At 37.2% G+C, this 101,642-nt stretch overlaps 7 protein-coding genes and 1 long non-coding RNA gene across 16 annotated transcripts; 4 read left to right on the forward strand and 4 right to left on the reverse strand.

Annotated features, from left to right (window-relative positions):
* The first annotated feature begins 2,390 nt into the window (after window positions 1-2,390).
* On the forward strand, window positions 2,391-10,223 carry arg2 (arginase 2). The gene is made up of 8 exons (XM_048205354.1): window positions 2,391-2,736; window positions 2,826-2,898; window positions 6,451-6,625; window positions 7,121-7,280; window positions 7,472-7,566; window positions 8,363-8,467; window positions 9,010-9,146; window positions 9,225-10,223. Exons 1-8 carry the CDS (start codon window positions 2,626-2,628, stop codon window positions 9,410-9,412), a joined length of 1,044 nt encoding a protein of 347 aa, XP_048061311.1. The 5' UTR covers window positions 2,391-2,625; the 3' UTR covers window positions 9,413-10,223.
* A 10,087-nt stretch (window positions 10,224-20,310) lies between these two features.
* Window positions 20,311-35,402, reverse strand: vti1b (vesicle transport through interaction with t-SNAREs 1B). 3 transcript variants are annotated; one of them, XM_048205364.1, is made up of 6 exons: window positions 35,273-35,402; window positions 27,203-27,261; window positions 24,279-24,470; window positions 21,470-21,643; window positions 21,271-21,332; window positions 20,311-21,167 (listed from the first exon to the last, which is right to left on the reverse strand). In XM_048205364.1, the coding sequence occupies exons 1-6, from the start codon at window positions 35,310-35,312 to the stop codon at window positions 21,074-21,076; spliced, it is 621 nt and encodes a 206-aa protein (XP_048061321.1). In that variant the 5' UTR covers window positions 35,313-35,402; the 3' UTR covers window positions 20,311-21,073. The 3 variants fall into 3 exon arrangements, with proteins under 3 accessions (XP_048061321.1, XP_048061319.1, XP_048061320.1); XM_048205362.1 differs by lacking the exon at window positions 35,273-35,402 and adding an exon at window positions 27,621-27,910; XM_048205363.1 differs by lacking the exon at window positions 35,273-35,402 and adding an exon at window positions 27,540-27,603.
* rdh12 (retinol dehydrogenase 12) lies at window positions 28,576-38,369 on the forward strand. The gene is made up of 7 exons (XM_048205361.1): window positions 28,576-28,729; window positions 32,650-32,768; window positions 32,896-33,051; window positions 33,140-33,244; window positions 35,295-35,504; window positions 35,609-35,798; window positions 37,865-38,369. Exons 1-7 carry the CDS (start codon window positions 28,650-28,652, stop codon window positions 37,965-37,967), a joined length of 963 nt encoding a protein of 320 aa, XP_048061318.1. The 5' UTR covers window positions 28,576-28,649; the 3' UTR covers window positions 37,968-38,369.
* Window positions 38,370-38,665: 296 nt separating this feature from the next.
* Window positions 38,666-69,540, reverse strand: zfyve26 (zinc finger, FYVE domain containing 26). Of its 6 annotated transcripts, none has more exons than XM_048205357.1 (42): window positions 69,394-69,540; window positions 68,654-68,911; window positions 68,345-68,420; window positions 68,151-68,231; window positions 65,175-65,664; window positions 64,102-64,226; window positions 63,725-63,889; window positions 63,091-63,179; window positions 60,732-60,865; window positions 60,455-60,646; window positions 59,400-59,978; window positions 58,914-59,084; window positions 58,576-58,727; window positions 58,117-58,360; window positions 57,683-57,946; window positions 57,500-57,610; window positions 57,241-57,411; window positions 56,771-57,004; window positions 56,571-56,676; window positions 55,640-56,484; window positions 54,730-54,926; window positions 54,285-54,389; window positions 53,150-53,272; window positions 52,460-52,633; window positions 52,110-52,359; window positions 51,442-51,534; window positions 49,777-49,946; window positions 49,506-49,639; window positions 47,645-47,673; window positions 47,361-47,497; window positions 47,032-47,252; window positions 46,244-46,391; window positions 45,795-46,004; window positions 45,455-45,670; window positions 44,654-44,851; window positions 44,106-44,302; window positions 43,759-43,918; window positions 42,645-42,653; window positions 40,792-40,851; window positions 40,521-40,703; window positions 40,337-40,387; window positions 38,666-40,242 (listed from the first exon to the last, which is right to left on the reverse strand). In XM_048205357.1, the coding sequence occupies exons 2-42, from the start codon at window positions 68,842-68,844 to the stop codon at window positions 40,039-40,041; spliced, it is 7,689 nt and encodes a 2,562-aa protein (XP_048061314.1). In that variant the 5' UTR covers window positions 68,845-68,911; window positions 69,394-69,540; the 3' UTR covers window positions 38,666-40,038. The 6 variants fall into 6 exon arrangements, with proteins under 6 accessions (XP_048061314.1, XP_048061313.1, XP_048061312.1 ...); XM_048205356.1 differs by having other exon boundaries at window positions 47,361-47,494; window positions 56,771-57,007; XM_048205355.1 differs by having other exon boundaries at window positions 56,771-57,007.
* A 1,837-nt stretch (window positions 69,541-71,377) lies between these two features.
* Window positions 71,378-75,487, forward strand: si:ch211-10a23.2 (Galectin-related protein A-like). Of its 2 annotated transcripts, XM_048205367.1 has the most exons (5): window positions 71,378-71,560; window positions 71,805-71,839; window positions 71,933-72,021; window positions 74,017-74,206; window positions 74,317-75,487. In XM_048205367.1, the coding sequence occupies exons 3-5, from the start codon at window positions 71,978-71,980 to the stop codon at window positions 74,458-74,460; spliced, it is 378 nt and encodes a 125-aa protein (XP_048061324.1). In that variant the 5' UTR covers window positions 71,378-71,560; window positions 71,805-71,839; window positions 71,933-71,977; the 3' UTR covers window positions 74,461-75,487. The 2 variants fall into 2 exon arrangements, with proteins under 2 accessions (XP_048061324.1, XP_048061322.1); XM_048205365.1 differs by lacking the exon at window positions 71,805-71,839 and having other exon boundaries at window positions 71,379-71,560.
* Window positions 75,488-76,298: 811 nt separating this feature from the next.
* On the reverse strand, window positions 76,299-82,837 carry plek2 (pleckstrin 2). The gene is made up of 9 exons (XM_048205369.1): window positions 82,677-82,837; window positions 82,418-82,582; window positions 81,418-81,608; window positions 81,248-81,339; window positions 78,100-78,287; window positions 77,872-77,973; window positions 77,690-77,773; window positions 77,487-77,565; window positions 76,299-77,238 (listed from the first exon to the last, which is right to left on the reverse strand). The coding sequence occupies exons 1-9, from the start codon at window positions 82,731-82,733 to the stop codon at window positions 77,111-77,113; spliced, it is 1,086 nt and encodes a 361-aa protein (XP_048061326.1). The 5' UTR covers window positions 82,734-82,837; the 3' UTR covers window positions 76,299-77,110.
* On the forward strand, window positions 82,744-90,580 carry LOC125277114. Its single transcript, XR_007186815.1, has 4 exons — window positions 82,744-82,865; window positions 82,994-83,073; window positions 88,691-88,864; window positions 90,447-90,580. It is a non-coding gene; the product is annotated as an uncharacterized LOC125277114 (long non-coding RNA).
* On the reverse strand, window positions 87,584-101,401 carry LOC125277112 (tandem C2 domains nuclear protein). Its single transcript, XM_048205368.1, has 12 exons — window positions 101,181-101,401; window positions 100,077-100,152; window positions 99,753-99,947; window positions 99,499-99,669; window positions 98,971-99,044; window positions 97,268-97,343; window positions 96,526-96,632; window positions 95,890-96,006; window positions 93,394-93,585; window positions 91,320-91,434; window positions 90,435-90,634; window positions 87,584-88,797 (listed from the first exon to the last, which is right to left on the reverse strand). The coding sequence occupies exons 2-12, from the start codon at window positions 100,141-100,143 to the stop codon at window positions 88,687-88,689; spliced, it is 1,425 nt and encodes a 474-aa protein (XP_048061325.1). The 5' UTR covers window positions 100,144-100,152; window positions 101,181-101,401; the 3' UTR covers window positions 87,584-88,686.
* Between the last annotated feature and the right edge of the window lie 241 nt (window positions 101,402-101,642).

Raw genomic sequence — 101,642 nt, forward strand, 5'->3', positions numbered from 1 at the left:
TCCAAGATGTTCATGTCTTTCTTTCTTCAGTCGAAAAGAAATTAAAGGGTTAGTTCACCCAAAAATGAAACTTATGTCATTAATGACTCACCCTCATGTCGTTCCAAACCCGTAAGACCTCCGTTCATCTTCGGAACACAGTTTAAGATATTTTAGATTTAGTCCGAGAGCTTTCTGTCCCTCCATTGAAAATGTATGTATGGTATACTGTCCATGTCCAGAGAGGTAATAAAAACATCATCAAAGTAGTCCATGTGACATCAGTGGGTTAGTTAGAAGTTTTTGAAGCATCTAAAGTACATTTTGGTCCAAAAATAACAAAAACTACGACTTTATTCAGCATTGTCTTCTCTTCCGGGTCTGTTGTATATTCGCTTTCGTTCCACAGTGACGCTGCTTCTTCTTCTTCTTTCCTGTTTTACGGCGGTTGGCATCCAGCTTATTGGTGCATTACCGCCCCCTTCTGCTCCGGAGTGTGGTTCACGACTCTGCAGTGACGCTGCTGATGTAAGACGCTGCTGACGTGTTATCTAGTGCGCCCGAGCTTCGTTTACAGTCAGAGGGAGACGCCCGCTGTATTCAAGCTATTCTACATTGTTTGTATTTTGGTATTGCTATATTTTTTAAAATGGTGCGTAGGTGTGCATGTCGCGGATGTCCTAATCGCGTCACTGTCCGGAGCAGAAAGGGCGGTAATGCACCAATAAGCTGGATTCCAACCGCCATAAAACAGGAAAGAAGAAGAAGAAGCAGCATCACTGTGGAGTGAAAGCGGATATACAACAGACCCGGAAGAGAAGACAATGCTGAATAAAGTTGTAGTTTTTGTTATTTTTGGACCAAAATGTATTTTAGATGCTTCAAAAACTTCTAACTAACCCACTGATGTCACATGGACTACTTTGATGATGTTTTTATTACCTTTCTGGACATGGACAGTATACCGTACATACACTTTCAATGGAGGGACAGAAAGCTCTCGGACTAAATCTAAAATATCTTAAACTGTGTTCCGAAGATGAACGGAGGTCTTACGGGTTTGGAAAGACATGAGGGTGAGTCATTAATGACATAATTTTCATTTTTGGGTGAACTAACCCTTTAAGGTTTTTGATTAAATCATTCCAGGATTTTTCTCCATATAGTGGACTTCAATGGACCCCAAACGAGAAATAAATGTCTTATCTAGAGAAACCATCGCTCATTTTCTAAAAAAAAAAAAAAAAAAAAAAAAAAAAAAAAAATATATATATATATATATATACGTTTTAACCATAAACGCTTGTCTTGAACTAGCTCTCTTCTTAAGTTTGAACTAAATTGTCATATACAATATGCTTGTGCAAGTATATAACAATTAGTTGTAACTTTGACCTGTGGAGGGCAGTAATACACTTAGCAGCGTCTACACTGCTGGAATTCTAATAGAGAGAAGAGAGCTAATTCAAGATAAGCATTTATGATTAAAATGTATAAAATTAAATTTTTTTTTAGAAAATGAGCAATGGTTTCTCTAGATAAGACCCTTATTCCTCATCTGGGATCGTGTAGAATGCTTTGAAGCTGCACTGAAACTGTAATTTTGACCTTCAACCGTTTGGGCTCCATTGAAGACCACTATATGGAGAAAAATCCTGGAATGTTTTCATCAAAAACCTTAATTTCTGTTCAACTGAAGAAAGAAAGACATGGACGTCTTGGATGACATGGGGGTGAGTAAATTATCAGGAAATTTTAATTTGAAAGTGAACTAATCCTTTAAATAAAATGAAACTCTGCCATAAGATTATAATAGCAATGTAGAGACGTGTCTAAAACATATCTAAAAGAAAACCACCAGATGGAGCCAAAGTGCCAAATATGGACTAAATCCACTGAACTCTATATATATATATTTCTTATTACAGTATCAGTGACTACATTAATGAGCTAACCAGCTAAACTACCTATACAATAAATCAACCATCTAAATTAACAGTATATGGTTAAGTATTTGAGTCAACCTCGGTGCATTTGTTTTTGGTGGATACACTGAAAATAGGCCAAAGGACAATTTATGATGTCAACAACTTGGCATCATACTGGGATTCCAGACGTTTCTATAGAACATAAATCTTCAGTAAAGCAGTCATGCTATGGACACTGGATCTGTTTTCCAATAAGCAAGATGGGAATTTGTTGACGAGACAGTAGGCAAGCAAAAAAAAACATATGCAGTCGATAGTGCAGAGATGGAAATTTCCAACACCACAAAAAGGCACACCATCTCTCACGCCACTCATTTGTCAAAGCCACGCCCACTGAAACAAACCCACACTGGTGGGGCCTCTGATTGGCTGAGAGGAAGGTGTGTCATCGGGTGTGACGCAGGCTGGCCGCTCTATTAATAGAAAAACGTGGTTCGCGCCGCTGTGAGCGAATGTTTAACGAAGCTGCATGAGAAACAACTGGATGCTGGAGGACTGCTGGATTTTGGGGGGTCGGTCTATATAAATTAAGACTTAAAAAAAAAAAAAACGTCGTGCCAGTTCTTCGAGATTCAACAGCCAGAGGATTAAAAAGCCACACCGGTCGACATACTATTTGTTTTTCCGTTTCGTTTCATAACTGTACGGTTGAGTCAGCATGGCATTGAGAGGACCACTGTCTAGACTACTGAGATCCACGCTGAGCTCCTGCCAGCAGAACCGATCGCATTCTGTTGCCATTTTGGGAGCTCCGTTTTCAAAAGGACAGGTAATATATAATGTATTTATTCAAGGAGAACTCTCATAAACTCTCTGATGTATAACATCATGATGTGACTGCATTTTTACGATTCTCAGAAAAGGAGAGGGGTGGAGCATGGACCCAAAGCCATCAGGGATGCGGGTTTGGTGGAGAGACTTTCAAATCTTGGTAAGTACATTATTAGTATTTGTTTCATCTATCTATATATCCATCTATTCAGATTTTTGAGACTGAAATATATATATTTATTTAAAATTCTTCTGTCATCATGTATGTGCCCTCTGAACTTCCAAAAGATGTAAGCGACTGACAGCTTTAGTAAGCGTTCACTTTATTGCGTCATTTTTCCGTACAGTAAAAGTGAATGTCTAAGGCTTCTCCCTCATCAAATATTTAAAGGAATTCAGCTTCGTTTGAAATATCATGAATATATATTGAAGACGAATATTCGATTTTAGCTGGGAGTGAAAAATGTAGTTTTTTGGTGAACTGTCTCTTTAACTAAAGTAGTCGCGAGCTCAAAAGGGGGCACTGGATTAACTGTTACATCATCCAAACGTGAATGAATTTACAATGAGGCATCACAATCTGTTTGTAGCAATAATAATTCAATTGTATGTGTTTTTTAATACTTGAAAACTTTAAATGGGTCAATAAAGGAGTTTTTGATGTTGTCTGGCCACAGAGAGAGAGGAAGGGAGGGAGGGGATAGATTTACTGTAAGTACGTGCGTCACTGCAGTTTCACCATTCAGAGATGCCATGAGACGACCTGCCACATCACATAACAATAGGGCATTATGTCATGGACAAAAGCCTGGTGATGGCTCAGTGGGGATCTTACATTTACATTTATTCATTTAGCAGAAGCTTCTTTTCACACAAGAAGGCGTTTTTGCAATCACAGATGAGAAGTGACCCAACAAAAAGAGTACGTGCTGGTGGAGAGGTGTAAGGCAGCAGCAAGGGGTGGAGAGCGTTTTTATATAGTTTAATGGCATTTGTGCTATTAAAGGATTAGTTCACTTTCAAAAAAATTTTTCCTGATAATTTACTCACTCACCCCCATGTTATCCAAGATGTTCATGTCTTTCTTTCTTCAGTCGAAAAGAAATTAAGGTTTTTGATGAAAACATTCCAGGATTATTCTCCTTATAGTGGACTTCAATGGACTCCAAATGGTTGAAGGTAAAAATGACAGTTTCAGTGCAGCTTTAAAGAGCTTTAAACGATACCAGATGAGGAATAAGAGTCTTATCTAGTGAAACGATTGGTCATTTTCTAAAAAAATGTAAATGTATATGCTTTATATAAACAAATGATCGCCTTGCACTGGCTTACGCTTTCCGTATTCTTCAAAAAGCTTACGCTGTATGTCCTACGCCTTCCCTATTCTACTTACAGAACGAACGTAGTGCCAGTTAAGTTTTTTCCGTAAGTTAGAATAGGGAAGGCGTAGGACATACAGCGTAAGCTTTTTGAAGAATACGAAAGTGCGGTTTTGGCGGAAGCACTTGGAAGGCTTTCATTTATTTATATAAAGCATATACATTTACATTTTTTTCTAAAATGACAGATCGTTTCGCTAGATAAGACCCTTATTCCTTGTCTGGTATCGTTTAAAGCCCTTTGAAGCTGAACTGAAACTGTCATTTTGACCATCAACCGTTTGGGGTCCATTGAAGTCCACTATAAGGAGAATAATCCTGGAATGTTTTCATCAAAAACCTTAATTTCTTTTCGACTGAAGAAAGAAGGACATGAACATCTTGGATGACATGGGGTTAGTAAATTATCAGGAAATTTGTTTTTTTGAAAGTGAACTAATCCTTTAAGTTTGTCATAAGGATAATGTTTCAGAGGAGCTGACACAGGCTACAGAGTCACGCACAAGTGAAGTGGACCTGAATGTAGTTTTTCACCGGAGTGATACAGGCAGATGTTATTTTGGGTCTTTCCTCTGGCTAGTCATAAATGAACCTGGTGAGGCAGTGGATTAACCACTGCCAATAAAATGTGAAGGCGGTTCCCGCTGGAGCGCTGTACAAAAAGCTCTGAGACAGCTGGCTTCAGATTACAGGGGAACATTAGTGGTTTTTAATTACAAGTTTCCATAATTAATTATTCCTTATAAACTAAATAAACAATGAATGCTGCATTCATTATTTCTCTCTGTCTGGAAATAATGAGTTGGAAACGTTCACTGTTGTCACAATCCCAATATTTCTCGATTATTTTTTTTATTTTTTTATTTTTTTTTGATACCTAAGCAAAAGCAATAATAATATTTTTAAAGTAAATGTTAAAGGCAAACTTTTAAGAGCATAGAGAGAGTGGTATCGTTACATCTTTTTTAACTTTAGTATCGACTTGCTACCAAAGCTTACATTTGACATGCATAAGGGGTACTACCACTACTGCTAATAATAATTAAATAAAGGAAAAGAAGATGTAAATCCTCTTTACAGTCAGTTGCTTCTTCTGAGTCATGAGATTCCAGAGTTGCTCGTCAGAATGTGCAAGTCATTCATGAGTCTCGCCGACATACAGTCAGCTGTTAATCACATAAACATCGTGCCGAGCTCAGGGTCGCTTTACGTAACTACATGTTCTCCATGTAATCCGATAGTTCCTGCTATCTTAAGCCTGGAATTTTTTCCGTCGGCGGTTGTGAACAAGTGGCATACTTATGACACAGCTTCGAAGACCCCGTTTCACCTTAGCTGGGAATGTTTTTCCCTTGTTATTGCTGAAAATGTGTATATAAATTTAATATTGTATTTTTGTTCACTAGCTCTTTTAACAGAGAGATTTTTCTTGCATTTTGGGACGTTGGATTGCTTGAGAGAAAAAAAAAAAAAACAATACCTTAATGTCCTTAAAGTTATACTTTTTAATTTACGACCTGTCACTTATTATTATTATTTTTTTTTAAAAATGCATTTTTAAAATCGTAATTTTATTTAATCATGAATATTATTTATTTAATATAAAATATATTTATAACATACTGATGCAATTTTGATTTGTTGCATCACTTTTACAGACGCTTGGCAGTTTGGAGCTGTGGAAATAACCATACACCCTATATGGCAAGCATTCTTGACTAAACTATATCAGTGCTATATCCAATGCAACAAATATAGATGCTTGCTCCAGTTAGTAACTATTGGTTGTGTATGTCATATGAAACTGAAGTTTTCAAATGCAGTTACGATCTAAACTTTAACATCTGTCTTTGCTTATGACGACCAACCCCTTTGCTTCTATCATGGCCAAATCCCTAATTCCCTTGTAGTTTTCTTATTTTCAAGCAGAAAGCACATCTAGTATTTTAAAAAATGCTTAATCAGGTTCAACGTGTTCACGTCTATTCCTGTTAAGAGGCCACTGGATAGTACACATTACATTATAGGTTGCTTTAAAATCTGAAGAGTAATTCAACACTTTCACTGAGGCTGATCTGGTTGTGTCATGCTGGGCCCCATCAGCTGTTTAGACCTTCACTAGTGTCCTCCAATAGGAGTTTCATCCTACATGTGCCCACTACATGGCTTGGGCAGATTCATGCTGGGATTAAATGACAGAACTGTCACCTGCCAGCTTCGACCTGTCAGTCATATAATGTGGGAAAGAAGCGAGCGTTTTGGTCAGAGTTAGCAGAAAGTGTGGAAGCTTTAATGCCAGTGTTAGTTTATTTATATGTCCTGTCTTGTTGTAGACTACCCTGTGCATGATTTTGGAGACCTGACCTTCAAGCATCTGGAAAAAGATGAGCACTTTATGCACGTGCCGTTCCCACGCACAGTTGGACGTGCCAATAAGCTGCTGTCGGGGGCTGTGAGCGGCGCAGTGGGGGCGGGACATACCTGCATCATGCTGGGGGGAGACCACAGGTACAGAGTTTTACTGCGTATTTTTCCCAATTATCTTGAACAAACTAATCCAAAAAATCTGATTCATATATGATGGTCTTTATTGTTTGTTAAACCTTCAATGAACAAAAAAAAAAAACTAAGCCTTTTATCTTGGTATATAGTTATGGGTCACTGCCAATGGAAAATGTCTGAATTTATAATTAGTTACCTGTTCCACAAGTTTTTCCGGTTTTTTTTGTCTTTTTGGCACAAGCATGAAGTAATGTTTTGGCAGTCTGGCTAAGCTGAAGCCAGTTTTATCACTTAGCTTTTAAAAGGTCAAGGTTTTTCTTTTTGTTGTGGGAAGCTGTTTGTATTTCCAGCTAGCTGAATCCAAATGTTTCCAATCAAAATTAGTCTAATTAAAAAAAATTCAATGCAATCTCAGACTGTTGAGTTTGTTCTTTTAAAGGCCAAAATCATCAAAGCATGGCTGTGTTTGTGACAACATTTGTGATGTTTTCATTCCCACAGCCTAGCGATTGGTTCAGTGGAAGGCCACGCTCAGCAGTGCCCTGATCTTTGTCTGATTTGGGTGGACGCTCATGCGGATATCAACACTCCTCTGACTTCACCTTCTGGAAACCTCCATGGCCAGTCTGTAGCATTCTTACTTAAGGACCTGCAGAACAAGGTGATTAGCATTCTTGCACGAAATATATGTTGATGGTGTGCTATCTCTGACATGACTTTAATTACTATATCTCGAAGAAGACAATACTTGGAGATGACTTTTTTCCATTTGTCTCCAGAAAATATCAGATAAGCTTTGTCCTTTAAAACATCCTAACTTAAAGCCATTGTATTCTGCTTTGTAACTTTCAGATGCCAGAGGTTCCTGGATTTTCCTGGATGAAGCCTTTCCTGTCTGCCAGAGATCTGGTCTACATCGGCCTCAGAGATGTGGATCCAGGCGAGCAGTAAGCACACTATGTTCTGTCCCAAAATGACATTCAGGATTTGCCACCTGTAGCCTGTTCTTTAAAGCCTATGCAACTAAATCAATTGTCATTCCATAGGCTATTTATATAACTGACATTACCTGTAACCGCCAACAGGGCACAAACCAGAAAGGTCTACGATAAAGCCAACATTACTACAGTTCAAATACATTTACAATTTGGTATATACTGTATACACTACCTTACAAACATTTGGGGTCAGAAAGATTTGTTTTTGTTTTCAAAAATACAGTAAAAACAGTAAGATTGTGAAATATTATTACACTTTTTAAAATAACTGTTTTCTATTTTAATATTTTAAATGTCATTTATTCCAGTGATAGCAAAGCTGAATTTTCAGCATCATTACTCCAGTCTTCAGTGTCACATGATCCTTCAGAAATCATTTTAATATGTTGATTTGGTGCTCAAGAAGCATTTCTTATTATTATGAATGTTTGTGGAAACCGTGATACGTTTTTTTTATTTTATTTTTTTCTCTTGATTCTCTTTGATTTGATTCTTTGAATAGTTCAAAAGTTATTTAAAATAGGAATTTTTGTAAAAATGTAAGTAAATAATTAAATAAATAAAACGTCTTTACTGTTACTTTTGATTAAATGCATCCTTAATTAATAAAAAATATGTATAAAAAAAAAATACTGACCCTAAACTTTTTAATGAGAGAGAGAGAGAGAGAGACAAAGCAGATATACTACACAATTTAAAACGGCATTAATACTTTTGGTTGCTAATTTGATTTTATTCATCTCAGTATAATCCTGAAGACCCTGGGAATTCAGTACTTCTCCATGCGGGATATTGACAGAATGGGCATTCAGAGAGTAATGGAGGTCACTTTGGATCACCTCTTGGCAAGGTACAGTGATTATTGCGCAAAAACATACACAATTATTTAACTAGTAGTGGTGCTTCTGTAAACAACCTTCAACAGATTGCATGCTCCATGTGTAGGGGGAGACCGGGGACAATTGTAACAAATTTTGGTTTGTTACTCAAAAACCTTTTTAAATATTTGGATGCAAATTTTTATGTCAGTAACTTGTATCTGTGTTCTACTTGTTATGAGTCACCAAATGTTTTTACAAGCACTGTTAGTCACAATATTGATTGAAATAAGAAATTTAATCATTTAATCGTTAAAACTATTTAATATCCACTACATCCATATTATCCAGAACAATTAATTAACCCCCCTTGCTGTTTTCCTTGGTCTGAACCTAAACATGCTGTGAACAGAGAGTGTACAGGGCTTACTCAGTAAAATGGATCCCCAGATTGAGAGGCAAAAACACTTTTCTTAAATTATTGTAATCTATCAGTCTAGTTTGATGTCCTGCTGGACACTATTCTGAGTGTACCAACTCAAAATACTAAAACTGTTATTTGTTTTTACATCAGGAAACAAAGGCCGATCCACTTGAGCTTTGACATTGATGCATTTGACCCATCCTTGGCTCCCGCCACTGGAACTCCTGTTAATGGAGGACTGACATATAGAGAGGGCATCTATGTAACAGAAGAGATCCACAACACAGGTACAGATCTACAATTCACAAATGAAATTAAATAAATCCTAAATCTGATGCTAATACAACCTCTTCCGGACCACACAGGTTTACTCTCTGTGATGGACGTGGTTGAAGTGAACCCCACACTAGGAGCCACGCCTGAGGCTGTGGAGGCCACAACCAGCCTAGCCGTTGACGTCATCGCATCTGCTCTCGGTCAGACACGTGAAGGTGCACACGTTGCCTTCCCGAAGATTCCAGAACCAAAAGAGGACACTGAGCTGCGGTTGTAAAACACCAGCTAATCAAGGACTTTGACAAATGAACCACTTTGCATTCCAAAGTCTAAAAGAACAACACTGAAGGATTTGCAGAGACTGAGCACCAGACTAAAGATTTAATTTAAAGGTTACTGTAGTCTTGGTCAGAAAAAATTGATACCTCACTGGTAAAGTGCTGCTTGAAGCACATCGGTGAGGTTTATTATATACAGTACCTGCCACTAATTTTAGCTTGGCTAAAAAAAAGACAGCTGACATCTGAATTCTCTGTATTTGAGGACTATTATGCCTGAAAATTAAATGTTTTTAATGTTTGTCAGCTGTCATGGGATTAATGGGTAACCTCTGATCACACTCTGGGACTTGCTGCAGGAAAAACTGTCATAAAAGAAAATGTGCATAACACATTTTTGAAGGCTGAGGTGACTCTCTACTGTGGTGGACTGATTGATTTTACTTTCATTGAAACATGTTTGCACTTTTGGACCAGAACTAGTTTTTGTTGTATTTCTACGTTTGTTCGTTTCTTTGTTTTGTATAGTAGACTGCTTTTAATGGCTAATCTATTCCCACTGGTTTGGTTAGGTTGAGACTGAGTGATCCTTTTTTAAATAGTGGATTTGAAATAAGTTATTTTAGTAATTTTCATATGTATTTAATTAAACCTTTGAAAAATCATGTATGAATGCATTTCGTACAACTTTTCAGATCTGAATTCACCATCAGTACCAGTATCTTCTTCAGGAAGGAGGGTTGATTTGTTTCATTTCTCTGTTTCAGTAAAAATATTTTGTTGCAATAAACTAATGTACTGGAGACAGAATGTCACTTGTCCATGATTGAGTGGTTTGAAACTCCTGATACCTGTCATTAACTACATTAAATTAGAGAATCTTAAGTATAAAATAATATTTAATGCTCTGCCTATAAATAGAATCCAGAAATATTAGGGTTATGTACAGATTACTAAAACTTGAACTACGGAGTCTTGAACTAAAGTAAACAAGATAAATTTAAAACCAACTGTGCTAATCTGAATTAGCATGACAGAGGTTGCCTATAAAACATGGAATGAACCATGAAATAATATGCCTTATTAAATCTTAATATGGCATGGAACTGAGAAGCAAATCCCAGCAGAAAAAGACAGCAATTAAAAAAAAAAGAAACGGCATTCCTTTTCTTTTATTCTGCAGCTATCAAGGCCATGCAAAATAAAAATGGTAATTATCTGTGAATAAAGACTATTTAGTTGTTTCAGTTTGTTATGTCTAATAAATGACAATACAATTTTAATTAAAGCACTGTGTGTGTGTGTGTGTGTGTGTGTGTGTGTGTGTGTGTGTGTGTGTGTGTGTGTGTGTGTGTGTGTGTATACAAACCTGATTCCAAAAAAGTTGGGACACTGTACAAATTGTGAATAAAAACAGAATGCAATGATGTGGAAGTTTCACATTTCAATATTTTATTCAGAAGACAACATAGATGACATATCAAATGTTTAAACTTAGAAAATGTATCATTTTAAGGGAAAAATAAGTTGATTTTAAATTTCATGGCATCAACACATCTCAAAAAAGGACAAGGCCTTGTTTACCACTGTGTGGCATCCCCTCTTCTTTTTATAACAGTCTGCAAACGTCTGGGGACTGAGGAGACAAGATGCTCAAGTTTAGGAATGTTGTCCCATTCTTGTCTAATACAGGCTTCTAGTTGCTCAACTGTCTTAGGTCTTTGTCGCATCTTCCTCTTTATGATGCGCCAAATGTTTTCTATGGGTGAAAGATCTGGACTGCAGGCTGGCCATTTCAGTACCCGGATCCTTCTTCTACGCAGCCATGATGTTGTAATTGATGCAGTATGTGGTCTGGCATTGTCATGTTGGAAAATGCAAGGTCTTCCCTGAAAGAGACGATGTCTGGATGAGAGAATATGTTGTTCTAGAACTTGGATATACCTTTCAGCATTGATGGTGCCTTTCCAGATGTGTAAGCTGCCCACGCCACACGTACTCATGCAACCCCATACCATCAGAGATGCAGGCTTCTGAACTGAGCGCTGATAACAACTTGGGTTGTCCTTGTCCTCTTTAGTCTGGATGACATGGCGTCCCAGTTTTCCAAAAAGAACTTCAAATTTTGATTCGTCTGACCGCAGAACAGTTTTCCACTATGCCACAGTCCATTTTAAATGAGCCTTGTCCCAGAGAAAATGCCTGCACTTCTGGATCATGTTTAGATATGGCTTCTTTTTTGACCTGTAGAGTTTTAGCAGGCAACGGCGAATGGCACGGTGGATTGTGTTCACCGACAATGTTTTCTGGAAGTATTCCTGAGCCCATGTTGTGATTTCCATTACAGTAGCATTCCTGTATGTGATGCAGTGCCGTCTAAGGGCCCGAAGATCACGGGCATCCAGTATGGTTTTCCGGCCTTGACCCTTACACACAGAGATTGTTCCAGATTCTCTGAATCTTTGGATGATATTATGCACTGTAGATGATGATAACTTCAACCTCTTTGCAATTTTTCTCTGAGAAACTCCTTTCTGATATTGCTCCACTATTTTTCACCACAGCATTGGGGGAATTGGTGATCCTCTGCCCATTTTGACTTCTGAGAGACACTGCCACTCTGAGAGGCTCTTTTTATACCCAATCATGTTGCCAATTGACCTAATAAGTTGCAAATTGGTCCTCCAGCTGTTCCTTATATGTACATTAAACTTTTCCAGCCTCTTATTGCTACCTGTCCCAACTTTTTTGGAATGTGTCAAAATGAGCCAATATTTGGCATGACATTTCAAAATGTCTCACTTTCAACATTTGATATGTTATCTATATTCTATTGTGAATAAAATATAAGTTTATGAGATTTGTAAATTATTGCATTCCTTTTTTATTCACAATTTGTACAGTGTCCCAACTTTTTTGGAATCGGGTTTGTACATACATACATACATATCCCTGTAAAACCCAAATATAGAAAAAAATGAGCAAAATTTTTTTTGACCTCTCAGATATTGTTTTAGGAGGCCTCCGATGTAGAAATTAAAGATTTTTTTTTTTTTAAAATTTGCATTTTAGTAAGTTTTTAGGGAAATGTTGTAATATTGCAACGTTGGCCCTAGTTAGGAGCAGAATTTCTGTATTTGTACTCACTTTGTCTGAACAGATATACAGAGCATTTAAGCATTCATTTGGGTTGATTGCTTACTTTGCCCCTAACAGTATATATCATGAGTAATAATCACACAACAATCATATTTTTATGAATAAGAATTTATTAATAAAAATATTGAGAAAATTTGTATTTATAAAACTTTTTCTTCTATCACTTTCAATGTGGTTTGAATGAAGTGTTTTGCAGTGATAGTCTCTAAGACAGTTATTTTCATCTGAGAAGCACAAGCGAACATTGCACTTGCAACACAATGTATTTGTGTATCCATTATTGCAGTGTCTGCAGCGTCCTCTCTTCATCATTACTGGGAAATGTGCAATCATGTTGTTGCGTACATCCAGTGGATGGTGGTCCGATGACATCTTGGCATTCTGAAATGGAAAAAGTAAAAAAATATATAAGTGAATAATACATATGGGTCTTATATTGTAGATAAAATAAAAGAATAGACAGGGTGGTAGACCATGTGTCGAGGGTATAGATCTAAGTATTATCCATCAAAGTATTATAATTTCAATGCAAATGCTAATCAAAATTCCACTACTACATTCAAACAATACTGTCTGGCTGGCCTATTATGCTTTCTACTTATACTAAAAGAACACATGCATCCCCCCAGAGCACTTACAGGTTCATGTTCAAGACCATTCACACCTGTCCCTGAACAATGCAACAGGAATCCCCCCTCAAAAATCCAGAACATTCAGAGCCTGTTTTTTTTTTTTTTTTATCTCCTAATGCTATAAACTGCTACTTGGGCAACACTCATAAAAAATATCAGGATCATTTAGAAGTTAAAAAACTACAAAGATACAGGGAGTTTCAGATACTGCTCTAGATGATGGAGTTTCAAATTCCACATACAATGTATTCCTGTGTTTAATTATGGTATAAGCTAAACTAAGTACTAACTTAGTTACAATGAATCATCTAACAGTTTAAATTTCAATTTGTGACCATGTGAGAAGTGCAGTGTCCTTATGTAATGTGTAGGAGCACAGGCTATTTTGACTACCACTCTGGCCCAACGTTGTAGAATTACAACATGGACTTAACAAGCTCTAAATCAAATTTGATGAATGCTTTCCAAAATAACTAAATATGTATGTGTTCTAGACATTGTAATAAACACACAAAAAAATATGTAAAGAATTTTACTTACTTGAATCTTGACGACATCCAGTCATGCAAAAAAAGGAGATGAGCTCAACGCGAAGTTTGCAGGTAGAGTAAGTTCATGGCCAGATGACCGGACCTATAAACGCTTCTTCTATCCAATAGCATTGTGAGGACAAACAATAAAACCCATTAACTATGTAAATGTGGTCTTGAGGGAAAAAAAAACATTTGCAGGCATTTTTTTTTTTTTTGAAAGTGATGTTATAAATCTGCAACAGTGGGTTTTACATGTCGTCAAGATTCAAGTAAGTAAAATCCTTTACATATTTTTTTGTGTGTTTATTACAATGTCTAGAACACATACATATTTAGTTATTTTGGAAAGCATTCATCAAATTTGATTTAGAGCTTGTTAAGTCCATGTTGTAATTCTACAACGTTGGGCCAGAGTGGTAGTCAAAATAGCCTGTGCTCCTACACATTACATAAGGACACTGCACTTCTCACATGGTCACAAATTGAAATTTAAACTGTATATATACATACATATATATTTTTTTTTTCTCTAATACACGTTAGGTACCCCTAGAAATTAATATAAATCTCTGAAATATATTCCCATTCATATTTACAATTTTTGTGGCACACCAGGGTAAAATTGTCCAGCTATGGCTTCCTGTTTCACAGGACAATTAATATGAAGAAACAAAAAAGGCCAAATTCCCTTGAACATCCATCACAATGAGTAAAACCAAACAATATAGTTCTGATATGCAGCAAAAGATTGTTGAGCTTCACAAATTAAAATGTCAAGAAATAACACAAAATAGAAAATCAAAAAAATGGAAGAGGACATGTGTCTGTTGTCTATAAGTTGTACAGGGTTCCCACTCTTTTTCAGCGATCATTTTCCAGGACCTTTCCAGGACATTTTCAATTTTACAACAATGGGAATAAAAGACTGGGATTACGCCCTAAAGTAATATATTGCTCATATTGCTCTATAATTTAAAGTCTTTAAAATGTTTATTGCCATGACTTAACTTTAAAATCAGTTTTTAATATGAGCTCTTAATCATACATTATGACTATGGAAGATTGTTTCAGAAAAAAAAAGGTAATTGTGACTTACTTTTAATTTTTTTCTCGCAATTGCAAGTTTATATCTCACAATTCTAAGAAAAAAAGGGCAGAATAGCATGATATAAACTCACAATTCTGACTTTTTTCCCTGGCAATTGCGAGCTTATATCACAATTATGTAAACTCGCAATTGTAAGAAAAATATTTAGACTTGTGAGATAAAAAGTTGCAATTAGGCTAGCATTTTTTATTTATTATTCAATGGCGAAAACAAGATTCCATAGTTTATTGTTATTACTTAACTACTGATACACACTTCTATTTTTTGGCAGTAAGTTTTGGAAGATCATTATCTTTGCAAGATGGACTTTTCAGGGTAAAAGATGGACTAAAAATAAACTCCAACACCTTACAGCTAGATTTTGGAAGATAAATTCTTCAAACAGTGGTACAGGAGGATGTGGTGCTGGTCCTTCAAGAGTCACTCTCAATCTGTCTGTCTATAAAGCCTATAAAAAAAACTGTCTTCTTGTATTTTACTACAATTCAGTATGTGATTCTTAAATGGGGGGCATTTTTTAGGATTCTTTACCTAATCAAAGTCTCTGAGATCCTGACACCTCGCACTCCTGGAGAATGCAGGTAGGTTGAAGTTCTGGAAAATGGTGGCGCTGGAGACTAAAGGGTTTCTGATGGTTTCACACTTAATTCTTCACCTTAATTCTTAATTCTTTTGCAGTTAACGTGTCTTTTCTTATCCACCTGTTTTTGTCTGACCCTGCTGATCCAATGAGCATTTCACTATCCAATGGACATGCCTTAATAGCAATTTCTAGTATTGCATTAGTATTGCATCCTTCTTGTGGGAATTTAATAATTTTTGACTTTTCTGTCTGAGATAAATCTCTTTTTGGCTCATTTTATCTGTAAAAGAAAACAAGCCTTCATAAACTAACTTCATGACTAAATACAAAATTAATGGTAGTTATTAAGATGGATTGGTTTGGAATTGGTAAAATGTGCTTGGGAAAAATATGATCAGAACATCAACTTGCATAATTATGCAAACAATTATGCATTTAAGCAGTTAATAACATACTATAACAATATAATAACTGCTGCAAGTGGCAACACAAGACTAAACATCGTCATTGAAAAAAATACTACTCTCACGTGTCAAAACTCAGCATTCCTGAACATCACACTTTCTGCAACTAATGGTGATGGTTTTAGGTCAGTGATAAACTCTTTGGTCTTGACTAAAGAAAAACCCAAGAACTTTTTAAAAAATAATTTTCCAGGACAACTACAAGATTTTCCAGGACATTTTACATTTTCTCTAATTTTCCATGTGTTTTCCAGGACTGGAAAATTTGTCATCAATTTTCCAGGTTTTCAAGGTTTTCCAGGATGAGTGGGAACCCTGGTTGTAGTAATGCAAGGCGAGGAGGATCAAGTGGCCAAATACTCTCCAAGAAACACAGCCGGAGAATTAAGAATTGCAGAAAAAGTTTAAGATTGCAGACTCCCAATACATTCACAGACATGCTGCTGTGAGCAACATACATTAAATAACCCCCGTAGCAGATCTATAGAGGTGGAGCTGGGTAAGGTGGAGGGTTTGTGAAAGCTTCCTGCAGACTGCTAACAACAAACAATGGAAAGCATTTGAATGTTGAGCAGCAAGCTCATTGGCCACTGATGCAACAGCAACCAATCAGCTGTGCTATGTAGATAACGATGTGATCGCTACCAAATAGTTAAGGATCTATCAGCCTGCACCAGTTTTATGACAGAACTTAGTATATACAGTTGTGGTCAGAATTATTCCCCTTCATATTTACATTTTTTTAGCATACCAGGGTGATCATGAATATGAAATTGTCCAGCCATGATTTCCTGTTCCACAGGAGTACAAACATGAGGAAACACAAAGGCCAAATTCCCGTAATCATTTATCACAATGAGAAAAATCAAAGAATATAGTTCTGAAGTGCAGCAAAAGATTGTTGAGCTTCACAAAATAGAAAGTGGCTGTAAGAAAATAGCTAAAGCATTGAAAATCCCCATTTCCACCATCAGGGCAATAATTAAGAAGTTCCAATCAACTAAAGATGTTACAAATCTGCCTGGAAGAGGACGTGTGTCTAAATCGTCCTAAAGTGCTGTGAGGAGGAAAGTTTGAGTGGCCAAAGACAGCTGGAGAATTGCAGAGATTAGTTGAGTCTTGAGTCTCAGAGAGCCTAAAAAAAAGATCAAACAGCACCTCCATCCTCACAAGTTGTTAGGGAGGGTTTAAAAAAAATCCTCCTCACTCATCCAGGAAAAAATCTCCAGCATTTTCAGTTGTCAGACAAGACTGGAACTTCAAACGGGACTGGCTTCTATGGTAAGATGAAACTAAAAAAGAGCTTTTTGGCATCAAACCCACCAGATGGGTTTGTTGCACACAGGGATAAAAAGTGCCCCATGCCCACTGTTAAATATACTGCTATATCTTTGTTATCTATATCTATGTTGTGGGCCTATTTTTCTGCTGGAGGTCCTGGACACCTTGTTCAGATACATGGTATCATGGATTCTACCAAATATCAACAGATAAAAAATCGAAACCTGGCCGCTTCTGCTAGAAATCCAATAATGGGGCCATGGTTGGATCTTCCATCAGGACAATGATCCAAAACAAACACAAAAATGGGTTACTGAGCACAAAATGAAGCTTCTGCCATGGCCATCCCAGTCCCCTGACCTGAACCCTATAGAAAATGAGTGGAGTGAACTGAAGAGAAGAAGCACCAACATGGAGCTGGAATCTGAAGGATCTGGAGAGATTCTGTATGAAGGAATGGTCTCTGATCTTTTGTCAGGTGTTCTCCAAACTCATCAGGCATTATAGGTGAAGAGCTGTTATCTTGGCAAAAGGAGGTTGCAAAAAGTATTGAATAAAAGGGTGGTAATAATTATGGCCAACGTGTTTTGGAGAAAAGCATTTATTTCATAATGTTATTCACCCCACCCCACCCCCACTTTCAATTCTTTTCCTTCAATGAAAGTTTACATTTTTGCTAATTTCATGAATTAAAGATCAAAAGGATAAACAATTTATTTTTACAGTCATCTTTGATCATATTTACCAAGGGTGCCAGTAATTCTGACCACAACAGTGGGTACGGAAAGTATTCAGACCCCCTTAAATTCAGACCCCCACTCTTTGTTATATTGCAGCCATTTGCTAAAATCAAGTTCATTTTTTTTCCTCATTAATGTACACACAGCACCCCATATTGACAGAAAAACACAGAATTGTTGACATTTTTGCAGATTTATTAAAAAAGAAAAACTGAAATATCACATGGTCCTAAGTATTCAGACCCTTTGCTGTGACACTCATATATTTAACTCAGGTGCTGTCCATTTCTTCTGATCATCCTTGATATGGTTCTACACCTTCATTTGAGTCCAGCTGTGTTTGATTATACTGATTGGACTTGATTAGGAAAGCCACACACCTGTCTATATAAGATCTTACAGCTCACAGTGCATGTCAGAGCAAATGAGAATCATGAGGTCAAAGGAACTGCCTGAAGGGCTCAGAGACAGAATTGTGGCAAGGCACAGATCTGGCCAAGGTTACAAAAAAATTTCTGCTGCACTTAAGGTTCCTAAGAGCACAGTGGAGCACAGTCCCTGCAATTGAGGGAAAGATGAATGCGGCCAAGTACAGGGATATCATGGACGAAAACCTTCTCCAGAGTGCTCAGGACCTCAGACTGGGCCGAAGGTTTACCTTCCAACAAGACAATGACCCTAAACACACAGCTAAAATAACGAAGGAGTGGCTTCACAACAACTCTGTGACTGTTCTTGAATGGCCCAGCCAGAGCCCTGACTTAAACCTAATTGAGCATCTCTGGAGAGACCTAAAAATGGCTGTCCACCAACGTTTACCATCTAACCTGACAGAACTGGAGAGGATCTGCAAGGAGGAATGGCAGAGGACCCCCAAATCCAGGTGTGAAAACTTGTTGCATCTTTCCCAAAAAGACTCATGGCTGTATTAGATCAAAAGGGTGCTTCTACTAAATACTGAGCAAAGGGTCTGAATACTTAGGACCATGTGATATTTCAGTTTTTCTTTTTTAATAAATCTGCAAAAATGTCAACAATTCTGTGTTTTTCTGTCAATATGGGGTGCTGTGTGTACATTAATGAGGAAAAAAATTAACTTAAATGATTTTAGCAAATGGCTGCAATATAACAAAGAGTGAAAAATTTAAGGGGGTCTGAATACTTTCCATACCCACTGTGTGTGTATATATATATATATATATATATATATATATATGTGTGTGTGTGTGTGTGTGTGTCTTCTTTGAAACACAACAGTAATCTGATGTTAAACCTGCCTCCTTTAAGCCTCAATTTAGTCCTGGAGTAGCTTTAGTCTTCCTCCAGGAAATCAGTTTATTAAACTCTGGACTAAACTAAGTCTCGGACTATTTAAATCCATGACAGAGAAAACAGATTTCTGTTAATCTGGTTTAAAGTGCCATTTTGGTCTATGACTAGGCTTTCTCTGTCAGGGAAACCACCCCCCAACATTTAGAATAAACAGTTATGCTTTGTTTGTCTTAGATGGATCCTGAAAATGCCAAATAATAAAACTAAATCTGGCAAATATGATCAACAGTTTAGTCAGTTAGACTGAGCAACGAAAGATTAATCTAAATTTTATTTACATTAAAACACAAAGTATTTGGAATATACACACCTTATAATTAACTTTTCATATTTGCATTGTTTTAAATTAATTAATGCATTTTGATAAGGGATTAATCTTGATTTAATAGTCTCTTCATTGTAAGGCTATTCAAGTTAGGTTAGGTTTACTAATTTGATAAATGTAGCTGTTCAAATTCCTCACCCTGAGTACTGGTAACAATTACGTTTATTTTAGTAAGCGCCATTAATAAACTAATCCACCTAATGCAATTACAAAAAGACCTTTTGTTTGGGTTTGTGATTGATTTGAAGGTGTAATCAGCTGATTCACCTGTTATGCCCCTTTTATAATCCTATCAATACATCATTACATCTGTGTATGACTGCGGAATGTGATGGGATGATAGATGGAGATTATAAACAACGTGTAAAAGGTGTATCACCTGCTCACTCACAAACATGATTGCAAGTGACTGGCCTCCACTGATACTACTACTGTTTTGTCCTAAAATGACAAAAAATACCAACAGTCAGCTGGCAAAATGTCAGTATGTCAAGGTGACCTGATAGCCCTGGACATTGCTATTTCCACTATAACAGGTGTTCCTGTCACTTTATTCTCAGTTATGTTTACAGTAATGTCAACCCCCATATCTGACAGGCTAAACACACCCCTTTCTCCACCAACCAAGGCTTATGAAGCAAGTCATGTGCATGTTTATAGCTGTCATTCTCTTGGCCTGGAGTACCCTCAGCTTTGTTGTGACAGATTGGTGGAAAAACTAAAGGAAAACACACACCCAATTTTAGGAACGAACCCCCAAGAGCTGTTACATTTAATGCCATGTTATCACTTCTCTCAAAAAAAGTCTAATACACAATATAATTCTGATCACAGTTAAAAGTTCAGTAATAGAGGGAGAGTTCACTCAAAAATAAAAACTCTGGCATAAGTTTCTCACCCTCATGTCGTTCCAAACCTGTAAGACTTACTTTCTTCTATGAAATACAAAAGAAGGTATTCTGAAGAATGTTTCAACCATTTTTTATCCATACAATGAAAGTCAATGGGGTCCAATGTTGTTTTTTACATGCGGTTTGGAACAACATGAGGGTGATTAAATGATAACAGAATCATATGTACATTTTTAATTGGACTATCCCTTTAAAGTGATTGATGTGTATAAAAATGCAGATAGATTGCATATATATTCTTTTTCCACTCTTTTCACTGGTTGCTTCATTTACACCATTCATCTGTCCATACATCTACATCTACGCCTTGGCACCTTATTTAAGACAGCCAAGGAGGGAGTAAAGCCATCTCTCCTCTTTATACAGGTCCTGATCCTCCAGCAGTCTGAATGCACCATGGTCTTCTTTTCACCCTGAGAGCACTACTTATGCTAATACAGTTTAGCACTTAAAATAACCGCTCTTACATGTCCATGTGACACCCACAGTCACAAAAGCATCCAGTACATTGTCACCGGGCCAGACACCAGTGAACATGACGAAGAAGAAAAGGAAGAAGTGGAGTCTTTTACAGTCTTGTGTGTCTCATTGCCTACTTGCGAAAGAACTTCAAGTAAACCACCGCCCCTAAGATGGCCAGCTCCATGATGATAATGACTGATAGTAGGAGTTTATTCGTCACCAGTCTGAAATGACAGGAACGGAAGCTTGATTGAGTATATTCTCAGAAAGAGATTTGGAAATAATTCTAGTGATGTAAAATGTGTTTCGCAAGTGTGCAAGTCTCACCGTCTGGACATTGCGCGCAGGATTTTCCTGCTGCGGCTCAGGTTCTCTCCCGTGTGAACCAACTGATTAGAAATGGGGTAGTAAGAGAAGAGAAAGAGAGAAGAAGTGAATTCATTCTAGACATTTCACTTGTGCAGTTTATTATCTGCTCGTTCAACAGTAACAATAATGGGGAATGGTCTAGATATCTCTTGCTCACTCTGTCTCTTGTGCGGTCCAGTTGTTCTCTCTGTTCTCCAAGCTCTTCAATGATGTCTGTGCCAATCTGGTCGGTCTCTGCCGCAATCTGTTGACTTCGCTCAATACTTTTTGACGCATTATTTAGAGACTCTGTCCCCTGGATGAGCAAAGCACGCTGGGACTGAAGATGGGTCTGCAAAAACAAACATAACAATTCGAGAATTAGTAACTCTTTAACTAAGACCTGCTGCATACTCATAATACCAGTGTTCGCCTTTAGCCAAAATGACTGACTGGTTAACTGACATCAAATACAGATAATACTACAACAGAGCACAACTTTTAGTTTATTTTTAACACACTGTATAATCCTTAATAACATAAGTCTATTAAAAAAATAACTTGTTGGTCTAACTTAATTCAATTATGACACCTATTTCCACACAGTTGAACTGATTTATTTGAACTTAAGCCAAGTTAATTGTACTGATGAGTAAAATTCATCCTAATTGAATGAGATCACACCAGTTTCATTTGACATATTCTGTGAATGTTTCCTGAACATAATTCACTCTAGTTGATCCAACCAGTGGTATTGCAATTCAGACTGGTGCCCTTGTGCAGAGTTGCTCAAGTTTTCTGCGAAACATTTGTAGCATGCATGTAATGATCAGATAAAGAACTTCTCATCACTGGCTTTAGCACAATTAAAGCTTGTTGAGAACAACATACATTTATTTCATGTAGCCACCCATAGCCTAACCACAAGGTCTACACTTCAGCATAATGGTAACCTCATAAAAATCGACATAACATAAATTCTTTTAAATGTCAAATATAACTGAACATCAAACTTTAAAAGGTATTTCCCTTTCCTAAAAAACACATTAAACAGCACTTAATTTCAACATTTACTGTCCAGATCTATCCCTACGCAAAGCATGCTGGGAACTAGAAATCCACTGCCCAGTTTCAATCAATGCAACAAATGATTTGTGTAGTCCTAACACAAATGGTTTAGGTTAACCTAACATTTTGCTAATTTAATTTCATTTAACATAGTACAATTGAGTGCAAATGCCAGTTAAGTAAAAAACTAAAGATTTGTGTTGGTTCAGCTTATTTTATTTAAATAAACTGAGCAAGCAGCCAGAATCATTTTTTTGAGAGTATATTGTATATTACAATATAATACACTGTTTCATCTTTTTTTCATTTTTCATCTTCATTTCATTTTTTTGGTTTAATTACTTGATTCACAATACTTAATGAGATGAGTCTTTGTATTTTTGTCTGATTTTCAAACACTTTCTTTAGCTTAGACTTAAATGCTGTAATGCTGTAATCAATATCAGTGCTGGTTGGTTTGGTTTCAGGCTTAGAACGACTGAAACCAGAGAAAATTAAAGGGAAAAATATGTATGGAGCTGAAGACGGATGAAAAAATGAGCAGTGACTGTTCCTCACTATTGCTCTTTTGACTGTCACTGAATCAAACAAGTGCCTCATAAATCCCTCATAAAGTCCACTCAAAAGAAAGCATATGCTATTCTTTTTAGGTCTTTCTTATGACCTTCACTTCCTCAGTATCAGAGCATTCAGAAACAGGACTCTTGGGACATACTGGACGACCTTGCTCAAGGCAACCTCCTGTGTGCGCAACAGAAAAAAATCATTCCACTCCAGCGCAACAGGCATCTTTGTTTGTAAAGTGGTAGGGAGTTCACCAGCATCTCATACTGTTGATTTGTGTGTGTATGCAATGACAAACTGGGTGGACTTGTTTTTGTTTGTTTTTTATTATATAACTAGAATGACAATTATTGGGAAAGCATATTTAAGACTCCCTTCAATCAATCAAACAAATAAAACAACAAACCGAACGAGTATCGTGTTTTGCTAACACTATACACCATATAACAGTTTACAAGCTTACGTATCACTTGTGGAATGCTGGCAAGGTGTGTCATTAAAAAAACCCGCAGGGAAGATAGAGATCTCTGGTGTACTTAAGGAATTTCCTGTAGGAATACCCATTTGTGGAGGTGGGTTGTAGCCAGTTCTAGCCTGATGAAAACTAGATCCAACTGGAGAGATGTAGAAATTCTCTATCATCATGGTATACATTAGGGCTGCACGATTAATCGCATGAGATTGTCATGCGTGTCTCATCAGTAAAGCCGGTTCTGTGATTAGCGGTAAATGTCCATCACCTGCTTTCAAATGGAGCGGCACTTAATATACAGAGCCGTAGTTCGCGGACAAGCTACGCAATATCGCGTTCATAATCGCAGATGAATCGGCTTTGATTATGAACGCGATATTGCGTAGCTTGTCCGCGAACTACGGCTCTGTATATTAAGTGCCGCTCCATTTGAAAGCAGGTGATGGACATTTACCGCTAATCACAGAACCGGCTTTACTGATGAGACACGCATGACAATCTCATGCGATTAATCGTGCAGCCCTAGTATACATAATTGAGCAAGACTTGTGTGTAATCAAGGAAGAGTAGCTTGAATTTAAACACAACAGCCTCTCTAAGTACAAGGCAGTGTGTTTTCTTTCTTAATCCAAATCAAGAAGAGATGGTCAAATTTGTCGATCCTCAGTAACACCAAGGTCACCATGATATAAACATGTCAAAAAGGAAGCCCTTTCATCAGCTGATCTTATTCCTACCATAAACATTTTTTCCACAACAAACAAACAGACTTTCTAACCCTAATCTTTGCAAAATGCATGTGAATGTGTGTAATTCATGAGAGAATCTTCATTATTATGTGAACTACTTCTTTCTAATGAAGGACTGGCAAGACTTTACTTACACTCTGGTCATTCTGTGCAGTATAAATCCCTTGTCTGCTGTCTCCAAGGTGACTTGAAAACCCTGGTGTTGCTGAGAGGCGTATGTCTCTCTGCAGTTTGGCCAAATCTCGCCGGTACAGTCGAATCTTTGTTGACATGGGGGTTCGGAAGGATGACGGAGCGCCAAACAGCTCCTGTTCCATGCCCTGAAGCTGGGAGAGACATCACACATTCAGTATTCTTTGATGAATAGAAAGAACAACATTTATTTGAAATAGAAATCCTTTGTAACATTATAAATGTCATTACTGTCACTTTCAATCAATTAATTTCTTTCTTGTGCTGAACACAAAAGAAGATATTTTGAAGAATGTCGGTAAGCAAACAACTGATGGGCCCCATTGTCTTCCACAGTATGGGGAAAAAAAAATACTATGGAAGTCAATGGGGTCCTATCAACTGTTTGGTTATCGACATTCTTCCAAATATCTTCTTTTGTGTTCAGCACAAGAGAGAAATTCATACAGGTTTGGAACAACTTGAGAGTGAGTAAATAATGACAACATTTTCCATTTTTGGTGAGCTATCGCTTTTATACTGTTTTGCATGTTCTAACAAGGCAGACTGTCACTGGTTGTCTGAAGCACTACTGCCACCTGGTGTTTCAAACTGGTCCAAAAAAATTTATTTTTGCAATGCAAATCATCAAAGCTTTCTGTATGGAGTCAAATTAATGCCTTAAAGTTTTGCACAAAAATAAAGTTTTGCAAAACACAAAAAAAAAAGAATTGAGCAATAAAAAAATGTTTTGCAAACAAAAATAAAGAATTGAAAAGGAAAAATAAAGTATTGAGCGGAAAAAAATAAGTTTTGCAAACAAAAATAATAAATTGCAAAATAAAATAAAGTAGTGCAAAAATAAAAACATAATCAATTACAAAAATCCTATTTTATCTTTGCCACATATTTTTCATGCTCAAACCTACTAAATCATTTGCAACGCTCATTTTATTCTGCGTTTCAGTCAAGCGTGCGCTCACGATACCGGTTTTCCTTTGCGCTGCACTTTTCTGTGCGGTTCTCTTTATGGCACAGGTTTGACGTGGGGGTGGAGTCAAGAAACGGGGGCACGTCTCCGCGAAATGCATTGGAGGGGAACGTAATCGGCGACAGGTGAAATAATTCTTTGACATGGTTAAAAATAATGAATGGTTTGTTTTTGTTGGTTTGTTTAGCATATGTTGTCGCTCATTACAACCCCATCCAATGCATTTCTTATAGTAATATGACCCGTTGCGCTCTGTCTCACTGCCTGTATCCACTTTTGTGTCTACAAATATACTGCACTATAACAGTCTTGCGCACTTACTTCCTGTTATGTGCACAAGCTCTCAAGTAGCCAAGATTGCAAGTGTGGGTATTTGGACAGGGCATTCGTGAGAATTATGAAACTCTTCAAATCCTTCACCCTCAAGTGGAATGAGCTGACAACCTCCACCCTATCTGCTGAGAGCATCATATATTTGTTTACTAATATAAATTTCTAAGAAACCTTGCATGGTTTGCATTAAAATACAAATATAATGTAAATGTCATCAGGGTTCCCACTCTTAGTACATTTTAATGCAACTGTACTGTGTCAATGCCAAAAAATTTCAATATCAGAATATCATAAACCTTTCCCATCGTTAACTATTGCTTGAAGGTAATGATAGCTGCCAAAACAAATGTCATATTTTATAGAGATTGCATTTCTAAAAAAAACAAATATATATATTTCTAGCCTATTATTTATAAAATAATTATATAATTATTCATTTATTTATTTATTCATGATTTAATGCCATATTAGCAACAAAGGCTATATTCATGGAAATATTAACAGTATTTAAACATTCTCATTACAATATCATTTCAATATATTATTTACAATAATATAAAAAAATTCTTAGGGAACAATCAATATACAAAAACATGCATAAATAACAATAACAACAACAACAGCAATAATAATAATAATATCATATATAATTTTTCAATTTAATTTGTGATTAAAAAAAAAAGTCTAGAATTCTTCCAGGAGAGACCTTTTTAAAAAATGTCCATTAATATATTTTCTGAATAAAAATGCTGTCTAATGCCATTTAAAACTGGACATTTTATTAAAATATGTTTTACACTTAAAACATTCTTACACAAGTCACAAACCAGTTTCACTTCTCCTTCTAAATATGAATGAGTGAGTCTTGAATGACCAATTCGACATCTTGTATACACAACATGATCATGTCTATTTTCAAAATAATAACAGTGATTTATGACTGGATTCACCTCATATAATTTGTTATGTATACACTCATTCCATTCTATTTGCCAAACATAAATTATATAAGAATTATAATATAAATTATATAAGAGGTTATAATTTACTATAGAAATTAACATGACTCTTTAATTTGACTTTTCTAGGACTGTTAATCACAATTTTGAGATTGTGTCCAAACTTTCATCTATAGTGTGAATTAAAGGGTTAGTTCACCCAAAAATGACATTTCTGTCATTAAGTACTCTGCGAAGAGAATACATTTTGTGCGCAAAAACAAAACAAAAATAATTACTTTATTCTACAATTTCTTGTCTTGTCAATGTCAGTCTCCTATGCTATTGACGTAGTGAACACAGTGCAGTCATTGTAGTCACGTGAACTATTTTAACAATGTCTTTACTACCTTTCTGGACCTCCAAAGGTGCAAAGACGTTGTTGCCTATGTGTGGCTCAGAAAGCTCTTGTATTATATCAAAAATATCTTAATTTGTGTTCTGAAGATGAATGAAGGTCTTGCGGGTTTGGGACCACATGAGGGTGAGTAATTAATGACAGAAATTTCATTTTTGGGTTAACTAACCCTTTAAGACTGACATTAATGTTAACATTGTAACATACCACTTCTTCAGCCTCTGAAACACGCTCATCAAAGTCCCTGACAATCCTCTTCCTTTCCTCTGGAAAACAAAAATGGGTTTAGTCAGGTTGAGTCCAGAAACCCACCTTATGTGTTTATATATATATATATATAACCCCATAATAACACAAGGCAGACAACTGACATTAGGGGATATCGGGGGTAGACTGACATCTTGCTGTTTCCAGCTGTAGCCTCTGTGATATAATAATGATAATAATAATAATTTTGAGTAAAATAACGCTGAAAAGCAAAAACGTATGCTAAAAAAAATACCAAAACCGTATTTCAGTCCTGCTCTAATAAACACACTTGTACCTGCACCCAACTGTCCGAATACTCTGTGGACAACCACATCTGCTGTCATTATTCAGTTCTAGATATCAAGAGTTTATTCACCTCCCTGGCATCTCTGCGCCCGTTCAGGTATCAACTTCACTTCTTCATACAGAGATTTATACATCTCATGCAGCTTTTCAAACTCCTCGGAAGACATATTGGGAGCGATTTTAACCAAGCCTTAAGCAAATAAACGTGACTTTTCGATATCAATAAGACTGTAATAAAACAACAGTGAGTTTGACGTTTGCTGTGATCTGAAAATAATGAGAAGAATCGGCTTTTCAGGCAATAACAAGATCCTCGGGACAGCAGCTGATGCTTCCGTGTCGGACCTCGTGATTATAGGTGGTTTTGATTTTGCCTGAAAACAAAAAGGGAGCGAAAGATCCAAGACATTGTTTTTAAAAATTCTAACACCTAAAAAGCAGATTTAATAATATTTACGTGTATCACTTATATTTTAAGATGCATTATATTGCAAAATTTAACAAAAATGTGCAACAGTTCAACAGGGCAAACATATAGACAGCTAGTGTCATGAATACATTGTGGGATCTGTAGTTTGCATTATCCAGAAAACCCAAATAAACTGGTTTTGAAAATTTAATTTGAAAAATACATATATCCGTAATTAACTTACATAAACGACTTATTAAGATTGTACCATGGCTTTTTACCAAAATTAAACAAGAATCAGGTGTTCACATTTGTTTTTATGATTTTAGTTCCTGAAAAGGTTTTATTTCAAAGTTTCATTTTTAAGACATTTTTATTGCCATGCTTTGTTTATTTTACAATACTACAAAAACGTCAACTCTCTCTCTCTCACACACACACACACACACGAGAGAGAGAGAGAGAGATAATAATTATATAATAATAAAAAATAAGGTCCTAGTAAATGTAAATAAAATAATTTTAAAATACAATATTTTTTCAACAAGACATTAATGAATATTGAGAATAAATTGTCCAGACAATAGAAACTACAATCCCATCATTCCCTGGGAGCACAGCTGTAGATTTGAGTGGGAGGCTGAACACATCCACACCGACAGAGACAGACGGAGGGAAGCACACGGTTTCATGATGCTTATGCTCGGAGTGATCGCGGCTGGTTTAGGGGTGGTCGCGATGATTTTAAGGCTGCTGTCTCCTCAAATCAGGTAATTCTGCCTTTTTTGGAGAGAAAGATTTGAAAATGCTATTCAGTCTTATTTATTCTGAAAGGACTTTGCATGGAAACCTTCATTCTTTCTGTAAATCAAGAGCACAATGTGCGTCAGGGATGAGAGCATCAGAGAAGACAGAAACATCAGTCTATGGAGGTAAAGCATTGCAGCCACTGAAGCGTGCAGCCCAGTGCAGTGTCTTAAATAGTCTCAAGTGTTAGTATAACCGAAGTCGACCTTTTAATAATGGAAATCACATTCTACATACGACACGATATTATTTATCGATTGTAAAATGAGCGCAGTAATCGGCACAATATTGCTGAAGGTTGGCGCTTGGTGGAAACGCCTCCTCTTGACATGATCTGCTCTAGAAACCAACCAATAGAATGACAGCATGGGCGGATCACCCCGCCCCTTCGCGTAACCGCGCTGCGTATATATACTGTATATAATCATAGTTTAGGACTATGGAATGCTAAATCAAGAATATAAATGTATGAAATACAAATCAAGATTTTAGGATTTTTATTCTTATTGGTTATGTATTGATTACTGTGATTATAGTGAACTTATTGTCATTGTTAAGAAACCAGTTTGAGATGACTTGAGCTTGAAGTAGCCATCAGAAGATGGGTACTGTGCGGTCATAAAGGGATGGACATGGTCAGCAACAATACTCAGGTAGGCTGTGGTGTTTAAACGATGCTCAGTTGGTACTAAGGGACCCAAAGTGTCCAAGAAAATATCTCCCACACCATTAAAGCACCACCAGCAGTCTGAACCGATGATACAAGCCAGGATGGATCTTTGGTTTCATGCAGGGTTCCCACTCGTCCTGGAAAACCTTGAAAATTGATGACAAATTTTCCAGTCCTGGAAAACACATGGAAAATTAGAGAAAATGTCAAATGTCCTGGAAAATCTTGTAGTTGTCTTGGAAAATTACTTGGGTTTTTCTTTAGTCGAGACCAAAGAGTTTATCACTGACCTAAAACAATCACTGTTAGTTGCAGAAAGTGCAATGTTCATAAATGTTGCATTTTGACACGTGAGAGTAGTATTTTTTTCAATGATGATGTTTAGTCTTGTGTTGCCACTTGCAGCAGTTATTATATTGTTATAGTATGTTATTAACTGCTTAAATTCATAATTTTTTGCTTAATTATTATGCAAGTTGATTTTCTGATCATATTTTTCCCAAGCACATTTTACCAATTCCAAACCAATCCATCTTAATAACTATTATTAATTTTGTATTTAGTCATGAAGTTAGTTTATGAAGGCTTGTTTTCTTTTACAGATAAAATGAGCCAAAAAGAGATTTATCTCAGACTGAAAAGTCAAAAATTATCAAATTCACAGAAGAAGGATGCAATATTAATGCAATACTAGAAATTGCTGTTAAGGCATGACCATTGGACAGCAAAATGCTCATTGGATCAGCAGGGTCAGACAAAAACAGGATAAGATAAGGATAAGAAAAGACACGTTAACTGCAAAATAACTAAGAATTAAGGTGAAGAATTAAGTGTGAAACCATCAGAAACCCTTTAGTCTTCAGTGCCACCATTTTCCAGAACTTCAGTATCTCAGAGACTTTGATTAGGTAAAGAATCCTAAAAAATGCCCCCCATTTAAGAATTACATACTGAATTGTAGTAAAATACAAGAAGACAGATTTTTTTATAGGCTTTATAGAAGGACAGATTGAGAGTGACTCTTGAAGGACCAGCACCACATCCTCTTGTACCACTGTTTGAAGAATTTATCTTCCAAAATCTAGCTGTAAGGTGTTGGAGTTTATTTTTAGTCCATCTCTTACCCTGAAAAGTCCACCTTGCAAAGATAATGATCTTCCAAAACTTACTGCCAAAAAATAGAAGTGTGCATCAGTAGTTAAAGGGTTAGTTCACCCAAAAATGAAAATTCTGTCATTTATTACTTACCCTCATGCCGTTCCACACCCGTAAGACCTACCAAATTAAGATATTTTAGTTGAAATCCAATGGCTCAGTGAGGCCTGCATAGGGAGCAATGACACTTCCTCTCACAAGATCCATAAAGGTACTGAAAACATATTTAAATCGGTTCATGTGAGTACAGTCGTTCAATATTAATATTATAAAGCGACGAGAATATTTTTGGAGCGTCAAAAAAACAAAATAACGACTTATTTAGTGATGGCCGATTTCAAATCACTGATTCATGAAGCTTCGGAGCACAAATGAATCAGTGTGTCGAATCATGATTCAGATCGCGTGTCAAACTGCCAACAGATGAAATCACGTGACTTTGGCGCTCCAAACAGCAGATTCGACACACTGATTCATCTGTGCTCCGATGCTTCCTGAAGCATTGTAATTAAGTAATAAATGACAGAATTTTTTAATTTTTGGTGACTAACCCTTTAAGTAATAACAATAAACTATGGAATCTTGTTTTCGCCTCTGAATAATAAATAAAAAATGTTAGCCTAATTGCAACTTTTTATCTCACAAGTCTAAAAATGTTTACTACAATTGCGAGTTTACATAATTGTGATATAAGTTCGCAATTGCCAGGAAAAAAAGTCAGAATTGCGATTTTGGCATTTGGCACTGACAAATTGGCATTTGACAGTTTATATCTTGCGATTCTTACTTCGTTTCTTAGAATTGTGAGATATAAAGGTCGCAATTACCTTTTTTTAACATAAACAATCTTCCCAAGTCATAATGTATGATTAAGAGCTCATATTAAAAACTGATTTTATAGTTAAGTCATGGCAATAAACCTTTTACAGAGCAATATATTACTTTAGGGCGTAATCCCAGTATTTATTCCCATTGTTGTAAAATTGAAAATGTCCTGGAAAATGATCGCTGAAAAAGAGTGGGAACCCTGTTCATGTTGTTTATGCCAAATTCTGACCTTACAATCTGAATGTTGCAACAGAAATAAGACACATCAGACCAGACAACGTTTTTCCAATCTACTATTGTCCAATTTTGGTGAGCCTGTGTGAATTGTAGCTTCAGTTTCCTGTTCTGAGCTGACAGGAGTGGCACCCGGTGTGGTCTTCTGTTGCTGTAGCCCATCTGCTTCAAGGTTCGACATGTTGTGAGTTCATAGACACTCTCCTGCAGACCTCAGTTGTAACGAGTGGATATTTGAGTTGCTGTCTGGCCATTCTCCTCTGACATCAACAAGGAATTTTCGCCCACAGAACTGCATATCACTAGATATTTTCTCTTTTTAGGACCATTCTCTGTAAACCCTATGGTTGAGTGTGAAAATCCCAGTAGATCAGCAGTTTCTGAAATGATCAGACCAGCCCGTCTGGCACCAACAACCATGCCACATTCAAAGCCACTTAAATCACTTAAATTCTTCCCCATTCTGATGCTTCGGTTACATGCCTAAATGCATTGAGTTTCTGCCATGTGATTGGCTGATTAGATATTTGCATTAAGCAGTTGAACAGACGTACCTAATAAAGTGTCTGGTAAGTATACGCTTGTAGAGACTGGTTGAGTGGATCTCAATCAGCTGCCTAGTTCAGTAGTCAGGGCACTGATCAGGGAGTCCATTTTAAGGGCCAATGCTCACTAATGTTCCCTTGACGGAAGTGCTAAAGTGCAAAACATAAATCATGTGAGCCAGTAGTGACATTGTACAGTGAGGATGTTGTCATGTAACCAATAGTGTCCTAATGTGTAGTGAGCCAGGGTCCTTTGTACATTTGTACATGTGATATACTGATTCACAAACTAGGGAGCTGATTGAGACCATGAGACTCCATGGAGAAACAGATTCCTGGTCAGTTACACACTGTTGCCATGGACAACAGTCCATATTCAGATATTTGATATCCGAATGCCGTGATTAACCATAAATAAATCTATTTATATTTAATTGCAATGTCTGTGCAGGAAATATGCAGCAGGAGGAATGTGTCGATCCACAGCACGATTAGATGGAAAAGTTGCCTTGATCACAGGAGCAAACTCAGGAATTGGGAAGGAAACCGCTTTGGATTTGGCCTTTCGAGGTCTGTCCAATTCCTCAACACCTTTACTAAATACCTTTTAACTTTGGAAATGTCTAATGAAATAATTGTATTAATTCAGTTTAAATAAGGCTTACTGAAGTAACAGTTCAGACCTGTTTGCCAACAGGTGCACGTGTGATTCTGGCATGTCGTGATGTGGAGAAAGGTGAAGAGGCGGCGACAGAGATCCGTACACGAGTGGGAGGAGCTAAAGTGGAGGTGAGGGAATTGGACCTGGCCGACACCTGCTCCATCCGAGCCTTTGCACAGAGATTCCTGCGAGGTACTGCCTTATGATGTCTGATGTAATTCAACCACCAAAAAAAAAGATATTTTTGCTTTTTATTAATGATTTTTGTCTCTTCATTTAGAGGTAGATCACCTGCACATCCTTGTCAATAATGCGGGTGTCATGATGTGTCCTTATATGAAGACGGCTGATGGATTTGAGATGCAGATTGGTGTCAATCATCTGGGTGAGTGTAAATAATACTTACGTATTTATATTAAAGGGGTCATGACATGAGAAATCAAATTTGCCTTGAATTTTTGACATATAAAAGGACTTTATATTACATCCTGCAAGTTTCATAGCTTAAAATATCCTCATTATAAACAAAGCATGTATTTAATTAAAGGTGCTAAAGAGGATATTTTGTTTTATACATTTTTGCAATATTACTTGAAACTGTCTTTACTAACTGATAAAAGACTATTTATTAGGTGCAGTGAAAGGAATAATATTAATATACATCATCTGTGCACGAGGTAGGGCCTTAAAAACATCAGCCAATCCTTTACGCGATCATCGCGTAAACGATTGGCCCTCTGGCTTGTCAATCACTGCCGTGACGTTCCTTGTGAGAGACGTGCGCGGATTGGCCCTCTGGCTTGTCAATCACTGCCATGACAGTCCTTGTGCGAGACGTGCGCGGCTGCGCGCTCCTGTAACTTTCCACACTCTACAGGTGCCGCATGCAATGTTTTTGTCAGGAGACAGGAGTAACAACTGAAGATTATGAGTTACCTGCGATGAGTCCGACATAATCAATCCACTAACACGACACAGCGAATGCCGGTGGTAAACACTCGTGTTCCAATACTCATGCAAGAGTTTTGGGAGGCGTTCCTTTGAAATGAGCTGTGAAGGAGGGGGGTTGTTCTTACGCATGCGCTCATTTCAGAAACTCACTAATGGTCTTTGGTTTCTCAGTCGACGAAAAGATCCTCTTTAGCACCTTTAAGCTCCAAAAATAGCTTGTTTGGATATTGGGGGATCTGTGGCGTCACACGGGCAAATACATTTGCATATGACTGCCTCTAGAGCAAGACATTGACGAATAGTTATACATCATTGCACCGTAGGCTCCGCCCACTGTTGTTCAGTCACTTAATGGCTGATATTTGCCTACACTGGATGTGAGCGTTGCGTCAGAAGCAAACAGAGTGGCTTGAGTCTGCCAACAAGATGACAAATGAAGAGTGAAAGAACATTTGCTTTGACACGTCCATTTTAAACAGCTCATTTGCATTTCTGTACAGACTTAAGAAGGATCCCAGCATCAGAAACTAGTGGATTTATTTATTCCCCTGAAACCTCTGTCAGGGGAATAAATGTTTGTTCTGAGAATTTTGTTTTGTAAATAAGGCACAGTATAATGGAGAGTTCACAAAGAAACTTTTGTTAAAGGATGAAGCAGTCAGTTGTATTGGACAGCAGCATCACAAACCGCAAGTAAATGATTTTATAATTCTTTATCTGTATATTATGGTTTTATATGGATAATGTTTTCAAGACACTCATGTGCAATAGCGAGTGAGCGTTGATACTGATTCCTATGAAATGACGTTAGCCAATCATAACAGTGGCTGTTTATTGACAAGCTTTAAAGGAGCTGCTCTTTAAAAATGGATAATTTCAGAAAGAGGGTCAGAATGTATGTTGAAAATAATTGTTTTACACATATATATTTGTTTTTTTTGAGCAAAAAAAAACTTTATTAACATTATAAGTGAACCTCAAGGAACATATTAAAATAAAATAAAAATTCCACGTCATGACCCCTTTAAGACATTTCACCAAACCGGAACATGAAAAAACAAGAGCTTTTCTTACTGTCAAAAAAAGCATATGTAGCCCCCTGACAGGTATTATTTCAGGACATATTTTAGCAATATCTGTCAGTTAATAGGCATGTTTTATTAAGATATCAGAAGAAATAATAAAAAAAGTTTAGAAAGTGTTGTTATTGTTTACTAAAATCATTAACATTTTTTTTATTGTTAACTGAAATAAGGCTAAAATAAAATATAAATATTAGCTGAAAAACTTACTGAACTAACTGATCTAGCTAAAATAAATTAAGTTGAAGTACTAAAATTGGAATAAAAATAAAGCTAAATAGAAATAAAAAAAAATTTAATGAAAATATAAAAATGAAATCTAATCGTCTAATTACTACTATAGTAAATAATAATAAAATAACACTGATGTTTTAACTCACGTCTGCACCTCTTTTCATTCAGGTCACTTCCTGCTGACATATCTCCTCATTGGTCTGCTGAAGCGTAGCGCACCATCACGAATCGTGGTTGTTTCTTCCCTGGCACATAATTTCGGTTGGATTCGATTCCACGACCTGCACAGTCAGGGTAGCTACAACAGCGGCCTTGCCTACTGCCAGAGCAAGTTGGCTAACGTGCTTTTCACACGCGAGCTAGCGCGCAGGCTCCACGGTGAGTACTGCTGCGTTTCAAACATGGATCTAAAATGAAAAAAGAAATGGTACATTCTGAATCCTGCTTTGCAGCAAAAGTCAGTTTGACTTGTATTTCATCAGGGTCAAATGTGACTGTGAATTCTCTGCACCCGGGGACGGTGAGGTCAGAGCTGGTGCGTCATTCTACAGCAATGTCGCTGCTGTTTGCGGTCTTCTCCATGTTCCTGAAGACCCCGAAGGAAGGAGCTCAAACTTCTGTCTATTGCGCCGTCGCTGAGGAGCTCCAGTCAATCTCAGGCAAACATTTCAGGTACAGCACACTTCAGAACGGTTGCTTGATGCTGAAGGTTAATTTTTTTCAAGATATCTTGGCCATTGTTATTCATATAAAAAAGTGGATGGGGGCAGGTGCGGTCAAACACCATAAAAGAATCATTAAAGGGATAGTTCACCCCCCAAAAATGAAATTTTATCATTTCCTTACTCTCGTGTCATTTCAAACCTGTAAGTCTTTCTTCTATGGAACACAAAAGAAGATATTTTGAAGATTTTTTTTAAAAAACCAAACAGTTTTGGTTACCAATGACTTTCATTGTATGGACTGAGACATTTCTCAAAGTATATTCTTTTGTTTTCCATAGAAAGTCATACAGGTTTGGAATGACATGAGGGTGAGTAAATGATGACAGAATTTTCATTTTGGGGTGAACTGTGCCTTTAAAGGTGCCCTAGAACTTTTTTTTAAAATATGTAATACAAGTCTAAGGTGTCCACTGAATGTGTCTGTGAAGTTTCAGCTCAAAATACTCATTTTTTAACTGCCTATTTTGGGGCATAATTAGAAATGAGCCGATTCAGGGTGTGTGGCCCTTTAAATCTGGTGCTCCACGCCCCAAGAGCTCGTGCTTGCCTTAAACAACATAAAAAAAGTTCACACAGCTAATATAACCCTCAAAATGGATCTTTACAAAGTGTTTGTCATGCAGCATGTCTAATCGCGTAAGTACAGTGTTTATTTTGATGTTTACATTGATGTTTACTGAATGAGTTTGAGGCTGTGCTCCTTGGCTAACGGCTAATGCTACACTGTTGGAGAGATTTATAACGAATGAAGTTGTTTATGCATTATACAGACTGCAAGTGTTTAAAAATGAAAATAGCGACGGCTCTCTTGTCTCCGTGAATACAGTAATAAACGATGGTAACTTTAACCACATTTAACAGTACATTAGCAACATGCTAACGAAACATTTAGAAAGACAATTTACAAATATCACTAAAAATATCATGTAATCATGGATCATGTCAGTTATTATTGCTCCATCTGCCATTTTTTGCTATTGTTCTTGCTTGCTTACCTAGTCTGTTGATTCACCTGTGCAGATCCAGACGTTAATACTGGCTGCCCTTGTCTAATGCCTTTCTTAATGTTGGGAACATGGACTGGCATATGCAAATATTGGGGGCGTACATATTAATGATCCCGACTGTTACGTAACAGTCGGTGTTATGTTGAGATTCGCCTGTTCTTCGGAGGTCTTTTAAACAAATGAGATTTATATAAGAAGGAGGAAACAATGGCGTTTGAGACTCACTGTATGTCTTTTCCATGTACTGAACTCTTGTTATTTAACTATGCTGAGGTAAATTCAATTTTTAAATCTAGGGCACCTTTAAACAAAGACTATAGATACAGAAAGATGGTTCATTCCTATTACTTGTGAATGGGAGAAACCATAGACATCATGATGTCTATGGGAGAAACTGCAACGCGCAATATGGCGGAATACGTCCCGTCTTCTGAGTAAAAGAGCCAATCACTGATTGGTTTGCAGTTACTGCGTCACTGCAGCTGCTGTTAGAAGCTCCGGTTCCCATAGAAACCTGAGACTTGCGCTTAGGACTGCACATGCGCATTGGCTGGTCTAGCCTGAAAAATAAGCCTTTTTAATGCTATTTGAGCATAAGAAACAACATTTATGCAAAAGTACATGTCAGATTTTGCTTCTGATTTTAAATATATTATTTAATTGTGAGTTTGGCAAGCAGTTTTTGAGATTTCAGGATTCCCCCATTCAAATATATAGGACTTGGTCTTGGATGCACCAAATAGCTGCCCGGAGGCGTTGCAAATATGGCCGCTGAGTGAACAGACTTTCATTGAAAGGGACTTTGCTTTAAAGCAGACCATGCAATGTGTTCACTATATGTCATCTCTTCTGAAGTCATATAATAGTTTTATGTTAAAATAGACTAAAATTGAAATCATTATTTATTAAAAATTTGCCCTCTACTGTAGCTCTTACATCATGCATAGTTTGTTTGGTACTGGCGTAGTATTAAACATCTCTCTCACACTTTGTCTGTCCCACACAGTGATTGTGCCCCTGCTTTTGTGGCCCCTCAGGGACGGAGCGAGGAGACGGCACGGAAACTGTGGGATGTAAGCTGTGAATTGTTAGGCATCGAGTGGGACTGAAACATTTATTTGACACACTTAATATTTCTTCTCTTCTTTCTTAAACGTTTTCAGTGATCATTCTTATGTATTTCTTGGTTTAATTTGAAACACTTAATCACTCAAATCTATGCTTTTAAATAGCACAATCCACTTTGTTCTGCCTTTTTGACAATTTTCTCCTATCATGCCCTTGTGACAAGCAAGTGAGTTTTTTTTTTACTCTAGAACAATTTTGATTTGAATTTTGATTTCATTGTTTTATTGTTTTTTATTCTGTATTTTGAACGCTGCTTTAACTCCCATCTCAGTATTCTCACATGAAGCTGCATATTGAAGTCTTTTATACAGATGTGCTTTTAACTACTGTGATACATTCATGACCAGAGATAAATATTTAAATATATACAGTGAAAAAATGTATCATTTTTGAATTTCTTTCTTTATTTGCTAAAAGATACAAATACACAAGGAAATGTTGCAAATAATATTAAAGAGAATTTATACTATGATCAGGAGGTTCATTATTAACACAAGGATTTAAAAAATTAACTAAAACAATCTAAAAAAACTGAGATTCATTCAGTTAAACTGAAGTCAGTATTTTTTTTTTAGCAAAATAGCTTTTTTTGTATAGCTAAATATATTTAATAACTCATTTTAATTAATATCTAATTTCTTTGTCACTCTAATTGGATTCAGACATAAGTACATCCGTCTCTTTGGCAACATCTCTGTAACAGTTTTATTAATTTTAATACGCGCATAGGTTGTGTAAACAGAATTTGTTCAGTTTGTTCCTCGGAAGAAAAAAAAAAAAACAGACATAGTCCCTTAAAGGGATAGTTCAGCAAAAAAATGGAATCTGTCATGATTCACTCACCTTTGTCATTCCAAACCTGTATGACTTTCTTTTGTGGAACATAAAAGATGATATTTTTTAATGTCTCAGTGTTTTATTTGTCCATACAATTGAAGTCAATTAGCTCAGGTGTTGTTTGGTTACTAGTGTTCTTCAAAATATCTTCTTTAATGTTTTGCAGAATAAAGAAAGTCACACAGGTTTGGAATGGCATGAAGTAAATGATGACAGGATTTTCATTTTTGGGTAAACTTGGGTAACATATCACTAAAAAGAAGGAACCCTCCTCCCTTTTTACTTTACACAAAAACATTTATACACATTATACACAGATTCCACATTATAAAACAAATTACAGGAGGGTCAGAGATAGTTTAATATGATTAACATATATACACACACTCTCTCTCACACACATTCATAAAGAGTGCACATAATTTCAGGTTGCGAATTGTAGGGTAATTTGCGTTATAGACAAACACATAAGCAACGTTTCACTGATACAGTATATTTCAAATTGCCATGTTATACCCAGAATCCCTTACTTTCCTGTTGTAACTTTTAGAGTTTTGCAATATCTAAGATACTGCTTATGTTAGTTCTCAGAGCGCACTTATCATAATGCCTGTAAATCACACCTTCCCTTTTAATAACACCGTTTTTGTAGTTCAACCACGTCTGAGTGCAATCTCTCAGTGAGGACCAAAATAAACAGCTTTGTTTTTTTAGAAGAGACACAATCTGAAGAGACACTAAATTTATAGTGACACCATTGTAAACTTGCCAAGAACTCAAATAAGAATTAATTTCATGGCAGATGCAGAGTAATTTCACTACTATATTACCTTATTCCATCAGGATGAGATTTAGACACAGTGATTAGTCTTTTTTTACATAGATGAGAAGAAAAATCCCTTTTCCTGAGGTAGGAGAATAAGCCCAGTCAAATACTGAAGATGTATGCAGATGTGAACCTGGCACAGTTTTCGGCAGATTGGTAGATTGTTCCCCTTTCATCACACCCTCCACGGATGAGGTTTTTGTTCTGGGATGGGAGTTGGACTGCTCCCAAACTGAGCTTGAATGTGAATGGACATCATGTTACAAAAGTGGCACGATGGTGATTCATTTCATGGCATATTACTATTTCACTCTAACCAATCAAAGCAGAGCAGAATAACTCAGTGTCCAATTGGAATTAGAGTTCACAATGGGGATTGGTCGTGGTTATCAGTTATTGCTGTGTCGTTGCTTTGAAGATTGTTCCTGATGCTCCGAGAGCCATTGGCGGCAGATGTTGTGCATGACAGAGTCACCTGAGCTTTCAGCGGCCCGCATCACGTCCTGTACTAATGGAGCCGCCTTTACAAGCTCAAGCTTCACAGCCTGGAGATACGCTGCCCGCAGCTTACTGCACTGGAGATATGCCTTTATCTACAGAGAGAGAGAGAGAGAGAAAAGAATGTGAATGATGGTAAGAAAGTGTGAGAGAAAAAGAAATACAGACTGAGAAAAAGAGAAGCCTAACCTTGTTTTCTGCACTCTTACACTCCAGAATCAGGGTCTCTAGTTCTTTAGCCTGAGGGAAAAAAAATATACTTAATTATTATATAAATGTAAATTATATACTTTCATATTTAATTATATAAAATTATATATTTCTTAAAGTAACACAAACTGAACAAAAAGAGATCATTAGGTTGGGGACTCACATCTGCAGGACTCTTATCAGCCACAGAGACACAGCTGAGCACAATGGCGTCACAGTCGTGTTTAGAGGCCGTTCCAGACTCCCCTACACACTTCAGCAGCTGCCGCACAGACGAGTACTGGCGCTGCCGGACCAGGCGCTGTCCAACCCGTATGTAGACTGCCAGTGCCTCCAGCTGGAAGTCCTGCACCACGTGAAAGAAAACGAGAATCAGAGTCAGATGTGAATGAGACAAAGACTCAAACTGTAACAGCCGTGTCATAAATGCTTGCCTGTATTACTCGATATGCAATGCCAAAACCTTCCTCAATGTTCTTTCCTCCCAGCATCACCTGTTCAAACAGAAACAACGTCAGAAGCATCTTACCTGGGCAAAGGAGAAAAAGAACTGGACAGTGAACAGTGGTCGAAAGTCCTCTTTTCAGATAAAAGTAAATTTTGCATTTCATGTTGAAATCATGGTCCCAGAGTCTGAAGGAAGACTGGAGAGGCACAGAATCCAAGCTGCTTGAAGTCTAGTGGGAAGTTTCTGAAGTTAGTAATGATTTGGGGGGCCATGACGTCTGCTGGTGTTGGTCCATTGTGTTTTATCAAGTGCAAAGTCAATGCAGCCATCTTCCAGGAGATTTTAGAGCACTTTATGCTTCCATCTGCTGACAAGCTTTATGGAGATGCTGATTTCCTTTTCCAGCAGGACTTTAGCACCTGCCCAAAGTGCAAAAACCACTTACAAGTGGTTTGCTGACCATGATATTACTGTGCTTTATTGGCCAGCCAACATGCCTGACCCCTGAATCTATGGGATATTTTCAAGAGAAAGATGAGAAACAGTCGATCCAACAATATACAGATGATCTGAAGGCTCAATAGTGCTTCAGCAGTGCCACAGGCTGATCACTTACATGCCACACTTCACTGATGCTGTAATTTGTGCTAGGAGCAAGTCATTTGCTATAATGTACAAATGAACATACTTTAAAGAACTTGAACTTTTCTGTTTTGAAAATCCATTTTTTGATTGATCTTAGGAAATATTCTAATATTTTGAGATACTGGATTTTGGACTTTCATGAGCTGTGCGCTCTAATCATCAAAATTTAAAAAAAAAAAAAAAACTTTTGAAATGTTTTACTTTACATGTAGGGAATCTAGAATATATGAAAGTATCATTTTTAAAAATAATTTACAATTAAAAAAAAAAATGAACTTTTTCACGATATTCTAATTATATGACCAGCACCTGTATATTTTTGAAGGAAGTCTCTTATATTTTAAAATATAATTTATTCCTGTTATGGCAAAGATGAATTTTCAGCAGACATTACTCTAGTCTTCAGTGTCACATGATCCTTCAGGAATCATTCTGATATGATTTGGTGCTCAAGACACGTTTCTTATTATTATCAATGTTGAAAACAGTTGTGCTGCTTAAAGGGTTAGTTAAAGATCATGTTCCATGAAGATATTTTGTTAATTTCCTACTGTAAATACATCAAAGAGTGGATATGCGTTACTAAGGACTTCATTTGGACAACTTTATAGGTGATTTTCTCAATATTTTGATTTTTTTTTTGCACCCTCAGATTCCAGATTTTCAAATAGTTTTACCTTGGGCAAATATTGTCCTATCCTAAAAAACATTAATCAATGTAAAGCTTATTTATTCAGCTTTCAGATGATGTATAAATCTCAATTTAAAAAAAAAAAAGACTGGTTTTGTGGTCCAAGGTCACATATCTTGTTGCATGCATGTAAACAGCAAAAACATCAGAATTTTTGGCATCTGATATGGGCCACAAATGCGAACAAATGTTTTAAATCTGATACATTATATCTCAGCATACTGAAAAATAATCACATCTGACAGTGTAAAATGCAACCCTAGAGTACAGAACTTTAAGCATGATGTGCAGTTAAAATGTTAGGAAACAGGATAATTTTGCAGTTAATGCATATAACAAAGCTTCTTTTTCAGTATTTTGTAAAGTTAATGCTGTTAACCACACATGCATACATTATCTCTTTTCCTACAAAATGCATTAAGCACACACTCTCAGTCTTGCGTGATTCAAAACAAGCAATCAGCTCAAACTGAAATGTGGAATCCATTCATGGAAATACTTACAGTTAAACACTTACAAACCGAATATACACACATAAGACAGACCAGAAAAGAACAAAAATGTATTGATTTATATTAATCATAAATTTTGATAGTTTATTAAAATATGTGAAAGATCACTTATTTTCATTTGAATAGATATGAACCGTTTCCTCTCGCCCCTTGGCAAGATTCTATCTTATAAATGAAGATGCCAAGAACTGTCTAAAAAGTACCCTACAAAATTAAGGTGTGGTCATTTTCCACAGAACATTAAAGGTGCTACAGAGGATCTTTTTGTCGACTGAGAAACCAAAGACTGTTACTGAGTTTTTGAAATGAGCGCATGCGTAAGAACAACCCCCCTCTTCACAGCTCATTTCGAGGGAACGCCTCCCAAAACTTGTGCACGAGTATTGGAACACGAGTGTTTACCACTGGCATTCGCTGTGTCGTGTTAGTGGATTCATTATGTCGGACTCACCGCAGGTAACTCATAATCTGCAGTTGTTACTCCTGTCTCCTGACAAAAACATTGCATGCGGCGCCTGTGGAGTGTGGAAAGTTACTGGAGCGCGCAGCCGCGCACATCTCTCACAAGGAACGTCATGGCAGTGATTGACAAACCAGAGGGCCAATCGTTTACACGATCATCGCATAAATGATTGGCTGATGTTTTTAAGGCCCTACCTCGTGCACAGAGGATGTATATTAATATTATTTCTTTCAGTGCACCTAATAAATAGTATTTTATCAGTTAGTAAAGACAGTTTCAAGTAATATTGCAAAAATGTATAAAACAAAACATCCTCTGTAGCACCTTTAACTGTTGCTCTGAGAATTTTCACGGGTGAAATCCAGTCATTTCAAAAGGACTCCACATGATTGAGAAGTTGCGTGCTTGAGTGAACGATTTTCCCACACAGATTGCACAATGGGTTCCAGTTGGTCACACAGATTCGGCAAGTTGACAAGCAGAAAGACTTATGTGTGAGCAGGTTTCATACATCGCTACACTAACAGACAATGGACCTTTCTTGCTTTTGAAATTTTGCTGAAATTTCATTCATGTAATTGCACCTTTAGCAATAAAAGGACTAAACTGTGTGTACAGAAAGAGCATGTTTTCCTAGCTCACCTTGCAGGCCACATCCACCTTCATGGGGCTGTTTCCAAACAGAGTGGGTGGGCCACTGTTCCCTGTGGGGGCGGGGCCTACAGCTGTCTTGGATGGTGAGCTTTCACAGCGGTGTAAGAAGCGTGTCACTTCCAACTGCAGCTCGATTGTGTGGACGTGTCTGCAACATTCAGTACATGTTCTGTTACCACTTCAAAACAGCCCGAAGCCAAAATAATGAGGAACTTCAGTATTTCAGTATCTTGACTATATAATATTTTAATAACGTATGTTATTATACACAATGAAAATGTGGATAGTGTATAATACTAATGTATAGTATATGTTTATTTCCCCCCTTTTAATACCTTGAGACATCAGTGGAGCTCATTTTCTTCCTGAAAGAGGAGCTGTGTGATTTCCTGCGGCTCTGCTGTTCCTGTAGGTAAGTTCTCAGGTGCTCTTTGGCTCGGATCAGCCAGCGCTGCTGTTCTCCCAGCTGCAGGTAGGACCGAGCACCATGAGAAAAGAAGCGAATGCATGTCATAGCGGCGCGAACGTGATCCTACAAAGAGAGAAGAGGAGAAATTTGCTGATGCAGAAAGTGTGTGGATGTGGTCCTGGTATTCCCTACGTTATCGGGACCAAATGTCCCCACAGTTATAGTAATACCAGTAAATTTTGGGGACATTTTTTTTATCCCCATGAGGAAACAAGCTTACAAAACATACATAATGATCTTTTTTTTTTGAAAATCTAAAATTGCAGAAAGTTTTCTGTGATGGGTAGGTTTAGGGGTAAGGTTAGTGTAGGGGGAGAGAATATACAGTTTGTACAGTATAAAAACCATTACGTCTATGGAGAGTCCCCAAAAACATGGAAACCCAAATTGTATGTATGTGTGTGTGTTAAGTACCATCATGAACTGTTGGAGTTGGTACAGAGAGTGGTAGTGTCCCCTGCGCTGCAGTAACTGACAGGCTGAAAGAAGGTAACAGCCCCAGGTCTCCAGTGTGGGGTCCAGAGTTTCTAACAGACCCTGCAAAGTCCCCAACCGCCCACGTTCAAGACAGGGCTGAAAAATGCCCTCCAGAAACACATCCTCTGAACACTTCTAAAAACATACAGACAGAGATGAAGAGAGGGAGAGAAGCTTTATAAACACAAATGTACATGTTTCTCTATCATATACAGGTAAATCAAACCTCTAAATAAAATCAGATTACATATACACTACCGTTCAAAAGATTAGAGTGGGTAAATGTTTTTGAAAGAAGTCTCTTACACTCACCAAGTCTGCATTTAATCGATCAAAAAATACAGTAAAAACAGTAATATTCTGAAATATAATTTAAAATAACTGTTTTCTAATTTTTAATACATTTTAAAATGTCATTTATTGCTTTGATGGCAAAGCTGAATTTTCAGCATCATTACTCCAGTCTTCAGCACCACATGATCCTTCAGATCCTTTCTTATCATCAATGTTGAAAACAATTTTTATATTTATATTTCTATGAAAACTGCGATACATTTATTCTTTCTATACTTTAAAGAATAGAAAGATCAAAATATTGGCATTTATTTAAAATAAACATTATGAATGTCTTTACTGTCACTTTTGTTTAAACGAATGAATCCTTGATAAATAAATTTTGAAAAAAATCTTACTGATAATAAATGCAAATGTGTAAAGTGCTCTGTAACTTTGCAGAACCTTGGTCTGTACGTGGGTGAGTGCGTCTTTCAGACAGTCGTGGCGCAGGTAAAAGCTGATGAGGCTCAAGTGTGTGCCGTAAGTGAGCAGGTAAAACAGGCACTCCTGATAGTAGCCGGACCGCTGAACTCTGCTCTCTGTGGCATCTAGAGGGGCAGAATCAGAGAGAGCCTCTTCCAGCTCACGCAAAGAGGCCAAGATGTCCTCATCCACTGTCTATTTAAACACACACACACACACACACACACACACACACACACACACACACACGTGTTTAGAAACATCCTGTAAGGAAAGTTAAGAATCCCGTCAAGTCTTTAGGGTCTGGATGTAGCATTACCGTGCTTAGAGTAGGTTTGACTGTGGACTCCAGGTGCTGAACGATCTCCTGCAGAAGTCTCACTCCGTGGTTTAGCTGGTTCCGATCTACTGGTGCTTTTAGACAGCGGGCAAACTTCTCTCTGGCCCCGCTCAGATTTCCAGCCTTCAAAGATGCCATACCCCATGCCTGCCAAACTCCATTCGGGTCCAGTCCACTCTTAGTCGACACCTGAGCATTATAAACAGATTGCAAAAAAAAAACAGCTAAACCCAAAATCAAGACATGTGACTAGATTAGTAATTGCTCTTTATTTTGTGCTATTTAAACTTCATTCACGTTCATTTGTTGGAAAAGACAGGCATGAAAATTCTGCCTAACATCTGTTTTTGTGCTCCACAGAAGCAAGAAAATGTGTGATTTTATCATTGATTGAAGTATTACTTTGAATTTTAAGTAAACAGTCTCACCTCCACCGCCAGCTGGTAGTGCTCGGCCTCCAGCAGCTGGTTGCGCAGGCGCGTCACTGCAGTCGTTTCCTGAATATCGTCAAGAGATGGAATGTATTTGTAGTTTGCACTGACCAGAATCTTCAACACATCCACCTTACTGATGTAGCTATGAATAAAAAGAGAAGAATGAATTAGAGACAAGTGAAGTAAAGATACACTACCATTCAAAAGTTTGTTGTTGGTAAAAGTAATTTTAATTTAAAGTAAAAAAAAAAAAAAAAAACCTTTTATGCAAAAAAGGACATTAAACAGATCAAAAATGACAGTAAAGACATTTATAACGTTACAAATTATTTCTATTTAATAAATGCTGTTAATTTCAACTTCCTATTCAAAATAAAGAATCCTGAAAAAATGTTTTATCATTTCCACAAAAATATTAAGAAGCACAACCGTTTTCAACATTGATGATTATAATAATTTTCTTTTAAAAAGTTTCTTGACCACCAAATCAGCATATTAGAATGATTTCTGAAGGATCATGTAACTGAAGACTGGAGTAATGATGCTGAAAATCCAGCTTCGATCACAGGAATAAATTACATTTTAAAATATATTCAAAAAAAAAAAAAAGAGTTATTTTAAAATTGTCTTAATATTTCATCAATTTTTTCTGCATTTTTGGTCAAATAAATGCAGCCTGGATGAGCAAAAGAGACTTTTTATCAATTTAATTCCGTCTCTCTCTCACAGTTTATGCTTTTAAAATTAAAACGCAAAACAGATATTACATTCAGATTACTAACCTGTCGCAGAGTGCCGGCTCTTGGGTGCATCCTGCGTTTACAAACATGAGTTTGGCACTGAACAGCAGCTGCCGCATCACATCTGTCAGCAGACGAGCATCCACCTCAGGATTGGTCAGTTTGCGTGAGAGTAAGCGGCAGTGGCCAATCAACTGCTGCCCGCAGGCTGCGTGATCACTGTGTAGAGTCAGTATAGCAACACACAGGGATGCGCTGGGTGCCTTTAACACACAGAGTGACCATTTTTAAGAAATATTAAGTGGAAATACAAGAGATTTCATTTACTGTCATTCCTTAAAAACAAGCAATAGTTCAGTAGAGAATCACACCTGTTCATAGTAGAACTCGCTCTTCAGCTGCTGGTTCTCTGCTGGGTTTGGACTCAGGCGATACTGCTTTCGTGGAACCTCAGGCAGACTGAGAACCCCATTCAGGACTCCATCAATGGACGCAGGGCTGCCAGCTACTAAGAAAAGTTTAGTTTGTCATCTTGTAATCATCATCTGAGTAAAGGCATTAATGTTTTGCCATTTCAACAAGAAGATAGATATGTAAACCTCATGAGATGAGAATGAAAAATTGTTTGTGTGTGACATGACAGAGACAAGTTTACCTTCCCCCTGATCAAGCTCCTCGTCTGAGCTGCAATAAACACAACATAAGAGAAAAAAGTTGCAAAAAAACTGATTAGAAAAATATTTAGCTATGCTACAACTAGAAATGGAATCATATAAAAACCAGATAATGTTCTGATGCCTCTTTAAGAACTTACAGAACCGTGTGGAAAGCACTTTATTTTAATAGTCCACTTTAAAAGTTCTTCCATAAGTAACTTTGTAACTACATGTCAAATAACTCTCATTAGAGAGTTATTAGTAGACTGTCTGCTTAATATCTGCTAACTGTTTATTGTGATGGTCCCCCAACAGACATTCTATTGACTATAAATAACTTTGCAAGTACATGTCAAATTATTATATTAATCCAAACCCTAACATTTTACCCTAATCTAACAGTCTACTAACAGGCTACTAATACTCTAATGAGAGTTAGTTGACATGTAGTTGCAAAGTTACTTATAGTTAGTAGAGTGTCTAAAGTGACCAATCGAAATAAAAAGTACCCAAACATATTATTGACCCCAAACTTTTGAATGGTAGTGTATTTATTAAAAAAATAGAAATGTAACTCCATTGTCACATTATGAGATCATTTAAATAATAAACACAATTAAAACAATTATTGTTTACCCAGACTTTATAATGACTTTTCAGTCTTTTTAAAGGTGGCATAAATGCAATCCCATAACTGGAATACACAATGTTAAATACACATTGTCAGTCAGTAACTACACTGATTTAGGTAAATTGTAAGATGTACAGTACAGTCCAAAAGTTTGGAACCACTAAGATTTTTAATGTTTTTAAAAGAAGTTTCGTCTGCTCACCAAGGCTACATTTATTTAATTAAAAATACAGTAAAAAACAGTAATATTGTGAAATATTATTACAATTTAAAATAACTGTGTACTATTTAAATATATTTGACAAAGTAATTTATTCCTGTGATGCAAAGCTGAATTTTCAGCATCGTTACTCCAGTCTTCAGTGTCACATGATCCTTCAGAAATCATTCTAATATGCTGATTTGCTGCTCAATAAACATTTATGATTATTTTCAATGTTGAAAACAGTTGTGTACTTTTTTTTTTTTTTTCAGGATTCCTTGATGAATAGAAAGTTCAAAAGAACAGCATTTATCTGAAATACAAAGCTTCTGTAGCATTATACACTACCGTTCAAAAGTTTGGGGTCAGTAAGAATTTTGATTTTTATTTTTTTGAAAAGAAATTAAAGAAATGAATACTTTTATTCAGCAAGGATGCATTAAATCAATCAAAAGTGGCAGTAAAGACATTTATAATGTTACAAAAGATTAGATTTCAGATAAACACTGTTCTTTTGAACTTTCTATTCATCAAATAATCCTGAAAAAAATATTGTACACAAATATTTTGTACAATTGTACACATTAAATGTTTATTGAGCAGCAGATCAGCATATTAGAATGATTTCTGAAGGATCCTGTGACACTGAAGACTGGAGTAATGATGCTGAAAATTCAGCTTTGCCATCAAAGGAATAAATTACTTTGTGAAATATATTCAAATAGAAAACAGTTATTTTAAATTGTAATAACATTTCACAATATTACTGTTTTTTTACATTATTTTTAATTAAATAAATGTAGCCTTGGTGAGCAGACGAAACTTCTTTTAAAAAAATTAAAAATCTTAGTGGTTCCAAACTTTTGGACTGTACTGTATGTGTTTGATTCACTAAAAAGAGTCATGCAATTGGGAATCGTACTACTCTTGAACAATTGGTTCTCAGTTCTCAACCCTATTAACATCTACAAGTTCTGTAAACCTTGAGCACTTCTACTTTTAACAGGTATGTGTGCATCTGTCTTACTCCATGTGGAAGAAATTGTAGCATTGATCACAGACTCTGACAGGCTCTTCAGAGCCCTCTACAGCCATCTTCCTGCTGGAGCAGGAATGACACACCAGCCTGCCACAGCGTCTGCAGTGGTGCCGTCTGTTAAACTGAAACAGGATAATGTTTATGTTTAGACTCAAATTCTTATAGAGATGCCTAACAGAACAGGAAATCGCAGCAGGAGCTTATCCCATCACATAAACTTAGCTTATTCACAACCCATCTCACACTCTGTCTCTCTCACCATGGTGAATCTCTCCCTCTGGCAGACCATACAGATGTGCTGTTTGTGGTCTGGGATCCAGTCCTTGCGGTCAGGGGTTTTCTCCGGAGGGGTGAAAGGTGTGGCCAGCTGCCGGATCCTCTTTCCACTGGGGCGTCTCTCACTGGAGGGTGTGTGCATGGGTGTGCTGCCTGAAAAACAAAACAAATGTGTGTGCAAACATGACTTCTGAACTAAACTGAGGTCATCATAGAATAATGATAACAATAAGCATTTCCAGTGTACTGAGTCTGTAAATAGCAAGACTGCTTTGGAGTAAATATTTGGAGTAATATTAGTTATATTATATAAATATTAAAATGTCCCAAAACTTGTCGACTCTTCTGCTACACACTCAAAAGTATGTACTTAGTAATATAAAGCAACGATAATACTTTATGTGTGCCAAAAAAACAAAATAATGACTTTTCAACAATATCTAGTGATGGGATTTCAAAACACTGCTTCATGAAGCTTCAAAGCTTTACGAATCTTTTATTTCGAATCTATGGTTCGGATCACGTATCAAATTTTCAAAGTCACGTGAACTATTGAAATTTCGAAACTCTTATGACATAACGAAGCCTCGTTTACTGAAATCATGTGACTTTGGCACTGCTAACCACTGATTCGAAGCAAAAGATTTGTGAAGTTTTGAAATCGGCCATCACTGGAAATTGTTGAAAAGTCGATATTTTGTTTTTTTTATGGCACACAAAAAGTATTCACGTCGCTTTATAATATTAAGGTTAAACCACTGTAGTCACATGAACTGTTTTATTTGAACGGTTTTACCTTTCTGGGCATCTGAAAGTGTTAATTATCTTACTGGCAATAGAGGCCTCAATGAGCCATCAGATTTGATCAAAAATATCTTAATTTGTGTTCTGAAGATGAACGAAGGTCTTACAGATGTAGAACGACATGAGGGTGAGTGATAAATGACAGAATTCATTTTTGGGCCAATTCATTTTTGGAACGATTCATTTTTGGGTGAACTAACCCTTTCAATACAACATTATTGCTCTTACAGATTTCACAGATATTTTGTGTAATGTGTGATGGGCACCAACTCCGCATTTTCAACTTCAGACTATGATTCCATTGGAGGATATCAAATGCGTTTGATATTTTGAGCAATTTTAGAACATACGCTGCGTCCAAAAATCGAATACTTCCGTACTATATAGTATGCAAAAAAATAGTATGACAACAGAGTAGTATGTCCAATTACACAGTATTCGAAAAACAGTAGGCGAAAAGTACCCGGATGAACTACTACTTCCACCGAGATTCTGGTGTGCATGTTCGATGGACAATTGCATCAACTTTTGGGCAGCAAGAATTTGTGCAAAACTCATGTAGTGTATTCCAGCACTTAAGAACGACTGGAAAGTCTGTTAGTGTGTGATGCTCAGTTGTAAAGTGCATGATTTCCAGTTTTTCTCTGTAACTAGTGCCTAGTGTTTTAAAATCTGTTCCAATTTCAAATGGTGTGTATGTATTCCAGCCTCTAGTGCCACATACTGAACTATTTTACTATTATCAGTAATTAAAAACTAGACATCCCCCCAGTGCTGTTATATGCTAAATGGGGTGTGGCTGAGAAAGAAAAGCTGTGGTCAAGGAAAGAGGTGTAGCTTATACCTGCTGATGGAGGAGGGGTGTGGCTTGGAGAAGATGGGCAGCTCTCCTGGGCTGGACACTGCAGAAATGCATCCTGCAGACTAATGACAGAGTCTGAGACAGACAAAGAGAAGGAGAGAAATAGATTAGTGAAAAGTGAGATGCAATGCTTCATATAATGATTTTAAACCTCTAATAACACAAAGTATTTACAGAAATGTTAGTTTTCAGTTAGCAATATAACAATGAATGGTAACACTATTTTACAGTGCCGTAGTTACACGTTACTACAAGTACTTACTATAGTAATAACAGTAAATTATAGCATAATTACAAGTAACTAACCCTAACTGTAACTCTATAGTAAGTACATGTAGTAAGTACATGTTACTTTATCAAGCTTTCGGAGTCCAAGTCGGAGAACTGTGAGTGACTGATGGCATGATTTTCTTGGTGTTATGTTTGGTTGTTATTTTATGTTTATATCAATTTTATAGTTATTTACTATTTATGGACAGCACTTTTGTCCATTCTAATGGTTTTGAAAGTGCTTTATAAATAAAAATTTAGTTGAGTTGAGTAGAGTAGTTAATTAACAGTACTCATTCCTATTTAGAGTACTTACAATGTAACTACGGCACTGTAAAATAAAATGTAACCCAATGAATTGATCCATTGCTCCAACTCACCAGAACGTGACCACTCTCTAGGTGCATAAGGAAAATCAAGAGCCTTCCGGGCATAATCTGCCAGTAGGGTGTCAATGTGTTGGTTGGTGATACCAGCGTCCTGAGCCGGTAGAAGGCTCCGTAGAGTGCTGATGGCAACGGTGGCCCAGTCTACCTTCAGATTCATCAGTAGCTGCTCCAGCATGAGAAGCGGATCAGACAGCAGGGAAAAATAATCCTGACGAGATGCTTCCGGCAAAGTCAGTAGAACCTGCGAGAGGTACACACTATTGTGTCGAGAGTGTTTCTTTTGGCAAGTGAATCGTTATTCACTGTTATTTGTGTTATTTGATTAGGTCAAACATTGTTACCTTCGAGCCAAGGTGCAGGGCATGGATGTGGCGTCTCCGAGCAAGGGTCATCTGACTCTGAAAGTGTAGGGTGAGGTAATCTGACAGGAAATGGCAGGCAGCCAATCCAGGTCTTCGATCCAGGGCTTGCTCACTAACCTCCAAACCCATCGAATCAGAAAGAGCTTCCAAAAGCTGGGTACAGAGAGAAGTAGAGAAGTGTCTTTTTTTCTTTTCTTTTTTTTTTTCGCAGTCTATTTTTTTGGATTGAGTCAGTAAGTCTGTCAACTTAAAGGGTTAGTTCACCCAAAAATGAAAATTATGACATTAATTACTCGCCTTCATGACGTTCCACAACCGGAAGACCTTTGTTCATCTTCACAAAAAAACTTCAACTTCATAAAACTGAGGCTAAACCACTGAAGTCACATGGATTACTTTTATGATGTCTTTACTACCTTTCTGGGGCTTGAAAGTGGTAGTTGAAAAGGCTGTCAATGGAGGGACAGAAAGCTCTCAGATTTCATTAAAATATCTTCATTTGTGTTCCGAAGATGAATGAAAGTCTGACAGGTTTGGAACGACATGAGGGTGAGTAATAAATGACAGAATTTTCATTTTTAGGTGAACTAACCCTTTAATACAGAAACAGTACAATCATATGTTTCTATACAACAACTGAAGACAACAGAAATCATAAAACATACACACCTGGAAAGCATCTTCTGTGTAATTCTGTTCTAGGAGGTATAGCAGGTGTTCAGTCTGCAGCTGCATTCGAGACTGATCAGAAACTGAATACAGCTGTACCCACTGACCACACAACTCAAACTCCTGAAAACACAAATTTACTCAAAAAGTAAATATATTCCTGGGTCTTCATCAGAGCTGTGGGATTTTCAGCACCACAGCAGTTCAAACAATTTCAAATGATTTCATTTGAACAAAGACTTTATTCCCAAATTTGTGCTTATTAGGTTTGGCAAATTGTTGTTTTTAAAGGGACAGTTCAACCAAAAATGAAAATTTGATGTTTATCTGCTTACCCCCATGGCATCCAAGATGTAGGTGACTTCAATAATGCGAGTGGATGGGAACTTCTACTATAAGAGTAAATAAAACTTGGTTAGACAAATCCAAATTAAACCCTGCGGCTCGTGACGACACAATGATGCCCTAAGACATGAAACGATCGGTTTGTGCGAGAAACTGAACAGTATTTATATCTTTTACCTCTAATACACCACTATGTCCAACTGCGTTCAGCACTCGTTTAGTGAGGTCTGATCGCGCTCTGACAACGGCAGTGATGTCTCGCGCATATACTTCAATGAGTGCTAGACATCACTTCCATTGTCAGAGCGCAATCAGACCTCACTAACAGAGTGCTGAACGCAGTTGGACATATTCGGTTTCTCGCACAAACGTCGTGTCGTCACGAGCCGCAGGGTTTCATTTGGATTTGTCTAACCAAGTTTTATTTACTCTTATAGTAGAAGTTCCCATTCACTCGCATTATTTGACTGACAGACGGCAACGGTTGGAGTTAAAAATCATCATTTGTGTTCTACTGAAGAAACAAAGTCACCTTCATCTTGGATGCCCAGGGGGTAAGCAGATAAACATCAAATTTTCATTTTTGGGTAAACTATCCCGTTAAAAATAAGTTTACCCTGCAGTCTCTGCAATGGTAGTACAGTCAAGTCAATACTACAATTTAACCATAATTCAGATGCAACCGGACATCTCAGTCGTAGCTCATTTGAGTGATGCCCATTTTCACACAAAACTGACTTCTGCACTAATAATTCAGAGATTGTTTTATTTAATGGTTCTATAGTCTCACCCTGGCCTCCAGCATTAGATTGAACAGAGGTTCAGGATTCTTTGTAGACTCCTCCCTCAACTCCTGCCATGTCTCACATGGCAACGGTGGCTGCAAACTCAGCATCTAAACAACAAAAGGATGTCATTAGCCAGCTTCTAAAATATGGCCATTACATTTTGTGCATGTGTGTGCATAAACTGGCACTGATTGCAATCTAAAAACAAAAAACAATCATTTCCGTCTCAGTCTTGAGCTTATAAATACAGACAGAAGATGACATGGTACAGCAGTTTTTTTTTATTGTTAATTCATGCTGACATGTTTATGCACATCAAAGTGTCCTAAAGATTTTTTTTAAATTATGGCAACCTAGTAACACCTAAAATTAAACTGCAAAACAGAGAATTCCCTTTGCCACAAGAGTAAATAAGGTTTCAGTAGAGAAATGGTGTGTCATACTGACCCGCTGGTACATGTCCAGCTCCTGTTTCCTCTGCTGAAGCTGCTCTCGGAGAGGATCCTGGGTGTTCTGGTCACTGAGACAGAATTGCAGCAACTCTAAACAGTGTTGTAATGGCCAGCGGTCCAAACCCTGCAGAACCACACGTCCACGCAGCTCCCAGTCCCTTACACGAAACAACTGCTCCACACTGCTGCTTTCTTTACACAAAGACATAGTTACCTGTTAAACTTCTTTATTTATGGTTTTGTCAAAGACTGTCTGAAATTTATTATTAATATTTATGGGATAATGCATGCCAGAAATGTATTTTCAGGGGCATTTTGTACCTTCAAGGAATATTTACATAACTGTCAAATATTTCAGCTGAATTAACTGCATCAACTGATTTAAATGAGTTCTAAACACAAGATGTTGTAAATAATGCACATGATATCAAAACACTTTTTATTAGCTGCACATTTAAAGTCGGCATGAAATGGAAATTGACCGCATCTATTTTCTAAATGTATATTATAGATCTTATTGTGAAAAATTCATCCATGCAAATGTTTTATTTTAATACAAATGCATTTTTTTTGGACCTCGTAGTGTTTAATCAAAATGTAATCAAAAAACCAAGTGCTCTATAGATGTTCTTTTTTGATAATCCGTTTACATCACAATATGGATGAAAAGATGGCCCTACTTCTGTTTTATTGTGACTTTATCAACACTCACATAAAAAGACAGTGAATAAAGACAATACAGACAAAAAGAATAAAGATAACTTGCAATTACAGGTCATTAAAATGTCACAAAACCCAGAATAGAATAGACTAGCCTTGAAATTTTACATACAGTATCTACAGTATTTTTGTCACATTTAATTCCTGATTCTGTTGCAAATACTGTAAATCGAGAGGAATCTTACCTTGCAGAGCAGTGCATGCCAGTAGTTTGTCCCGGAGTGCCCCCTCCTGGCTGCACTGTTGTGCATAATGCTCTAGAAGCTCTAAGGCTCTGTTCAGATCGCCAGCGTTTAAGGATTGCTGGAATGCTTCAGCAGCCATTGCTTGCGCTGTACTGCCCTGCAGGCCAGAAAACAGCATTCCCACCACAGGCTTCCCACAGAGAGTCAGCCCAAGACCTTCTTCTGCTTCCAATGAGACCCCCAGAACTGGCTCAGCCATGGACCGCAGGTACATTCTCAGGATAGGGAAGTTTTTAAGCAGGGCCTCCCCTTCTCTTGAGATCTGGTCTCCGTCCAAAACTGCCTCTTTACGCCCAGATCCACGAAAATATGAAGGTAAGCCTGACCAGCCAGAGGAAGTTGTCCGGATCACACCACCCCGACTGGCGCCAAGGCAAGCCAGGGCGGCAACAAGGGGGGAACGGGACTTCAGAAAAGACAGTGCAGAAGGAGTGAGGAGAAAAGAAGAAGGAGGACTTGAAGATGGCGATGGTGGAGAGGTGGAGAGGTTGGTGGATGTAGCAGATGTGTCCTCCACTGAGACCTCAGACTCAGAGCTGGGGTCAGAGATTGTGGCAAGGTCAGAGAGGTCAAGGGAAGGGGCGCACTCCTGAGCGTGCTGCTGGAAAATTGAGGCGATGCTGGCCGGGCAGAACGCACCACCATTGAACCCTGCGATCCTCGGTTGCCCTTGAGAAAACGTCATAGCCCTAGAATCCCAGAGAGGGAGAGTTTCACAACAGCGCTGAACTACAACCTGCTGCACATTCACACGCAACTGCTCCTGCTGCAAGAGAGAAAGAACCCTGCAAAGAGAGAAGGATATGACTGGTTATAAATATTAGTACATTTATAAAGTCCAGCACTTTCAGAAAGACAGATCCTTGATTACCTGTCAGGTGACACCTGTCTGTCAAACAAAAGGAGAGAGAGGAGCTGGGTAGGCGACTGAAGCAACAGTAAAAGAGGATTTCCCAATTTCACCTCCATGGACTGATCTGAGATCAGATCACAAATATCCGACTCAGAGCTCTTCATACTTTAAAGACATGACATTTTAATAATTCCGTTTATTAGAATATTTGGTCTTACCCTCGGACCACAAACTGCGCACCAGTACTGAAGCCAACACGTTGACGTAATCGAGGAAGTTGCGTATGTAATCTGGCCTGCCAGGGGCACTGTCAGGCTCAAATGGGCAGAGCTGGTCCAGATACTGTAGGAGTTGTTTCATAGCAGTTCGAACCGGGTGGGAATCCAGTTCAGACTGCTTGAGACCAGCCTGTTCGGCCAGTGCTGTCAAGAGAGAGCTCCCTGTCAAAGCGTCTACTGCATGGGAACAAAAGATGCCAAAATGAAAAACAAATTAAATTCAAAGGGGTCACGCCACAGAAAACAAAGAATATTTACTGGAAATATGCTGGCAGCAAAAACATCTAATTTCTGAATTTCTGAGTCAACGAAAAGCTATAAAAGAAAAAAACTTGAGGAGAAAGTGCCATAAAGTTTCAGGGCATGCTGAAACAAGCACAAAAACAATGGCTAGCTCATATTGCTAGTACCTGAGGTGTTGGTGGCAGAGGTCAGGGTTTGAAGCGTAACCTCTAAGCGCTGATTCAGGTTTAGACGGGAGGCTATACTCTCTTCTGTTAACATTGAATGACAAGACAGCAGCACTTCCTGGGCACTACAGCCAAAGGGGCTGTAAACAGCATTCTCCTCTCCATTACAGTCTAAAGGAAGGTAAGACATAAAAATAAGATGTTATGTAAGGTAAAGTTAAAAATATCAATGTGAGTGGATCATTCAGACGTGTTTTACTTGTGCCTTTGCTGACAGAGGTTCTGTTAAGGACCTTGCTGATTTGTTGTAGTACTGAAGGGAAGCCTCTAATACCGTTGGCATGAGGAACCTTTGCATCAACTCGTACACCTGCGGTAGGAAAAATAAGTCAGGGCTCAGCAATAAGGATGGCCCAAATAAAGCTGATTGATGTAATTTCACCTCTGGCCTCCAGAAAGCTGCCAAGTCTTCTCTCTGCAGTCTCAAGCAGCTGCCGTGACGTTTTCCACAGCTGGCACTGACAGCAGGCGAGGTCAAAGGCCGCCATAGCTGCAGGGCTCAACTCTTCCACAACGGGTCGCACGAGGTCTGGTGAGTCTGTAGAGCACTGGGAGAGCCAGAAGCTGTCCTCTAGACAGGGTATCGGCCTGCTCGGGGTACTAAGTAAACGATCAGCCACATCAGAAATGGAATAAAAAGCCACGCCTAAGGAAAGAAAGATGGCAAGGAGGTCTATAAACATCCCTAATTCACAAAAACATCCACTTTATTCTTTTAAGGGGTTAGCCTTAAGATATAGCGTTATAGAAAAATAGAAGTACGGTATGGAAGTATGGTATTTTCTCCTTAGATTAATAAATGTGTGTGTGTAATACCTGCGGCTGCTGCACTCCCAATACTCTTGAGTGTCAATCTGCTGCTACTGCCCATTCTGGTCCTGCCCCCTGGAGCAACACCCACTGTGCCCAGACCCTCTGAAGATGAGGATGATGAAGAAAGTGACTGGCTCTCTATCTTCTGCTCCACCTGAGCCAGCTCGTTCAGTACCTCCCGGTACCGGTCCATAAAGACCAGTTCGCCTGCACACTCAGAGTTCTCCAAACCGTACATTGCAATCACCTAATAAACAAACATAACAAAAACACAAGCCATTAAAGAAGCCCAAAAACTGACCAACACTGACTAATGAGCTTGCCCATACAGAATAAGTTAGTGCAGAAAGTGCTAAAAATGTATTCTTAACAGATATTCACTTTGTCAATAGACAGTGAAAAATCATCATTGGAATGACATCCCTCTGGCGTGTTATGTTAGGAAATGACATCATATATCACCTGCTGGGCTTCTATGTAGTTGCCTCTGCGAATGCATGTGATGAGGAGAGATTCAGAAGGGGAAAGCATCGCAGGAACCAGCCAGCTGTGAGGTCCACCACACGGACACACTTCACTTCCACGGCACGTGGATCCAACACACACACCACCATCTGCTAGGCAGTATGACCAATTATCAACATTAGCAATTAGTTATGATGTGGGAGGGAAGCTTGTGTAGGGGTGTGTGTGTGTGTGTGTGTGTGTGTGTGTGTGTGTGTGTGTGTGTGTGTGTGTGTGTGTGTGTGTGTGTGTGTGTGTGTGTGTGTGTGTGTGTGTGTGTGTGTGTGTGTACTGACCTGAGGTGCTAGTGCTGACCTCCCCGTTCTGTCGTTCAGATGAGACGTGACGTTCAGAGCGATGCCGATGGTTTTTTCTCCTCCTCCGAAAGCCTGAATTGCTGCTGCCGCTACCCTGGCGCTTCAGAGGAAGTGCCGGACTGGGAAGTGGAGATGGGAGGTAAAAGTCATCTATAAACACAAACACACACATGAGTAAATACAAAGATTACTGTTAAAAAAAAAAAAAGAAGAAAAAAAAAAGAAATCATTCTAATATGGAGCTCAAGACACATTATTATAATTATTATCAATGTTGAAAACAGTCGTGCTGCTTAATATTGTGATACATTTTTTCATGATTCTTTGATAAATAGAAACCCATTTATTTATAGAACACCATTTATCTGATTTTGTTTTGTAACATTATAAATGTTGTTACTGTCATTTTTGATCAAAATAAACATTTGCAGTATGAATATCAATATCCTACATAATATTGCTCACCATTCCCACTGCCATGGTTACTAGTAACAATCTGCAGTCTCCATTGGGCCTCTGCTGTGTATTTAGACAACCTCTGTAACCGGGCGCTGAACGTTTCAGCAGTAACAGAACATCCCAGACTCTCTGCCAACTCCACATCGGCCGCAAGCGCCCTGCCGTCCTCCTGCCCGACCCCACACACGCCCTCCAAGCCCTCCCTTACCAGCCGTAGAATCCGCTCCATCACACTCAAATCCACCAGAAACCCCCGACACCCTGATGTCAGGTGGCCCAGTTCTGGGTTTATCTGATCAGACTCTCCAACCTGGACCTTCATTCCCTCCATCTTCCCACCATTTTCTACTTTTACGATGCTCTCAGCCACACTCACACCTTTGGTACTGATTGATTTAATTCTCTCAGTGTCTGGTTGGGCGTCTGTGACGGTGCTCGTCTGATCTGTTAGTGGGCTGAAGTCAGAGTCGGACAGGAAGAGGAGGGAGAAAATGTTCTCCAAGAGCTCCAAACGGAATAATGCTGGAACAGCTTCTAGGTACAGCTGACATTCCGAAAGGTAGTGCTGAAACAGATCAGAGCATCCTGGGAAGAGTAAAGAATGAAAGGAAAACCAAGTCATCACATTTTGTTTGTCTATTTTCTTATAAAAATAAACTTGAGGGGAAAAAAAGCTCTCTTGCAAAAAGTGGTACAATGATGTATATCATGGTACTGAATAATTACCAAGTTCCCATAAGAAAATTATTATTTAAAAAATTTATAAAGTAAAAATAAATAAAGCTACCAACAAAAAAAAAACCCACTACCAGTCAAAGTTTGGACACACCTATTAAATCTTTCATCAAAATCAAGTCATCAAAACTATGATATAACACAAATAAGAATATGGGAATATGAGAATTAAAGGGAAAGATCATGATAAATTCACTTTAATGTGTGCAAGTTTTTAAACTGGTATAGTGTATATTATCAAGAGCTTATTCAGGTTGATACAACAATGGGAATAGACACTATTTTAGAGACACTATTTTCCTAGAGAAAAAAAGCAGCGCTGTCACCTTCAGGTGGCTCCTCCCCCTGACCCGCCTCTGTCTGCTGCTGATGCTGAGGCTCACAGTCCAGGCAGCCGGTGTGCATGTGTGCGTTCACACAGATGGCGTACAGGGCATACTTCATGGCACAGAAGCCTTGAAACAGAGTGATGTTTCGCTGGACAGAGCAGCTGGGTGAATCCAATAACGAAGGATCTCCTACAAATGAAAAAACAAAGATTGAAATGGTCAGCAGATCTGTGTGAATTTGAATGAACCCCCTGTGACAGTGAGTGTCTTATACCTGTTCTTTGCAGTAGTTCAAGCACTTTGTGCTCCTCATACTTGGCAAGGGGTGTCAGGCAGTGTAGCACATAGAGGGCAGAGTGATGGTCCAGCATGTGTAAGTGACTCAGCAAGGCATCATGGGATATCCCTCTGTGAAAGTATGCATACCAATTAACAACAAAAACATACTCTACCATTCAAAAGTTTGGGGACAGTAAGATTTTTTTTATTCCGAAAAGAAGCATTAAATTGATCAAAAGTGACACTTAAAGGTGCCCTAGATTCAAAATTTGAATTTACCTTGGCATAGTTGAATAACAAGAGTTCAGTACATGGAAAAGACATACATTGAGTTTCAAACTCCATTGCTTTCTCTTTCTTATGTAAATCTCATTTGTTTAAAAGAAAGAAAACAGGCGAATCTCAACATAACACCGACTGTTACATAACAGTCAGGGTGTACTCCCCAATATTTGCATATGCCAGCCCATATTCCCAACATTATAAAAGGCATTACACAAGGGCAGCCAGTAACGTCTGGATCTGCACAGGTGAATCAACAGACTAGGTAAGCAAGAACAACAGCGAAAATGGCAGATGGAGCAATAATAACTGACATGATCCATGATAGCATGATATTTTTAGTGATATTTGTAAATTGTCTGTCTAAATGTTTCGTTAGCATGTTGCTAATGTACTGTTAAATGAGGTTAAAGTTACCATAAAGTTACCATCGTTTCTTACTGAATTCACAGAGACAAGAGCCGTTGCTATTTTCATTTTTAAACACTTGCAGTCTGTATAATAAATAAACACAACTTGATTCTTTATAAATCTCTCCAACAGTGTAGCATTAGCCGTTAGCCACAGAGCATATAACCTCAAACTCATAGAGAATCAAATATAAACATCAAAATAAATACTTTACTCACATAATTCGAAGCATGCATACAGCATGCATGACGAACATACAGTATTGTAAAGATCCATTTGAGGGTTATATTAGCTGTGTGAACTTTGTAAATGTGCTGTAATATAATCGAGAGCTCGTGTGGCAGGGAGCACGCGAATTAAAGAGGCGGCGCGCTGAAAAAATCAGTGCATAGTTAATGATGCCCCAAAATAGGCAGTTAAAAAAATTAATTAAAAAAAATTAAAGCTGAAACTTCACAGACACATTCAGGGGACACCTTAGACTTATATTACATCTTGTGAAAAAGCATTCTTGGGCACTTTTAAGGCGTTTATAATATTACAAAAGATTTTTTATTTTAAATAAATGCTCTTTTGAACATTCTTTTCATTAAAAAAATCTGAAAAATTGTAAAATGTTTTCAACATTGCTAATGCAAATGCAATCAAATCAGCATATTAGAATGATTTACTAGATAAATCATATTAGAATGATTTCTGAAGGATCATGTGACACTGAAGGCTGCTGAAAATTCAGCTTTGCCATCACAGGAATGAATAAAGATAGAAAACAGTTATTTTAAATTGTAATAATATTTCACAATATTACTGTTTTGCTGTATTTTTAAAGGTCCTGTTTTTCGTGTTTTTTTGAAGCTTTGATTGTGTTTATAGTGTGCAATATAACATGTGTTCATGTTTCGCGTGTAAAAAAACACAGTATTTTTCACATAATTTACTTATCTGTATACCGCTGTTTCCACTGTCATAAAAACGGGCTGATGACTTCCTTGTTCTATGAAGTCCCTCCTTCAGAAATACGTAACGAGTTCTGATTGTGCCAGCGGTTCCTGTGTTGTGATTCGACAGCTCTGAGCGAACCTTGCCCGGAAAGGTCACGCCTCTTACCATAACGTGGAGATGCACGCGCTCAGTGTTACTGTAAACATGTCTTTAATTTTACCCTATCAATTTGAGCCGGAATCAGACCCGGTGATTGGACTGCGGGATGAAAATAACAGCGTTTCGACGACATGGCGACAAACACACTCTACAAACGCAACTCTTGTGTATTCCTGTGGGCGGAGGTTAGTCAAAAAACTGTTTTAGTGACGTCATTAAAGAAGGAAGTAGAGGGATGTAGTCCAAACTGGCCGTTCGATGTAGGCGACTTCTGTTAAATAAAATATCTCGCTTGGCATTGAACTTTGAGCTTTAAAATTTTACAGATTTTATTTATACTCTAACAACAACATTACACACTAACTAAAGTTTGAAACATGGGATCACAAAGAACGGGACCTTTAATCAAATAAATTCAGCCTTGGTAAGCATAAGAGACTTCTTGCAAAAACATTTAAAAATCTTACAGACCCCAAACTTTTAAATGGTAGTGTAGGTGAACAAATAGCTATTAATCCATAAATTTTATGTGAAAATGTACAAACAGTGTTTTAACTCACGGATTGTTCTGATCACACCATTCCAGCACAGCAAGTTGAGAGGACAGAGTGCAGGCCAACTCACTCAATACTGAATCAGTGGTCTGGGGCTAAAGAGAGAAAGAAAGAAAGGCTTATTCATTCATTTACATACACATTTACATACACTACAGTGTAATTATTCACATACGACACATAAATAAACAGACACAGTTTGCAAAAACAAATTGCATCATCCGCATGCCACAGCTTTGAAATGAAGACAAACTAATTAACGCTCACTCTCATGAGTCACACCTCAGCTGGAGGGGATTTTTGAAGTATATGTTCTTGTAAAGTTAGGGTTATTATATAAAACCTTTCAAAAATTAAAAGTCTTTAAAGGAGGTTATTTCATAAAAAAACAAAACTGACAAAATCTAGCTGAAATTGCCATTTTCAGGCTCTCTGTCCAAGTCAGTGTTTTTATTTACAGTGTTGTGTTACCAAGATACTGGGTTGCTACAATGAGTGTTTTTTTAATGTTTACTGTGTAGCTGGTCACAGGCCAACATTTCTGTGCAACTATGTGAATGAGTTGTTTGCCACACCAGCCTATTATTGTTCTATTAACTAATACATATTAATAAAACATCCCAAATATCTGACTACTAACCTGTTGGTGATGCAGGACTCTAAGAAGGGACTTGGCAGAATCCAGGCTTTGACAATGCATCCAGCCCAGCAACAACAAGAGTCGGGACAAAGGCTGAAACTCAGTCTGCAATAGTGTTTCTAGTTTGGAGAATTCCTCCCTCTTTATGAGATCTAAACCAGTAAGCTGCAAACAACAGAGGAATGATCACTGCAATTATAAGACTAAAGGAAACTTAGTGTTGCTTTCATCTATACACTTTTATACATGTTTTTTTAAGGGAATGAAACTTGATTAAGTTAGTCTCACTGACTAACTATAAGACAGAGGTGATAGTGCAGAAAAACAATGACAAATTACATTTTAATAACACTGTTTGCCTGATTGTGTACACCTACCAAGACCTGCTCAAGAAAGTGCTTTCCACTGCTCAAACACTCAAAGTAAATGGCTTTCCACACCAAACGCTTGTTGCCATGACAGCACAGGCCAAGCATGACCCTTTCCAGATCAGGCAAGTCAACTGGAAGGGAATAGAGATGAGTTTCAGACATGCATCAAAAACACAAACAATGATGTCTGCTCAAAAAAACAATATCACATGCAAATGGTGTGACAACTGAGAACATTTGGGAGGGAACTACAACCACATAAGCAGAAGTGTGAAAAGTAAAGGCAGTGGTACAGACTTCCTTAAAACATGACACGCGCGCTGAAACCAATACCAGTATTTTTTAATGGTTCGGATTTACCTTTTAATACTTCAAATTATAATTCAATTATTTTTATTTTTTTCCCCAAGACATTAATACTTAAATCAGCATTTTAGAATGATTTCTGAAGGATCATGTGACACTGATCTGGAGGCTGGAGTAATGATGCTGAAAATTCAGTTTTGCCATTACAGGATTTTACTTTTCGTTTACTTTAAAATATATCAAAACAGAAAAAGTTATTTTAAATTGTATATATTTTTTTTTAAATAATAATTTTTATTAATATTACTGTTTTTAAAAACTGCAAAAACATTTAAAAAAAAATCTTAACAACCCCATAGTTTTGAACAGTAGTGTAGATTTATTGTTATTCTGTGCATATGTATCTGTAAATATATATGCATCGTTCTACAATTTAAAACCTCACAAATTTCATTTTGTGAAATGTTTAGTTTGAAAAGTGTGCTTTCACTATATTTGTTTAAAAGAAATGACCTGGTTTTATATTTTGTTATGTAATCCAACAAAATTCATGCATTTTCACATGTGGCGTAGGACTCCAAATGCTTTTTGGGGCCACTTTAGGCATTCAACACATTAATCATTAACAAAACAGACAAACAAATCTATTACAAGTGGTACAGTGTCAGGATTTGGCTACACGATTCATGGGGGGGAAGTGACATTATTATGGAAACAAAATGTGTTTCTTTACCTGGTTGTTCGTACGACTACAGTAAGCTTTTCAGACTCACCCTGTGTGTGTGGAGCCTCTTCCAGCAGCTTCTCTTCGAGCAGTCTGAGTGCTGTGGAGCTGTATGCAGTCAACAGAGCTTGGCTCTGCGGCCTCAATAGACATCCCAGAATCCTCTCCTCCGTCATGAGCCCTTCTCTAGCCGACCACAATCCCTTCCACAGGGTCTCTAGTTCAGCACCTGACCTCTCCGGCCCCCATGGTGCTAAGGCCAGCACTGCACACACCTGCTCCACCCATTCCTCGTTCCTCTCCTCCACAGGCACGTTCACTCTCACAGTGAGGTGTTGGATGAAGACGTCCTGTAAGGCATGGTCTCTGGAGTGGTCCGCGTGCTGAAGGAAGCTGATGAGAGAGTGGCAGAGCCGCGGCTGCTGGCGGGTTAAAAGAGAACGGAGGCAGGATAGAACAGCAGCACTCAGTGGAGGAGCAGAATCACCTGGAATCTTTCCCTTTACTGCCTCAGAGTACAGGAAGGCTTCATGCAGCTCCTATGGAAGACATAGAACAAAGTGAATAAACAAAATGTAATGTTTTGGAAGTTAAAGATGGCATGAAATGAAAATTGTGATTGTCTTGTCTTCGTTGTCATTTGCTGATTGCTAAGTGACAGGTTGCTAGAGGGTAGGGAATAAAACTGATCTTTTTCCTAACCAGCCTACTGTGTTTTAGATTATGGGAGGTACTTCCGGTTTGGGGAAGTTTCATTCAAAAGACTGAAAATAATAATTTCGAATCATAAGGTTGCGATACAAATAATTCTTATTCGTCAGTTTGGCTGGATGAACTGTAAAATTTCCTTCATGTTCTTCTATTTTCAGATGTCAGGAGAATAACATAATGCTTGTTATTTTATGTGAAATAGTATAACAAGATTATCTATGGCAAGAGCTCTTTTTATTAGCTGCTGCATTCTTTTCCTATTATTTTCTTTTTTTTCCCCCTTTGTATTCAGCTGTAACAGTATGAAAAAGGACAACATATACTGCACATATGTGGTCTGCTCTCCCGATTTAATCTATGATAGATCCCACTAATAATTCACTGGAATGCACTAAGAATCTCTCGTTTTTCTCTCCAAATTCTCACGTCTCTTTCCAGGTTTTTTTTTTTCACACGGATGATTTAAAATGTAATTGTCTCCCCTTTTCACTTCTAAACCTTATAAGCAGTGTTTACTGGAATGTTTGTAATGCAGGTAAATACAATATTTATTGTCTGTCAAAATGAATGAAATCACTTTGAATTATCACTCAATTAACAATTTTGATTACTGTAACGTGTGTTACATAATACAGACATAGTGACATTTAACTGTCTGTAATATTGCTGTGGAAATAACTGAGCTTTTAGGGTTATTCATAGTCTTTTGTAGTAATTTGTTAATCCTTTTACACTTTTAAATTTGCTCGATGGTTGAAGGGTGAGTAGAATAATGTCAACTCATTGTACCCAATTTTTGAACATGCTTGTTACGTTTATAGAGCAAACTTTTCACTGTTTGTTTACAGTGTAAATGATGTTACTCCCTTAATTTGCACCAAACTTCATGGGGCGTGGATTGGAAAACCTTACTGGCCAGCCTTCGTGCCGGTGCACATATCATCAGAGAGGAGATGTTGTTGCAAGGTACAGGCATGTTAATGTTTTTGCTAAAAGGGGACCTATAATGCCCCTTTGCCCACTCTACTACAACAACTCTTCCTCTTCTCTAAAGCAGCCCAACATGGCCTCGCCCCCTTTGTTGTGTGTTCTCCTGGGCAGGGTTAATGTAAATTTTAGGGTTAGTGATGTCACTAACCTGGGAGGAAGCTCGCTGTAGTCACTACCAGCCATTTGTTTTATTCCTTAAACAGTGAATTCTTTAAAAGAAAATATCTCCCTTTGCATTGAACTTTGAGCGTCGTAACTTTGCGCTCTAACAGCAACATTACACACAAGTTAAAAAAGTGAAATCATAATCAACCACCCCTTTAAAGATCATGAGGGCATTTTTACACAAAAAAAATACAAATAATTATATGCACCGATAAATATTTTATAAAAAAAACACTGATTTCACCAAGGATACATGCAATTTTGCCTTAAGGTACAATTACATTTGTCATTGTTTTTTTTTATGATTTGTACTTTATTGATTTTCTTATTTGCAGACAAATGTGGTATAAACAATCCACAAAAATATACATATAACAAAACAGGCAATAAATGGTAACAATATAAAAAATAAGTAAATACGACAGTATAAAGTGAAAAGAGAGAAAGATAGGCAGGGGTATTGCCAGCACCACAAGTTTCCACTGTAAGCTAAATCATATTCACCATGACCATTGAACATTTGTCATTGTTTAATTTAATAGGATTTCACACAACCTGGAATTTCGCTTGAGTGGGAAAGATTTTGTAACCGGTTCAAGTTGGACATGCAGATTTGCAGCACTGACCAATAGAAAGCTTCTTGGTTTGAAAGTGACTTCTCTGTGCTTCATACATCACTGCACTATTTCAAGAAATTTTGCCAAAATACAACACTTAGAATTTTAGCCAAAATTTGTTGTTGTTGTTGTTGTTGTTGTTGCATTTGAATTTGGCTTTGGTGAATTTTGCAATGCAAATGAGAAGATTGTTGCTTCATAAAAAAAATGTTTTCCATATTTTCTTTTTGGCATCAAATTAAATCTTGTGTTTTATCTCAAAGTTGGTTGATTTGGGTCAAGGATTATCAGTCTGGAAACATGAACAGGATATTCAATATTTGTTAAAATGGAAGAAGGAGAGCAAAAAGAAAGCATTATAACATGTCTTGCTCAACGATGCACACGTGCACAACAGCAACTGACAGAGTAGACCCTTATCAGAGTTCAAAGTAAAGGAAATAATCTGTGGTTTGTCAGCATAAAGCCATTAAGCTGTGACAGAGTCAGGGCTATCTATATCCATGTGAAGAAAAACATACAGTAGTTGGAGTTAGTCTTACCTTAAGTACAGACTGTGGGACGTCTTCAAGTTCCTCTAAGAGCAACAAGAACTCCAGTTCCCTCTTCACAGACCCGCTCACCTACACAGAAGATAACCATACTCTGCATTAGGAAAAGGAAGTACTGATAATGGCGATAAGTGCATCCTGCTTGAAGCATCAATGGGAAATCATATGCAGCAGAAAACACACACCTTTATTTTAGTCCGTTTCTCCAGGACTTGAAGCCAATACCAAGCCAATCTGTGAGGGCTGCCCACTGTTTCCCACCTGTGTATAAACATAAAAATAACAGACGTGTCTCTTAAAATCTCTTATAGCTTCTTGAACTCTCTTGATAATGAAATGTTGAGTACAACATCATATACATTTACCGATGCAACCTCAGTTTCCGCCAAAATACCATAGATACTACTGTTGGCAACGTCCACAGAAATTTGTTTATGTGGTTTATTATGACTTGAACAAGCATTCCTGTTCATGTCTGTCAGGGATTCACCCACCTGAGCGGATATGGGTAAGTAACGATGGCCTGAACGATGTCCTGCGGGCTTTGGGGATCGTCTCCGCGCTCATCGCCGAGCTGACGCACGCAGGCTGCCGCGAGCTCCCATTCTCCGCGCTGCAAACACCGCGTGAAGAAGCCGAAGAGCTCCCGCCTGGAGGTCTCTTCTTCACGGCCAAACGGATGCATGATAGACAGTCTGTTGAGGTCCACGGAAAGACTTCTGGCCTCGGGTGTGTTATGAAGTGTTCCACATCTAAGATGGATGAAAAATGAAAGAAAAAAATCATGGTTTTGTAACCATCTCCTAAGTGAGATAAAATCAAAAGCAAAATATATGCGCACTTTTTTGATACATTTATTCCGTTTGTTGCTCCACAGTTATTTAAACATGTATACATGTAAACGATAACATATAATAAATAAAAATAATTCCAAAATCAACAAAAGTGATTCATGTGAGAAGAGCAGAAGAGGTTTGTAAGATTAAAACCTATTCTAAAGTTACAGAAGACATGTCAGCATTTAGGCTCTTAACGACTTCCATAACGTGTTTACATTGCGATTAAACACTCTTTTATGCATCAGCTCTTGAAAGTGAAATACCGACAACAAAACAACAGGCACTGCCCCAATATAGTTTAGGAAAGGGGGAGGGAATCGACTACATTATCAAAAATCTGTACATGGCTTTACGCTAGTGTACAAAAAGAAGTTATTAATTAAATTAGCACTTACGATTTGGGTTTGTCTTTTTTATCTCACACTAGAGATCAGCGCGTTCAAACGCGCTTCCCATCAGCTGTGTGTGGCCATGAGCCGCGTCATGTGACTCAATCAGCTGATCCAGGAGCTGTCGGTTCAAGGGTCAAAACAATAGAAATGAAATAGGAGGTAGAATGGCAATTGCTATGAACTTGTGTGGACTGTACTTCTAATTAAAATAATAATTCTCCGTTTTGGTGACATTACAATTCAACTGCTAGTTTATTAGTGTCATTGTTCAGATGTAACTCTTCCTTTCCTGTCTATTGCTGATGTGGTCAGCTGATACTTTTCTAAGCGCTGGAAGGATGGGCCAATCACAGTCGTTTGCGATAAGGAATTTTACAAGCCATTTTATAGATATTCCTGTAGATGATTTCCACTTAAATTTCAGGTACAGAGAGATTCTAATTATTACACTTTATATTCTGTACAAACGATTTGACTAAGATACTCAAAGGAGGATTCACTTTTCTGAACCGCTATAGCGCCCTCTGCCGGAAGAGAAATTAGGATACCTTTGTTGTAATATTTTCCTCCTCCCAGTGGTCCAAATGAAAAGTCATCTCTCACTTTGTTTATTTTCTGGTTGATAGTGGTTGTGAAATTCTTCGTATTTGGCAAGAAAATGATCAAATTACTTTAATTTGTATTAAGAAAGCAATGAGAAATTGTACTAACATACTGAATTAAACATGCTTGTGTATATAAGACAACCTTGAGACTGACACAGGGAAATTTGATCAGTAATTTGGAGCTTATAAGCCCTGGAAACTCTCTCTGGGTGGTAAAAACAAAACAAAGTGCTGGACTGGTTAGATGGGAACGTGAAACAATACACCTGACGGGACTTGGGAGTTAATTATGTCTCTTGAGTGTGTTGTCCATGTTTGTGATTCACATTATATAAGCTTATTCCCAAGTGAATTCGTGTTTGTCTTGGTATAATTTACTCCTTTAAAGGGTTAGTTCACCCAAAAATGAAAATTCTGTCATTTATTACTCACCCTCATGCCGTTCCACACCCATAACACCTTCATTAATCTTCGGAACACAAATTAAGATATTTTTGTTGAAATCCTTATGGCTCAGTGAGGCCTGCATAGCCAGCAATGACATTTCCTCTCTCAAGATCCATTAATGTACTAAAAACATATTTAAATCGGTTCATGTGAGTTCAGTGGTTCAATATTAATATTATAATAAAAAATGTAAAAAATAACTACTTATTTAGTGATGGCCAATTTCAAAACAATGCTTGAAGCATCGGAGCATAAATGAATCAGTGTATCGAATCTGCTGTTCGGAGCGCCAAAGTCACGTGATTTCAGCCGTTGGCAGTTTGACACGCGATCTGAATCATGATTCGATACGCTGATTCATAACGCTCCGATGCTTCTTGAAGCAGTGTTTTGAAATCGGCCATCACTATATAAGTCGTTATTTTGTTTTTTTGGCGCACCAAAAATATTCTCGTCGCTTTATAATATTAATATTGAACCACTGTACTCACATGAACCGATTTAAATATGTTTTTAGTACCTTTATGGATCTTGAGAGAGGAAGTGTCATTCCTTATGCAGGCCTCACTGAGCCATCGGATTTCACCTAAAATATCTTAATTTGTGTTCCGAAGATTAACGAAGGTCTTACGGGTGCGGAACGGCATGAGGGTAAGTAATAAATGACAGAATGTTCATTTTTGGGTGAACTAACCCTTTAATGTGTGAGCTTAAGCATTGTAATTATTCAAATGCAGAATTCAAATAAAACTTAAGCTACATAGTCTGTCTGTTCATTTGTAGGCGATTTAGAGACTTGGAATCAGATTATTTTGGCCCATGGCGACTTGTTCTCAGAACAGTAGACTTTATTCATTCAATTATTTTATTTTCATTCATTTATTTCCTGAAGTCACTACTGTATTTTTGTCACCATCACTCCCTGCCTCTGATGGTTTCTATGGAAACGCGGTGGCGCGAGGCGGGGTTCTCAGATTCAACTCGGGTCTCGCGCTCTGCCATGATCAATTCCGTGCATGACAGCTATTGTCCTCGCGCTTGAAACGCAACACCTGCACGACTAAACTAAAGCCACTGCGACAGAAGAAAGCATGACAGATAAGGAGAACATCCGAAACGTAAGTATGACGACGGTTATTTTATACGTTTATCAGCCACTGAGATTATAGATTTTGTTGGAACAGTGACGTAGCCTACGCACTGGGCTTATATATTTGACTCTACACTGATTAATATGAATATAAATGACTTACATTGATAGGCTAAAATGATGCGACTCGGTCATCTGCATAAATAAACTGTACACTGAGAAAAGGTTGAAGAATGGTCTGAGGACCCTTTCTTTTCCTTCTTGTCTCGCAGCTCTGGGTTTAAGAAATCGTGATGATTTTAAAACAGTAGGCTATACATTAATAAATACTTATTTGAATTTTGCCTGGCCTGTATATAGCATGAGATGTTTGAATGAAAGTAAATCACTATTCCTGCAGGAGGAGGACTATGTTGGGGAGATCAAAGGGGGTCTACGGCCGACCATGAGGCTGATAGTGATGGGTATTGTTCACAAGCAGCCCAAAAGGTTCGTATCAGACACACCTGTCTGTGTTTCGCGTTCATTTGTCTGCTGTCACATCGCGCATCCTAAATGACTCGCTTCATTGAGAACGAGACGCGCCTTCGGTGCGGCGAAACAATGAGCCAGTTGTGTCGGGGATTCAACCGTTTTTACGTCTCCAGTTCACACAGAACCAGCAGAAAACATGGGTGCCAACCGAGAACACACAGTGTTTTGTAGTGCATTGTAGTGAGTTATGTTGCATTTTATGTCATAGTATAGTAAGAAATCTGGCAGAAATGAAAATATTCTCCACAGATTAAGGTAATTTATATTTTTTACTTCTAAAAAGCATACTTATATGTAAGGTTAAATGCATTACAATATTGTGTTACTCCCTTAAAAAGTAACTATTGCATTACGTAGTTACTTTATAATAAAAGTAATGCCTTATGTTACTTGTGCATTACTTTTTCCTCACTTGGGCTGGGCTTGTCTGTTTTTTGTTTTTAATAACAAAAAAAAAAAAAATTGGGGGGCAAACGTAAAAACCCTGTCACACCAAAATCCAGCATTAGTGTCAGTTCTGGCAGGTCACGTCAAACTCGCATCAGCTGACTCCCAGGTGACTCACGTCTACCTGTAGGAATACGACGCCATCACAGCATCCATATATAAGTAGGCCTATTATCAGCAGCTATCGCATTTCTCAGGAGCTAATTACCCTCCTCCATCCCCAGCTCCTCCTCTCTTCAGTCAGGATTGGCCTTATGATTCCCCTGAATCAAACTATTTCTTGAAATATGCGTACATGTTAAATTATCAACATTAATTATATCTGTATATGTTGGTTCTGTTCTGTTACCCTAGGGGGATTATTGCTGCTCTCCCTGCTTTTATCCATGCTAGGCTACATGGATGCGCTGGGAGTTTTTGCCCAGAACAGAACCATACCGCCAATACAAACTCTATGCGATTATCAATCATATTTGATGATAGTGGCCCTAACAGAAGTTGAAATAAAATGGCTCAGGCTGAAGAAAAAGCAAATTCACGCCTGTACAGTGTCAAATAAACCTTTCAGCTGTGCGGCCATTCTGGATAATGGAAGAATAGGACACAGGAGAAAAACTTTAATATTTCATCAATAAAAACAAAAAGACTAAAGTCATTTTTGCTTATGGTTTAACTGAATCATCGAAGGTCAGCACCAAGTACATTAAATGCATAAAAATATTTGTTTAACTTTATTGGTGGTTTGCATAGTATTCTGATTTTGCATTTGACTGATTTTATTAATTTTGAGGAATACTGAATCTTTTTTGTGCAAGTGAGATTAGTAAATGCATGCTCACATTTAGTCTAGAACTACGATAACCGTCATGTTTACACACAATGACTCTACACTTATGATTTTTCTCCACATTGGGATAATAGCTGTCAGTCAATAAATGGAAAAACAAAGTAACTTGCATTACTTATTTGAAAAAGTAACTCAGATATTTTGTTGTAAATTTTAAAAGTAATGTGTTACTTTACTAGTTACTTGAAAAAGTAATCTGATTATATAACTCAAGTTAATTGTAATGCGTTATATGCATTTAAAATATGTATATGGTAAGGAACCTTGCAATTAACAGGTTTTTACTGTACCATTTTTTTTATTATTATTTTTAATTAAAATTACTAACTTTTACAGTACAGTGCAAATACATGTGGTTTTTCCAGCTGTTGTTGTCCACTTCTGTTTTGCCAGCGTGGGAAAAGATCAAATCTCATGAAGGCTTAGCCAGCCAGATCTAGGGAAAAAAAAAAAAAAAACAGATTGGATAATTCTGGCCATATTTGGCAAGGGTTATCCAGAGACTAGGTTCATAATGCGATTTTATATAGAGCGTCACAGATCAAAAGGGCAGGACGCAAATTCCATGCAGTTGACTCAGTCTGTTAAAATGATGTTTGTTCTTAAAGAGCAGATGTTAAAAATTCCTAAATCTTTTTTTCTGTCTGACACTTTAGTATGGTAGTGTTAGTGTCATGCCAGTCTAAAGGAGAGGGGGATGAGGAAATCGAAGGTGATGTGGGTCTGGAGTTGAAGGTGAACTTTCCAGAAAAGGCTGTGGTTCGTAACGCTCGTCTGTCAGGACAGTGGGGCGCTTCAGAGACTGCCCTGTCTTTCTTCCCCTTTGCTCCAGGAGAGCCTTTTAAGGTAGAGAGTGTGTGTTTGGAGCATGTGATCACATCTGATAAAGCTAAAATCTTTGGTAATGTCACACCTTATTGTCACAATAATGTTGTTTCTTTCTTTATCTCTCTCAGATGGAGATTGTGTGCGAGCACCAGCAGTTCCGTATTCTGGTGGATGGGCAGCCGTTGTGTGGTTTTGCTCACAGATTGACTCATCTAGCATCTCTCACTGCTCTTAGAGTTCATGGAGACCTACAGCTCACCAAAGTGGCTTGAGAAAGAGAGGAATTGACTATTCATTGGTTTTAGAATCCTGAGCGTACTGTACACTAATTGCCTGCTTTTTTTACAGTTTCTCCAGTGATTTTTATTTGCAGTGGCAAATGAGCCTGTTCATTTTAAAATGATTTTGTGTGTGTTTGGACACATTTGTAGAAGAAAATCTCTGAAGGAGCTCTGTTACCCGACCAGCAACCAGCTTTAACCTACAAAACAGTGGAGTTCCAATCAAGGTCCAAATTCAATTTAAGAACGATTCGCCATTAACTAGCTCAGATAGACAGAAGATAGTTTTTAAAATACATAATGTACTACCTAACTTTTTTGTTTGCTTTGTGTTTAGATATGATTAGTTTATTTGGCTCTTTGATACAGAAGCAAAAGTGCCTTCATTTGTTCCATTAGATGCACTTATACAGTAGAGGTCTTTAGGTGTGCTGTAGCAGTAATTGTTGATGTTCAAATTCATTTGTATTTACATTTACACATTTGGCAGATGCTTTTATCCAAAGCGACTTGCATTGCATTCAAATTATACATTTGATCAGTTCATGCCTTCCCTGGGAATGGAACACAGGATGTTAGCATTGCCAACGGCATGCCCGACTGTTTGGGCTACAGGAATGTATCAACAACAACATGTTTTTGTTTGCCTGTCTGAAAAATTGGTTAAAGCATTTCAACAGAATAACTCGGAATCATAAGAGAATAATTTTTTGTTAATCTTTTGTTCATGTGAATGTACCGCATAACAGTTTAGATGGCATTGGGAACCTAAGCATTCATAACTGACACCCGAATGTTCACTTTAAAATGAAGTGTGCTGCAATTGAATTGATTTGAGGAAAGAGGACTCAAAGTCCATCTGAAGTCTGTACTTGGTGCTATCAATCTACTCACTTAATGCTGCAAATGAGGCATTTATTAATGATTAGGTTCAGGTTTACTTGAATATCTGTTAACATATAATAATTGCAATACGTACTGTAAACAGTAAACGTTTCTTAAAGAACTTTTAAGAAGATCTGATTATTGGAGTTATTTTGTGTGTGTGTGTGTGTGTATGGTTTATGAGGACACAAATGTGCATAATGACATGGGTATTACAATGTAAACATGGTTTAAAAAACATACTAAACTCTTTTTTTTTTTTTTTTTCCCTTTCAAAAAATGCCAAAAGCTTTCTGTGATGAGTAGGTTTAGGGGTAGGGTTAGTGTAGTAAAGGCCAATTCACACTGCACAACACATCTGTTGGCATCTGTTGGAGTTGGTCGGAGTTTGTTTTCACCTGACTGACTATAGTCAATCAGTGTTTGTTGGGGCAGTGTGAACATGGCAGTTATTTTTCATAAAAATCTAAATCCACCTGCCAACTTGTTTGTTGGCGTTTGTCTGTGCGGTGTGAATTGGCCTTTAGGGGATAGAATATAGTTTGTACAGTATAAAAAAAACATTGTGGGGATATTTTTGGTCCCCATGAGGAAAACAGCTTATACTGTAAATCAAGTGATGTTTTTTAAAAATGTAAAAATGCAGAAAGTTTTCTGTGATGGGTAGGATTCGGTTTAGGGGATAGAATAAGCAGTTTGTACTGTATAAAAATCATTATGTCTATGGAATGTCCCCATAAAACACAAAAACCCTATATGTGTTTTTGGGCATTTGAGAGAGAGAAACATACACATAGGCATAGTGTGTGTTTTTAAACCATAGCAACAAACCAACAGACTTGTGCAAGACATGAAGTCAATTCTGTTAATTAACAACTTGGTAGACAAACAGAAGGCAGGTAAAAACATGTTAACGGTTCATAACAAAACTGCAGGCATGCACATCAAAGTAAAATAAACATTTATTTTGCAAAATTTGACATAAAAAACATTCACACTGATCAACATCATGCTTTCATAGTACATTCACTGAATGTATAAGCTTTACCCCCTTACAATATGTCAACAAACTCATGCACAAAATACATCCTGAACTTTTGGAAAATCAGAAATATATTAAAATATTCTATGTGCTAACTAGAATGAGGCCTCATGCTGGCCCCAAGTGTATTGTTATTATTATTTAATATATATTTTATAATAATATTTATTTATCAGCTGTACAAAACTATATATTTTATTTTGATTGCACATAACTAATTATATATTTTTTATGTTAGTTAACAATACCGATACTAACAATGTTAACAATAAAGCTAACAATAACAATACCAACAATGACCTTTGAAGGGTTAGTTCACCGAAAAATGAAACAGTGGTTCAACCTTAATATTATGAAGAGACGAGAATACTTTTTGTGTGCAAAAACAAAACAAAAAAATAACAACTTTATTAACAACGTTATTTTTGTTTTGGTTTTTTTGCACAAAAAGTATTCTCGTCTCTTCATAATATTAAGGTTGAACCACTAGTCATGTAGACTGTTTTAACAATGTCTTTAGTACCTTTCTGTACCTCAAAAGCAATGTCGTTGCTGCCTTATGTATGGACAGATACCCCCGTATTTCATCAAAAATATCTTAATTTGTGTTCTGAAGACAAACAAAGGTCTTACGGGTTTGGAACGACATGAGGGTGAGTAATTAATGACAGAAATGTCATTTTTGACTGAACTAACCCAAAGTGTGTAGCATAATTAAGTCACTTTTCTAATAGCTTGGATCCAGTCCATCCTCTCCTCGTGTGTTGGAGCCTGCATGTAATAGTGTGTCTCCGTCTGAGTGATGATTTTAAAGAGGTTCCCCTGCACTTTACCTTTAACACCTGAAGATTACAAGAAAGTGACCATTAGTTTCTGTGTTTACAGTATATACCAGTAAATATTACTGCTACCAAGACAACAAGACCTAAATCATTGTTTACTAGTATTTTCAGTCAGTGGCAAAGTCTTTCCTTAATTCTGATTAATATATGTGTGATTATTTTGTAAATATTAATTTGTGGGAACAGGCAATCATCACACCTGGGCAATCATGAAAGAAGGAACAGGCAATCATCAAAGTCTGACTCACCTGACGGTACGCCGTTATCATCGAGGGCAGACACCAGACAGCCACGCAGAGATATACCGCCAACCGGAGTGATGTCATCCTGAGAAAGGTGGCCATTGGGAAGTAAACAAGTCATTACAAAAAAAAAAAAAAAAAAACATCACATGATTTCTTTAGAATTTAGCATGTAAGTCTGTAAAATTGCACATCAGTGTTCTTCTCACCTTGCTGGGGTCATAGTAGTGCAGGAAACAAGGCTCTGCCCTCAGAACAAACAATCTCACCTTCCAGTTCTTCACCTTGTGCCCCTGACACACAGATAAACAGGCGAGTTAACACACAGAATGCTAGCATCACAAATAAGTATATTTCAGATCAAAACCTCCAATTATAGCAGAGTGCTCACCTGTTTGAGCAGGTAACCTCTCTTCACCACCTTTCCACTCAGCTCCACCGCAGACCGAGACTTTTCTGCTTTCACACTGCCTCGCTTATGGAAGCTTTGGGACTGTTTGAGAAATCATATTTGTTCTGTTTAATTAGGACATCTTATTTTTATATCTAGTATATAATATGATTACCAAAGAGTTGAGTAGAGAATAAATCAAAAAGAAAGAGATTAGTTATAACTTACGAAGCAGTAGAGTGCAGAGGAGTCATCGAGGAACTGTTCTCCTAGAGCAGCGTTACGGAGAGCGTCTGCGCTCCTGACCCCGATGGGCCGCAGGGAGGCCTCATCCAGCAGTGCAGAGGCTAATGTTACTGCCTCCGTACGGGTCAATGCCAATTTATTAAACACAAGCCAATCCACCACTGCTGAGCCTGCACACACACACACACACACACACACACACAAATAAGAAACAGTTCCGATCTCTGAATTTGATTGACCTGATATGGTTCGATGTTTGATTCACTGTGCTTGTCTGTGTTTGCACATTCCAGGCAGACTGTCAGTACAGGTGCTGGTCATATAATTAGAATATCATCAAAAAATTGATTTATTTCACTAATTCTATTCAAAAAGTGAAACTTGTATATTACAGTATATTCATTCATTACACACAGACTGATATATTTCAAATGTTTATTTCTTTTAATTTTGATGATTATAACTGAGGAAAATCCCAAATTCAGTATCTCAGAAAATTAGAATATTGTGAAAAGGTTCAATATTGAAGACACCTGGTGCCACACTCTAATCAGCTAATTAACTCAAAACTCCTGCAAAGGCCTTTAAATGGTCTCTCAGTCTAGTTCTGTAGGCTACACAATCATGGGGAAGACTGCTGACTTGACAGTTGTCCAAAAGACGACCACTGACACTTTGCACAAGGAGGGCAAGACACAAAAGGTCATTGCAAAAGAGGCTAGTTGTTCACAGAGCTCTGTGTCCAAGCACATTAATAGAGAGGTGAAGGGAAGGAAAAGATGTGGTAGAAAAAAGTGTACAAGCAATAGGGATAACCGCACCCTGGAGAGGATTGTGAAACAAAACCCATTCAAAAATGTGGGGGAGATTCACAAAGAGTGGACTGCAGCTGGAGTCAGTGCTTCAAGAACCACTACGCACAGACGTATGCAAGACATGGGTTTCAGCTGTCGCATTCCTTGTGTCAAGCCACTGTTGAACAACAGACAGCGTCAGAAGCGTCTCGCCTGGGCTAAAGACAAAAAGGACTGGACTGCTGCTGAGTGGTCCAAAGTTATGTTCTCTGATGAAAGTAAATTTTGCATTTCCTTTGGAAATCAGGGTCCCTGAATCTGGAGGAAGAGAGGAGAGGCACACAATCCACGTTGCTTGAGGTCCAGTGTAAAGTTTCCACAGTCAGTGATGGTTTGCGGTGCCATGTCATCTGCTGGTGTTGGTCCACTGTGTTTTCTGAGGTCCAAGGTCAACGCAGTCGTATACCAGGAAGTTTTAGAGCACTTCATGCTTCCTGCTGCTGACCAACTTTATGGAGATGCAAATTTCATTTTCCAACAGGATTTGGCACCTGCACACAATGCCAAAGCTACCAGTACCTGGTTTAAGGACCATGGCATCCCTGTTCTTAATTGTCCAGCAAACTCGCCTGACCTTAACCCCATAGAAAATCTATGGGGTATTGTGAAGAGGAAGATGCGATATGCCAGACCCAACAATGCAGAAGAGCTGAAGGCCACTATCAGAGCAACCTGGGCTCTCATAACACCTGAGCAGTGCCACAGACTGATCGACTCCATGCCACGCCGCATTGCTGCAGTAATTCAGGCAAAAGGAGCCCCAACTAAGTATTGAGTGCTGTACATGCTCATACTTTTCATGTTCATACTTTTCAGTTGGCCAAAATTTCTAAAAATCCTTTCTTTGTATTAATCTTAAGTCATATTCTAATTTTCTGAGAAACCGAATTTGGGATGTTCCTTAGTTGTCAGTTATAATCATCAAAATTAAAAGAAATAAACATTTGAAATATATCAGTCTGTGTGTAATGAATGAATATAATATACAAGTTTCACTTTTTGAATGGAATTAGTGAAATAAATCAACTTTTTGATGATATTCTAATTATATGACCAGCACTGTATGTGTATAGTGAGTAGTGACGATGAGTCTGCAGGTTATATTGTATCGCCAGTATGTGGCGACAAGTGACTGTCTTTAGGAGTGAATCATTCACTCATTTATTCAAAAAGACTGATACTTTCAGGAACAAAACAAGTGACTCATTGGCAGAAGAAAAAAAATGACAAAGTAACTGCCGATATGTCTAAAAGGTAGATGAATGTGATTTCACCAAGTAAAACATCCTTGCTGATCCTGGAACAACATTCCAATCATCAAATTTGAGGGATAGGTCAAGTTTAGTCTTGCAACACCATTCTTATATCATTTCCCTCTGATTTTAGGGATAAATTATGGGTGGGGTTAGGTTTAGGGGTAGGGATAAGGTTAGGACTATGTTTTTGAACAGGAATGGTGTTCCTGGATCAACAAAAGTTGATCCAGGAACACGTCTTACTTGGCAAAATCATAGTGACCCTAAAAGGTAAGGGATCGTATACAGTCAAATATACATTTGTACATCACACACTACTTTTCAAATGTTTGGAGATAGTAAGATTATTTTTGTTGATAGAAATTAATACTTTTATTTGGCAAGGATGCAATGACAGCAAAGCCTATTTTATTTCAATAGGCAAAATTCTATTTCAAATTAATGCTGTTCTTTTGAACTAAAATTCAGCATATCTGAATGATTTCTGAAGGATCATGTGACTAAAGTGTGAAGTAATGGATGCTGAAGATTCAGCTTTGCCATCACAGGAATAAATTACATTTTAAAATATAGGAATAAAAAAAATAGGAAATAGTCATTTTAAACTGAAATTATCACTGTTTTTAAACTGAACAGTTTAAACTAATTAAATGAAATAAGATTGTTTCACTCAAATACTACTGAAAGTTCATTGTACGTAATAGAAAAAAGTTATGTGAACTCAAAATCTGACATTAGTAAGCAGAACTTAAACTGACTGAGTTGCAGCAGATTTCTAGTTCCTAGCATGCTTTGCGTCAGACTGTGTAACTTAAAAAAATTCAGTTGGTTTACTTAAATATTTTGATGTAATCGGTGTCCACAAAAGTTGGGTATTCTGAACTTATCAGGTTTTACAGTGTGCAGGTGAGAAAAAAAAGTTATCTTTCAAAAACATTTAACTTTAACATTATCAAGAGAGAATGTAATTTCTTTAATAACGCACATTGATGCTTTATTGTGTGATTTTGAGTGTCTGACCTGAGAAACAGTTGGTGTAAGAGCTGCCCTGCTCAACATTACTGCATAGCCGGATACCAGTGTGCACATCATACATGGAGTCCACCACCTGACTGATATACAGATACACATTTAGATATGGAGTCACAAACACATATTCGCATATATTGACAAATTGCACACATAGCTACCTGAGGTTGACATTGTGAAGCTGGAGTGACGCAGAACCTTTAATTTGTGATGGAGAGGGGGTCTGTGCATCACATGGGTTAAGCTTATGTACCGCTGCACCAATCGCCGCAGCCCATTCGTCACGTTCCTCCCTCATGCAAGCCTCCAGAAAATGCTCCTCTGAAGTGCTGGTCTGCAGCTTCAGCACCAACTACAGGGTGTAAAATGAGGTTTTAATATGACAACAGCCTTCAGTCACAGCCCTAATCAAACATTTTAAGTTGTTGGTGATAAGTGCAGCACTTTTTGTATAAGAAGAACGTATAAAGGAATTGCAACAAACATGCCAAACTCGATCACTCCAAACCTGCAGCTGTTACACAATGTGGAATTAATCAAAGACATTGAAAAGATTTACTGGGGGAAATAAAAGTGGTGTTCCTGACATGCTAGTGCATGTGAGCAACACAAAACAAAATAATGAAAGGGTAATTCATATGAAGCATAACCTGAGGCTGTGAAGATTTAAAGCACAGAGCCACTCCCAGTGTTTGGTTTAGTGTTCAAGGTGTAATCTGAACGACACCACTGATAAGAATTTTACCAATTGAATGTTTAATTGTGATAATTAATAACGTCTGTAGCTTGAGAGTATAATCTTAAAAGCACAAAATACTGCTTTGCTGTAAACTCCTTAATAGAGGACTATAAAACGGCACTACATAACTTTGTGATAATCTAGACAGTAGGCTACACAACGAATAAATATAAATAACGTCAAAAATTACATGATCAGCTTTAAAGTTGTACTTTACTGATCTAAACGGATCGCCATCGATCATCGTACTGTTGCTATGGCTACAGCGAACGGGCTCATTAACATAACGTGTAACTTTTGTGATTACGGACATGTTGGAAAACGTTGAAAATATTTATATGAATATCCTCGTGTCTTTATTTCATATTTTGTTGTTAGTCAGAATGTTTTAGCTACATAACACTTTGACTGTCCTCACTCACCGGTCTGTTTTCGTACTCCAGGTAAGGACAGATGATTTTGCAGTTATTCAGCGGTATCGTCCCTCGATGACAGGAATCCCGTTTGCCGCCTTCATATTTATAATACAGAAGTTTGTCCGATTTAAGTACAAACCAACGAACTTTCCAGTTTTGAACCACATGGCCCTTAAAATGAACATCATTTGTTAATAATTCACTCACAATTAGGAATTAATTTGCCATATGGGTATGAATAAAAGGTTTTAAAATGTTCTCTCACCCTTTTCACTAAAAATCCCTCTTTAAGCACGCCGTTATTCTCTGACTCAGTGCCCATGTTATCTTCACCAGTGCAGGTCCACTATCGCTTCAGGTGTTTTATAGCTGCCGCAGAAATTCCTCGGAAAGTGCGTCACATCCTATCGGCGCCCCCAACAATCCACACTGAGCAAGAAAACTGCGCCTGGGCGTGGGTTTGATGAGAATTAAATTCATTAAAAATTAAATTAAATTATTAAATAATACGCACTTGTGAAGTCTGATGAAAATCCGATAGAATGAAATTAATATATATCTTTTAAATCTTACATTTCACAGGCAATTTGGAAAATTCCTGTAGGGGTTTCATGAGTCACCCAGACAGACGCCAGTCAGATTGAGTCACTGATCTAATTCAGGTGAGATTCACCCATTCAGTGACAGGATGTTTGTTGCTATGGCAGTGCAACTGTGATGAAAATAACTTTGGAAATACACATTTAATTTTGACAGTCTTATCCCTCTACAGCACAGCGACAAGTTTTCTTAAGCCCTTTGTTTAGTAAATTTTTCTTTAAATGATTACAACCAATTATAAAGGTCGAGAAAGTACCAAAGAACAGTCCACTAAGGTGTGGGAGTCACTATCAAGCACCATTTAAAGGTGGGACGTCCTGTTCTGACACATGGTCACAGGAACACATGGTGTGAGAAGAAGGCAAGATTATTTGCTTTAGTAATCTTATTTAAAATGACATGAACTGTACATAAAAAAATATGTGTGTGTGTATGAAGGTGTAGAGAAGCCTTTTGTCAGGTTTTATGAAGTTTTTTTTTATTTTGCATGTTCAGAAATTCAGTTTTTCTTTTCATTGCCTCAGGGCAACGTTGTGCGATAAGGGGTACTTTTTGAGGATTGGCCATGATGTGTTATAAGAAGGGAAGATGCAGGGTTCCTGGGTGTTCAGGGACACCCAAAGTGATGTGCTAAAATTGTAACATACACCTCTGTTTCACAGCAGAGAAGAACTGCTTTTTGAAGTTTCATAAGGAGTGAAATCTTATTACATGAAGTACATTATATGGTATGCCACCGCCACACTACATGATACAGACCTATGCATATATCAAATTCAATATATCAATGTGTTTCAAGTGTTTTTCCCTTTTTATTTAAAGATTTCTTGACTTTTTTTTTTTAAATGTGATTTTGGTGATAATTTATTTTTCCCTTTGATTCTGTTAGGGCTATCAAATGATTAATCGCGATTAATCGCATACAAAATAAAAGTTTGAATTTGCCTAATATATGTGTGAGTACTGTGTGTAATTAATATGTATATAGAAATACACACAAATTCTAAACAAATATTTAAGAGAAATATGTTATTTATGTACAAAATATTTTTATTTATATATAATATAAATTATATAAAAATATAAATAAATATTCTTGTAAATATTTCTCAAATATATACATGAACGTGTTTGTATTTATATATACATAATAATTACACACAGTACACCCACATATATTAGGCAAACTCAAACTTTTATTTTGTGTGTGATTAATCGCGATTAATCGTTTGACAGCCCTAGATTCTGTGCCATTGTTGCCAACGAAAAAATATTTTGGAGTGGGGTGAGAGTAGGGGTCAAAAAAAATTATCAATAAAATTATGTGTTTTTTTTTTTTTTCATGTGCCATCAACGTGTGCAGTAGAGGGTACAATTTTGTTCCATTAGTCAAAAGTAATTACGACTTTGTCAGAAGACTTCAAGTTCAGGACTGTATTATGTACATAGAATAACTTTATAATTCACACTTTATAATAGCCTAATTCTGTTAGTATTGAGTCCTACTTCAAATTGTTTTTAGGCTATTCTGTAGGCTACATATTATTCTTTGAATGTTTCTTCAGCATATTATATTCTGTACACGGACTGTAAAGAAAAGTAGCCTATCACTGACTAAAACTACAAATTGGCCTACGCTCTTAAAAACAAAGCTTCGTTATTGGCATATGGCTCCATACCTTTAACATCCATGGAAACGTCTAAAAATTAAAAAAAAAAAAAAAAGTGTAAAATAGAGTTTTATAGTGTAAAAAGATTATTTAGATTTTAAAATGTTCTTCACACTAAGAAAAAATGGTTCTTTTAAAAACTGTTAATAATTGAACAGCTCTTTGGGGAACCAAACATTGTTCTTCTATGGCATCACTGTGAAAACCCCCTTCTGAAACCATTATTTTTTTAGAGTAATAAACAGACATATTTCGACATAGCTAAAACTGGAATTTGCCAGCAGGCTGACATATTTGAGCCGAGACATTCTTTCACAATTTGTGTGTTTATCATATGCTTGAAATCATCGGCCATGTTCCTACATGAACTGTGTAAAGAAGGTAAACTATGCTGGGAACACGGCCAAACCTCAGTCGCCTTCTTCACTGTTCACACACTTCTATTGCAGAGCACTAGATGGTGATCTCGTGCAGCAATTGAGTAGGATGTAGTTGTTTTCTGTTATTTGTGGGAGAATGATTTGAAAAGAAAACATCTCATGAAGTAAAATAAATTATATGGCAGTACACAGAATTTTATGATCATCTCAGAACACATACAATATAAAACATACACATAAAATATAGTTATACCAGATAACACTGCAAAGCCTTGGTTAACACACACACACGTTTGTTTTGCTATCTTAGTGAGGACATCCCATAGATGTAATGGTTTTTATACTGTACAAACTGTACATTCTATCCCCCTAAACCTACCCATCACAGAAAACTTTCTGCATTTTTAATAAAACATTGTTTAGTATGTTTTTAAAGCTATTTTAAATATGAGGACTCATGAAATGTCTTCATAAAACATGTTTACGTCGTAATACCAGTGTAACACTCATGTCATTTTACAAATTGGTGTCTTCATAAATCACAAAAACGTGCGCACACATTGGGGTTCCATGTTTTATGTGGACTTTCCATAGATATAATGATTTTTATACTGTACAAACTGTATATTCTATCCTAAACCTACCCATAACAGAAAACATTATGCATCTTTACATTTAATAAAATATATCACTAAATATAATATATATATATATATATATATATATACACATTATGCAAGTTGATTTTCTGATCATTTTACCAATTCCAAACCACATCAGTCTTAGTAACTACTATTAATTTTGTATTTAATAATTTATAAGTGATATATAATTGTTCATGAAGGCTGAAAATGAAAAACGCCTTATATTCAGGTGTGCATAATTGTTTGGCAGATTTTCTTTTACAGATAAAATGAGCCAAAAAAGAGATTTAACTCAGACTGAAAAGTCAAAAATTATTAAATGCCCATGAGAAGGATGCAATAGTAATGCAATACTAGAAATTGCAGTTAAGGCATGACCATTGGACAGCAAAATGCTCATTGGATCAGCAGGGTCAGAAAAAAAAAAACAGGTGGATAAGAAAAGACACACGTTAACTGCAAAATAATTAAGAATTAAGGTGAAGAATTAGGTGTGAAACCATCAGAAACCATTTAGTCTCCAGCACCACCATTTTTCAGAACTGCAACCTACCTGGAGTCTCCAGAAGTGCAAGGTGTCAGGATCTCAGAGACTTAGGTTAGCTAAAGAATCCTAAAAAATGACCTGCTCTTAATAAGAATCACAAGCTGAGGTGTTGTGAAATACATGAAGAATTTTTTATAGGCTTTTTTAAAAAAAATTTTATAGGCTTTATAGACAGATAGGTTGAGAGTGACTCTTGTCCACATCCTCTTGTACCACTGTTTGAGGAATTCCTCAAAGGATAGGATTTTCAGGATAGGCGATGGACTAAAAATGAACACCTAAAACTTACTGCCAGTTTCATTTTCATTTCCAGCCTTCATGAACAATTATATATTACTTATAAATGATTAAATACAAAAGCAATAGTAGTTATTAAGTTTGATGTGGTTTGGAATTGGTAAAAAAGTGCTTGGAAATAAAAAAATATGATCAGAAAGTGTGTATTATATATATATATATATATATATATATACTATTAATGTACTATGAAAACTTAAGAAAATGTTAAACTGAAATCAACAAATCAATTTATTTTTTAAAATGCAGTTTGTGTTTTATGTGATTGTAAATGAGGGGAAGTAGTGGTGTTATGATGCAGATGTGTAAATTCATAGTTTGAAGAAGTTTTTGTGAGGATTTCAGATCCTGGATACTGAGCTAAAATCCCGGACCTGCTGATCCACTTTTAATTGAAACACAGTGCACACACAAAGGCACACAGCCCTCGTGGTCACAGCTGTTTGTGGGTGAGCGCTATAGAGAGAAGAATTACTGACACAACCATACACTGAAAAACATTCCTGCCATATTGACTAATTAATGCCATATTGACCTTTTTTTTCCAATTAATTTTAATTTTATTATTATTTATTTTGTCACTTGACTTTTGCAGCTAAAGGTGTTTGAGGTTCTTTATTACATGGACTATTTTTATTAATTGATTGTATGGTTGCTATCGATACGAAACTACACAAATACCTTCACACACAACGATCAGCTGCAGGGTGCTGGAGGTGTGTCTTCAGAAATAACCATTAACACTGTTCAAACAGCGATCCCGAAAGTTATGACGTAAATGAAAATCACACCCGGATGTAGAAGAACCTGTTAAAGGCCTTTAAAAGAGCCGCACAATCACTGAGGTTAAGAAGCGCAAACACTCAGACCGACACAAACATTTGTCTGTTTATAGTACTTCCTCTGGGTTTGGAGAACGATGCCAATAAATTACCATACTGTGATCAAGTCGTAGTACAGCTGTCAAATCATAAAAAAAAAACATAAATGAAAGTATCTTTACACAAAGTCCCATTACAATTTCATACAACTGATTCGTTTCCAGCAATTTTATTGTTTTTTTTGTTTTGTTTTTTTTCTGTAACATCAGGATGCCAGACAGTGATCAAACAATGTTTATGTATACGCATAAAATATAGTCGATACAAACGAAATATTTGCTTTTTAAATATCTGTCTTACATAATATCACATGTCCACTGAACTACAGCATTACTTAACACAATGTAATTAAACATGAATACAATGAACACTCTTAGACAAGCTAGTGTCACCTGTGCAAAAATAAATTCATAGAAATGACAAGGCCTAGAAAGTTAGGTCACCTTGAATTAAGGGCAGCACAAAGGATGCAGGGAAGTGAAATGATAACAATAGTCTCTTTGTTGCATTCTCTTGTGGCCTTTCCCTTTTTCTTGTGCTTGTGAAAGGAAATGGGGGACAAATTGAAGGATTGAATTCCATTTGAATGGGAATGTAATTCAAACCCTTCTAAACTTCTAAAAAATAAAAGCTTTTTACCAATAACACCAAGACAGAGTTTTTACCGCACTTAAAAACAAGTTTTTCTTCTTCAGAGAGCTAGCGAAAGTGCAATAATCATCACCAAACTGCTCAGAAAATGCAAATATCTGTTTCTATACACAGAGAACAGATTGACATTAACTCAGCAGTACTGCAGTTGTATGAAGATGATGGAGAAGAATACTGAATATAATACTTGATTAATGAATTCTGTAATTAAAGTAATTAAAAAGTTGCTATACTGACAAATGTAGAGCTCTGTATAATACATTTTATTGCACATAATCGTATTTTGTGTGTTTCCTGGTCCTGTATCTGTGCTACTTATGTTGTACATGGACAATTGCATGTTCTCAAAGTTACATACACCAATGAAGAACAGAGAATGTTAAATCTACAAACAGCTTTAACACATGATTAGCTACACTAGGATCTGCAGAGGGCGAGACTCATTTGGACAGTTTAGACATTTAAATTGGTGATTTCTTCTCCAGCATTTTAGACACTTTTTTCACCTACAAAAACCAAACTCAATTAATCAAAGATTAATTTTTTTGGATGCTTCATTCTAAATCCACTTGGCTAACAAATCTAATTTCTTCATCCTCTCTCTTTTAGAGTCGACTAACTCTGTGCCATGACGTCACCACTTTTTCAGGATTAGTCATGGAATCCCTCCATTGTTCCACTGCCTCGGGAGAACTGCCATCAAATCCCAAGAGGACCTAAAAATGAAGGAATACATACAAAGACTGGAACTCATGGAATATACACTTCTGTTCAAACGTTGGGGTTAGTAAAATTGTATACTTATGTTCAGTAAGGGCACATTTGATTGGTAAAATGTTATTTATAATGTTACAAAAAAAATATATTTGAAATAAATGCTGTTATTTTGAACTTTCTATTAAAGGCACAATATGTAATTTTTTGCTGCTAGAGGTCGCTTTTTCAAAACAAAGGCGTAGCTTGATGATGTCTTGATTTTGCGGAATCATGGGAGGTGTTGTCTTCACGTCTACAGCCAGTGGACAAGAACCAGACAAGACTTGGGCAGAAATCATATTCATGGATGAGCTAATGTATTAAAGATTTATTAACATTACTGTATGAAGCAGGGTGTGGCTGAAAGCCGTTGGAGCTGAACGAGGCCACTGGAGTGATTGCTAATGAGAGACAAGCGCGACACACGGCTTGAGAGCAGTGGAGTTTTTATTATGCCGCAGACGACCGCTTCCGCTTCTTCCGGTCAAGCGTATTTGGGGAAACGTAGTGCTGTTTTATCATATTAGATACATTTATGTGTAGAAAGTTGTTATAATGCTACTCTGTGCGACTACTGTTCCCTCGGCGACTGCTATGAGACACTTGTTGCACACTGCAGTAAGCTAGATCGGTATTAGGCATGGTAAAACATTGTACTCGCGGTAAATCAAGAAAACAACAACAAACAAGACTGTGTTGATGTCACATGTTTAGTTTAGTTCAGTCCTGTCTTGTCTGCATTAGTCCTCGTTAGTCACTATGGTTTCTAGTAAGTTAAGTCTTGACAGCTGTTTCCGTTTAGTAGTCATTATCTGTGTATTTAAGTTCCTTCTTGTTCTGTGTTCATTGTTGGTTATTGTTTGTGTGTGAGCACACTGTTACGTATCTGCCTGCTTGTTGAATTAAATCCTGTTTATTATTGTGAACCTGCACTCGTCTACCTTCGTTCCGTATCAGCTGAGCTATATAACATGATTAGATTTTGTCAATGAATGTATCCATCCAAACAGTTGCTCGCCTGTCAAATAAAACACATAATAGTTTATATAATAGTATAATGGTTTCTACAAAATGAAACCAACTGTAACACGGGTAAGATGTCATTGATAAGTGACGCATGGACACGTTCCGTGTCCTAGTTAAAATTGCTTGTTTCTCTGGATTTAAACATTCTTGGAAACATTTGGGATAATGTAAGTACACAAGTCAACAAAATATATAACACTGTTATAGTAGTTTTTGGATATTTTAATCTTTCATATTATGCCTTTAATCAAAGAATCCTGAGAAAAATATGTGTCGTGATAATAAGAAATGTTTCTTGAGAAGAAAATCAGCGTATTAGAATGTTTTCTGAAGGATCATGTGACACTGAAGACTGGAGTAATGATGCTGAAAATTCAGCTTTGCCATTAAAGGAATAAATTACATTTTTACAGTATATTACAATAGAAAAGTTTTTTTTATTTGTAATAATATTTTACAATATCAGTATCTTTAATGAATTTTCTAACATATAAATTAACTTTAAATTTAAATGTGTTGATATGTACACTGAATGTAGGGTGTTGTAATATGTATTTTGCTCCAAACTGACCTGTCCAAGCAGGTGTTTTCTCCGAACAGAGCTACGGGTGTAGAGTTTGACTGCCAGCTGCACATTCTGGTCCTGATTAGTGATGGGCAAGTGAAGCACCTCCTCCCATTGAACATGCCCCCCAGATGACTTCATCACCTTCGTCTTCCTCTTCAGTAAGAATTTACCCTCACTCAGCAAGTCAACCTTCACAAAGAAACCTAAAGAGAACATCCATTTGCACAGTTAATTTTGTCATATTCCCTCTTTCACAACAATTAACTAAGTAGGAATATAATTTTTTTTTTTAAAAAGGAAGAAGGCTTTCGGGAGAACTTAACTAAAGGTGCAAATATATTTAAAACAGACTAGGATGTAAAGTTATGTTAAAAAGGCCATATTAAGGCCTTTTACAAAGTCTTGATTGTATTTTGGGGGTCTACTAGAATAGGTTTTCATGCTTGAATGTTCAAAAACATTATTTTTCACATATCTTACATTGTTGCAGCACCTCTCTTCCCAGTCTGTCAGTAACTCTCTGTTTAGTTCCTGTGCTCTGATGTGTCAGTGTGTAGTTATTGGTCAGCCGCTTCAAGCGGGTTTCGGAAATGTCGCACCCCTTTTCATAACTGCGAGTTTCAACATACTAACGCAATTCAACCAGGATTTGACCCCTTTAATTTGCATATGCCTTGGGCAGGAATTATTTAAATGAGAATTATTGAGACGTGCATGTTCCCAGAAGAAAATTTAAAACTACAATTGAGGTGTTTCAGGGAGTTCTGAAGCAATGCTTACTGATATGGAGAATAGCTCCTTTTGGAGTGGACTTTGTGCTTTCTAACTTTGCAGTCCTTTTTGATAATGTAAAAAAAACAACAACAACAAAAATATAATTGGACTCACTCTGCGTTAGCGGTGAGGAAGATGATGGAAGGTTTTGAGCACTAAGGATCTGGAGCTGCATTCGACTGCTCACTGGCTGGAAGCACAAGGCCAGCTGAAGCTCAGCATGACACACCTGCAGAAACACACACAAAATAATCCCTGTTTAGGTGTATGATTGCATATGAGTGTGTGTGTATGCGTTTTAGGGCAGACTACCTGCTGCGACTCATTCACTGATTTATAGTTGAGACACAAATCAATTTCTGACCCAGTAACACACAAACAGCCATTACTGATTAGAAATAACTTCCTCCAGAGCAGGTTCCTCTGACCTTCATTCTGGAGCACAGTTCAGTCCATTTCAAACACTCCACTTGTGAAAAAAGTCTTTGTACTCAAAAGAAGCAATTTTCCCTGTTAAGTTTTGATTTCAGTCACATGCACACAAAAGCAAAACACACAAATCGCATTTTCAAAACTTTCACAAATAGTACAAAGCTATAGTTGTCAGACAAACTGTGCCAAATCGGATACCTATTTGTGTGTATGGCAGCTTTCAGTAGGCCAAACAATGTTTTAACGGCGCCTAACCTACTTACAGTGAGATGATGTATAAAGATGATAATGTGACACATTCTATTATATATATTATATGGATATTTAGATGATACTAATTAATGAGAAATTTATTTTACCTATATAAATATATAAAGTGCAAGTATATGTGTATGTATGTATACTAACAAATTTTTAATGTTTTATTCTCACCAATACCACATTTATTTGATAAGAAATACAGTAAAAATGGCAGGAATTCAGGAATTTAAAAGGCATTCTCAATTAAAATCTGAATTGCCCACAATACCTGAAAAAATATAGTAAACATTTTGTTTCTGTAGGTTAAAGGGGTGGTATAATGCTATTTTTACAAGATGTAAAATAAGTCTCTGGTGTCCCCAGAGTGTGTATGTGAAGTTTTAGCTCAAAATACCCCACAGATCATTTTTATAGCATGTTAAATTTGTCACTTTTTGAGGGTGATCAAAAACGCTTCATTTTTGTGTGTACCTTTAAATGCAAATGAGCTGCTGCTCCTAAGCAGAGGGCGGAGTTTCAAGAGCTCGTATTAGCAGCTCCGATTACCTGACGCAGACTCACTGAAAATGTCAGAAACTGTTCAGCCTTTTATGTTCAAACCGGAGTCGGACAATGATGGAGAGACTCAAGAAGAAGTGACAACATGTAGAACGCAACAGGACGTTTCTGAATGGTTAGTTGATGAATTCATGTAGCTGATATGGGATCATAAAGTGATTGTGATTAGCATATTCTGTCATGATAACCTATAAATTGCTCATGTGGGAACTGTTGTAAGATCAGAGCCAGAGAATATATGCTGCATGAAGATAGAACAGGTATAGTTTAGTTTAATTACGGTTATAACTTATGTTGTCATCTTGCTTTTATGACATGCTTTTGCATTTGTGTTACATACTGTATTGCAATAACATGGCCTCACATGATTGTTGCGTGTTCTCGGGGGCAGGGTTTATGTAAATTTTAGGGTTAGTGATGTCACCAACCCTGGAAGAAGCTTGTTGTAGTCCCTACCAGCCATTTGTTGAACTGTTTAAACAGAGAATTCTTTAAAAGAAAATATCTCGCTTTGCTTTGAACTTTGAGCGTCGTAACATTGCAGATGTTGTTTGTGCTCTAACAGCAACATTACACACTAACTAAAGTTAAAAAAGTGAAATCATAATCAACCACAATTTAACAGGAAGAGAGATCAGCATTTTAAGGGTCTAGTTAATTCTTTCAAAAAGGGATTTCGGCAGTATTGAAATGGCTGGTTTCATTATATTGATTTCTTCCTCTCTGAGAGCTCTGTCTGTCAGAAGAGGCTTGAGCAGAACTAGAGCAGCAGTTTAATGTGGTCCAATGGGTGAGTGCAGGATTGAGGGTAACTGCAGGTAGAAGTTTAAGATTTTTTACAAAGAACCTTACAGTCAAAACCAGGAAGCACCTGTAAGGGAGAAAAATTTGGGACTAGACATGCGGTCACAATGACATGTAGCAGGTGAGGACTCACATGTGTTTTAGAGTGAGGCTTGAACTCCAGCCAGTGCTTTGTTTCCTGTGGTCCGAGGGTTCGCAGAGATAACACACACTCTCCCAGCGTCCGCTTACGTGGTGTGTGAGCCTGCAGGCGTAGCACCAGTGCTGATCTGCGGATTTGCTCTAAGTTCAGAGTGAACACAAACGTCTCCATGAAGTCAGTGTCCTAAAAGAGCGACAGAGAGAAACAATATACTGAGGGATAACTAGTTACAAAATCTGTAAAGCAAAGTAAAATAAAGCAATACTGCATGCTCTACATGTTTTTACTTATCTGATGAAGTATGTTTTTTATGCATCTTTGGTTCTGTGGGACTTTTGAGTCTCACTGGAATGGGCATTAATCAAGAAATACAGGAGGGACTGAAGGGAGGGCTGAATAATTCATCACAAATAATTTGAATGATGACAGTGTTACATGTTCACCGTTGTCTTCCTCAGTTTCTGTCTGTCAGTCTGTTCATTATGTTATTAGTTTCCACCTGTGTCCCATTATCACCCTCATTAGTTCGTTTGTTTGATTTGTGTATCTATACCCTGTGTTTCTATTTATTCCTGGTCTGTTCCCGTTAATGTTTGACTTTCATGTTCTCCTGCCTGTTTTGTGATTAAAGACTACTCTACATATCCTCTTTCTTCCTTGTTCCTTGCTACATTGATGTCATGTAACAGACAGCCAATCTCAAACTTTTTGTGTTATATCAATCAAGGAGGTCTATGATTCCTAGAACAACTTATCCCATTCATTTCAATGGGGTTTGTGTGTTTGTTTTTACAGTAATATTAGGAAATGTTATTGCAATTTAAAATGACTCTTTTCTATTTTAATATATTTTAAAATGTAATTTATTCCTGTAATGGCAAAGCTGAATTTTCAGCATCATTACTCCAGTTTTCAGTGTCACATGATTCTTCAGAAATCATTCTAATATGCTGAATTGCTGCTCAAGAAAAATTTTCATTATAATCAATGTTGAAAACACTTGTGCTTAGAGATGCACCGGTTGCAATTTTCTTGGCCGATTTTGATTTCCGATTTTTTTGTTAGTGAGATCGGCCGATACGATTTTTGCCGATTCCGATTTTCTTTCTAAGAACTATAATTGACAACATATACAAACAAAAATCTACTTTTCTTCAATGCAAAGTTTTATTTTCATAAAAAAAAAAAAAAACAAGTAAAAGTCAGTAATAAAATATAAACAGCTCAAATACATGCAATAGAATAAAGAGAGCTATGAAACTAAGTTTTTGGGTTAACTGGGCTTCTATTCAGGTAAGAAATACTACAGAAATTAAAGTAATCAAATGTAAAAAGACACATTCAGTGTTATTTTACATCGGTTACCTTAATTTCTGTAGTCTTTATTGTAAATATTAATACAGATCAATTCTTACCATTAAAGTTATAAAACGTATTCAGTCAAGAGCAGAAAGTGATTTTCTTTATTTGTTCTTTGATTAACATGACAGACAGCAGCAGGAATATTGGACTGCTGTCCCTTTAAGAGTTTATGAACGGTGTTCAACAGACCCAATATTGTTACACAGAACATGGGTTCACTTTCTTAGTTAGCTATTTAACGATTCAAAACTGACTGTGTTTATCTGTATACTCGCCAAGATTGCCTGTGCCGCTGGTTTTGACATACTTTTGTATGTATTTGACAGTTTAAGCGCATTATGCTACTCGTTTTGGTACTTGTGACTCTGTTTGACTTGTCTCTGTTTGAGACGCTTCATTAATATAGATCAGTGGAGCGCGCGCTTTCGGTGTGAGTGCGAAACCTGCGGGAATGACTAAAATGTATGCGCAGTAAGCACTATTTAACCGGAGCGAATGAGTCGAGTGAGAGAGAGGAGGCGCCCGCGCGGGTGTGTCACTTCACCGTGACAGAGAAGAGAGCGAGAACGCGCATTTGACGTTATTGCCTGTGCCGCTGGTAACAAAAAAGATCGGCTCGGAATCGGTAAGAAGTGAGACTAATTCCGATCCCTGGCCGATCAATCGGTGCATCTCTACTTGTGCTGTTTAATTTTTTTTTTTTTTAATTTTATTTATTTATTTTTAATTGTTTTTAGGATTCTCTGATTGATAGAAAGTTCAAAAGAACAGCATATATTTTAAATACTTAAAATATTTTAAAATATATTTTAAAATTAACTCTCACTTTTGATCAATTTAATGCTTTCTTGATGAATAAAAGTATTAAATTCTTTAAAATAAAAATCTTACTGACCCCACACTTTTAAATGGTAGTGTATATTGCTTGCAAAATATTTTATTTAGTCAGAATACATGGCTTATTTTGAATGGCTGTAAATGAAGAAATGCACTTTATAGAAGCACATGTTGTAGTTCCAGCATCTACCAGCAGGGGCTAACTGAGCTATGCTATTCATTAAAACCTTTTTGTATCAACAATGCTGAAGCCTAAATTGAATCTTATGACTGCTGGATTTTACTCACTGCTGATGCTTCCTTGACTGTGCTCTTAAATTGCACTGGCTTTGTCATGGTGATGACCCCTTTGACCCCAATCTTCTGCAGCTCCACCCCTTCAGTATACACACTCAAGTCTGTACACTAAGAGAGAGAAAGTACAAAAAAAGAAAAAAAAAAGGAGGAAATTTGAGAAACAGTAAGTGAGGCTGAAAACAACATGTAGGCCTACTGTTTATGAGCTTTTATAGCCACTAAAACCACTATGTCAACAAGGGATTTTTTCTCAGGAGGAAAAGGAGCCAGGGCCTTTAAAAAAAAATGCTATTAGAAAATAATGGACAGAAATAAAATAATTGACAAATAAAGTAATTATGAAATATGAGATCAAACATTGTGTTAACTATATATGATGCTTGATTTCACCCTTAATGTCAAATTATGTGTAAAATAAAGAGGCAAAGACAGACAGATACACACACACACACATAGAGAGTAATTTTTCAATTATTTGAAAACGAAAGATTAAAAATAGCTTGTTGGAAATGTGATCGTTTGTTAAAGGTCTCTTACAGCGACACAGAGGCTCCATTCAGCTGGTTTCTAGATGGGACACAATGGACTGTTGTAGACTAGCAAAGCCTCTCCTGGTTGAAATCATACCTTCACTAAGGTGATCCACACCTGCTCCACCGCCTCCTCGTACTTCAGGTGCACACACACTTTTCCCAGCTCACGGTCCCGCTCATCACCAGACAGAGTGATGGACTCTATGCACACAAACATATAAATGTTATCACTCCAAAATATCGTCCACATGTCAATTGATTACAGCTGTCAATAAAGAAAAATAGGGACAAACCAAATTATTTATAATTAACTTCATTGTTAGTTAAAACCACTTTCAAATATATTAGAAGCATTTCACTAGTGGTCTCAGATGTTTAAATTTACTGTCCTCAGATGGTGGACGGTAAATGTTTGTTATATTGAAATATATTTTCAGTTTTTTGTTTGTGCGTAAAGATCCACTCTACATTCTGAAAGTTATATGAGGACTTGTGTACTGGACCTCAGGGAAAACATTTGGAAGTGATTACTGTGTGTCTGCCCTTTACGATTTCACAATCTGAGTGATCTGAGTCTGTCCTGTGTGTGTTGTGTGTGTTTGAGAATCTGTGTGCATGTGTACACGGGGTGAGGAGAGAGGGAGTAAGATTGTTGTGAAATAAAGAGCCCAAAAAGACCCTGACAAAAAACAAAAGGAAAACCAAACAAATGAAACTGTAGGTAAAAGTGGAGCGGAACCCTTTCCAGAGAGTTCTATTGGAAGGGAACTTTGAGGGTTCTTTTGGAATGCGCTCGTCTGCGGTTACGACTTCAGTGTTCCGTCATGAATGGTTACCTAGACTACGGCTGCTCCCAAAGGAATCCTGAATGGAGGATGTGCTGCTCTGGACACTGGATACAGAATCATAACGCTTGGAGGAACAAGAGAGGAAGAAATGTTACTGAACAACAGCACTGCTAATCATTAAACAGCAAAGTATTAGTGTATATATACACCACACTTAATTCAGGAATCAGCTCTGATTGGTGCAAATGCAAGAGATCATAAACTGACTCTTTATTTAACTTGAACAATAATAGAAACTTCACCAGGCTCAAATCAAACTCCTGTTTAATAGTGCCATGGCTGATTTGTAATTCATAGAGTTCTCAAACATAAATTTGAACTTTCTATTCATCAAAGAATCCTGAAAAGAAGTGTATTGTGGTTTCCGCAAAATATTAAGCAGCACAGCCATCTTTAATATTGATAATAATAAGACATGTTTCTTAAAGGGATAGTTCACCCAAAAATGAAAATTTGATGTTTATCTGCTTACCCCCAGTGCATCCAAGATGTAGGTGACTTTGTTTCTTCAGTAGAACACAAATGATGATTTTTAACTCCAACCGTTGCCATCTGTCAGTCAAATAATGCTAGTGGATGGGAACTTCTAATATAAGAGTAAATAAAACTTGCATAGACAAGTCCAAATTAAACCCTGCGGCTCGTGACGACACATTGATGTCCTAAGACACGAAACAATCGGTTTGTGCGAGAAACCGAATAGTATTTATATCATTTTTTACCTCTAAAACACCACTATGTCCAACTGCATTCAGCACTCGCTTAGTGAGGTCTGATCGCGCTCTGACAACGGAAGTGATGTCTAGCTCTCATTGAAGTATATGCGTGAGACATCACTGCCGCTGTCAGAGCGCGATCAGACCTCACTAAGCGATTGCTGAACGCAGTTGGACATAGTGGTGTTTTAGATTTAAAAATGATATAAATACTGTTCGGTTTCTCGCACAAACCGATCGTTTCGTGTCTTAGGTCATCAATGTGTCGTCACGAGCCGCAGGGTTTAATTTTGATTTGTCTAAGCAAGTTTTATTTACTCTTATAAAAGAAGTTCCCATTGACCCACACTATAAGACTGACAGATGGCAAGGTTGCAGTTAAAAATCATCATTTGTGTTCTACTGAAGAAACAAAGTCACCTACATCTTGGATGCGCTGGGGTAAGCAGATAAACATCACATTTTCATTTTTGGGTGAACTATCCCTTTAAGCAGCAAATCATCATATCAGAATGATTTCTGAAGGATCATGTGAATCTGAAGACTGGAGTAATGGCTGCTGAAAATTCAGTTTTGCCATCACAGCAATAAATTACATTTCTTATCTAAATAATAATATGTGAACAGGTGTACAGGATCTCAGCTGTACGTGAAAGCTGCAGTTTCAATTATGATACAGTTTTATGGAATGGGTTGTTAAGAGGTGTGTGTGTGTGTATGGTTCAGGTATTCCCAAATGCGGGGACAAAATGTCCCCATAAGGATAGTAATATTTTATTGGGATATTTTTGGTCCCCATGAGGAAAACTATTTATAAATCATCCTAAATAATGCTTTTTGAAAAATATATTTAAAAAATTTAAAAATGCAGAATGTTTTTAGTTTGCACAGTATAAAAAAAATTGTCTACGGAATGTCCGCATAAAACGTCGAAACCCAACGTGTGTGTGTGTGTGTGTGTGTGTGTGTACTCACCTGTACATGGCCCTGAGGGTTTGACAGATCGAACATGGAGAGACTGAGTCTCTCTTTGCCACTGTGTTCCAAACCTGTGAAAGATACAAATAATTTCACTGATTTAACTTTTAGCAAGAGTCTTGTTGACAGAGTACATTACATTATTTTGTCATGTAACAAAAGTGATTCCATTTAAAAAGTCTTCATCGGTGTAACGTTTACAACTGTGTCATGCTCAGCCACTGAAAACAAAGCATTAGAATCATCTGAATGTGGCCTCTCAACAATATGATCTGGGACATTGTCAGTGCAAATCTGCCAAGAACAATAGGGGATTTAGGAGCAGGAATAAAACAGAAGGATTATGCAAAGGTGTGTAGGAACGTAAATATTTGAGGTTGCATGCTGAGAAGTTGCGTGCTAAATGATGCTATGAGGAAGTGAAATTGGACAGTAAATCCACTCTTTAAACATCATGCACAGATAATAAATAGAAGGAAATATGCCCCTGGGTTGGTGTTTTAAGCAGATCTAAAGGTATCTCACCTGTGCCAGGGCTGTTGTTGGGTCTGTTTTTCAGAGTGGGGCGTCTCAGTGAGCCCGGTGACACGTAGCTGATCATATGACTGCTGTTTAAGTTTAAATCTGGTTCATACATCATTTGACTGGCTCCTGCGAGCTCTGCCTTCCTTTCTGCATAAGTGCTCCTTGTGGTACCTGAAATCATACACACAATTGTGATTTAATAAAATAAATTAAATTATGTCATTAATTTAGCATATCTGAGTAATATTGCTTACTCTGTTGCCCGATGTTGTAGCCAGAGTACTGTGCCCCTCTCGGCTGGATGTAGGAGGGTTTGAAAGTTGGGATGATGAATGGAACATCCCGGCCGTCCGGAGGCAGTTTGGACAGGAGATAATCCTCTGATACGCCAACGTTCCTCTTTACATTAGACTCAACAGTTAATTTACCGGGAGGTCGAACCTTAATCACTAAAAAACAAATATACATATACATCTTTCATAATTTGTATATTTATTCATATTTATATATATATTGTGTGTAAGCATAATACAAACAACAATCATGAGGAAGTGATGGAGAGAGAGAGAGAGACTCACTCTGAATCTCTGGTTCGTTCTCCTTGGACATAAATGTCTTGCAGCAGTTTTTGATACATTCTGTCATGTTGAGGATCTGCACAAACCAATCACATAAAAAGAACTGGTTACCCTTTATTTTGAGACTAAGTAACTTTGCAACTACATGTGAACTACCAGTCATCAGAGTATTAATAGACTGTCTGCTTAATTTTTGCTAACACTTTATTTCGATGGTCCCTCCAATGACTATAAGTAACTTTGCAAGTACATGTCAACTTATCCTACTAACCCTAACCTAAAAGTCTACTAATATTGAGAGTAAGTTGACATTTAGCCAAAGTAACCAAAGAATTATATAACATTGTTCAACAGCTGAGGACTGACAACATTTCCAACACGTGTTCTGTGATTAATAGAGTTTTGTGGTGGAAATGATTGTGATAGAATTTTTTTTTTAGAATAAAACATCCAACTCAATGATTAAATTTTGAATGGAAATGGACAATGCAAATAAATTTTGTTCAATTTCATTCAATCACTTGTGATATTTACCTTGGTTTTTCATATTTCAGTTTTTTTTTTTAAAACCTTGATGTCTTCACCTCATAAACATTTTTTTTTCACTGGCACTGTTACTTCCTTGGTAAATAAGTACAATACATTTTGAGAAAACCTGATGGCAAAATTGGTTGTTGTGGTGGAAATGACGCCACAATAGGCACATTCATAATTACTGAAAATGAAAATCATTTTCACACAATAAATATTTCATCACTCTAAATTTAGATTAAATTTAGTCTTAATTGCAATTTTTATAATGAATTTTCATAGTAAGATCGAAAATTTGTGTCTAAGACAAAGGCAAAACATTACAATCTATTCATAAGACACTAAAATTACCTTAATAAAACTTTCCCACAGTTTTAATGTGACCTTCATTTAACAACAGAAAAAGCTGAGGTATAAAAGTGCCCGTAACAGACCGAAGTTAAAGAAATACACAACATATAAATTATATAATAAAGTTAGCCTATAATTATTTCAACAATTAAGATTAAAGCCATTTTTCCTTTATATCAACTAAACATTATGATTGCGTTTAATGAATCATGTTGTACATACCTGTGCTGCTGTTCGCGAGGAGCTGAAATCTCTGAGCTCGCGAGTGCAGCAGGTGCGTCTGAACTGAAGCCTTCAGTGAGCGAGAAAACTTCTGACTACTGTTGGGGTCCTAGTGCCCGCCGTCGCCATTCTATTTACAGCATTGGGACACTCACAATTATCCTGAATTAACCATATATAAACCGTGTAAATCGCTCCAAACCCAACCCCCCTCTTTATATGTTTTTGTTATAATTGTCTCATTTCATTAAACTCCTTATTGTTAATTATAATCACTTAAAGGATTAGTTCACTTTCAAATACAATTTTCCTGATCCCAGATGAGGAATAAGGGTCTTATCTAGAGAAACCATTGCTCATTTTCTAAAAAAATTAAAATTTTATACATTTTAATCATAAATGCTCATCTTGAATTAGCTCTCTTCTTCTCTATTAGAATTCCAGCAGTGTAGACACTGCTAT

The sequence above is a fragment of the Megalobrama amblycephala genome, linkage group LG10, assembly GCF_018812025.1.
Source record: "Megalobrama amblycephala isolate DHTTF-2021 linkage group LG10, ASM1881202v1, whole genome shotgun sequence".
NCBI lineage: Eukaryota > Metazoa > Chordata > Actinopteri > Cypriniformes > Xenocyprididae > Megalobrama > Megalobrama amblycephala.

Coding starts and splice junctions, on each gene's coding strand:
- arg2 (XM_048205354.1), top strand. CDS start 2,626: ATGGCATTGAGAGGACCACTGTCTAGACTACTGAGATCCACGCTGAGC. Junction 6,626..7,120: donor ATGCTGGGGGGAGACCACAG/GTACAGAGTTTT, acceptor TCATTCCCACAG/CCTAGCGATTGGTTCAGTGG. Junction 7,281..7,471: donor TTAAGGACCTGCAGAACAAG/GTGATTAGCATT, acceptor TGTAACTTTCAG/ATGCCAGAGGTTCCTGGATT.
- vti1b (XM_048205362.1), bottom strand. CDS start 27,717: ATGTCTTCCGAGGAGTTTGAAAAGCTGCATGAGATGTATAAATCTCTG. Junction 24,471..27,202: donor TTTCAGAGGCTGAAGAAGTG/GTATGTTACAAT, acceptor TGTCTCTCCCAG/CTTCAGGGCATGGAACAGGA. Junction 21,644..24,278: donor CTGCACAGAATGACCAGAGT/GTAAGTAAAGTC, acceptor TTGTTTTTGCAG/ACCCATCTTCAGTCCCAGCG.
- rdh12 (XM_048205361.1), top strand. CDS start 28,650: ATGATGCTTATGCTCGGAGTGATCGCGGCTGGTTTAGGGGTGGTCGCG. Junction 33,052..33,139: donor TGCACAGAGATTCCTGCGAG/GTACTGCCTTAT, acceptor CTCTTCATTTAG/AGGTAGATCACCTGCACATC. Junction 33,245..35,294: donor GATTGGTGTCAATCATCTGG/GTGAGTGTAAAT, acceptor CTTTTCATTCAG/GTCACTTCCTGCTGACATAT.
- zfyve26 (XM_048205355.1), bottom strand. CDS start 68,844: ATGCATCCGTTTGGCCGTGAAGAAGAGACCTCCAGGCGGGAGCTCTTC. Junction 47,253..47,360: donor GCGAGTTCTACTATGAACAG/GTGTGATTCTCT, acceptor TGTGTGTTAAAG/GCACCCAGCGCATCCCTGTG. Junction 44,303..44,653: donor AACTCCAACAGTTCATGATG/GTACTTAACACA, acceptor CTCTCTTTGTAG/GATCACGTTCGCGCCGCTAT.
- si:ch211-10a23.2 (XM_048205365.1), top strand. CDS start 71,534: ATGACAGATAAGGAGAACATCCGAAAC. Junction 71,561..71,932: donor ATAAGGAGAACATCCGAAAC/GTAAGTATGACG, acceptor CTATTCCTGCAG/GAGGAGGACTATGTTGGGGA. Junction 72,022..74,016: donor GTTCACAAGCAGCCCAAAAG/GTTCGTATCAGA, acceptor CTGACACTTTAG/TATGGTAGTGTTAGTGTCAT.
- plek2 (XM_048205369.1), bottom strand. CDS start 82,733: ATGGGCACTGAGTCAGAGAATAACGGCGTGCTTAAAGAGGGATTTTTA. Junction 81,340..81,417: donor CTTCACAATGTCAACCTCAG/GTAGCTATGTGT, acceptor TCTGTATATCAG/TCAGGTGGTGGACTCCATGT. Junction 77,239..77,486: donor TGATAACGGCGTACCGTCAG/GTGAGTCAGACT, acceptor TGTAATCTTCAG/GTGTTAAAGGTAAAGTGCAG.
- LOC125277112 (XM_048205368.1), bottom strand. CDS start 100,143: ATGACAGAATGTATCAAAAACTGCTGCAAGACATTTATGTCCAAGGAG. Junction 96,007..96,525: donor TGTGGATCACCTTAGTGAAG/GTATGATTTCAA, acceptor TCTCTCTCTTAG/TGTACAGACTTGAGTGTGTA. Junction 90,635..91,319: donor TTCCTCACCGCTAACGCAGA/GTGAGTCCAATT, acceptor TGTTCTCTTTAG/GTTTCTTTGTGAAGGTTGAC.